General features: G+C 41.1%; 1 protein-coding gene across 1 annotated transcript; it reads right to left on the reverse strand.

The window, feature by feature from the left end:
* Nucleotides 1-34,961: 34,961 nt before the first annotated feature.
* CYP71 (cyclophilin71) lies at nucleotides 34,962-115,431 on the reverse strand. Its single transcript, XM_087685257.1, has 13 exons — nucleotides 115,155-115,431; nucleotides 114,270-114,355; nucleotides 59,286-59,374; nucleotides 58,941-59,180; nucleotides 58,717-58,838; nucleotides 58,553-58,628; nucleotides 39,601-39,708; nucleotides 39,272-39,448; nucleotides 37,924-38,141; nucleotides 37,406-37,538; nucleotides 37,003-37,226; nucleotides 36,215-36,368; nucleotides 34,962-36,104 (listed from the first exon to the last, which is right to left on the reverse strand). Exons 1-13 carry the CDS (start codon nucleotides 115,313-115,315, stop codon nucleotides 36,021-36,023), a joined length of 1,872 nt encoding a protein of 623 aa, XP_087541383.1. The 5' UTR covers nucleotides 115,316-115,431; the 3' UTR covers nucleotides 34,962-36,020.
* Between the last annotated feature and the right edge of the window lie 28,748 nt (nucleotides 115,432-144,179).

Below are 144,179 nucleotides of genomic sequence, written 5' to 3' on the forward strand. Positions count from 1 at the left end.
GAAAAATCCAAGGATGGATCTTTATAATGATAGTACAAGAAGCAACACATGAAAATATGGGCCAAACTATGTATTAACAAAGGTAAATTGTCTTTATAGATATGGGCCTATTTTAGTTCATGGAAGATGAGTTGAGATGAAGAAGAAGAACTAATTTGGAGACGATGAAGCTTATAGAATTATAAGCTTACAAGACTAACTCAAGCATAAGTTGTGTTGATTACACACTACATGAGTCAACCCTAGAATGGATTGATCGATACAAAAGGCAAATCTTCAATCAATAGCCAACCCAAGACAATGATACAAATCCAAATGCTCAATTGATCTATTAGGCCACGGAAGAATGATCTCTCCTCGCTAGCCAATTATCAAAACAGGATGCCGTGAGTGCTCTCTCTATAAACCTGTTGCTTCCTACCCATATCAACACTCCCTCTTGCTAGTGCTCCTCATGATGGACTACTCTCTTTAGACTTCGATTGCAGCCATACCATTGCAAAGTCCCACCTCCTTCTCTAGTGCATTGTCATAGTAGCAAAAGTCTATGAGAGCTTGCATGTTACTCAGCTATACGCCCTTCACTATAAATGGGTAGGTATTTGTTTGATGGCGATGGTTGTCACTCTATTTTTTTCTTCTTGATCAGCTCTTCTCAAGATGCCTCATGTCTTCATTGGGAAGGCCTTTTGGATGGCTATGGCTATGACTCTCCATTCTTCTTGTCGTCTTCCTCCAAAAGCACACCACCCTCTTCTCAAAGTCACTTACTTTCCCTTCCCTATCTTGATGTAGTCCTTTCCTTCTCTCCTTTCCACACAGCAATCTACCTCCCTTCTTTTTCACCTCGTTTGTTCCATGCAAAGGCTAACACAAGAAAAAAAAAATTGCGTAGGCATGCTTTTCTTTCACCTTCCCTCTCTTTTACCACATCAAAGCATAAGGTTACATAAGGTTGCTAAAGCATGTTCCCTTCCTTCTCATTTATCTTGTTAACATATTCTCCTCTCACATCAATTTACACTCCATGTTCACATTAATCAAGATAGCTATGTGCTTTGGTGAGACAATATGCAATGATCAAGTATCACTATGCTTGCATAGGAAATTTATTTTTCCATCCTCCAATTTCATTAGTCCTCCAAGAAGATCCCACTCACTCTTTGCTCTAGCAATAAGACATGATTCTCAATTCATGGTACTTTATTCCACCATACTCATCATCTTATTCCACCATCAAAGAGAGGAAAATCAAGGAACAAAGTACTCACTAAACATATAAAAGTGTCTTTATTCCAACTAATCATGTGACAAACATCCTTCTTTTGAGGTTTTTCAAGAACGTATGCATAGCATCACAACATCCACCCCCTCTAAACCTACTCATCCCCTACATAAACCACATCTACCCATCCACTAGCTTGAGCTCCAATCCCTCTAGCCATATGATCATCCTCTCCTAAATTTTCCCCTACATATGTGTCATTATCTCTTCTCTTGAAGATTTTAATCCTCTTTCTCCTCATTCTTAGCATCCAAAGTATAAACAACTCGAGCTCCTTATCCTTAGCATCCAAAGTATCACCATTCTCCTCTACATCACCCACTGCTTCTTCTTCAATCCCTCGAGCCATATGATCATCCTCTCCTAAATTTTCCATTACATATGTGTCATTATCTCTCCTCTTAAATATTTTAATCCTCTTGCCACCAATAGGTATCCTCAAGCCTGTCCCATTAAGCTCATTCAATTCATAAGTAGCATTGGCATAGACATGTTTCACCATGTAAAGACCAAACTATCTTTTCACCATCTTCTGAGTAGTGCTAGGCTGATTCTCTAGGCTACTATCATAAACCAATATTGAATTTTGCTCTTCCACTATGCTAGGCCATAACCTATGACTATTGCCTAGGCTATGTCTGTACCACAATTGGCTCCATTGTTGACTATATAACAGCCACTACTAATGCATGCCATAGGTAAGGAAACTCATCTAATATAAAATTTGGTCTCCAAGAAGCTTCTCAAACCTCTCCATTTGATCAAATACTCAATGATAAAATGAGAGCAAAGCTTCTTCTTATGCTAGCATATGATCTCCTCATGGATGTATTGAATAAGATCTTCTTTATCTATAGGAGGTCACTCATCAACTATTTCCACTTGAGTACATTAAAAGGGTTTGAGCTAATTGACATGAAACACTTTATGAATCTTAGTGGAAGAGAGTATTTCCAATCTATATGCCAAGTGTCGAACATGCTTTAGGATCCTGTACTATGAGAAATTTTATTATTGGATCCATCCTTCAAAGTAAAGTAACAAGACTTAGATACTTTCAACAAAACTAACTCTCCTTTATGGAACTCTAAAGGTCGCCTCTTCTCATCAACATACATCTTCATTTGTTCTTTGGTCTTTCTAAGATTCATCTCACATTACTGAAGAAGGGTCTACATTATTTTCAATTCTTCTTTCCCATGAGGGTTGATCTTCTCATTGAAAACCTCAAAAGAAGGATGTCATCTTGTTGCTTGACAATAGGCTACCTAAAGCATATGATAACTTCAGTCTAATTTGAGAGCTTATATCTCTTCACGATGGTGGTCCCTCTATAGCCTTTTTCTATACACAAGAATCCAAATGGTAGTCATGACATAGCTAAATCTCTAAAAAATAATCAAACATCTCTACTACAAAATGCTTGCTATGATAGTCATTCTCTCTCCTTTCATACCATTCCCCTATAGATGTAGATGAGCTTCTTCTCTCAAGCATTCACCTCTTTTATTCTCATCAACATCATTCCTCTTGCATGGTAATCTAAATGAGCTTCTATTTTAGGCTAAATGGACGGTCTTCAATAAGCACAAAGTAGGACATGTGAATACGTATAGTGACACAATATCTAGGTCCATAGACAAATGTATGTACATATAGACATGAATTAAAAATCTGCTTCCATTTCATACTCTTCAAATGAAGGCAAAGTTCTCTCACTTTGACCATTTATTAACACTAATTTGATGCAATGAAGGACACCCAAATCATTTCACTAGCACCCAATTAAGAGATAAGTTATTGCATGATCCTTGTGCATCTATTTGAAATTATACATAGATAATTGGCAGTATGCTTTTAAGGAGATGAATGCACAATGTCTATGCATTGGAGACAATATTTTATGCAAAGAATATTCTACATATTAGCATATATACACCATTGAAAATAATGTGCCTAGCCTACTTTGAGGTACACCATGCACTTTGCATATGTGAGTTTTCCTTCATTATAATTAATCCTTTATTACTCACCTCACATCTCCCAATTAATAAAAGGAGAGACTCTACTCTACTCACCTCTATCAAAAGTATTTGTGTTTGAAAAGGACCCATACCTTATAGTTAAAACACTTTTACAACACTCTAATTCAGCCAACCTCCTCTCACACTCAATCCCAACGTTACTGGAAAATTAATACAGCATCCTAATGTACTAGTATAATGGTGTGCCAACTTCATTGAAGGTGCTTTCTTAAAGTGCACTTGCATCTATGCACATAGCCCAATGGGCCTCATACCATAGAGTATGTTTAGATTATGCAATAATTTACTAAGAGAACCTCTTTGTGCAATGGATTTGAAACAATGTGGTACATATTGTTGCCCCCTATGTATAATAGATCAAGGCTAGAAAAAAGAACCATATCTCATTGTACTATCTTGCCTTTTTTGTCCTTTGAATAACCTCTCTCAAACTTGCAAATCTTGAAAAAATAAGAACATTTGGAAGCTCATGATCTTTTATCTTTCTCTTGCAACTCTAGGATCTAAGTGCCATGATGTAGCCTACTTCCATGAGGTCTACTGATGTTGAATTCATTCTTCTTCCCAAAAGCTTTAGATCCCATGTCTAGGCACAAAGCCAACAAAATGTCAAGAATTAGGTCCCAATTTTGAGCATACTAATCGAGAAAACAAATCTTTATAAATACAAGAATTATCTCCAAGGCTTGGACTTCTTAGGAAGTATGAGGGAACCATAGGGACATTTTACTGTACTTACATTACACTTGAAGATGAAATTATAATAGCTATGGAGGACTTAACACTAATCATAACTAGAGGTGTGGGGAATCCATGAATATGTTTGCAAAATATTGCATTGTACTAAATAGTGTTTGTGCATAGTTGGATAGGTCTATTAATATTGCCATGAGCTTCATATCCTAGTGTGCCCACTATAAATATAGTCTTGTTTAGGACATTTATTACACTCTACCCTAAAGACAAAGATAGTCTTGTTTAGGAATTTTTTTGGATTCCTCTTATCCATTTTCTCAAGGATGATATGGGTTTGATTTCCTATGAACTTGCATGTGAGTCCCTAGGAATGTAGAGAGCATGTACTATATAGACTATAACTTCATTGATCAAGGGACTTCCTTAGTCACTTGCAATTTTGACAAAGGATAGCCAAAACCACATAATAATTTATTCACATAAAAACTTGGTTATAATTTTTCCATCATTCTTGCTAGTAGCTCTATAAACACATATAATAGCCTTGCTTAAGCTTCTTTAGAGCATGATATTGGTCATGCTCATTAATATGTAACAACAGATGAGGAGATGATTGCATTAGAAGCTAATAAGACTTGGGATCTAGTACCATTGCCTGAGGTAGCCTAAGGGCAAGAAAGCTATTGGATGTAAGTGGGTCTACAAAATTAAGAATAATGCAGATGGATTTCTTAGCACATTGTCAAAGCATTTGGGCGAAAGTCTACCACAGGGGGTAAGAGACAGTAGGGTGAAGGGAGATTCAAGGAGAGGAGTAGATGGAAGAGAAGGGTTTTAAAGAAATAGAAGATGTACAAGAAAACTCATAGAGGTCAAGCCTGTCAATTTATTTTTGCATCTAAAAAGATAAATCTCTTGTAGACCAAAAACGTACATAAAACAATAGCTTCCTCTTTGCTGCTCACACCACCAATCTAATGCTTCCATTGGCTCCGAAATGGGGGTAAAAGACTAGGACACCTAGTCAGAATTCTCCCAGATCACTCCTTCTCTTAGTTTGAAGTGTTGTTTACTACCTGAAAATTGTGATTATCTTTAATGGAGCCATTTCATCTTCTATAGCATTATCCCAATGTTCACTATCCATTGCATCCTCAAGCTAGTGGACTCTATATGATGGCTATTCATGCCCTACACTAAATATATCAAATTATTAGCTAACCTCTTACATAAATGGCAAGGGTTGTTCAACAAATATGTCATTGAACGATCCGATGCATCCATGATAGAATAGGAAGATCGTCAATCATCACTACTTGGCTCATAACCCATACTAACCATCGGTGGCCAAAATAGGAGATGTCAAGAAGAAGCAGTCCCAAGAGTAGCCCTGAACTAACATCAGGAGAGGCAATTACAAAACCATGTCACGACCATAGTTAAGAAAGACATCTTCAACAAAGGGATAATTAGCCAGGGAGTCTAGAAAGTAATTCCACTATCGACGAATCAACTGCCAAGTCATTGCCTCAAAGAACTCAAGGGTGTCCAAGATTGCACAATCGTACATCCTTAGAATGGGATCCCTCACACTATAGGTCCCATTCAATTGGTTGATCACTAACTCTAAGTCGCCTTTCACCAATAACCGATGAATACTAATACATCTAGCTAGAGCTCCCATAGGTTGAAAACCCTAGTGTACAGGAGTGAAGTATTTTAGGTAGCCATTGAAGCTCAGTTTGAGCTCTTAGATTAGTCCAAACCTCTTCAATCTTAGCCCCCAAGAGCCCTTTCATCCACGTTTAGTCCCATTCACCCTCAGAGTGAAGACATGGAGCTCGAAATGCAAAGGATTTTTATGGGTTGCTATAAAAGCTCCAGTTGAAGCTTTCAATTCTTGAAGAGCAAGCTCAGGATCCATCATTAGAGTCCCCCCACCATTAGAGGACGCACCAAGCTCTGGAATATTGTATCCATTGTTGAGATACTTGCAATCACACCTACTCTAGTCCCTTTGTATAGGACAGCTAGGCTAGGAAGATGCAATCCATTCTAAGAAGAGAGACAAAATCCCATATGCACAGTGGATGAAGTGCTACCAAAGAACTCTATATAATTATGTACTTGAACTATCACTTTCATATGATGATAATGCAATAGTACTTTTCTCTTATGTCAAGTGTCTGTGTCATTGTTGTCCATACACAAGATTGTGTTTAAGAGTTCAAGTCTCAATCTTGAAACCTAATTCACTTGTGTAACAGTTGTCTACATTGTCATGTCAACATGAGTTGTGTCTTTATCTTCCATCCTCCATAGCTACCGCCTTTGTCATGCTCTAGATCCCGCATCATTAACATGGCATCAGAGCTCATCCGAGCATGGCTTAGCTCTCCTCTACTCTCTCTCAGCTCATCTTAACCTCAGGTCAGCTCATGGTTCCATTTCTCACCTCCATCTCTACTTGACCTTCCTTGGCAGCCATAGCCAACCTGCACCCTACCTACCTCAAGCTCTTGGATCTCTCTCCAGAAGTCTATCTCAACCTGCTCTCTTCTGCACGTTTGTTCCTCGACTCCCAAGGATTCTTTGTATCACTTAAGAGCTTGACATTGGCCACTCCATAACTCACCATTGACAATTTTCTCAATCTCTGCCCTATGTCTGCCATAGCCAAACTGGACCTGCAGTACTTGGAGCCTCCATATATTTCTCTACAGTCCTTATCTCTTCACGCTTTCTTCTAAGAATATCTTTTGCATTCCTAGTCGCAACTGCCCAGCACGAAAAGCACCAACATTGTGAGTCATACGGCTCGCCATTGCTGATCTCCCCAAACTAGCGCAATTTTTTGCAGATGTCTAAAGAACAACCTGTTGTAGCTCGGCATAGGGGCGGCCATTGAAGGGCCTTTTATGGGGCTTTAGTAGATCATATAGTGGGCCAACTCTAGCTAAGAGAGATCTTAAAAATTTTACTTCTACGAGCTGCTACAGTGGAAAGAACACTCGGTCCATGAACCCTAAACTCAGACAGCCATAGCTTTGAGCTTCAAGCTCAAAAATCCATCAATTTCTCTCTCCTCATGACTCAAACAAAGCCCTTGAGACTCTGATTTGATCAACCTTCCCATCAAATCATCAAGGAGGGGAGATCTTGAACATTTGGAAGAATTGAAGACCAAGCCACCATAGCCACTTTAATTCAAGCTTCTTTCTTCACTTCAAGCTCTTGCTTCTTCTCAATCAACTGAAGCATTTGTTACTCAGATCTATTGTCCCGGCATCAAATCAAGGAGGGGAAGGACCTGGAAAGATCAACAAAGGATCGAAGACCCGAACAAGAAGATTTAAGCTCAACATCAAGTCAGACATAGTGTGTTTTTTCACATTATCATTACTTGTGTCTCTTGACACATTGTAATCTCTGCTCTTTCACTTGTAGAATCTGAGAATCTTGGAACTAATTTGTTGTTGCTCCAGCTCTCTAGCATGGGAAAAGACTCACCGACAGCTCAGTTCAAGGGAGTTGGGTTTCACACCTGGCAAACCCACATCAAGCTCATCTTGATGAAGAAGGGTCTCTGGGCCATCACAAATGGCAAAGAGAAGAAACCTCGGGATGCAGACCTTGCAGCTACTTGGCAAAAGAATGATGACAAAGCCCAGACCATTATCAAACTAGAGCTAGACGACAGCTATATCCACCATGTGGATAACTGTGAGACCTCACAGGATACATGGAAGAGACTTGACACCTTGTTCGGTGCACAATCTAAATCATCAAAGTATGGTCTCCTGATTGAGTTTTTCAGGCTTGAAATGAAGTCCATCACATCACTTGCCACACATCTAAATTACATGGAAGGACTTCTAACCCAACTTGCAGGAATCAACATTAAAATGGAAGAAGATGTTTGCATCGGTATTCTACTTAAGCGTTTGCCTCCAGAATATAATAATGTATCAACAACTTTAATCAACATGCCAAATCCTGAACTTGTTGATATCCAGGCATCACTGTTAGAAGAGGAAAAGAAGCTAAAAACTAAGGAAGAACCAAGTACCTCTAGAGATGAGCATGCATTATATGTTCGCAACAGGTACAAAGGCAAGAAGGATCAGCTCTTCTGTGACTTTTGCAAAAGGACCGGACACACGGAGAAGTTCTGCCATGCAAGAAAGAGGTCCCAAAAGGCATATCTAGTTGCAGTCCAAGAAGAAGAAGAAAATGGAGCAAAGGAAAAAGAAGAAGAAGACCACCAGGTGAATGACAAACCTCATCAGTCCTTCTATTCAGATAGACTTTTTTAGTTTTGTGTTTCTTAGTCCTAATGTCTCAAACATAAACTTGTAAAACTCCTTAGTTATCTTGGTACTACAGCCTCTGTACACTTTGTAAGGCCCCTGCTACAGCCTCTGGATATCCATCATGTTTGTGGTACCCACACTTAGCTTTTTCTGCGATAGCCTTTGGTGATTTGCCATGTTTATGGTGTGCCCACACTTTGCAAGTATAGCTTTTACTAAAGCCTCTACACACTTTGTACTTTTGGTTGTGATTGAGGAGGGGTGCAGATACTTGCAATCACACCTACTCTAGTCCCTTTGTATAGGACAGCTAGGCTAGGAAGATGCAATCCATTCTAGGAAGAGAGACAAAATCCCATATGCACAGTGGATGTTAAGTGCTACCAAAGAACTCTATATAATGATGTACTTGAACTATCACTTTCATATGATGATAATGCAATAGCACTTTTCTCTTATGTCAAGTGTCTGTGTCATTGTTGTCCAACACAAGATTGTGTTTAAGAGTTCAAGTCTCAATCTTGAAACCTAATTCACTTGTGTAACAATTGTCTACATTGTCATGTCAACATGAGTTGTGTATTTATCTTCCATCCTCCATAGATACCGCCTTTGTCATGCTCTAGATCCCGCATCATTAACATGGTATCAGAGCTCATTTGAGCATGGCTTAGCTCTCCTCTACTCTCTTTCAGCTCATCTTAACCTCAGGTCAGCTCATGGCTCCATTTCTCACCTTCATCTCTACTTGACCTTCCTTGGCAGCCATAGCCAACCTGCACCTTGCCTGCCTCAAGATCTTGGATCTCTGTCCAGAAGTCATATCTCAACCTGCTCTCTTCTGCACGTTTGTTCCTTGACTCCCAAGGCCACTCCATAACTCAGCATTGACAATTTTCTCAATCTCTGCCCTATGTCTGCCATAGCCAAACTGGACCTGCAGTACTTGGAGCCTCCATATATTTCTCTACAGTCCTTATCTCTTCACGCTTTCTTCTGATATCTTCTGCATTCCTAGGTGCAACTGCCTAGCATGAAAAGCACCAACATTGTGTGTCGTATGGCTCGCCATTGCTGATCTCCCCAAACTGGCGCAGTTTTTCGCAGATGTCTGAAGAATGACCTGTTGTAGCTCGGCATAGGGGCGTCCATTGAGGGGGCTTTTATGGGGCTTTAGTAGATCATATAGTGGGCCAACTCTAGCTAAGAGGGCTCTTAAAAATTTTACTTCTATGAGCTGCTATAGTGGAAAGAACACTCGGTCCATGAACCCTAAACTCAGACAGCCATAGCTTTGAGCTTCAAGCTCAAAAATCCATCAATTTCTCTCTCCTCATGACTCAAACAAAGCCCTTGCCACTCTGATTTGATCAACCTTCCCATCAAATCATTAAGGAGGGGAGATCTTGAACATTTGGAAGAATTGAAGACCAAGCCACCATAGCCACTTTAATTCAAGCTTCTTCCATCACTTCAAGCTCTTGCTTCTTCTCAATCAACTGAAGCATTTGTTACTCAAATCTATTGTCCCAGCATCAAATCAAGGAGGGGAAGGACCTGGAAAGATCAACAAAGGATCGAAGACCCAAACAAGAAGATTTAAGCTCAACATCAAGTCAGACATAGTGTGTTTTTTCACATTATCATTACTTGTGTCTCTTGACACATTGTAATCTCTGCTCTTTCACTTGTAGAATCTGAGAATCTTGGAACTAATTTGTTGTTGCTCCAGCTCTCTAGCATGGGAAAAGACTCACCGACAGCTGGGTTCAAGGGAGTTGGGTTTCACACCTGGCAAACCCACATCAAGCTCATCTTGATGAAGAAGGGTCTCTGGGCCATCACAAATGGCAAAGAGAAGAAACCTCGGGATGCAGACCTTGCAGCTACTTGGCAAAAGAATGATGACAAAGCCCAGACCATTATCAAACTAGAGCTAGACGACAGCTATATCCACCATGTGGATAACTGTGAGACCTCACAGGATACATGGAAGAGACTTGACACCTTGTTCAGTGCACAATCTAAATCATCAAAGTATGGTCTCCTGATTGAGTTTTTCAGGCTTGAAATGAAGTCCATCACATCACTTGCCACACATCTAAATTACATGGAAGGACTTCTAACCCAACTTGCAGGAATCAACATTAAAATGGAAGAAGATGTTTGCATCGGTATTCTACTTAAGCGTTTGCCTCCAGAATATAATAATGTATCAACAACTTTAATCAACATGCCAAATCCTGAACTTGTTGATATCCAGGCATCACTGTTAGAAGAGGAAAAGAAGCTAAAAACTAAGGAAGAACCAAGTACCTCTAGAGATGAGCATGCATTATATGTTCGCAACAGGTACAAAGGCAAGAAGGATCAGCTCTTCTGTGACTTTTGCAAAAGGACCGGACACACTGAGAAGTTCTGCCATGCAAGAAAGAGGTCCCAAAAGGCATATCTAGTTGCAGTCCAAGAAGAAGAAGAAAATGGAGCAAAGGAAGAAGAAGAATAAGACCACCAGGAGAAGGACAAACCTCATCAGTCCTTCTATTCAGATAGACTTTTTTAGTTTTGTGTTTCCTAGTCCTAATGTCTCAAACATAAACTTGTAAAACTCCTCAGTTATCCTGGTACTACAGCCTCTGTACACTTTGTAAGGCCCTTGCTACAGTCTCTGGATGTCCATCATGTTCATGGTGTACCCACACTTTGCAAGTGTTGCTTTTACTAAAGCCTCTACACACTTCGTACTTTTGGTTGTGATTGAGGAGGGGTGTTGAGATACTTGCAATCACACCTACTCTAGTCCCTTTGTATAGGACAGCTAGGCTAGGAAGATGCAGTCCATTCTAGGAAGAGAGACAAAATCCCATATGCACAGTAAATGTTAAGTGCTACCAAAGAACACTATATAATGATGTACTTGAACTATCACTTTCATATGATGATAATGCAATAGTACTTGTCTCTTATGTCAAGTGTCTGTGTGTCATTGTTGTCCATACACAAGATTGTGTTTAGGAGTTCAAGTCTCAATCTTGAAACCTAATTCACTTGAGTAACAGTTGTCTACATTGTCATGTCAACATGAGTTGTGTCTTTATCATCCATCCTCCATAGCTATTGCCTTTGTCATGCTCTAGATCCCGCATCATTAACATCCATTGGATTACTTGGACTACTCGAGCTCTAACTTAATGAAGAACTCAGATCATTATGGAATCATGATCCATCCATCTACTTCAAATCAGTGAAGGTGTATGTTAATCCAATCTTAATCTCTCTTTTTAATCCACTTGCTAAGCTTAGTCCTTCTATTGGAGAGATTAAGGATGCAAATCGCCCATATTGAAGAGTTATTTATTAAATGCATACCACCCACATGGAATTAGTAGCCTAATTGCTTCCCATTTGCTTTCCAATGCATCATGTTAACTCTTGTTCATTGATTATCACTGATTCTAACACTTACTCGATCATGTGTGTGTTCATTTAATCCCAAGTGGATAATAAGCCATTGTAAAAGGATAAGTGATAGCCAATGAGTCATTGGATTGCCAAGGTAAGCCCCACCTAAGATCTTGCTCAATCCTTGCATCTCATGAAAAGGCCCAATGTCTATTTTCCCATGCATCTCATGCTAGTTTCATAATTAAAAATTTCTACCATGTATACTTGGGCTAAGGAAAAAAGCTGATGCTAGGCGAGGTGGTAAGCCAAAAGAAAGCTGACCCTCCTTTACCACTTAAGACCCTCAAGGGATGCACAACCTAGCCTTGGGGAAACTTTCCTCACCTCTCAGCGATCTAGAGCCCAATACTTGTATGTGGGTATAGACACACACCATGTCAACTTATTCCCAATGAGATACCCCCTGATTTGACACACTCTCAGTGATCAAGACACCCATGTATGGCACTTGATATTTATGCAAAACAATGCAAGATGTATGACACTGAGGCTTCATTATGCAGTATTGCAAAGAAAATGGATACTAAAATTTACTTAGGATCATGCTTAGTATGCTCAAGATATTACATATTATGATTCTTAGGCTCATCATCCCTCCCATGAGTCACTCATACAGTGCATATTAGAATTGGGACAAATAGTGTTTTAGTCACATGCACTCAAGAATAGTCACAGAAAGCTTGACGTAGTAAATTATGTATTGCATCTAGAAGTGAACCCTATATCTCATCTTGAAGAGGGCTTTTTCCCCTTGGATTTAAGTAAAAAGTCTCCCAATCAGAGCTACATTCTAAAATATGTCCATTTTTGTATATTGAGGTCACTGTGGACGGAGGGTACAGACCACTCCAAGATAGGCACATAGATCCGATTGTGAAATTCTCTAACAATTTTCTATCACAAAGATTTATATCGCATCTATAAGAGGGCTTTGTCCCCTTCAATTTGAATCAAAAATCTCCTTGATATTATTTTTCTACTGGAAGTTGTGCCCATTTCACTGACAGTGGGTCTTATGGATCACACTCAGAAGGCATGACAAAAAGGCAAAAGCAAGGCCCATGAGGAGGTCCAAAGGGAGATTAGGAACTCCAAAGCCTCAATCAATGAAGAACCTAGCTGGGCACAAGATTTTAATGGTGAGATGCAAGAGGAAGTGTCCTATATGGAGCCTTATAGCATGCTAAATCACACCCTTTGTCAACATGAGATCCACCACATGGAAAGGCACAATAATATGATTGCCGATCATTATTAGATGCTCTCAAAAATATATCTTGCAATTGAACAAATGGCCCTTTCCAACTCTCAAACTCAATGGACATTGGAATCGTGAATCACAATGGCCTCCACCATTAGACCCACTTCATGGCCCACAAGGTATTCTTGGAGCTAAGGATATCCCTCCTTCCACATTCGAAATTAGTAAGTCTTTTCATAGTCATGATGAGTCTCTCTTGAACTCTCCCATCATCCATCTAGCTAATCCCCCAGTAAAACCCCCACCCCATACTAGTCAAACCTCACCCACTCTCCCTAGGAGCCCCAATGGGCCTTATCCAGCTCATCCCCATATGGACAGCATAGTATTGATGGCCAGCATGGCAACAATGGGCAACATGGGTTCAATGCACAACATGGCATGTATGGATAGCATGGTATGGATGGCCAACATTGTACGCATGGACAACAAGGCTATTATGGGCAATAAGGGGTCCAATGGACTCCATGAAAATATCATTCTTACCAAGTACAATGGGTAATCACCATCCCCATCAGACTTGGAAGAATGGACATCCAAGTTATCAATGGCTGATTTATCAACAAAACTGTGTGTATTGCCATTATCCACTAGGATAAATACATGATTTTCATTAATGCTTCCTTGAATGCATAATGTTTTGGGGCTCCTAGAGCCAATCCATGCATCCATGGAGATGGAGGAAAGGAAAGTAGTAGCCAAGAGGGTGTAGTAGGGATGATCAAACCAAGATCATGAGGTGGATAGCCACATATGTTAAAGGGAAACCCATCCTTTGGATCAAAGAATTGCTCCTAGTCCAAGTCCTCTGTATACTCCTTATTTTCAAATGTGCAAAGTTATTTGCCGCATCTAAGGCATGTAATGCATCCTCATCATTGTGCCAAACTTCTATTATATACATGCTATAAAATTTTACCTTCGTTGTCTTGTAGGGGCATTTTGAGGCTCTTCTGCCATGTACTTATCACCACACTTCAAACATAGGTCTTTTTCTTTCTGATTCTTCACAACATTTGGGGAGATGAATTTTTTACCACTTGGACCACTCAGGATGATGCAATTTGGGGTCATTTTTTTTAGTATATTTACCCTCGCCATTAGAGCTAAGTGTTGCCCCAAAAGTGTCCTGCTTTCTTTCAACATGAAAGGGGAGGTAAGTAGGCATTTTAGAGCTACTACTAGGCATGGGGTTGCCTCTAGAAACACCCCCATAGTGGCCTAACCTCAATGGGGTGCGAGACTGCCCAAAACCTTGGTAAAAATTTTCATTTTTATGATACTTCCTTGCATATCTTTCAACCAATTCAATTACATCGAGTAAATTAGAAGGGCTTTGGGCCATTACATCAGCTGAAAAGCTAAGCTCTAACCCATAAATGTACTTATGTACTTTTGCATTATCACTAACACTTTCAACATACATGATCAAGTTCATGAACTAATTTGTATACTTTGGAAGTGTGAGATTACATTAGTCAAGCTAATACCACTATCTTTCCAACCGCTCTTTTTCCACTAGGGATAAAAGACTTGAATCATATGCATCTTAAACTCTTCCCAATTGACAAACTAATGATTCTCACAACTAATATAGTACCACCAAGTGTGGGAAAATCCCTCTAAATGGAGAGAGGCAAAGATAATTTTCTGATTATCAATGCATGGATAAATATTGAAATATGACTCCAATTTAGAGGTTCATTCTTCCAAGTATGATGAAGATGGAAATTGCCCATTGTACTTGGTAAGAATAATCTTGTCACGAAGCTCATTGGGGCCTTGCTGCCTATGATAGCCTTGTTGTCCATGTATACCATGCTACCCATATATACGATGATGTTCGTATATGCCATGTTGTGCATTGAACCCATGTGATCCATGATAACCATGTTGCCCATCACTGCCATGCTAGCATATCCATTATGGGGCTGAGCCGAATAACTACCATTTAGTCTCCTATGAAGAGTGGGGGAGCATCCAATAAGGCTTTATCTCGAGCACTTCCTCTTTCATGTCACCATTATAATCTTGTGCCAAGGTGGGTTTCTCATTCATTGAGGCCATAGAGTCTCTTATCTCCCTTTGGACCTCCTCATGGGCCTTACCTTTGCCTTCCTACCCTACCATTTGAGTCTCTAATCTCCCTTTGGACCTCCTCATGGGCCTTACCTTTGCCTTGTTGCCATGCCATATGAGTGTACTCCATAGGATCCACCATCAATAAAATGGACATAACTTCTAGTAGAGAACTCAAATTGAGGAGTTTTTTAATTCAAGTTGAAGGGGGGAAAGGACTCTTTGAGATGTATTACGATGCTTTGTGAGAGAAAATGATCAAAGAATTCTACAATTGAATTTTTATGCCTATCCTATCCACATTGATCTTAGTGCACAAAATTGGCCATATCTTTTAGACCATAACTTTGATTGGGGAGATTGTTTTATTCAAGTTAAAGGGGACAATGTCCTCTTTGAGGTGTGCTATAGGGTTTACTCGTAGATACAGTAGGGAATTTACTACAACAGGGTTTCTATGATTGTCCCTGAATTCTTCCAACTAAAACATTGTTGTCCCAATCCAAACTCACACTATATGAGTGGCTCAAGGGCTAAGGAGCCTAAGCATCATAGTAACCAACATACATAGAATATTGAGCATGATCCCAAGTACATTTAGGCATCATTTTTCTATGCCATCACAACATATGGAAGCCTTAGCCCTTGAGCCATACATCTCACATTGACTCCATACATGTCAAGTGTTACACATGGGTGTCTTGATCAATGATGAAAGTGCCTCATATTAGAGGGCATCTCACCAAAAATGGGGTGATCATAGAGGTATTTGCACTTGCATACAAGTATCAAGCTCCAAGTCACCGAGAGACAGGCAAACTTGGGCTAGGTTGTGCACCCCTTCAACGTCTTAAGTGGTAAGGGATGGTCATCTCTCTTTTGTCTTACCACCTTACCTAGCATTGGTCTTTTTTCTCAACCAAAGTATACATGGAAAATATTTTAATTATTCACCCAGTATAATATGCATGTGAAAAACTAAAACTTGGGCCTTTTCATGAAATGCAAGAATTGGATAAGAGCTTGGGTGGAGAGCTTACCTTGATAGTCCAGTGACTCACTAACTATCAATTATCCTTTTACAATGGCTTATTACTCTCTTGGGATTGATTCAACACACACATGACAAGATAAGTGTTAGCATCAACAATAACCAATTGGGTAGAAACGTCATCGTACATTAGATTGCAATCAAGAAGTAAGCAAACTACTAATTCAATGTAGACAGCATGGATTTCAATGAAGGCTCTACTTACAAGGAAATATGTACCCTTAAATATCTCCAACAAGAGGATTGAGCTCAAAACATGGATTAAAATAAGTGATTAATATTTAATTGATATACATATTCAATGCTTGAAGTAGATAAATGAAGGATGATCCAAAAATGGTTCAAGTTCTCCATTAATTCAACCCAATTAAGCAAAATGCCTTCAATGGGTACAATCTTTAAAATTTGATGCTTGCTTTGATGGTGGGGGCTCCCCTGCTTGATCCAAGCTTGCTCTTTAAGATTTGAAAGCTTCAAGGTGGAGCTTTAATGGCTACCCATGAGAAATCTGTGTATGCTAAGCTCCATGTCTTCAATCCAAGTAAATGTGGCCAAGAATGGCTAAAGAAGCTCCTAAGAGCTGAGATTTTAGTGGTTATGAGCTAATTTGAGTGCTTGAGTTGAAATGGTTGTCCCAAGTAGTGTACAACAAGGTTGCCTATCTCAAGAGGGGAAACCAACAAGAGGATGAAGGAGGGGTTCAAAACTGGCCATGGGGGGAAGTTCCTTGTCCTCAAGGGATTAGATTTTATGATTGCTCAGCTACTAGGGGAAATATTGGACTAGGAAGAAGGCAACAAGGGCATCAACACAAAATGACACACATTTTGCAGGTTATTCTCTACTCTACATGGCTGTAATGGGGGCACAAATGGTACTTGTTATGCTCGAAATCAAGCATGGAACAATGTGGGGCAGTTTAAAAGTGAGATTAAGGGGTGCTTGCAACAGCAGGGAAGATTTGGTGGCCATGGAGAGCTTAAGGGAAGAAGAGAGAAAAGCCTGGAACAAAAGTAGCTAGGGTTTCACTCCTTCTCTAACTCTTGAGCCTCCAACTTTGTCCTAGAACCCCTAAAAGTTGCATAGGAAAGAGTGATGACCTACTAAATTCACCATTTTACCTCCAAATGTGTCAAAAACTCTAAGCATGGCACGTGTTTGCCTTCAAGAAAGCTACCAGTAATGCTAGTACTCCTTGCTGTACATGTACCTGCTGCCTGAGTAACTAGGGTTTTTAGACTTGAAAAGGAAATTAAATTGAGGAAAAAATAAAGGGATAAAGGACCAAATCTTGGTGTTCTAATACCACTTCTAATGAATGAGGTCAAGATCAGAGAGGAGAATGAGTAGAAGAGAGAGAAACAGAGGAAGAAGAAGAGAGAAAGATTAGGAGAGGAGAGAGAAACACAGGAAAGGAGGAAGAAAAAGAAAGGAAGCCATGAAATAAAAAGGAGAAGGTGAAGAGTCACTTCTTGATTATATGTGGATACCCTAAATTGGGTCTCTTACGCCTTTTATACCCCGATCAGTGTGACTGGATATCTAGCCACTAGTTCCCATGCATGTTGCTCATTAGAGATGCACACAAAGGCGATATATTCATGATCCTCGAGATCTTATCTCAAGTCAACAAGTGCTCAATGATCCACCATAGCAAAAACATTGATACATTGGGAAGGGGTGCCAAACCACACCCTCTTTAGCTTGGGCTTCTAGGTTTCATTCTTACATGGAAAAATGAGCCTATCCAATCCACCATAGCTTTCAAAAAAAATATTACTTTGGGGATCTTGAGATCCTTTTTATTTTTGCATTCCATGATAGGTTTTCTTGATAAGCCTATCTAGAACTATATAGCCTTACCATAAACTTTGAATTGCCCTGTAAGCCAAATCTACTATCAACCTACTATAGGTCTCCAATCAATCTCCTTCTCCATAAATTTGAACTTAGCCACCTCCTCAAGGCTTAGTAGAGACTACATTATTGGGTCCTAGTGATCCATTTAGAGTTTTAGACTCTTGTTATGCATCCTTTTGAAGAGAATTGGCATTGGCACCCATCCATCTCTGTAGGCCACTATAATGAGCCGAGTCAAATGACCTAGTGAGTTATCCCCTTCACTAGAACAAATACCTTGCCACTTGCACTCAACAAGAATTTTCTTCCAAGAGTTGAATAGTCATCGAGCTAATTTAAGCCTAGCAAATTTGACGTTACGTAAATTGTCCTGAATCATATCACACCCCATTAGATTATGCCAAACCCCTCCAAGAATTTAGGCCTTAGCACACAAAGATCTCATGATGGCCACCTAGGGTTGTTGGTCATCCATTTGCTTGAGCCATGACAAGGCAAGCCTTAGTGTTTTTTGCTGCAAATCTTCTAGGTTAAGCCTGCCATGCACCCTAGGAAGTCTGAGATGCTTAACCAAGCTCTTTTACCATTGAATGACCACAAGAGGACTCTCAAGAGTCAATTTATCTCTTCGTATGCACTTTTGGAGAAGAGAAAGATAATAGCCACAAAGATGGTAGTTGGAATGAGAATGGCCTTAATCATAACCATTTTCCCAACTAGCTATAGGGGAAGGGAGCTATAGTTATCCAACTTTTGCTTAATCTTAACAACTATAGTTATCCAACTTTTACCTAATCTTAACACACAACCAATCAAAAGATTGTAAGACAATCAATTCAAAGCCAACAAGGAATCAAACATAGTGAAAAATCTTATGAGTTGACCAACTTGAGAATGGCATCAACCATGGTAGATGTGAGGAATTTTATTAATAGTTGCTTCATTTTTAGAGCACTAATTATAGATATAGATAGTTGAGAAAAATCATTGTATACATGCATGAGAGCATCATATGACTACAGCTCACTCAAATGAGATTGGAATCATCATTCGAGAACATTTGGGCAACAAAGGTTGACCATTGGGAAGAGAGAGGCTTTTAATTCAAGTGTCCATCAAGTTCTCTTTGCAAGCCAAAGTTGGAAGTCAAAACTCCATTAATGTAAATGCAAGAAGTAGCATTGGTGAAGAGGGTTGCCACTGTTGACCAAAAGTTGTGACCAAACCCCAACCATCTAATAACCCCCATTATGAAGCATCCATTGACACTCATATGCCTTGTTAAAATCCATGTTGATAAGAGTGAATTGGCCACCCAATGATGTCAAATAGTTAGGTTGAGCTTTAAGACTACATCATGTATCTTCTAGCTGTTTATGGAACCATACTACCTTGTATAAAAGTAACTTGGGAATGGGAAATTTGATCATGAATGCCAAAGCTTTGGCCATGATTTTATGGGCTACAAAGGCTACCAATGCCTGGGAAGTTTTACGAACATGCTTTTAGGGATTAGCTTAATGATTCTCTCATTCACCTCAACAAGGATCACACCATGCCTAAAGCACACCTTGCAAAATCATAGAAGGTCCTCACCAAACATGTTCTAGAAGATATGAAATAACTCAGTTGATGGCATATTGTCGAAACCCAATCGCTTTTTCTTTTCATTTGAAGAACAACATACTCAATTTAACTGATGGAGAAAGGCCTATCCAATAATGGTTCCCATTCCAATGGAAGACTAGAATCAATTAGATCAATGAACTCTTGTAGTCTATAGTCATAAGCAAGGTCTACAAGATCTTCTTTCTCCATAATTAGTGAGAAGTGGATCAAAATTCCTCAACAATCTCATCATCTTCTGCTTTTAGATAGTCATGTGCTCCACAAAATGATAGCCTCTCATTGTCGCTAACCTTTAGAGAGTCAAAGCAGAACTTGGTATAGTCATCCCCAAGCAATTCCCAAACCTTGATGACGTGAGACGTATATTGCTTAAGCTTGAAGGTAATCTTGGACTTCTTAGAGGAGTTGTCAAAGACTAGCATCAATAGGAAAGTTACCAAAATAATTAAGAACAAGGGTTCGAAATTCACTAAACACTATCAAAAAACCTTCTGAGATGTGTAACCCATGCCTTCCCATATTGCTTGGACATCTCTGTCACACTACATGCATGGCATGCAACCACTTGTCAATAGGGTCATTTTTGCATGCTGCCTCTTTCCACATCTCCTTGATTTTTTGAACGTAGTGAAGCTCCTTCAGGAAAGAGCTATTTAGAAAAAAGTGGGGAAGAGCTTTCATAGATGGAAGATCAATCAAGAAAAGAAGAGAAATGTATCCCGAATCTTCCATATTCCTTGTCAAACTACATGCATGGCATGCAGTGACTTATCAATAAGGTCCTTTTTGCAAGTAGTCACCTCTTTCCCCATTTTTTCAACTTACTAAATGTATTGAATCTCCTTTAGCAAAGAGCTATTTAGGCAAAAGTGGGGGAGTGCCTTTCACATATGGAACATCAATCATAAACTTGAAAGAAAGACAAGTAGGATGTGATTAGATAACATGATGTTACCCAAAACATTAAGGCAAATGACTAGAGCAATCCGTAGGCATCCTAGGTTACATAAAATCCATCTAGCCATGCACCCCTCCATGTCCAATCATCATGGTAGCCGTATTAAGTGTATCCACACATGCAAGAGCTCCCTAGAGCCAATTCTACATCCACCATGCCATGCTATATTATGAGTTCATTCGAAGTATCGCATTCATCATAAATTAGCCACCTTGCCCCTATGACCTATCAACAGCTTCTAGGGTCATATTTCAATTGCTAAAGAGGATAGAGTTACCAAGGCAAAGCTTGTTTTACAAGGGTCTCCACTTCTCAGTTTAGAGAGTTGAAGTGTTTGGAGCATACACATAAATAATAGTCAAAACCTCCTTTGCCACCTAAATGCATACTATGGTCATGTCACCTTCTTCATTGTGCCACAACAAAGAAATTTTTTCAACCTTGAAAATCCACTCCTCCCTTAACACTAGTTCACGTGGAAGGGGGGGAGAGAACATTACACCCTCTTTCCCTTAGAGGAATCGAGATTTCTTCATCTCAAAGGAGATTAGGATTTGATTCTAGTAGAAGTGGAGATCATAGTGCTTGTGGGTTAGGACTCATTAATGCTTCTACTAGCTACTTGACTACAAGCATCACTGAAATCCAAGATTATAAGAACAAGGTAGAGTAGTCATTATACAAGAGTGCAAGCATAGGGTTTATTACATCTGAGGAAGATTTTATCTAAGATTTCACTAGGTCCTAATCCTTTATTACAAAAGGAAATGGGAATGTTGTTTACATAGGGTATCCTTGTCCATCCAAGTGACACCATCCTCAAGATAGTCTTTCCATTAGGTAACATACTCCCTAATGATCCTATTTCTATGGATATGCTCCTTTTCTGAGGAGCCCACCTTATAGAATATGTAAGATACCATGTAAGTTCAAAAAAAAGGGTATTATACTTAGTAAAATTTATATGTTTATATTTACAAAAGGGGTTTTTAAATTACAATTTAAAAAAATCTGTAATTTTAGTATGTAGAGAAACGATATTTTTAAATATCCTTTGAACACACATTATATAGATGATTTCTTATATGTGGACCCCCCAGGGCTCCTTTACATCCATTATTCTATCTAGTTGAACCTCAAGGACTCCTTGGCTTGGCATTACAACTTGTTGATCATTAAGAACATGATCATGATTGGGTATATAACCTTTTAAATGGCAAGCATGAAATACATTGTGAACTTTCAGGTATTCAAGAAGTTATAGCTTATAAGTGTTGAGTCCTACATACTTGAGAATTTTATATGGTCCACAATATATTGGGCTTAGCTTCTTGAATTTTCCCAAGGATAAAGAACACTTCTTAGGCCAAACACAAATAAAAACCATATCTCCTTCTTTGAAGATTTGTTATTGTCTTTCTAGATTAGCATATGATTTATGTCAATCCTTGGTAGCTTGGATATCTTGTGTAATAACCTTAACTTTCTCATCCATTTCTTCCAACATCTTTTTGGAAGATTCTACTTCTAGTCTAGGATCAGAAATTTTTAGTGGGGTTAGATACTTCTTGTCCATACAAAGCTTAGAGTGGGGTTATATGAATGCTTTGATGATAGGATGTATCGTGAGTAAACTTCACCAAAGGTAGGTATTATATCTACCACTTAGGTTCTCTACAACAGTAAGCTCTAAGTATGTCTTCAATGACTTGGTTGACTCGTTTTGTTTGTCCCCATAGGCAATCTTATAACCATTTGGTCTACAAGGTTGGACCCCTTTCAATGTCTAAAAGGGGAATCCTATCAATGCCCAATTAAAATCATAAACTTCTTCTCATTTGGGAGCCTTACAACATTTCACACTTGGAGCATAGGCATGTAACTAATAGGTGAACATTTGAGTGATCTCCAACATACACTATGACACAATCATAATCTCCAATACAATTAGCAAGTCCAAGAACAATTCACAGGGCAAGAGAACTTACACTTCAACAAATGGCTTTTGATCCAAAACATGTAGAGGATCATGTCTTGTATTATACATCATTAGGTCGGTTTAACAACATTGACCATTTACATTTAGTTAGTGCCATTGTGAGAGAAAATTAGTAAATAGATTGGAAAAGAAAAAAACAATAAAATTACCTTGCTTCAAAAACAAGTAAATGTAGCTTCTCAATGTTGAACATGTGATTTTCTTCTAAAGAATGTTTCCTTATACAACTCATTTTAGTAGGATGAGGGAGGACTTGTTGTCCCCACTCTTGCACAATGTGGTGTGGCACGACTCTTAATGTCTCCTGTGAGCTATTAGAGCCTTGTGCTCGATTGGATGATCAGAGGCTTTGTTGTAAGACAAGATGGAGGATCTTTGTTTGCAGCCAATCGAAATACTTAGCTCCACTAAACCAACCTTAGAACCTCCCCCCTCCCCCCATGATGCACCTGCACTCGTTACTCACTCAACATGGCACAAAAAGGTAACACGATATGTGAGAGTAACGTATACTCTTGTATTATTCAATCAAAGAAACAATACAACATATGCACATCCTAGGACTATACCCTCGTGATGCCGCATATAAGAGGGTTCACCACTGGGTATAGGGAATCACACGAAGAGTGGAAACCAATCAGGGCTCAAAGTCACTACTACTCCCTATATAGGTGTTTCTGGTAATAATGCCATGGTATACCTACAAAGCCCTTACAATCACCCCCGCTTACTGGATTACTGTCCTCAGCAATCTAAAGGTAGCGTTTATTTGACTCATCCGGGGTCTTAACACAACTTGTCCTAACAAGCTGGCCAATGTCTACCGGTCTAGGATGACTTGGTGAGACGATTGTGGGGTCTTAACACAATCTATACTATTAGACTAGTCAGTGTCTGCAACACTAGGACTTGGGGGCCTCAACACAGCTTTTTCTAGCAAGGTGGTCAGTGTCTATCCATCTAGACTTGGTAGGGCTCTTTGAGTTTATTGTTTTCATGCGAGTCCACCCTCGACTCAAGTACATTTGAGGGGTAGAGGTGTTACGAGACCTATGATTGAGAACTGTTTGTTTAGGGAGTAGTGGGGTTCTCCTTGAGCCAAATGATGCGAAGGCATCTTTGCCGCACTCGATGTCTCCGCTTTCGAAATCCAAGTGGCTTCCTTGAGGGAACGCTCGCACCACTTAGCGAAATACTCAAGGTATCCTTTTTGTTCCCAGCATTAGAGGATTGCTTCTACTTCAAAGGGACCGTTGGAACAGAGCATTAGTGCATGCCGTCCCCATTGGTTGTCAAGATAGAACCTACGCAGAAGACGAGCATGAAAAGCATTATGAACACATACACTTTCTAGTAGGTCTAGTTTGTAGGTGACTTCATTCAGCACTTGGGTGATACAGTAGGTTCCATAGTAGCGGTGATTGAACTTGGGGCTCATATTCTTTGGGAGTGACATATTCTTAGAGCTGACTAGGACCATGTCACCTTTAGTGAACAGTACGGCCTTTCTCTTTTTGTTGGCTTGCTCTATCATGGTGATTTCGCTTTGTTCTAGGCTCTACTTGGCCGCCACATTCCAATCTCTCCATTTCTTCGAGAATTCCTCTACATCTTGATCTTCAGCTTTGGCCACTCCAGATGCTAAGGCAATTGGGGTGATGACTTCTTTTCCTCTGGCCAATTCAAAGGGCATATAAACGTGGTGGAGTGGATGGAGTTGTTGTAGTGAAATTCCAACACATCAAGGTATAAGGCCCAATCTTTTTGGTCCACCCAAGTGTAACTCTTGAGATAATCTTCAATGCCTTGGTTGACTCGTTTTGTTTGTCCATCTATTTCAGGGTGGAAGGATAATGAGAATCTCAACTGTGTTTCCAAAGTCTTGAAGATTCCTTCCACATGTCACTCATGAATCTTCCATCTCTATCTGACACTATGGCTAAGGGTAGGCCATGTAGTTTGAACACATGTGTGAAGAAGAGGCGGGCTACCTCCTTGGCATTCAATGGTGGTTTGGCAGGGATGAAGTGGGCTTGCTTAGAGAAATAGTCCACCACTACAAAAAAGATAGTGTATCCATGGGATTTGGGGAGCTCTACAATGAAATCCATATTGGTTACATCCCATGGGCAGCTTGGTACGCGCATAGGTTGGAGTAATCCCGTTGTCTTTGAGTGTGGTGCTGCCTTTACAAGTTGGTAAGTAGGACATGTCTTGATATAGTCAATGACTTCTTCTTTCATGTTGGGCCAAAAGAACTGCTTCCTCAGGGCCTCCGGGGTTTTGCTCTGTCCTTTGTGCCCTCCTAGTTTTCCATCATGTATTTCATGTAGAATGAGTTTCTTCAGCTCCACATTGTTGGGAATATACAATCTCTTTCCTACAAATAGGATTCCGTGCTCGAGGGTGTACATTCTATGCGGGGTCTTGTCAGCTTCCACATCTTGTATAATTTTGTGTATGTCTTGGTCCTATTCCAAGGCTTCCTTCACTAGCTCCATGAAGTTGCTACTGACCACACTAACAGCTTTTAAGTCAGCTTTACGGCTCAAGGCATCTGCTATCTTGTTGGTGGCGTCTGGCTTGTGTTTTATCTCCAAGTCAAATTCAGCTAGGAAGTCTAGCTAGCGATCTTGTTTTGCCGATAGCTTGGGTCGGGATTGGAAGTATTTGAGGGAGACGTTGTCGGTGAAGACTACTATGTGCTTGTTTTGAACATAATACTTCCATTTTCTGAGGCAGTGGATGACTGCGAGCATTTCCTTCTCAAGTGTGCTCCACCTAGTTTCAACATCTATGAACTTCTTGGATTCATAAGCTATGGGATGGCCTTCTTGCACCAATATGCCCCAAATGCCATAATCGAATGCATTTGTGGAGATCTCAAAGGATTTGGTGAAGTTCGGTACTTTCAAGACAAGGGTTTGGCTCATGCATTTCTTCATCTATTCAAAAGCTTCTTATTGCGTGCTACCCCATGTAAAAGTATTATCTTCTTTGGTGAGGTGGAAGACTTGATGAAACTTCTACAAAATACTGTGAAGCAGAGGAACTCCTGCACTTCCCTTACAGTCTTTAGTACATGCCATTTTTGGACAACTTCCACTTTCTTAGGGTCCACTTTGATACCAACTGCTCCTATAATGAAGCTTAGAAATTCTAACTCCTTTACTGCAAACTCACATTTTTCTAGTTGGCATATAGCTTATATTGTCGCAACTTCTCAAAGACTAAGCGCAAGTGCTGCTTGTGTTCTTCTAGGATCTTGATATAGACCAGTAGATCATCAATGTAGATAATGACAAAGACATCTATTTAGGGTCTAAAGACTCCATCCATGAGGCCACAAAATGTGCTTGGCCCATTGCTTATGCCGAATCCTAAGACTAATCATTTGAAGCTACCATATTGGGTGCGAAAAGCTATTTTAGGGATATCTTCTTCTGCTATGTGGATCTGACCTAAGGTCTATGTGGCTAAAGTACTTGGCTCCGTGTAGCCTATCTAAGAGATCCTCCACTAGGGACATGGGATATTTATTTTTTATGGTGATTTTTTTAAGGGCCCTATAATCTACACACAGTCTAAGTCCCCCGTCATTCTTCTTAATAAATAACACTAGGACACCAAAGGGGGATTTTCTGGGGCGCATGAACCCTTATTCTTCTAATTCATGCAGCTACTTCTTCAATTCCATGAGTTCGGTGTGATTCATGCGATAGGGTGCTCTTGCCGGTGGGGCGGATCCTAGAATAAGTTCGATTTTATGTTCCATATCCCTTCTAGGTGGTAGACCCTTGGGTAGCTCTGCTGGCATTATATCTTTGAACTCTTCAAGTATCTCCGCCACTTCTGTGTTGTTAGTCTGATGTTTGGGCTCCTTGGCGCCCTCTTGCTCAATGGGTCAAATCATGCATAGGTAAACCATGTCTCCTTGCTTGACTAATTTCTCCACTTGCTTGGAATTGCATGTCATGATTCATGGTCTAATAGGGTTCCCTTGACCCGGTGTTGCTTGGGTTGGCACTCTTGCTTGATTCGGGCTTGACTTAACTGTTTGGCATGAGACTCCTGGCTTGTTCTTATTCATTTGCACTTTGATTGGTGTCCTGCCTGGCAACTGCATTCTTTCACAAGGTACCCTAACGCCTTCTCCTTGCATATCTAGCATCATCTCATTAACTCCCTTTCCAAACATTGCAATGACATATTTGTCATAGAATTCCAAACCTAGAATAACTTCAAAATCATCCATGGTGATTATTAAGAAGTTGAGTTTTGCTTTGCATTTTCCAGCTTCTACTTGTACTGCAAAGACCTGTTTCACTTCTTTGGCCTCTCCTTGTGCGAATGTTACCGTTAATCCTTCTAGGGTCTTAGAAAATTTCAATCCATGTTTGGCTGCACATTTTGGGGTGATAAAGTTGTGAGTGGCTCTTATGTCTACCATGATAGCTTGATTCCCTTCGCTCACTCTGCCTTTGATGTATAGGTGATGGACTACTGCTACCCAAGCTGCCCTGCATTGGGGTCGTGCACTAACTGTTCCCACTCTTGGGTGATCCATACTTTCATCACTTCCACTTGGGATTTCTTGGATATGCAGGGGTTGTGGCTCCTCTCTTCCATACGCGCTAGTGGTGTTCACCCTCGATCCGCTTGATGAGGCTATATCTTCCATGGGGCATCTATTTTGATAGTGTAGTCCCCCACATCTGAAACACCTGATCCCTATGGTTGGGCATAGGGGCATCTATTTTGATAGTGTGGTCCCCCACATCTGAAACATCTGATCCCTGTGGTTGGGCATAGGGGTCTCCACCATGATGTATTTGATCCTGTGGGGCCACATAATGCACTAGGAGTCGGCTCGTAGTGGTTTTTTCCCATCTTCCCTACTACTCCTCTTGGCACTAATGCGAACTGCGACATGGCTGGTGTTATGCTAGAAGTTTGGCTCCACCTGTCTGTGAATGAGCCTCTATGGGGCATTGGGTCTAGGGATCCAGGAACTGTTGTTGAGATTGGTGTTGAATTTGTTCTAGTTCCCCTGTGTTGTTCTCATGCCTTCCAAGTCCACTAGCCTTTCGGTCATTCTCATGGCCTTTGCTAAGCTGGTTGGCTCCTGCCTCTCTACATCTCTTCTAGCCCACTCTTGCATCCCAAATAAAAATCCATGTAATTTGGTGTTAATGTCCATGTTTGGTAGTTGCAACATGATCTGCATGTATTTGCTGACGTTCTCCTTCATCTTCCCTTGTGTTTGCTTAAGGTTTCTCCATTCATCTCTAACTTTGAATTTCTCAATCTTTGAAATGAAGTAATCTTTGAGTTTCTCCTAGAGTTATTCCCATGAAAAGATGGTGTGACCCTGCTCTTGTTCTAGCATGTATCAACTAACAATGTCCTCCTCCAAGTAGATGGTTATCGCTTACGCCTTCCTATCTTCGGTGATTTGGGTATACTTCAAGTATCTGCCCACCTTTGCAATATACTTCTTCGAGACCAACCCATCTCTCTCTCCTTTGTAATTGGTGGGTTGGGACATCTTTAATTTGCCATGTCGTCTTCTGAGCTGTCACTATCTTCATCTTCTCTATGGTTGTACTTCTTATCCTTCTTCTTACTTCTTATTTCTACTACATTCTCCTTGTCTTTTCTTATATCTTGCGCCCTCCTAGAAGTCTCCTCTCTACCAAATCTATCCATCTCCTCTTGCATTTTCTATCTTTTCTCTTCTTCTTCTTCTTGTAACGCCCATTCTCTATAGCCATGCTCCACTTCTAGCTTTTTTCTCATGTCCTCTTCCTCTTCCTTCATCTGCATGTTGCTCCAAATTGACTCTAGCATGCCTGGCATGCCCTCCAATTGCCTCTCCAATCCAGCTACCTTATCCTCTTGGGCTAATTTCAATTCTTGCCCTTTACTCTTCTTCCTCTCTTCCATTATTGGGATGGATACATTCTTTATGTCGTCCTCCATGTCATTGATGGGGTTGTTGGCACGGGGAAGCCACGTTTAGCCTTCGGGTGGTGGTTGTGCCGCAGGGAAGCCGCGTCACATCTTCAGATGGCGGATGATGTCGAGGCGTCATGCCCCCGAGGTTGATGCGATGAGGGTGATGCAACGTGGGTCAACGTGATGCGGGGCATCGCGATATGGGGCGACACGACATGGGTCGCTGCGACTCGTTCTCTTCAAGGCACTGGATCTTCTCTCCTTCTTCCGTAAGCACTCCTTCACTCCGAGCAAGAGTTGCTCTGATACCAAGTGTGATGCACCTACACTTATTACTCACTCAACACAACACAGAAAGGTAACACGATATGTGAGAGCAAAGTATATTCTTGTATTATTCAATCAAAGAAATGATACAACATAAGCACATCCCAAAACTACACCCTCGTGACGCCGCACATAAAAAGGTTCACCATTGAGTATAAAAAATCACATGCAAAATGAAAATCAAGCAAGACTCAAAGTCACTACTACTCCCTATATAAATGTTTCGAGTGACACGTCATGATATAGCTACAAAGCCCTTACACACCCCCCCTCCCTCCCCTTCCCACCTGTTGAAAAGGTGAAGGTGCTTGCAAGAGCCGGAGGTTTCTTCGGTATCCTCGCTCACCCCAGCCCTCGCACCCCGATCGACCACCACATACTCGGAGGGTGAGTGGGGTGAGCTTTGCCCCAATGGTGCCAAGCGCGACCTAGCCGTGACACTCTTTGCAGCAGCAGCTCCTGCGACCGAACAGAACATTTGCTCCAGTCTATCCCCCCTTTACCAGCCGCTGCGACACGGCAACCGTGGGAGGCATTTTCAATGCTACATTGTCAGCTAAAAAAGGTCGGGAGCGTTGTAACCCACGTTTTGTATAGGCTTGAAGAAGATAGCCTTGTGGGTGGGTGAAAGGCATGCATAATTTTTTCTTTTCAGTTGAGAGGTGTGGATTCGATTTTCAGAAAGGAGGCACGCAACCCTGAGCACTCGCCTGCTTGAGCTCTCTCTCTTTCTTTCTTGTGTGGGTAAGCACCTCTCTCTCTTCCTTTCTCTACCTCAGGACTCGTGTGCTTAGCAGTCGAAGCTGAAGACAAAGAGGAGGTGTTTCCAGGGGGGGGGGGATTGGCTACGCATAGCCTCAACACTTACTAAATTTATAGATTATGCTTCTAATCACAATTCGTAACATCCGAAGATGCACCACCTCGGTGATTTGTTGCAAGTTTGGAAATCTTCTCAATTGATGCCGAGTGTACACCCCATCTCCAAAATCCGTATAGAGTTTTGCTATTGTGAGAGCAACATATCTGAAACTAATTTGTGTTCTTTTTAGATATATACAATGTTCTAAGTGTCTGAAATATTCGAAGTCAAAATGTCAAATTTCAATTATTTAGAGTTTGAATTCAAAATGGCCTTCAAAAGCCAATATGAAAGTTTATGTTGAGCATAAACATTTTAAGAGTGTTGAATGAGTTTTGGATTGGATTGTAGGCCATCTAATTTTGGGAGGAATTCGACATCTTTGCTTCTCAACAAGCTTCAATACTTTATCAATAAAGAGATCCTTGGCCTTTGCCCTTCAGAAGTTGGAGTATTGACTATTAGAGGCCAACTGTCAATGCATCTACAAATTTGCTATATTAAGAAACATGAATCAAAGCACAAACCCCAAGCATTAGCACATGCAAGACACTCCAAATTTGTAAACATGCACCCCACATTACAACTTAAAATATGAAAAAGAGCCAATACTCATATCTAATAGAAAATACAACCTCCTCTTGGCGGCTCAAAGTTGGGTACAAAACCACAATCTATAGATCACGATTGATAGGATATCATATATAAGGAAATTTCCTCAATATAGTTCACTCACATATGAATTTGATATTGGTGACTCTAGGGGGAAAACCCCTAGTCTTCAAGGGCATCACCTTGCACACCGTTGACAAAAAGTAACTCTCTCCTTCAGGCATAATAGCTCCTTCATACTCATAATCTTAATCGAAATAGATCACACTTTCAATTGAAGGCTCATGGCCCAAAAGCATCAGCATCACATCTCTATGTAATTTTCCAAGGTAGTGGGTAAGTAGAAGCTCTTGAACAATCCTGTAGGGACCTCAACTTCAAAGTCTCTTCAATCAACAATGACACCTCCTAATCCATGAGTCATCTCTACAACTCCATGAACACACTCACAAAGTTGTTAGGCCTTCGACATCAATACACTTGTAGCCTTCCCATATAGTTCCACCATCTTCTTCTTGTCCTCATTCCACACATCCTCCCTTTACAAATAGAGTCACCTAGCCTTCTTGTTCTCATCCCACACATCCCCCCTTCATAAACACAGTCATCTCAACTTCTCCATATCCTCAACTCCTCTATAGCAACACTTTCAATTCCAACTCTCCTTGGTGTATTACAAGTACTCACAAGCTCCATGCTCTTTCCTAGATCCCCCTTTACACTTGTTGTGGGTCATGCTAGAAAGCACCTTGTTGTCCTCAAAAGTTTTTTAGAAAGCTTTCTTTAAAGCCTTTTGCTTTAAATCTCCAAGTTTGTTATGGCCTTTATAATGTTGTTTCGGTTGCTACAAAGCATTGTCATTTTACTCCAACTCCATGCAAGCACACTAATCATAGCCTTGATCTAGCCATTGTCAAAAAACATGTGCTTTCTAGCTTATGTTCAGGTAGGTAGTCGGCTTCATGTTACATATACATCCATGTAGTCATCTATGTCATGAAGTCCACATCAACATCGACCATCAATTCATCATCTTGAATTAAACTCCACCAGAGGCCCCCATGTCATCATGGATCATTAGTCCCCCCCTCACGTGGATATAAAAGTTTCCCAATATAAAGTATGATGGCCATCACTTCAAAACCTCATCCACCATTGAGTGTTAATAGATTGGGTGCACAAGTGTATGTGTCCTTCAAGATCCATGCATTACATGCATGTTCCAAGACATACATTAAGAGCCCATGACATCACAACATGTACACATTCACAAACATCCAGTCTAAATTGAATCCATAGCCTTGATCAACATCCATCCATGCTATAGAATCATAGTCCATGATGATACACCTATCTTTCAACTTAAATAATCAATCCTTAAACCTTGAATCACCCAACCAAACTCTTCACTAGCAAGTCTTATCTGGCTAGTGGATAGGGAAAACCTTGCCACACTATCCAAGAAAATGAAAGCTTCTAGGAACTAAGTCCTTTTTTTCATCCTATCTACCTTTTTTTTAAAACATTTCATTCCTTTCATTGTCATGGCTAGCCCATGTCTCATTGCCCCATCCTTGGACTCTTTAGAAAAAGCCTCATCTATATCATCACAAACTTGAACAGGATATCCTAAAGGCTTAAAATACATATACATGAAACCTTAGGGTCATTGTAAGTTCATAGTAATTCAAGGTATTCACCTTGGGAAGCAAATTCAAACAATGTTTAGCTTTGAATTGAGCAATTCACATTTTTCCATACTTGAGTTTAAGGTTTTGAATTGAGCAATTTAAAATCGAACTTCCATGGGGAATATGTTTAGCTATGGTTTCCTATCAAATAAGTTCAAATCGATTTTGCATAAACAATAAGTCATACAAGCCCTTAACTTGTGCATGAGCCATAAGCACATAATCCAAAAAATCAATTAGAGATTCGAAATTTTCAAGAACATCAAATAGAGACTCAAAATTTTCAATTAGAATCATTTCAACCATGTTGAAATGGTAAGGTTAGAAGAGGATATGATTGAGTCATTTTCTAAACAGATTTCATAACAATGGACCCACTTGATAAGACTAAATGAAATAAACAAATTTTAATGCTCATTATAATGGAAATTCTTATGATACACATAAGAATTGCAATAAACAAGATAGCTCAAAAAACCATCCTTTGGTTTTTAGAGAGGATTTTAAGTAAGGTAAAAACTTCCCACCAAAAACAATATGCTCCTCTATATTTAGGGGAAGACACATTCACTAAACTACAATCTCTCTTTAAAGAGAGACTTAAGGTTGTAATCTATCTAGAATACCCTTATAAAAAGTATTGTCAATCATGGGCCTTGTAGACTTATCAATGTAGAGTACTAATCTATTATGTGTTTTCGAATCAATATTTCATAAATTTAGTCATATAGCAACCTCTTAATGGTAGAGCCATAATCTTCCGAAGAATTGTCAAATGTTTCAAAGGTTCCTCCATGCATCATACATCCTTCAACAAAACTAGAAAAACCTAGTACAACAATGGATAGGCCAAAAACTACCATGAGTTTACCTACTTCCTCTAAATAGTTTGCTCAATGGCAATCACTATTAAGGAATTGCACATCATGTGTATTCAAGCTCCTACAAACAAAGCTCTTGTGTACATCTTTTCATTTTAGTATCCCCTTTGATAAAAATACACCCATTTATGTTTCCTTCCCCTCTTCAAAGTTTATCATCCCCTAGACAAAAGATTATATGCATCCCTTAAGAATCTATATTAATGTAAAATGAAAATGATCTCACTAGCACTTTTCCTAGATAAGCTTTGCTCAATGGGTTTAAGGTCATCTTCTTTCTTGCCCTTGCAAGGATCAAAATGATCTCACCAATATTCTTCCTAGACAAAAGTTTCACTCAATAGGTTTAAGGCCATCTCCTTTCTTGCCCTCTTCACAATTAGATCTAAAATTTTGGATAAGGAACTTTCTTGCAACATGAACAACGAGCTCTCTAAGGTATGAGAAGACCAAATACGCTTTATTGGGCTAATGAGCTTCACTCTCAATCCACTTAGAAAAAAGTAACATTAAGACATTTTCATAATTCAATAAGAATATGCACTATGAATGCTCTATCATTTTCATATTTCAATGTGAATACACATTGTGAATGCTCTATCAAACCATCTAGCATATGCCCTAGCATATGGCCAACCAAATCAACATTAGCATCACACACCATAACGCAATGTGAAACAACAAAATGCCGGTGTTCTTGCATATGCCCAACCAAATGGAGCATCATTTATTACATAGCATTAAGGAAATGAATACACTACAAGGTATCTTTGGTTCATGTTTACCATAAGTTGTGTGAGTAATTTTGTGCCCATGCAAATCCATATGGGATTCATAAAGATTGACCACAAGTATTTGCAAACTAAGGGGGCCATTCGAATTTGAAGTCTTGCTTAGAGAGAGCAACCTTTGAGAGAAAGGGTAGAGGATTGTCTTTGCAACCATGATATCTCTTCTATGTCCAAGCAAAATCAATGTCATTTTGAAATATATCAAGATAAGTACTATAAGTATTCCATGAGAATTGGTTTGTAATAAAGGTGTTACATGTCATGCTTCTCTTGATTTTAATGCACAATATGTAAGGAGGAAGAGGACTTGGGTAGCCATCTCAACCCAATTATGATTATGAATTCAAACAAAAAGTTAATTATATATAACCAAATAAATAAATTTACGAGTAGTGGGTGGTGGCCTGGCATGAGTATCGTGAGTGTTAAGCTAACAAGAATGAACTTAAGTACCTCATTTTAAACTTGTGTGCATTCAACAAGAAATCACTAAGCCTTTGGAATAAAAGATTAGGTCTTAATTGTTCGTGCAATGAGATGAACCCAAATATACATTTTAAAAAACAAATGATATCATTGAGTACAAAGGGAGGATTTTTCTAAGTGCAAGCCAATCAAGAATATTGTCACAAAAAGAATTCAAACTATAGAACTTGGATCTCACATGTCAAAGGGGTTGCCTAGATATCATCCCAATCACACGCTCATGTTATATGATTGAAATTGTAGACTTCACACACAAGTTTTTTGCACAAATTAAACATCCAGGTGAAAAAATGAAGGCAAAGAAGGTCCTTTCAAACTAATTTGGGTAGACCTTATATAAGGGCTCATATAGGTTAGATAGTGCTCAAGTTGGTTTTTGATGGTCACCTTGTATGCCGGTGCTTAAAGATGAGCACAATGTATTTGGTGATAGAACTGTGGTGATCGATGTCAAGGTCTCTAGAGGCCGAAGAGCCATGACACAGCGCTGCTGCCTGTGAGAGGAAGAGAAGAAACCAACGATCGAGCTAGAGCTAGAGCCTTTGCGCTGAACCAACGGGCAATACAACACTTCCCACAACCACGGTGGTTATGGAGGGGTCATCGCTTTCCTGGCACAGCACACCCTTAACGTCCATCCTGAGTGAGAGATACGGACGAGACTTTTACGCCTCTTTGCATTTAACATTAAGAGCACTTCCAAATTCCACCCAACTTTTAAATAACAAGAAAAGCGCGCGCACATTTTTGCACCCCACTTCCGCAGAAAAGATTTACAGCTTTTCTCCAGACAACTTTTGATTCTATAGCAAATATGCTACTTATACCTTGCCCAAGCCTTGACAATACATTTGCTTTAAAGACCCCGAGCAACCACTTTTCTATTATTTCCAACAACGATAAGTCTTCTGCTCCCTTTCCATGTACCACATGGTACACGTGGGCATTTTGATTTCTTGCATTTTCATCAATATTTTCATCTTCTGATAAGATATGTGAGTTTGCAAACAATGTTATGTCACATTGTCCGTGACTACTGCAACATACTTCACCCCTTCACATATGTTTAAAGCAACAAGCCTGGTTTTTCTGAAGTATCGAGGCTTTTGTCATTTAGTCTTTTGCGTTCTGTTCTGTATACAATCTGGTTATTAAACCTTCATTAGACAGTACTATTTGATCGTCTCATAACAAGCTACATAGAAGAATGGATACTTCAGCTTTACTTGGTATGCATATCATATCGATACACCTCATAATTGGTTTACAGCACTGAAGTAATACCACATTGAGTTCGCGACAGAGCAAGTGGCTCCCACTTCTAGATTATCTAGTTAGGCATTGCTTCTCCCGGCCCTCTCTGCGTCCCCCCCCTTTTTCCTTCTTTATATTTTAATAGCAAAAAAGGATAAAATAAAGAGAAAATTTACTACAATGCATCTACCCCTGGAACAGAATTCTTTAGCCTGTTGTCAAGTCGCTTCCTTTCCCACCTGTCATACTTGGCCACTTAGCTGTCTCATATTTTCAAAATGACCTCTTTTCAGATCTTTTCTGTATTGTAGATAAACTATGATACAATTCATGCTGGCAGCAGCTTGATTTGCTGCCACAAATCAGTGCAAGAGCCCCACACTTTGATTAATTGGACAGCCTCTCCTTGAAATGATATCTTTCTGTTTTCGCCATGCAATGGGGATATCATCAAAGGCACGCTCTTGCTTCTGATACTTAGCAGTGTTGACAAAAGGAGTTAGCATGTTCTTGATAGCTATGTTTTAGGAACAGTAACGTTTAGAATTTTGATGTCTTGGTAAGGTTTATCATTCTTGTCTGTTTTGGCTTTCTCGATACCCTGTCAGAAGATCACCCAAGCCAAGTGTCATCTTCCTGATATGTGCACAATCCAAAGAATTGAGAATGACGGAAAGACAAACTGGTATGAGCGGGCAACCAGCCACCCACCTGCACAACATCCATACCCTTCACAACACGCCCAAATACTGTGTGCTTGTTATCCAGCCATGGAGTGGAAACTGTCGTTATAAAGAACTGAGAACCATTGGTGTTGGGGCCAGCGTTAGCCATTGAAACAGTGAAGGGACGATCATGTCTTAAGCTGTACATATTAACCAAGCCAAATTAGCATTCCCATGAGCTAAGCATTCCTCCCTCATATGTAGATCTGTGTGGACTATTCCCATCAGCCAAACATAGAATCCTTCCTAAATACACATTAAAATTACTGTTTTCTAATTATTCATAGTGGCAAGTTCTCGAAGTAAAAATCCTAGATGTTAGCTTTGAAGGCAGTGGAGAAGAATAAGGTTTTGGCCCATCTTTCATCTGCTGCTCTTTTATCCACACAACGAAGGCTGAATGCTTATTTAATTGAACTGAGATCTGCCCTGCAAGTTGCAATTTAGCTGACCGCACAAAATTTCAATTATTTTGTGAATCCTGATTCACAAGTGGCTTGACAAGCCAGCCTTGCCTTCTCAAACTTGATTGGAATACTTGGACGTAGTTTCTTCAAACATCTTACTGTCTTTCTATCTTACTCTCACAGAAGCATACAATGCATCTTATTTTCTGCACACAATCAAATGTTTTCCCTGCATTTTCTTTTATACAATGCGCTCATGAAAGCCCATTCAAGCATTATGTGCAGACAATCATACTTGTGTATCTGCTTTTTTGTCCATGCAAGCAAATTAAAGTATTTTAACAACAACGTTTGAAAAGTTTCGAACCTCTTGTGAAACTCATCTTCAAATTCTCCTCCCCAAATGGATTGGCCACCTGTCCCGTCGCCAAGGGGATCACCTGTCTGTATCATGAAACCCTTGATAACACGGTGGAAGATAAGATTATCATAGTAACCATTTCGACAGTGTATGGTAAAGTTCTCCACAGTCTTTGGGCACTCCTCTGGATAGAGTTTTATATGCATATCACCAAAGGATGTATGCAGTATCTGTCAAATATTGCACATTAAAGCAGAGACCATGCAAGTACAGAACAAACCCACAACACCAAATCAAATAATGGATCATGAGGTGAATAAAGAATCTGATCTTCTGGTTGATTTTCTAAGCAACAGAAACTCAACAAAAAAATATCATACACCTGGCTAATTTACTATCACAAACTTACCACAGTATCTGGTAAAGAAGTGCTGATCGACTTGCCAACATCAGATACAGCTAGAAGTTCTTCTGGAGGTGGCTTCTCGTTAAAAACATCTCGTCCCTTGGATGCATCCTCTGCTTCTTCAGGTTCTCTACGACTATTCTCACAGAACCCCCGCAAGAAAACCCACCCCACCCCAAAGGGGGGAAAAAGGAGAATTTACTGCAGGTCAGTTTCATACACACAAAATCTCTCTCCAATTTCAGTAGAGTAAAGCAGAAAAGCACTGCAAGTGCCATCCGCCCTCTCTGACAACTGGCATCCTTACATCTTTGCAGCCATCATGCATCCCTGTTCCTAATTCTTTTAGAGTGCAAGTGGTTTAAGACTTCGATGGAATTAAGACATCATCTTAGTCAAGCAACATTCACCTAGAGTTGTCAGTAATTTTGGGCCTCTCCTCTCTCTCAAAAATGTGCATGCCCAAAAGATCTGCTTGCATAATCCACTATGACAAGGTAGATCATTAAAGTATTTCTCACCTGAAAAGGTAGAATCGGTGTTTCTTGAATGCACAACATACAAGAGTCGGATCGGTCAAGGCTTCACGTTGATCCACTGCATTTGCTGCAGCTCCAGGTAGCTTCTTTACTCTTTTACCACCACTTCCACCTTGACAGAGAGCTATCCTCAAGAATCTCTCTGTATTCTCAACTTTACCAAGAATTCTTGCTACTTTATTTGTGTGCAGATTCACAATCTGAAATTGATACAATATAAGAGTCAGACAAAGCTGGTACGATTAACAATAATATTACATCTGAACAAAACGTCAGAAAATTAACAAACTGGGTTTGAAGAGGAGATTTCTCTAACTGTCTCCCTCTAAAGCATGTTGCATCAAAGTACCACAGAGCCTCATATAATGCCTACACAAAAGCAACCCCCAGCCCCCTTTTTTCCCTCACATGCACACGTGTTGCACAGACTTTAAGTCAGGATTACTATAGTTAAGACTCCATGTAGGTTAGTCTAATACAGTGCCAACACAAAAGCACCCCCCGGTCCCCTTTTTATCCCCCAAGCACACATCAGAAAATTAACAAACTGGGTTTGAAAATGAGATTTCTCTCAGTCTCTCTCTAAAGCTTGTCACATCAAAGTACCACAGAGCCTCATACAGTGCCTACACAAAAGCACCCCCCAGCCCCCTTTTTTCCCTCCTTGCACACACGTTGCACAGACTTTAAGTCAGGATTACTATTGTTGAGACTCCATGTAGATTAGCCTAATACAGTGCCTACACAAAAGCACCCCCCAGTCCCCCTTTTTCCCCTCCAAGCACACGTGTTGCACAAACTTTAAGTCATGATTACTGTTATCGAGACTCATGTAGGCTTGCCAATCAGGAACAAATTTGTGTTTTTGTAGAACAGACTCTTCATCTCTTAGAAGAGGATTGCAAACTAAGAATTAGATACCTTCAAGATGCTAAACAGAAGTCACAAGCACAATCAAATCAGAAATTTCCCACTTGATGGATTGGTAGAGTTCCATACCATATACTATGCACAAATTTCTAACCAGGAAAGCTTGTCAACCATATCTTTGTTACAATGATTCTAGCAACAATTTCGTTATCTTTGTTACGAGTATTTCTGGCAACATGATTTTTCTCCAGTAATAAGGAATCAATCCCAGATACAACCTTTTAGTCTTAAAATATAATATTTAAACTTTATAGCTAGCAAGACTCATTGCAGACTATATGATTAACTAAGGGAAAGGCAGAAGGCATTTGTGTCATCTACATGAGACATAAGGATACAAACTTAACGTTTAAGAAAAATGGGCAGTTTATTGAACCAATTCAGAGACGAAGTTCCCAACCTTAATTCCAAGAAGAGTACTGTAGATCAAAAAATTGCCACTCTCATCAAAAACTGCATTTGGGAGTGGAACCTTCTCTGTTTTCTCGATTTCTTTCTCTACTGCCATTCTACGGCCAAAATCTATTGCTTCCAGCCTATAAAGTGGAGCATCACTCCTTTGCAGATCTTGAGCAGCCTGCACAAACAATATACTTTTGTTTACTGAAATTTGAAACACACAAGCAAACCAAGGAACAAAGAATTCCCAGAGAATATTTAGTTTGTATGGAAACCACACAACAAAGAACTGAATGTTGGTACAGTGATTAACTTCACAAATACATGTACCTCCAACGATTCATCATATGTTCGTCTAAGCTTCCCAGTCAAAAACCAAAACACACGTATGCGCCGATCAGCAGACGTAGTCACAAATTGTTTCCCATCTGCACTAACCTGCCGACATACGAGGCCACAAAAAAGTGAAAATTTGGCATATAGGCTGGCAGCTTATTTTTGCACCGTGGGTTCCAAGAAGACAAAGGGTTTCCCTCGAGCACGTAACCACTTTGAAAACTAGTAGGTTTTCCTGACAAAGAGCGTTAAAAAACCAAAAACACTTCCAGGCCTTGCCAAAATAAAAAGGCCAGCTGAAACACACACACCTAATTTTTAACTTGATATTTGTTATCTATAAGGACCCAAACCAAGCAAAGTTAAAACAGACTTCTAATCCTAAATGGAAGGTATGCCAAGGGAAACTTGCATTTCAGTAGTAGACCATGATGCATAGTAGAACCAATGTTCAAATCTTCATGAATCTCAGTTGAAATGCCAACTCTAAACAGAGTTGGTAATCCATGTTAAAAGAGCATAAATTCGGAATGGAGGTGGTATGACACCCAAGTTCAAGGGTACGTAAGCTCAAGCAGTGCTTAATTAAGTCACAACTTATGCCCAGGCCCCAGGCTCAAAGCAAGAACCGAAGGCTTGAGCATTAGGTTACCTAAGAGCCCAAGTTTGATACAACTAAAATATATCAAATTTAAACCGAGTCCCATTTATTGGGCTAGGCCCACTATCTTGCCATTCTGAAACCCCAAATTCAAAATCCATTGAATTAGACAGTTCATGGGATGAGCTGGTTCACAATTGAATATGCAACTGGTCCTCCTGTCATTAAATAAACCCTTTTGTTGATATGTCTAGAATTGGTTCAGCAAAAGATAGCGACCCGGACGAGAAAGTGTCTTGTACCAACATCATAAGAGTATGCACAATCTGTTAGTCTTGCAAGCGAATGCACTAGAGCTGAGTTGTCCTTAGCTGGAGATTAGAGTGCAATCATCAAGCTACATGAACATGCAACTTGCCTCTTCCAAATTGCCACATGGCTCTAGCCCATGGTGCACAATACTTCCTCTCTCCAATGCCTTCCCTCCAGAAGTGTCCTCCTAGTTGAGAAATCATCAGAGCTATCATGACCCATAAGCACCCACCATGACAAAAAGCCAAAATGTACGATTGAACTATAGAATTCTTGCACTTGCACTTGTTCAAAGCAATTGTAAAACCTAAGAGCTCCATCCATGTGATATCATCAACTATGTGTCAAAAAAAGGCCTCTCAACCACCAAAAAAAGTCCCACCCAAAGGACCCAAGGCATCGGACAAAGGGCGCACGTTAGCTGCCTAGTGGCCTACCAAGACTACAAAGGCAATGGCTATCTTACCAAGGGAGTCCTAGTAGTCACCCCAAAGAGGACAAGCCATCGGACAAAGGGCACTCGTAGGCTACCCAATGGCCTACCAAGCCCTACAAAGACGAACGGAACCACATTCAACGTTTTTTTTTTTTTTTAAGTGAATTTTAGGTGTGGTGACCGATTAAGTAATAGTGACCCAAAAGACAAGAGTAGGGATGGTACACCCAACACATCACAAAACAGTACAAGCTTACTTACCCAACCACTCGAGGATGTCGATGACAAGGGAAAGGTGATGAAGTATTATGTGAAAAAGAATGGTGGTGTAATCCGCCAGTGGAAACAGCTTAGGATCCGTCCAATGGTACTCTACACAATGGGATGCATAGTATGCTACGTGCTGAAGAATGCTCATGTAGCAAGTGCCACTTGAACATTGTCCTTTGTGAGAAATTTGTTTGCTTGCCCAAGCGCCCTAGTACAAACATGATGAAATCATGCAATGCATAGGGAAAGGTACAACAAGGGAGGAAGACCGATATCGAAGACAAGTGCTGAAACTTGTGGAATACCAAGAAGGGTAGAAACTCTCTCTCAACCCAGATGTCGATGCCGAAAAAGGAAGAGGGGCTTGAGGATGACGTCTTCATGTGGTGCCAATAAACATGTGGATAAAAATAATGAAGCATCCCTACTGGAAGAGCAAGGATAAAAGTCACCGTCGTGATACATCAAGAGAGATGTTGCACAATCCACCGTTTGAGAGGAAGCCTCCATTTTGATAGAAGAGCAAAACTTCAAGTAGATGAAACCATGAAAGGAATGATGTGCATCTCGTATCTCCATCTCAGAAAGAATCGGTGCAAGCATACATGTTGGCCCTACACTAAAATACAAAACCCTATAAAAGAAATCAAAATCTGCAAGCACAAATATGAGTAGTGAGATACTCCAAAAACAAAACTGAAAATAAAATAAAAGAAAGCAAAGCTAAGTGCAATGCATAGTTGCACTCGTACGTGGTACGAATTGGTTCGTACTATACGGTTCGTACTATACCGTACCGTACAAATTTGTACCAAAAAATAAACACTTTTTTTTTAAAATGGTTGTTGTTGTTAGTGGTGGTTTGGGTTGTTGACTATTGTTGTGGTGGTGGTGGTGGTGATTTTGTAGCCTTGATCATTCAACCAAGAAAGGGGGTGGAAGCTTGATTAGACTCCTCATACATGTTTTGTTATGATTTATTCTAGAGCCAAAGGCCATACATAAGGTATTCAAGCAGTTCCAAACGTTTCTAATTGATGTCCCATCATTTTTCACAATATGTTAGTGTCATCAATAAATAAATTCAGCACCATTTGAGAATCATCAAGTAGCTTAATCCTATTGATTTTACCTTTGTTCACAGCTCATTTTGATCCACCCAACCCAAAGCATTAGTACACATTGCTAATAAAACTTGGCCAGAGGATAGCTTGGCCTAATGTACCTTCTGAGAATACACGAATTAGTGAATGTACCATCGGTAGCTACTAAGCCTTAGCAATGCCAAACAAAACAATAACAAAATTCATAAATCTTTTACCAAAACCTTTGGTGGTTTGTTTGGTAACTGTTGGTCTCACAGGTCATTTTGGCCTCTTGTAGATGTTAATAAAGCATCTCATGTCATTTCATCTCTCTCTCTCTCTCTCTCTCTCTCTCTCTCTCTCTCTCTCTCTCTCTCTCTCTCTCTCAAGCATACATGCCTCTTATTTGTATGATCATTCATGTATGATGTATCCACTCCTATATATGTACTTGTGAGTTGTAGCACTTGTTGCGCATGCGGCATATGCCATAGAGGTTTTGACGTGTTACCCTCAAGTATTCATCTTATATACTCTAATAGCACTGCTATTTAGACTTTAAACATTTGTTCTATCATCTATAGTTCAAAATAATGAAGTTAATTTTTTTTGTACTAATATCGTACCGTACCTTATAAAATCTTAAGGTACCATTTAGTACCGTATTTTATCGTACCGTACTTTTCGTACTTGACAACTATGGTGCAATGTGATGAGTATATAAGTATGCAACAAAAGTCTAAAAAGAGAAAGGCTAAGTGTAAGGCTACCATCGCATACGGCAAGATGGGAAAGTGGTCCTAGAAGGTGCAGTGGATGTCCTAGGAATGGATACGTAAAGTGCAATAGGTAAGTCACTAGCAAACCAATCAACCAATCCTTAAGTAGTAAAGGAGATAGACTGTTGAGGCTGTCTACATGCCACATATCCAGTAGCCACTGGGGCAAATGAAGTCGATGGTCCAACAGCGAGAAAGTAGCCCCATTGGACTGGCCAACCAAAGTGGAGGCAATCACAATAGTTTGTTGTCATTTTCTAGCAAGAAAACCTTGGATCTTGGTATAACACTCCTCATCCACATGGCCCGATCTCTGAAAGAGTGTGCAAAACCCATTTTTCTTAGAAATTTGTTGCCAAAGGGATCGTGTTTCTTTGCATCTGTCGAAGGAAGTGGTATCTTTTGGCTTGCCTTTGTATCTTGCAAGTTCTTACCACTGTTGGTTTTCCTTCCTAAAGAAGTAGCAACCAAGTCTCGCTCCTCTGAATGGATGTGTGTGGAGGACTTCTTGTGGACTTGATCATGCAGCCTCGCGTAATGAAAGAACTAACACTTGAACTCATAGAAGGTTAGTAATCTAGGTAGTGAGATAATGTGCTGGATAAAATGAAAGTATTTGTCAAGCAACTTGTTCAAGAAGAATATGATCTAATCGTCGTCTAACTTCAGAGAGCCAGTAGTGGCAAACTCGACGAGTAACCGCCAATACTCAGACAACTTGACTATCAAATCATCCCCTTCCTCAATGGAAAACTCTTGAAGCTCAAAATCAAGATTGATGCATCAAGTGCAATCTCATGACACATAGCGGTCAATGAGATGACTCCAACGCTAAGATACAAGGGAAAAATACTATAATTGAGAGTGGAATTCAAGAAGCAACCCTGCATTAACTCAACTTTGGCTATGGCATTGCAAGCTTTTTGTTGATAGATGTGATCAAGGTGAGTTAATCCAGGGTCTGCTCAATACCAACGATGAGGTCGCAAAGTCCATGAGATTCAAGCACTTGTTGCATGAAGTTTGACCAAGTGGTAAAATTGGACCCGTTAAAACATGTCTTATCCATAAACGCATTCTTTGCCATTACAACACGAGAAATAGTGCTAGAAGATGGAGGTGTGTAATGGGAGCAGGGTGGATAGGGGAGCGGAGTACACTTGGAAAGGAATCCCAGAGTGCCCACCATGCATATGAGAAGTGTGCATAGCGGATCCAAATGTGAGCAAGGGCAAACTAGATAGGGGCATGGTAACCGCCTAAGGAGCCCATGGTGGAGGGACAGGGACATGAGGAGCAAATAATGAAAATCCATGCATAGAAGTAACCCAAGGGATATGTGACAACAACCCATAAGCAACGGATGGATATCCTTGCATCTAAAAGATTGTGTGGAGGGTTTGTGAGTATTGGAGGATAGTGAGGGGGATGTCTATCACAACAATCCCAAAGTGGAAGAATGTGGTAAAGTGGGGATATGTTTAAGGTACGATGTTAAAGGGTAGCATTCTCCCTAACAATGCACCAAGAGGTGGAGTGAATGGAGGGTAGATAGATGGTGGGTTGGAGAAAGAGAGAGTGTTAGGAGCAAAGATGGAAGATCCAACCTCTAGTATGATTTGAGAAAAAGTGAAATGTAATCGAAGAATTTGGAATGAAGATGTGAGTAGATCAAAATGTGGGAAAGATAGTCGAGGGATGGAAGGGAGTTGAGAAGTGGAGTTTACTTACTCAAATGAAACACATCTAAGTAGAGATATACATAATGAAGGGTATCTACTTTGAGAGCTTCCTCTATTAAAGTTAACATGCAAAAAATAATCCGGATCCTGCATACCAAAAAGAGAAACAAAAGAGGATTTTGGCTTATACAACTCAAAAGGGTTATAGGAACCTGACACAAGGCATGGCTATGATAAAGGAGATGGATCGCTAGACGCACCGAATATCATAGTCCCTCCAAGATCAAGGAGATGGCCAATCTCACCAATCACTCCAAACGGAATAGTTGCACTTGTCGAAGGAGTGTAAACCAAACTATACGTAATGCGCAAGTACTCCTCAAACTCTTGATCTATAAGATAACCAAAATGAGAAGAAGAAAATCATAAAGGTGAAGGTGTGTCCACCTCCTCCTCCTCAAGACCATAATGTCTTCTCAAAGCCTCCAATGATGGAGAAGTTTGATAGGGCATCATAGGATCCCAAGAAGAAGATGCCCGAGACATTACGAGCTAGAATCAAGTCACGTGTGAGTCTTGCACAAAGACTAATCTCAACAATCACCGCAGGATACTCTTTAAAAGAGCACCGGCTCTGAGATGCTACGGTTTGCACTGTGGAAACACGGGATGTACGACTAAGACTAAAACACAAAGACTCAAATAGAGACACAAGCAAAATCCAAATCCTAAACGCAAAACTCAAAACTCAAACACAGAGACAAACATAGAGAGAAGAAACTCTAAAGTGAATGAATGCTATAGATTAATATAAGAGTGAAAAGAACGCCCAAGGACAAAGCAATGCAGTGTGGGACAATGACGTCCACCGAAGACGAATATGACTACCAATCGAAATGTCGAAGTGCAAGAAACACCAAACGCACATCCCTCGAGTGTTAGGGAACTAAGGCGACAACAAGAGAGGTGTTTGCTAATAGAGATGGCCTACTAGACAACAAAAACGCAGATATTGCAACAATCACTTGGTGGAAGAGATGCCAACAGCCTGTCGCCTAGCACCAAATACTAAAAATGCAAGCTTATCAAGTGCTATGATGACGGAACAAATGGAGACCTCAAACAGCAAGGCAATGACTAGAAACAAGCCATCTATTACTGGATAGTGATGGGTTGTAATCGGTGATGGCTAGGGACAATAGATGGTGGGTAGCTGATGGCTGAAATCTGCACGGTAGAATGAGAAACTTGCACAAAATGACCAGACTGAATGGCGAGCAACCTATCTATTTATAGATGTGGAAGGGTACCCCAAAAAATTAGGGTTTTGGGGATCACTAAACTCTCTCAAATCGCGCACCAAATTTGTGTTTTTCATTAATCAGCTGTAAAGCATGTTTTAGCTCAACAAAAAGACATAGAAAGATGACGGAGTCCGAGTGTACACCTATCAAGAAAAGAAGGAAGATGATGATCTAAATAACTACCAAGTGGAGAATGGCTCTAAATAGCCACAAAAGCCCTAAATTGGCCAACTAAAATCTCGAAATGCCATAAATGTTGGCCAATCAGCATTTAATGCTGGTCGTGGCATAATAAATGCTAGATGGTGACCAAACAATCCAACTAGTAAGGACAATGTCCGGCAATTGTGGACAGCCTAAGAAATGCAAAAACTACCCATGGAAAACACATTGGAACCCAACAAACAAAAGAAATGCACCCAAACAGTGTGAACACACGGATAGAGGAAACATGAAGATTTGCAGCAGAAGTGTGCAGGTTAGTGAGAGTGACAAAGAGAGTACGATATGATTTGGGTATATCAAGAATGTGTTGCTACACAAAGAACAAAATGTATTTTTACTTAGGGCACGTAAGGGTACAATCACATGTACAACATAATAATACACATGTACGGTGTACGATACACGGAGGTGAATAAAGAACCTTTACATCCCAGCAACCTCCTACTTAAAGGTCCGAAGTGAACCTTTAACCAACTCCCACTAGTCGTATGCAATGCTCATGCTGAGCCTTGCTTAGACTTTTAGTGAGAACATCTGCAAGGTTGTCCTGTGTTTTGATCTTGGTCAATGTGATTAGACCATCTTCTAGAATATGTTTGCCCTACAGACTAAGTGCACCATGCCCATAGCAAATACACTTTCTTTGTGTACCTTTTAGATATCGAAGAATACACTTGACAACCTCCCAATGTGGTTTGCCAAGATTTGACATAAACCTGTTGACAACTCCCACTGCATGAGCAATGTCTGGACGAGTAGTGACCATAGCATACATAAGAGAGTCACAAGCTTATGCATAAGGGACTCCCTTCATAGCATTGGCTTCTATGTCATCTTTTGGGCTATTGCCTTTACTAAGCTTAAGATATGAAGGTAAGGGCACCCCAAGAGGCTTAGCTTCAGCCATGTTAAATCTAGCCAGTACCTTTTCAATGTACTTCTCTTGAGATAAGAATGGCAATTTCTGTGTTCTATCCCTGTGAATCCTCATGCTCAATATTTGCTTTGCATTCCCCAAATCTTTCATGGAGAAAGCTGATTTCAATTGATTTTTGAGAGTATCCAAGCTAGTCTTTCTTTTCCCAACTAGCAACATATCATCCACATACAAAATAAGTATGATGGGATTGTCGTCTGTATCCATTTTCATGTACAAACAATGATCTGCGTGGCTACATGTAAACCCATGAGAGAGCATTAAAATGTCAAACTTTGTACCACTGTCGTGGTGCTTGCTTCAACCAAACTTTCTTCCTTTGGGCAACGACACAAGATCCCAAGTATCATTAGCATACAGAGATTTAATCTCTTCTTGCATAGCTAGCTCCCAGTTATTGCTGAATTTGCATGATTTGGCCTCTTCATATGTAAGAGGCTTACCCTCATCTGTAAGCATCACATAGTGCAAAGAGGGGTCATACCTATGTGGCTGCCTTCTTAAGCGTGTAGACCTGCGTACCCAATGATCTACATTCTCAGGAATCGAGTCTACGTCTGGAGGCATGTTATTTTCAGCACTTATTGGCTGCTGTAAGCCATTTTCAGCATGTTGTTCATGCTATACAGCACCTTCATTTTCATTTCCAGCACCTGCATTTTCATAATCAGCAAGTCTATCTTGCTGTCCATGATCTCCTTGAGCTTCTATTTGCTGTCCATCATCATCTGGCTCAAAAATAACCGGCTGATCATCAATTTCAGCCTGTGGTACAACATCATGAGGCTCATCATTTGAAGTAATAGGTGGCTGCAAATTTTTAAATTTGACATTTTTCATGTCTTCATCAGAGGCTAAAATACTTTTTAGCAACTTTGCCTCATTAAACACAACACTATGGCTGCAAACAATTTTCTTGGATTGTGATAACCACACTCTATAGCCAAATTCACCCTCATCACCATAGCCCATGAAAATGCCTTTGATGGATTTCGGGTCAAGTTTACTCCTCAACTCATCTCTAACTTGCACAAAAGCATCACAACCGAATATCCGTAAATGGTCATACGAGGCCGATTTGCCAGACCAAGCCCCCTCAGGGATGCCATTATTTAAGGACCTATTTGGAGAGCGGTTGCAAATGTAAACCGTGGTTTTAAGTGCCTCTCCCCAAAATTCATGAGGGAGATTAGCAGTGGACAGTATGCACCACACTCTCTCACATAAAGTCCTATTGTATCTTTCAATCACACCATTTGAAGAAGGGCTGTAAGGAGTTGTAAGCTCCCTCTTGATTCCATGCAAGTCACAAAAAGACTTAAACTCATTAGATGTGAACTCACCCCCATTATCAGTTCTCAAGCATTTCAGTCTTCTACTTGTCTGAGTGGTCACAAACGCATGAAAAGTTTTAAAAACAGCAAACACTTCACTTTTCTTTTTTAACAAATAAACCCAAATCTTCCTGGAACAATCATCAATGAAAGAGACAAAATATGCAGCACCACCCAATGATTTCACGGGCATACTACATACATTAGAATGCACTAAGTCCAAGACATTGGACTTACGTGAGACACCAAAGTAAAAGAAATTTTTCATTTGCTTTCCAAACTAACAGTCATTACAAAAATCAAGTTTAGAGCATTTTCCATCAACCTTCTTCAAAGAGGTAAGGACATCTTTCAACACAAGCTCTTGCCCATTATCCAAGGACAAGTGTACAGTGCCTATCCCATCAAAGTTGCAAGCATAGTTATTTCCAAGATATACTTTTCCATAACTGCTTGCATTAAACATAGCAAAACACTCCAAACAAGGAGTTCCATGGAAAGAGGCACCAGAGTCTACAATCCAAGTCTGAGTGACACCATCATCAACTGACAAAAGTGCATCAATCACATCAGTCTTGGTAATCTACATATACTGCATGTGACATACAAGGGCATCATAATCCAGTGCACATAGTACATCAGCCTTTGCATCCGAGCTCCTCTATGACTACACTGAAGGCCACATTGGCCTTTTCCTTGAATTTGGCTACCTCAAATACATCTGTCTTATCCTCTTCCTTCTTTTTGTCTCCTGCATTCTTCTTTCTCTCTTATTCCTTCATGTAGTACCTGCAATTAGGTTTCTTGTAGCCCTTCTGACCACACTAATAGCAAGTAACATCACTCTTTTCCTTTACTTTGCTCTTGCTTCTTCTTCTCTATCCAGTATTTGCATTTTTCTTTTCAGCCATGCCTCTAACATTGTACATCTAATTTCTTCATTTAAGATTGAACCCCTCACACCATCATATGAGAGATTGGAATTATTACTGAGAGAAACCACCAAGGTCTCCCAGGAATCAGGTAGTGTCATGATCAGAAAGATCACCCTCAACTTATCATCAAAATCCAAATTAGTATCCTTGAGCTGATTTAATATACCAGTAAATGCACTCAAGTGCTCAGTTGTAGGCTTAGACTCATCGAGCCGCATATTCACCAACTTGCGCATTAAATGCACCTAATTAACAAGTGTGGTGATCTCATAGGTAGTTTTCAACTTCTCCCATATTGCATGACCAATATCTAAGCCCTTAATGACTATCAAAATGTCATCAGTGACACCCATCTTTATATAAACCACAATCTTTTTGTTGACTCTAGGCCAATCTGCATCAAAGATTTGTGCGGGTTTATCTTCTTGCAAAGCATCCTCACAATCCTTTAAGAACAATATGCCCTGCATACGGTCTTTCCAAAGGTCAAAACCCTGACCATCAAAGCGTTTGATTTCCACCAAACTCTTAATGTCAAAACTGGTAGAAGTTGCAGCCATTTTTTATCACAAACACAAGTGTAAATGCACTGAACTGCAAGATCACAAGCTAAACCAGCAAATACACTGCTGTTTTTGCCCAACCAGCAATAAACCTCTGCTGTTTTTACATAACCAGTCACCACACGCGTAAATACTACAGAAATTTACCAAAATCTGCACAAATCACAAATTTCCAGGTCCAACAATGCGTACATGTCAACCAATCTAACTCAACTGAGGAAAATTTCATCAATACATGAAAAGCCCCAATTTTTCCAGGTCCAATGTCAAGAAATTTTACTCAGATGAGAAAATTCCAACAAATTTGGCAAAATCCCCAATTTAACTGAGATCAGCATGCACAATGTCTGCGATTTCTGACACAAATGTCACTATCCAGCATAAACAACATCAAATCTAGGAAAAGCCCCAAATTTCCTCAAATAGATTTGCACAGATTTATAATCTGTGCTTATGCATGTGAACGCCCAAAAGGGGAGAAGTAAAAATGAGGTGAAATTTCTGATTTGAAAAAATTTTGGCGCCTGCCCGCTGGCGTCTCATTGGTCCACGCTAGACCTCGTCGACTGCCGTCGCCTAATCGCAAGCAAGTCCCGTCAACCATCAACCATCAGCCAACAGCCCTATCATTGGTCCCATCAGGTCACACCTATCGAGTCCGTTTTGTCTACTCTGCTACTACTGCTTCTTGCGACTATGGCCTAGTCAACAGCTTCTCGCGTGTCGAGCTTGCAACTGGCGACTAGTGCCTATGGTCTATGTGAACCATTGTGGCTCTGATACCAATTGTGAGCGTGCGGATAGAGGAAGCGTGAAGATTTGCAGCAAGAGAAGTGTGCAAGTTAGTGAGAATGACACAGAGAGTACGATATGATTTGGGTGTACCAACAATGTGTTGATACACAAAGAATAAAATGTATTTATACTAAGGGTACGTAAGGGTGCATTCACATGTACAACATAATAATACACATGTACGATACATGGAGGTGAATAAAGGACCTTTACATCGCGACAAACAGTCACTCTAGAATGAGTAGCCTCCCCCATGAAAACACATGACAGACCTTTCAGAGCTCCAAAAGTCCTCGTCTGACTCAAACTAAGGCTCACAACTAGGAGATGACTAGGCATAACAAACATGATTGTTAACACCCCCTCTCAGATCCTGGATGTGGTGGAAGGCCAAGGAAGAAATGGATCCTAGGGTGGCAAGAGTACTAATGTCAATGAAGTCTGTCGATGAAGATTGCCAATGAACAAGCTCCTCACGATCTTGGGAAACCCCCTCTAAAACATTAGGGGCCAAAAAATCCACGTTTGCATCATCGAGATTATCCCCCTCTAAAAGGGATGGGGGTACAAGAAACCACCAACGAGGAGGGTGGGGGATGGAAAGGAACCTGTGGAATACATGGTGCACAAGCAAGAACATGTGTAGCAATAGACAACTACCTCGGAGGACCCTACATAAAGGAAGGGGAATGGAGTTAATAAAGCCCACTTTCCTAATAGCCTGTTGCGATAGCAACCCTTGTAGAAAAATCCTCAATACAAATGTCCTGCTCGATGAAAATAACTTGGGTACCAAGCCTAATAAGGCTATAAGCTGAGAGTAGTGGAAAGCCCAAGGCCGGAACATAAAGGGCTTGTGAAAGGGATCTTGTAGTGCGGTCGGAAAATAAAGGCAAAGTGCCAACACAACTAATAGGCACCGAAACAATGTCACCAACAGTGACTAAACCCTTAGAAGGGCGTAGAGCCTGCAACAAATCACCTTGTGGAGTCATGTGAGTAGAAGCTCCACTATCAACCAACCAAGGTCTCTCAGAAGATGAGGCAACCACTAAAGAAGACTCCTCTAAAACAATAATATGAAGAAACACTAACTAATGGATAACCATTGGAGTAGAGATAGAAAGCTAGAATGATTTAGCTCCATCCTTCACTCCCACACAAAGGTGAGGGTACTTCCGACATTTCTCCTCAGGATGTGTCCCCTTCCCACCACAATATGGACATTTAGGCTTCTCAGAGTCGAAGTCAAAGCCTAAAGAACACTCCTATCATTTAGCCTTCGACTTCTAGTGGGATGATCCATCGATGTTCCAACAGTGGGATCTTCTAGTGGAAGAGGAATCGGGTGGGTAACAAATCACCAAAGATTGAAGATATCAAAGATACACTCCATCTTACAAGACCAAAATGAGTAGTTTGAACCATCAAGCCCATCTTCTTTGGGCAAAGAAGAGAGTACGGGCACCTGTAGAGAGGGTGATATGGAAGGTATATGAAGGCCAACCAAACGAGCCTTCTAGGAAACATGGAGAGAACAAGAAGGAGAGGGATCCCAACAAATAGGCTAGGTAATCTCCATTCATCACGTCAACTAGCTCAAAAATCTCTCTCTCTCTCAAAGGAAGTAATAGACACCTCATCCTTTGAGTCAACAAAAAACTGGTGATAAGACATCTTCAATATCCTACAAGAGAAACACCCACTAAAACTACACTAGGACGAGACAAGCCCTCAAACAATGGAAAGCAACTACAAGATCGTGAAGGATTCAATGTAGATGGTCCGCCTAGAGGAAAAGTAACTATCCCCTACACACAAAAAAGGCTGTGTTTGGTGAAAACAAGGATGTAGAAACTTGTCGCCTGCGAATGGGGTCAATCGCCTGTGCCACCAAAGTTTGTGTTTGCTGATACAAACAATAGCTGGCAGCGAAACACAGGAAAAGAGGGGAGAAAATAGGCGCTTGCAAGGGAAACAACAACAAAAGCAAATTTGGGAGGTGTCTAGAGCAGTCTGGGATGGTCCCTTACACTCTGGAGTGGTCACCTCAGCAATAGACAACGTGTTGCAGCTCCACATAGCTCTGTGTCCTCTCTTTTGGCTCTGATTCCATCTGAGAGTGCGCAACGGAAGAAGGTGTCAGAAGTGGTGTGGCAATGGAAGCATAAACAACATGCTGAAATAAATTGCTAAACACAAGACAAGAAAAAATAAACACAAATAAAAATGAGAACTCAGATGTATGCCCGAGAAACGGAATCCATATCGAACACGAGACAGCAGCATACAACAGTTAGTCACTAGCTCCGTGGGCACCCTAGCACCGGCTCCTCTCTCCACAGAAGAATCCACAAATGATGGCTGAAGTACACCTGAGGAGGAGGAGCCCTAACAATATATAGCCATAAAATGGGGGGAGCAATAAATGCAATCAGCCAGCATTTAATGCTGGTCGGCAAGCATTAAATGCTGGTCGGCAAGCATTAAATGCTCTCTAGCCCTAAAAAGGGCATCAGAAAATGCCAGTAAAAATACTACAAAAATATTGTAGCCTCTGCAGCACAAACCTGAGCTGACTAATCTACTAACACCCTCTCTCACATCAGGGGTGATCTGATACAATACAATAGTACAATGATGGAGTATCATAGACTATACAACATAGAACCACCAGAAGAACCATGGATATCCAAGCAGTGAGTGGCCAGCCCACCACCAACATGCCTCGGAGAGTATCTGACATCGATGTCGAGCATAACAACACCACCTGAAAATAGAGAAGAATCATAGCAACTCTCTGTGTTATGTCACCTATGTGGCTCAGGACATACAAGACCAATGTGCAAAACATGTCTCTGAACATGTGACCACGGAATCCCAACCTTCGGCCAAAACTGCCAAAGTGTCCCCTCATGTGGACTCCAAACGAAAGCCACCTGGTCTCTTGTCAAGTAACCAACCCATCATGAACCTGGATGTCAATCCTAGCTCCAGGATTTGTACTTGCCAGACTTCGGTCGATGCGTCAAGGATGTCCTTCTCTGGATCCTGTGCATCTGTATGGACATATAGATAAGGCATGCCTGCCCCATCTCACCACCCTCTCACACTCCCTCTTTGGCACTGGAGAGTCATGAGGGATGTTCACATCACCACCACTAGAAACCAGCTGAGGAAGGGGCCACTAAGCCCTTCCCACGATCCGAAGAAGAGGATCCCTTCCGCGCCTTGGACTTCGCCTTGGCTGGAGGATAGGGATCGGAATCTGAGGCAGAGGTGACTTGTCTAAGGAGTCCACATCCCGCTTCGTCTTCTACTTCTTTTTCTTCTGAGAAGCCACTAACTCTTTGCAATCCTTCCTTAAATGATCTTTCTTGCCACATTGGTAACGCTGAGCCTTCGACTTCTTCAGCTTTGAACCCCTCTCTGAAGCTGCAAGAGCCTCACCCGAACCTCCATAATGTGATGGAAGCCTTCCCTGTAGTCGCAAAGTAGCCTCATGCTCAAGTAGCATGGAGAACATGTGAAGAAAACTGGCAGGAGTCGTAAAAGTCTGCGCCCGTAAAGCATTCGTCACGCCATCAAATTCCCGAGGAAGCTTGTAGAGTACCGTACCAACAAGATGTGCCTCTAATAGGCCAGACTACATAGTGTGAAGCTAGTCTTGGAGTTGGGTAACACGAAGTAGGAAGGATTGAATCATATCTGTGGATTCAAACTTCAATTGCTGGAGCTGGCCATAGAGAGTAACAGCCCTCATGGTGAAAGGAGCCTCGTACATCAACTGTAACTTCGACCATACGTCTGAAGCTGTCATACAGGAGGTGACTGCCAATAAGACTCCTTTGGAAATACACCGAAGTAACGCCGAATAAGCACGGGTATCATCCGAATCCCATGTAAGCATAGCCTCCTCATGGTTGTCTTCATCAAAATCAAATGGAACAGGAGAAGGTTGTCGAGGATGTGCCATAGCTCCGCCAACCACATACCATAACCGCTTCTGAATAAACCAAGCCTTCATCACTGCACTCCATGTGTAATAATCAGGTCCATGGAGCTTGTCATCAGTGGATGTGCATGGAGGAGCCATCTGGAGAGGATTCAGAAAAGAAGTAGAGAAAAGAAGGGATTGGGAGAGGGAACATAGCCAAACCAGGAGCACAGACTACAAAAAGCAAGAGTTCACATGCAGTATAACCCAAAATCTGATCAGACTAAGACAAAAGCTGCTGTAAAAAGTCAAAAACTGGCAAAAACAGCAAAAACGGCCTAGTGATGTAAGCGCCCAGCCACGAGGACATGCAAAAACACAAAAGCCAAGCTGAAATGGATGTGCAGGCTGTACAGATGCTGACGCCAGCAAAAAACGCGGGCAAAACTAGTCACCTAATTGGAGCAGCAACTGCCTGATCAGCAAGAGGGAAAACAGTCTTGAAATCAGCAATAAAGGACAGCAGAAACACAAATCCTGAAATCTAGTACCATGTCAGAAGTGGTGCAGCAATGGAAGCATAAACAACATGCTGAAATAAACTGCTGAAACACAGGACAAGAAAAAATAAACATAAATACAGATGAGAACTCAGATGTGTGCCCAGGAAACGGAATCCATATCGAACACGAGACAGCAACATACAACAGTGAGTCACTAGCTGTTTGGGCACCCTGGCACCGGCTCCTCTCTCCCCAGAAGAATCCACAAATGATGGCTGAAGTACACCAGAGGAGGAGGAGCCCCAACAATATATAGACATAAAATAGGGGGAGCAATAAATGCAGTCGGTCAACATTTAATACTGGTTGGCAAGCATTAAATGCTCCCTAGCCCTAAAAAGGGCACCAGAAAATGCCAGTTAAAATACTACCAAAATGCTTTAGCCTCTGCAGCACAAACTCGCACCTGAGCTGACTAATCTGCTAACAAAAGGAACTCGAACATAAAAGAAGAGAGAGAGACAATCTGCAAGAGAAGAAGAAGAAAAGAAACCTGCACTGAACAAGGAACAAATGTTGAATATAGGAGGAGGACTGATCAGTCCCTACATGCAACCCACAGCGTCAACGAGGGCACGAGATCAAGCTGATGATGACCGTAGCACCAAAGACATAGGAAGATGATGGAGTCGAAGTGTACCTGCAAAGGAAGGAAGATGATGATTTGAATCTGCCAAGTGAGGAATGGCTATAAACTAGTCAACTGAAATCTAGAAATGCCATAAATGTTGGCCAACCAGCATTTAATGCTAAGGACAATGTCCAACAAGTGCGGACAGCATAGAAACAGGGAACACCCGTTCGGGCCTTAGGAACGGATTAACGCGTTTCGACATGTGTCTACCAACAAAACGCCCATGGAACGTTCCTACCCATTCCCAACCCCATTCTAGCAACCGTTCCCTAGAACCCATCTGCTCCCGCCTCTGTCGCCTGCTCCATCTCCCTCGCCCGCTTGCTCCCGCCTGCCTCGCCTAGGCCCTACCTGCTCCCGCCTCTCCTGCCCACCTGGGCTGCAACCCCCCGCCTCTCCTACCCGTCGAAGTGAGTGAGTGGGTGAGACACACACACACGAGATAGATATTAGATACACATACACACATATCACACATATATACAAACATGTGTGCATGTGTGGGTGTGTGTGACATATGATTACTAATCATGTTGCTATTATTTGTATTGTTGGTCCCCCCTTGAAAAGCGTGATCCATTATGTCACTAAATTGGCACGTCGAACATGACCTTTTCAATGCCTACCATACTACTACCCATAATCTAGTTGTCCATTATTGTACCTAGCATATCATGCCACCCTTCTCACTTCCACCATGCTACTAGATAAACCAATTTGCAATCTTCCAACTCTCTCTCTCTCTCTCTCTCTCTCTCTCTCTCTCTCTATATATATATATATGTGTGTGTGTGTGTGTGTGACGTTCCCTCCGTTCCCGTTCCCAAACTTTAGGCATTCACCCCGTTCCGGGGGGTCCTGTTCCCGTTCCCGTTCCCCGTTCCTGGTAACTATGATGGACAGCTTGGGAAATGTAAAAAATGCCCATGGAAAACACACTGGAACCCAACAAACAAAAGAACTACACCTAGAAAGCCCTTCTACAATGAGTGACTCCCCCATCAAAACACATGACAGACCTGTCAGCGCTCCAAAAGTCCTCATCTGACTCAAACTGAGGCTCACAGTCAAGAGATGACAAGGCATGACAAACAAGATTGCTAACACAAATTACATATCTATATCTTGACAAACATTATATTCCCTATGAGGGATCTGATTGCCACCCAAGAAATCTATCTCAAGGGCAATTCTCCTGAACAAGATCCATGCTGCAACGCCCTCGTTCTATGTCATTGGCAAGCCATTGTTCCCTTGCCACCTATGAGTGCTTTGTGCACAAGATTGCCTACATCAGATAGCCATTGCCTGCCCAAAAACTGCCATCACAAGCCTTAAAACACAATCACCAACCTGAAAACAGCATCTAAAATCCCAATCAATGCAAACAATTACAAGCAGTTTATCACTACCTAATCAAGCAGCAAACTAACTAGCCATGCACTCATGGAAAACAGCATCACAAGCATTTAGGACAGCACAAAGATCTCCTGAGAAGGCATGACAAGCAAAGGATGGCAATGAATCTTCTCTTGGCAGCCACGATTTGTCAGAAATAGCCAAAGTGCAGTTAGATAGCAGTGCAATTGTGCCTTTCTCATGTTTAGTACTCTTCCTTTGTTTTACCTACTTTCCAGATTGATATTTACATTTAACAAATTGTCATTTAATTGTTCAATTATTAGATTTTAGTGTCCTGGCCTGAAACTTTCATTTACACCCAAATTTAATAGATGAAACGGAACTCACGCTAAGGTTCATTTAAGGTGAATTGATTAAGTGTGTTCACAAACTTACACGTGAACTATTTCATTTTTGAAATCATAGAACCTTAATCACTTATGGGCCTGCCCATGTCTACCAAAAACCCTGCAATGTGGACCTGAGCACATTCAAAAAAATCTCAGACCTTCCAGGGGCTCTGTTGACATCATATCAGACCAGCCAGTCCAGCCAGCAGGTCTGTTGACATCAGATCAGACCAGCCACTTCAGGAGCAGGAGATGCATGAGAAAAGGCAGCCATTTGCATCAACCGGTTTTTGCTTCTAGAGCCTTTGAGCCTCCTGATGCCATGTGGTCACTCACAAAGGCTTCCTTAATGCTAAACTGAAACCACTAGTGCATCTCCCTAGTAACATGGGGATGGCCAATTTCTAGCTTCCTGTCCCATTCCCATCCCACCCCCATCCCCATTCCAAGCCATACTGGTTTGAGAACTATGACAGTTGACAGCCAACAGTAGGAGCTATTCTGTATGGCCTTCACGAACTTCTGGCTCAGTAAGAAGCAAGAACTATGAGGTGCTTCTATTACACATTATTTAATGTTACCCTTTTTAGGTCATCCCTTCCTTCCGACACAACATCGTTACTTCCTTTACACTTAACCACCTTCTGGTTGAAAGAAAATTCTTGATAAATTCAATCTCTGTATTGTTAAAGTGCTGAAAGCTCAAATGACTTCTTTAAAAATCCTTACCATATTCAGATCATACTGTTGATCTATTGCTACTTAATCTTTGCACTTGTAAAATTATAGAATTAATATGCTACCTCTAAAGCCGAAATGGTTGTTTTCACTTTGGCCAACTCATACAAATCAGTGTCCGTCTTGAACTTGAAACCCAAACTGCATTCAGAACAAATTTAGGGTTCAGCAACCAACCCAACAAATCAGAAGGTCTCAACCAGCAAGAGTTTATGAATCAAGATTATACCCTTTTGTAGGGAACTCCATATCTGAAGGTGACCAGTATTCAAGTACACCCTGAGCATCTGAAGAGACTACCAAATCACATACTGGATTATACTTCATGACGTTTACTGGTCCTAAATGAATCTGCAGCACACAATTTGTTGCTCAGGTTACACTGATTCATCAGTCAAACATTTTTGCTGGATGGAGTTCAGAAAACAAAACAATGTGAAAATACGAACATACCTTCTTGCACAAAATGGAGTCACTACTGCCAGAGCGAGCATCATACAAGTAGATCATAGCAGAGTTCTGATCACTGATAGCAAGTTTAGCTTTTGCATCACCCTGTTTATACACCCATTCTACAGCACCTGGGATGAAGGGTAAACGAAGCATTGCCATCATATCATAGTTGATAACATCAAAAACTTTTGCGGCTTTATCTGCAGATATTGTGCAGCATAACAAGCCATCTGTACTGACCTGCAGAACAACAAGATATGTCATTACCATACCACTCAAGAAGCTCATCACAAAAGAGCTTCTGATAAATTAGAATTGCACAAGCAGAAAGGGAAAGTAGCTTACAGCCAAGCCTTCGATTGCATTCAAATGAGCACGGAAATGTTTAACAAACTCGATGCCAACTCTATTCTTCTTCCAAAATTTAAGATGGCCTGCACAACAACAAGAACAAACCTCAACCTTAACCTTGTTTTCTCCCTCCCTCACTTTCACATGTCAACCCCAACGCGCAGTTTTAGGTGTCAATGTGGGTGCTAGGCAAAGGCAAGAGGAGATGATGATGGTGGTGGAGGCTAGCTGAGAAGATGAATTGATGGATGAATGGAGTGAGGGGGCAGGCTGCCTATAAGTAGGAGTATGTACTATGAGGCCACAATTGGTATACAAACTGGCCAGGCCCAAAATGTGGGTGCCCAAGTCAGCCTACCCAACTGACCAAAATGGTCACTATGGCAAAAATAAATGGACCGGTATCACCTCCATTGGAATCGTCTAGAACACACACTCTCATTCCCCTTCCTCAACGAGACAAATATATTAATCTCCCTCCACAAATGGTTCTACGCATGAAGTGTGCACAATCGATCCACATGTGGACATGGACTAATTGGGCATGGGCATAATGACCATATGAGTAGCCCATGGAGGAGAGAGAGAGACATGTCGAGTAGAGGATGGAGATCCCTGCATGGGAATGACCCATGGAGTGTCTGATGGCACACCATAACCTGAGCAAAGAAATCCCTACATCTCGAAGGTCAATGAAGATGGAGGTGAGTGACCAAGGTTGAAACCAACCTTCCTTCCTTGGAGACGATGGTAATTCCCCGATCAAGCACTTAATTACAGCAATCAACAAATAAACATAAATTGAAGTGCACACTTAATCTTGAAAATTCTTGGACAATGAGCACCCTATTGACCCCAAAATTGGCGCCCCTTTCGGTATTTCTTTATCTTCAATTGCCAATGGATTTATTACAAGCCGAGATTCCACAATCTCCTTGGTTGATCCAAAAGCCCCTTGTTGGCCTAACAATCAGCAAACAAATTGAGCAATTTGTCCCTTAATTTTCACCCACGATTTCCTCTAATTGCACCCTAACTGACTAAATGCTGTCCCAAATTTCACAATGGATGACTGGGCATCCGAAATCCTTGTCAATACCACAAACTGCCGATGCTGATTTTAGTGTACAATGCCTTCTATTGATGGCATGGATTCCAAGGTGGCTGCTAAACCTTGATCCTTGCAGAAATTTAGAGTTTACAACAAAATTCCCTCTACTGTCCACCAAATCTAGCTGAGATCTGCTCCAAATGGCTACGATAAGCTAAGATCTCGTGAGAAAGGACTAGAGAAGGTGAGAGAAAGCCAAGATGAGAGAGAGATCTGATTTTCTTAGTGAGAAAACCCTAAAATCTTCCCATTGCCTACTTCAGCCTATATTTAATGCAATCGCCTACTGCCAAGCACCTTGAAAATTTTGTCACCAGCCCCTGTAGGAAATTTTCCTATTATCACCTACCACCTAGAGCCCTCTAATGGCTGTCAGTCACCGCTGTAAATTGTTGTTTCTCTGCTCAAAAAATTATCAACAACCTTCTCTCTCTCTCTCGCACTAGCTCTAAAAATTGCCTCGATGGCTAAGACCCAATGTCCAAAAACGTTTTCTCAATTTACATGGGTACTTTTGGCAAGAGATAGCCTTCTAAACCCATTTTTCTGTATTATTCATTCATTAATTTAGTTTTCACAATTAAATAAATCTAATTCTGAAAATTAATTTAAGCCCTTTTGACACTACCCAAAATTAAATGTGCCCATTCATAATTAAATTGGCTGGGCCATTTGCAACCTGGAGTGGTCCCCAACCTCTATTGACCCTTTTGACTAGCATTAATTAATTAATTAATGCTAGTCAGTGTCACCACTGACACTTATTGGCCAAACAAAACTATCCTAGGGTCAGAAATAACACTAGCTAACCACCAAAACCCAATTGACATAACTTATCACAACTTTTGCATTTGATACCCACTATATCCTTAGGGTCCTTGGCTTGTTACCATGAAATAACTGTCATCTGTTGTATCACATGTGCTAAACAACGTTGCACATTTGATTAATAACTTAATCAAATGTTATCAGCAAGATTAACGCATCTCAAAATTTCAAATCTTCGTAACAAACCTTTGCCGTGAAATCCATGCAATCGTCCCTGCAATTGCAGTACATTGCATCAAACAAAAAGCATATTGCACTCCATCCATGAAACCAACCTTCCTTCTTGGAGAGGATGGTAATTCCCTGATTAAGCACTTTATCAACAAATAAATATAAATTGAAAAGCACGCTTTACCTTGAAATTTTTGAACAATGGCCACCCGCTTGGCCCCAAAACTAGTGTCCCTTTCGATATTTCTTTATCTTCAATTGCCAATGAATTTATTACAAGCAAAGATTCCACAATCTCCTTGGCTGATCCAAAAGCCCCTTGCTGGTCCAACAATCAACAAACAAGTTGGGCAATTCGACCCTTGATTTTCACTTAGGATTTGCTCAATTGAACCCCAATTGACCAAATGTTGCTCCAAATTTACAATCGATGGCCAGGCATCTCGAATCCCTAACAATACTACAAATTGCAAATACTGATTTCAATGTACAATACCTTCTATTGATGGCACAAGTCCCAAGGTGGCTATTAAACCCTAACTTTTGCAAAAATTTTAAATTTATAGCAAAATTCCTTCTACTGTCCACCAAATCTAGCTAAGATAAGCTAAGATCTCCTAAGAAAGGACTGGAGAAGGTGAGAGAAAGCTAAGATGACAGAGAAATCTGATTTTCTTTACAAAAAAACCCTAAAATCTGTTATTGCCTGCTTTAGCCTGCATTTAGTACAGTCACCTACTACCAAGCACCCCCAAAATGCTATTGCTAGCATTCAATAACTATCGCCAACCCCTATAGGATGTTTCCTTGCTGTCCCCTACCTCTTGGAGCCCTCTAGTGGCTGTCGCCTATAGCCAATTGTTGTTTTTCTGCTCAGAAAATGATCCGCAAACTTCTCTCTCTCCCACCAACTGAAAATTGCCTAAATAGTTGAGACTCACCCCCAAAAACGTTTTCTCAATTTGCATGGGCATTTGTGCCAAGTGGCAGCCCTCTAAACCCATTTTTCAAAATTATTCAGCCATTTAATTAATTTTCAAAATTAAGTAATCTGAAAATTAATTTCAATCCTTCTAATCCTGCCCAAAATAAAATGTGTCCATCCATAATTAAATTGGCTAGGCCGTTTACAACCTAGAGTGTTCCCCAACCTCTGTAGACCCTTAAACTGGTATTAATTAATTAGTTAATGCTAGTTCCTAGTATCACTACTGACACTTATTAGCCAAATAACTATCCAAAGGTCAAAACTGACCACCAAAACCCAATTGCATAACTTATCACAACGTTTTCCTTTGACATTCACTACATCCTCACGGTCCTTGGCCTATTACCATGAAATAATTGTCATATGCATCACGTGTGAAACAATCTTGCACATTTGATTAATAACTTAATCATCAGTCACAACATTAGCCATGGTTGTCTAACCATGCCATATGCCCCTAATCTTGCTGAAAATTTCTAGCCAACATATACATGACATAAATTTAAAAAATAGTCCAATTTGTTGCTAGAAACCCATTAAATGGATCCATAACTCGTGTTTCTCAACTATTCTGACTTCGTAACCATAGTAAGGCATATTCTCAACATAAACCATAGCTAAAACTATCAATGGCATTCACTAGCATACTAATGTCCATGGAACCAACTGCAAACCATTGAAAAATGGTCATAAACTGATCACTTGCCGATCTGAAAATTGTTTGCCGATTGCTGCAAATGTGACCCCAGACTGATCACAAACTAATTGCAAAAATTGATATAAAACTGATCCCAAAAGTGACTATAACAATTCTCAAATTGATCAAAAACTGAGCTGAAACTAATCAAAATTTGATCTCAAAACTGAGGCAAAACCTCATGCCCAACTGATCATGAACTGATCCCAAACTAATGCAAAAGTATAGTCTCCGAGCTGCAGTAACAACCATACTCATTTGCATACATCTAACACTGGCTAGTACACCAAAACAATGACCTCATGGCAGACATACTGTTAGCACAGTACCTTGGATGCATATTGAATAGATCCAAGATCCACTATATACGAGAGCTATTCAAAACTAGTGGAGTGGAAGTGCTACCTTCCCCTTGAGCATCAAGCAATACTTCGAACCCCTGCTCTATAGAATGTGACTAAGCCCAAACTACAGTGGACTCTAACAGGAAGGCATCTAGGTAAAGTTGCAACAACTGAGAATGGTCTGTCAAAATCCTCTTCTATCCATTTTGCATCCATTGGTGAATTATTCAGAAACTTCACCAAATATCTCCTGGAAACTTTAACCCTAACATTTCTTTTCTTATTTGCCAAGATCTACTCGGATACCAAGATCTCATACAACTCCTCAACCTCGAGCTAAATTTCAGCAAATATATCCTTTGGCACATCTCCACAAAAAGGCCTCAATATACTGATATGAAAGGCATTGTGTATCCACCAATGTGGAGATAATTTCAGCTTATGTGCCACATAGTTGATCTTTTCCAATGCCTGAAAGAGCCCATAGTATCTCATACTCAACTTTAGATACAACCTCTCTCTTCCTTTCATCTTTTTCAGCCTTATCATTTCAAAATGCAACAATACGTAATCACCGTCTACAAACTGCAAAGCATGTTTATGGCAATTAGCTAGCTTTTTTCCTGTGATCTCAAAAGTGCATACTTTATAATTGCATAGGTTGCATCCAAGTTTTTCACATAACACGATCAACCTCAAAGATTTAGTCTACAAGATAGGTGGTACTTTCTTGCCACGCTTAACCACCTCACATCGAGCTTTGCCAATGAAACTGTACACTGTGTTGTTGTAAGCAAACTCAACCAATGGCAAATATTGCTTCCATTGTGTCTTGTGGTCTGAAACATTGCACCTCAAAAGATTCAACACTATGGAATTTGCTTCCTCAAAATAACCATCTGTCTATGGATGGAAGGATGATGAAAATTTCATTGAAATATCCATATTTCTCAAACAACTCTTCCAAAATAAACTCGTAATCCAAGGGTCTCAATCACTCACGAATCGATTCTGCCATACCATGATACTTAAAGATGTGCTACAAAAACAATCGCATCATATGATTAACCTTTATTTTCTTCCTCACCGAAATGAAATGGGTATATTTGCTAAACCTGCAAATGATAATCCATATCCCATCGTTCCCTGTAGGGGTCCTAAGTAGCTCAAAAATAAAATCCATTGCAATGCTCTACCAATGCCTATCTAGAATAGGCAAGGGCTGCAACAAACTTGATACCTTTTGTCTATCATGCTTTACCTTCTGGCATATGATAAATGTCTCAATAAACTACTCTATATCATGCCTCATAGCTGGCCAATAAAAGAAATCCTCCACTCCTTTGATTGTGATATCAATACCTCTGTGTCTTACATATAGAGGAGCATGACTTTCAATGATAACTCTAGACCTCAACTGCTTTGTGACACACAGTCATCTATGCATCATCGAAAATCCCCCTCTAAGCACAAAGTGTCCATGCCTTTGGCCAATGCAAAGATAATCATTAAAATTACCAAAGTCCAAATCAACAACATATTGCTCTTTCATGGCATTAAGCTAAGTATGATAAACCATGCTAACAACTAAAATTTGTGGCTTACGTAACAATGCATTAGCCACAACATTCTTTTTACCATCAATGAAACATAGAGAGAAAATTTGCCCATCTCATATGCTTCTCTGATAACTTTGTCTACATCAAAAAGTACCGCAAAGTCTGATGGTCTATCTACACTGTAAAATCAGTCCCCAACAAATAATATTTTCACATAGACAATACTTGAGTTATAGCCAGGAGCTCTTTCTCATAAACCTGCAAATTCTTCTCTGCACTGTAGAGAATCCAATTCTCATAAGCCACAACTCGGCCATCTTGCATAAGAAGAGTCCCAATGTTGTTACCACATGCATCATATTGGACTACAGATAACTTCCTTAGATCAGGCAACACAAACACGCGATCTGAAGTCATCTTTTCCTTCAACTTTTCAAACGCTGAAATTTCCATTGTTGTCCATCTAAATGACACATTCTTCTTTTGCAAAGCATGCAATGGAGATGCAATTTCAGCAAATCTGCATGCATGCTTCTGGTAGTAAGAACATAAACCCAAGAAGCTGCGGATCTCATATACATTTCTCAAAGGTGGTCATGATCATGTTGCCTCAACCTTTGCACAATCCATGCGAATACCATTAACCGATAAAAGATACCCCAAAAAATGAATCTCATGCAAAAATAATTCACTTTTCTCTCAGAGTGAAGCAATGTGGAAGCGTATGACCAAGACAAAGAGTGAACAAAGAGAGGAGAGAGAGAGAGAGAGAGAGAGAAAGAAAGAGACAATGAAACACACAAAATCTGCAATGAAGAATACCGTATAAGGATGCAAAAATATACATGGGTGCAAAGAGAATATCTAGATATGTCTCTACCTCGAAGGTCTATCTCCGTCAGCCCTAAGGATAGTCTCCACGGTCTACAACCTAAAATCCATGAAAACAACTGTTGGAGACTACTAAAGTCAGGGCCAATAAATAGGCCAAGAAAAATGCCAAAAATAATACAGGTCATTAAATGCAGCTGACTGGACAATAGCTGTGTGACTGCGGCAAACTGGCCAACTGTGGCACCTATGCTCCCTGACGCCTGCTGTACGGACTGAAATCCACGTGGGCTACCTGGAGAACTTGTTGCAAAACTGCTCAGATCTAAAACTATGTGTGTCCAAGGAATCCTAAACTCTAACATCCCCTCTCAGATTCTATACAGGATAGAAGGCTAAGGGATTTGGAGTGCTATCGAAGTAAAGCCTAAGGAAGCGCCTTGGTAAACAGATCTATAAGATTGTCCTTTGTCTTGCAATAGACCAGGGAAATGATCGCATCCAAGATCTTCTCCCGAATGAAATGGTACTGGATCTCAATATGCTTCATTCGAGCATAAAACACAGGATTCTTGAACAAAGCAACGCAACTCTCATTGTCACACTAAAGAACAGTAGGACATGTCTGCGGGCAACCAAGCTCCTCCAAGAGCCAGCAAAGCCATACTATCTCACATGTAGTAGAAGACACCGCCCGATACTCCACCTCAGTCGAAGAGAGGGCAACCGTGGGTTGCCTCTTGTTGCTCCATGAAATAGCACCAACACCCAAGGCAAAATAATAACCTGTTATAGACCTCCAATGATCCACATCACCAGCCCAAATTGAATCACTCCAACCTATAAGTACCAAATCCATAGCACTTGTACCAGAGGGATAATAGATCCCAAGATCAAGAGTCCCCCGTAGCAACCACAAAATCCTCTAAGTAACCTACCAATGCACCATCTTGGGTTCACTCATGGACCCGGCTAGCACATCTACAACATAACATAAGTCAACATGGGTATTAAGAAGCGAGATCAAGGAGCCAACCAACTGCCTATATCAAGTAGATCTGCCAAAGGAGAATCGGAATGAGCGGTAGCCTTAGAAGTTGTAAGAGACTTGCATCCCTCCATCTCACACGTAGTCAAGAGCTCCTATACATACCGCTAGTGGGAAATAAAGATCCCCCTCGAAGTCTGATAGATCTCATAACCTAGAAAGAAGTGAAGAAGTCCCACATCCATCATCTTAAACTTCTCATGAAGTATTGCCTTCGTCTACTCGACCATCTGAGTATGGTCACCTGTCACAATCAAGTTGTCCACATAAAGGACAAACAAGACACAACCTCCACCTAAGGTGTGTACATACAATTGACGGTCAGCTTTGGAACACTAATATCCTAATCTCTCCTAGAGGAACGAGTCAATCTTCTCATTCCAAGCACAGGGAGCCTGCTCAAGGCCATAGAGAGCCTTTCACAACCTGTACACCTTACCATCAGAAGAACCGAAGCCTGGAGGCTGCTCAACATAGATCTTCTCCTTCAACTCCCCATTCAAGAAGGCAAACTTCACATTCACCTAATAGACCAGCCATCTCCTATGGCTAGCCAAGGCAAGAACGACGCAAATAGTGGCCATCCAAGCAATAGGGGCAAAAGTATCATGGAAATCAATACCTAGGCGCTGTGCAAAACCTTTAGCAACAAGGCGGGCCTCATGCTTGTCCAATGTGCCATCACTATAATACTTGGTCTTGAAGACCCATTTGACTCCAATGATCTCCTTATGAGGAGGCTTTGACATGAGATACCAAGTGCCATTCCTCTCAATCGACTCTAGCTCCTGCTCCATCGCTTTCCACCAATGATCATGCTGTAAAGCCTACTTGACAGAGTGGGCTCCTGATCCTGCAAGACACAAGTCATCAAACAATAATTAGTATAAACAAGCTCAATGTGCTGTGCTTGGTTCTTCCAAGAACGCCACAGACCATCCTACAGTTGTCACTCCTTAGGGACCCCCCTAAATCCTTGCATCACGAAAAGTGTCATGAGCCCAACGAGAAGGAGGTCAAATCTCGCCTCGTCACTCTCCATCTACTGAAGTTTCTGAAAGATCCGCCGGCGGCGAGCGGGACAATCAATGAAGACAGTGGCTAAGAACTACACTCCTCATCCGAAAAAGGGTTCTCAAGAGGCACATGCTCCAAAGGAACAGTCGTTGACACCCAGCTATCACTGGGATCTCCAAGAATAGGGTGTTCCTCACCCCCCTCTGAGGCTCAAACTTCCACAAACCGAACATCACGGCTCGTGTAGGCATCCCACTTAACAGGATCATACAATCGGTAGCCTTGAGACTGCGAACTATATCCCACAAACGCCTATCATTTGGAAGACGCTTCAAATTTGTCACGTTGTGTCTTCGAGATGTGAAGATAGGCATCACACCCAAAAACCTTGAAATAAGAAACATCTAGCTTAGACCCAAAGTACGCCTCATATGGAGTCAGACCAACAACAAAGGAAATAGGGAAATAATTAAGGATGTGAACTGCGGTAGCAACAGCCTCAGTCCATAGACACTGAGGTGTTTGACGATGCTCCATCATGATACAGACCATCTCAATCACACTATGATTCTTTCACTTCAAGATACCATTCTCCTAAGGGGTGTTTGTATTGGCAAACTCCTGGTGAAAACCATGATCACGAGTAAACTCATTAGAAACAAATTCTCCATCCTTATCCAATCGTAAGGTCTTCAGTTTTTGACCCAATTAGTTCTCCTAAAAGAGCAACTAATCCTAAAAGTTGGAGAAAGCCTCCAACTTCAACTTCAAGAAATAAGCCCATGTCATCCTACTGTAATCATCCACAATTAGCATGAAATACAAGCTCCCTTGAAGGACTCCGTCCTCATCGGTCCACAAAGATCGAACAGCATCACAAGTCTGCTTCCCACAGATACATGATACACAAGGCTGTGGGCTCACCACAATATCCAGCAAACCTCGAACAAGTTGTTCCGTTGATGCCTTCCAAAGTTAATCATAATTAAGGTGGCCAAACCAAGCGTGCCAAAGCTCAGACTGAGTTTATGAGGTAAGAAAAAGAGAAGTCGAGGTAGAAGAAGACCACAACTTGTAGACTCCATTCTCCTCATAACCTAAAGAAAGAACTATTAAGAAGATTGCTAGGGTTTGCACTGAGGACACACAGAGTGTACAACCACGACAGAAACACAAAGACACAAATAGAGACACAGAAGGCAAAACTCAAACCCTAAACGCAAAACTCAAAACTCAAACACAAACAGAAGAAGGGAGAGAGAGAACACAACTCTGAAGTGAATAAATGCTGTAAATTACTGTAAGAATGTACAATGTGCTCAAGGGCAGAGCAATGTCGGAGTGTGACGTCCACCGAATTCGAATCCCAAGTCTGTGACCACCAGTCGGAGTGTAGGAGTGTTGAATAGTGAATGGCAGAAGGCTGGTCACCAAAACGCAGCAGTCTGAAGGCTGGAAATTGGTAAACACAGCAGTGTACCACCAATCGGGGGCCCGAAACTGTGTACAGTTTGCTGTAAACAGCAAGCTGAAACAGTGTCTAAGAGTATCAGGGCCTACAATGCTGAAAACGCAGGTTGGCTGACCCTGGAGATGATGGACAGCAGGCTGAACAGCAGTCTGGGATAGTTTGGAGCAGTCGCCAGCAACTGAGAGCTGTCGACTACAGCAATGGACAGGCTGAAGATGATGTGGCTGCAGTCGATGATGGCTGGACAACAGATGGAGGCGGGCTGTAGGCTGGAAAATTGGGCGCCAACAGCAGCAGAGGGTGTGTGGACTGGTATAACCTGCAAAACAAGGATGATAGCTGAATGGGGGCAGCCTGTCTATTTATAGATGTGGAAGGGCACCCCAAAAATTAGGGTTTCCACTAAACTTTCTCGAACCGCTCCCCGTTTTAGGGTTTCCACTGAACTCTCTTGAACCGCTCCCTATTTTAGGGTTTTACTCTATAAGAGCATTTTTAGTGTGTTTTGGGGTTGTTTAAGAGGCTAATCAACAAGTAATGCATATTTTATGCTCAATACCCCCTCTCAGGCCCAAAACTGAGCCAAAAGGTTAGGCCAACCATTGTGATGTTGATATACCCCAAGGCGTCCCACCCCAAAGTAGCCAAGGCATCGGACAAACGATGCACGTCGGTTGCCCAATGGCCTACCAAGACTACAGAGGCGATGGTTATCTTATCAAGGGAATCCAAGTAGTCACCCCAGAGAGAACAGGGCATCGGACAAAGGGTGCACATCGGCTGCCCAGTGGCCTACCAAGTCCTACAAAGGTGGATGGAACCACATTGAACTTTGTGTGTGTGTTTTTTTTTAAATAAGTGTGCTAAATTTTATGGGATGCGGCCGATGGAGGAACAGTGACCCAAGAGATGGGAGTAGAGAGGGTACACCCACCACATCACAAAACAGTACAAGCTAACCCATCCACTCAAGGTGTCAATGACGAGGAAAAATAGATGATGAGGTATCCATGTAATGAAGAAGGATGGTGGTGTGGTAACAAGAGCCGCCGGTGGAAACAGCTTAGGATCCGCTCAAGTGGTGCTCTGCACAATGAGATGCAAAGTATGCTACATGCTGAAGAATGCTCATGCAGTAGGTGCCACTTGGACAATGTTCCTCATGGGGAAATTGTTCACTTGCCCAAGCGCCCTAGTACAAAGATGATGAAATCATGCAATGCAAAGGGTAAGGTACAACAAGGGAGAGAAGCCGATGTCAAAGACAAAGTGCTGAAGCCTATAGAATACCAAGAAGGGTAAGAACCCCCTCTCAACCTGGATATAGATGCTGAAGAAGGAAGAGGAGCCTGATGTCGGTCTTCGTATGGTGCCGAGAACCATAAGGAATGAAAAGAAGGAGGAAGCATCCCAGCTGGAGGAGCTAGGTAAAAGTCACCGCCATGATAGCATCAAGGGAGATGCTGCACGATCTACCGCAGGAGGGGAAGCCTCCACGTTGATAGAAGAGCAAAACTCCAAGGATGATGAAACCATGAAGAAACGGCACGCAACCCAAGTCTCCAGCCTAGGTAGGACTTAAATATAGAGACAAAAATCCTATGGGCCCAACTCTAAGAGTGTGAAAAATGAATGCTAGACTGACCTAGTATATCCGAAAGGACCTAGAGACATGCTAGTCTAAGAAGGTGGCCACCATCGCATACGTCCAGTAGCAAGGCTCTACCAAGGAAACGCCTGATAAGGTGGGGAGTAAGATGAGATAGATGCATGAAGTGCAACGAGATCGGAACCTGCAGACCAATCAACCAATCCTTCAGGAGTAGAGAAGGATGGCCGCTGAGGCTGTCTGGGTGCCACATGTCCAGCAGTCGCTGTGAGGGCTAGAGGAGCAGATGGGGCAGCAGCAGAAGGCGTAGCCCCACTGGACTGTAAAGTCGCAACGGTCTGCTAAGGCTTTTTAGGTGCAAGACTTTGGGCCTTGGAGCGACATTCCTCGTCCACATGGCATGCTCTCTAGCAGTGTGTGCAAAACCGGTTTTTGTTAGGGAGTTGCTGCCAGATAGGTCTTGATTCTTTGGTTCCATCAGAGGAAGAGGAGTCACCCTTTGATTGGCTTGCCTTCGCATCTAGCGAGTTCTTACCACTGGTGGTTTTCCTCTGCTCTAAATAAGGCTATGATGAGGATTTCTTGTAGACTTGATCATGCAACCTTGCGTAACGCAAAAACTGGCACTCAAACTTGTAGAAGGTTGGCAATCGAGGTTGGGAGATGATGTATTGAATGAAATTGAAGTATTCTACAGGCAACTTATTCAAGAAGAAGGTAACCTGATCGTCATTTGGCTTTGGAGAGCCAGTAGTGGCGAACTCGGCAAGTAACCGCCTATAGTCAGCCAACTTGACTTTCAAATCATCCCCTTCCTTAAGAGAGAACTCTTGAAGCTCAAAGTCGAGATTGATACGCCGAGTACGATCACGAGCCACATAGCGGTCGAAAAGGTGACTCCAACGCTCTGATACAAGCGGGAAGTACTGCAACTCAGAGTGAAACTCAGGAAGCAATCCCTGCATCAGCTCAACATTGGCTGAAGCATTACGGACTCTCCATTGACGGATGTAGTCAAGGTGAGCTAGTGGAGGGTTCGGCATAGACTCTAGACCAATGACGAGGTCCCAAAGACCCTGAGACTCAAACACTTCTTGCATGAAATTCGACCAAGTAGTGAGATTTGACCCGTTAAAACGTGTCTTATCCGTGATGGCATTATTGGCCGTTGCAACAGGAGTGGTAGTGCTCGGAGATGGATAGTGTGAAAAAGTATAGTGGGGGTAGGATGGGGGAGTGGAGTACACTTGGGAATGGGCCCTAGAGTGCCCACCAGGTATGCGGATAGTGTGCAAGGTAGATCCATAGGTAGGGATGGGCTGACTAGGCATGGGCATGGTAGCCATATGAGGAACCCAATGAGGTGGGATGGGAACACGAGGAGCAGAAGATGGGAAGCCCTGCATAGGTGTAACCCAAGGAGAGTGTAAAGATGCACCATAAGCTGAGGATGAAAATCCCTGCGTATGAGTGGTCATGGGAGATGTGAAGCTGGGGATAGTGAGGGGGATGCCCATCACACTCGACCCAAGAGTGATGGATGTGCTCATTTGCTGAAAGATGTGAGGCACTGTGTTAAAGGGTGGCATTCCCCCTAACGAAGTACCATGGTGCAAAGAGGTAGAGAATGGGGTGGAGAAGAAAAAGGTGCTAGGAGCGGAGATGGTAGATCCAACCCCTAGGGTGTGTGATGCAGACGTGGAGTGTAATCCAAGATTTTGGAAAGATGATGAGAGATGATCAAGGTGTGATATAGAAGAGGATGGGATGGAAGGGAAGTGAGAAGTGTGTGTAATATGCTCAAATGAAACAGAAGTTGTAGATGTATCTGAATTTCGCCTGCTTCGTGAGCCCCCTCTATTGAAGTTCACATACGCAAAGCCATTCGGATCCTGTACCTCAAAAGAAGAAACAGGCGAGGGTTTTGATTCATTACTTTAGAAATAGCAGCTGCGGATACAACAGGGACAGATTACCCTTTCAACTTTACATCAAGTGTGAGTGTCTTTCCCTTATGTTGAATAGTGATCTCTTTTGCATATGAATCAATCACTGCATACATACGGTGGCACTATGGCATAACAAGCAACACATCACAACCCTCAAGTGGAGCAATGTAAAACTCTTCGCCGTCCACATATCCCTGTATGTGCAACCAAAGCTTTCCAATGAGTGGTGTGACGGGTTCTACATGACCCTTACATGCCATCCCAACTTCCCCCATGGCTCCCATCTCATCCTCTTTGATGCCTAGACGGACTACCATGTCAGTAGAGATAAAGTTGGCTCGTGCACCATTATCAAAGAAGATCAATGCATGCTGATCCCTAATTTTGCCCCATGCTCTGCACAACTCAATAGCATCAGCATTGGGCTGATCACTAACAACATCGGGCACCAATCCCACTGATGTTTTGGGCCGTTTACCCTTAGGATCTCCCTGATTTTCTAATTTTGCAGCTTGCTGCCTATTGGGACAGTTCTTTGCAATATGACCCTCCTATTCAGAAATAAAGCATTTATTTGCAGCCATCAATTCCCTACGTTGTGCCAATGTTTTCGAGCCCTTTCTTTGCTGTTTTGGCCTCTTTTCAGGCTGGTTTTCAGATATGCCCCTTTTCTCAGCCTTAAACAACTTTTTATTCGACTCCTCCCCGCTCTCTTGGAAGCGCGAATCCTTTCCACGCAGCAAAGCATCGGCTGTAGCAGCAGTCTCTATAAGCTGAGACATGCTAGACACGGTGGATTTTATGCAAAAATCCTTGATTCCTTTGGGCAACCCACATACATATTTTTCCACTTGCTCATGAAGGGGTATGGCATGATAAGAAGTGACGGGCAGCAATGCATCCCAAAACTTCTAATTGTATTGCTCTAAATTCTTGCATTCCTTTGCATCAAGCTTGTTCCAAGCTGTCATGATGTCCACCTCAAAGGTACTAGTCAACCAATTAGATACAAACATTTGCTTGAATTGTATCCATGTTGACGGTGCTCTACCTTGCATCAAGAGCGTGGACCACCACTGCAATGCATTCCCCTTCAAGAAAGTGGTTGCCTTTCGAATCTTAGAGGATTCAGTGAAGTTTCCCCCTGAATAGGCTGCATCAAACTGCTGAATGAAGGTCAAAACTTTCAGCCTATCTTGTGCACCACTGAAGGACTCAAACTTCACTGCTTTTCCACCCTCATCATAATCTTTTGCTTCCCCTTTGGGAGTCAAGTTCTCATACACAGGCTGCTGCAAAAAGGGTACATTTGTTGTATTACATCATGACCAAGCCCAAATGAAGCATTTGGATGACCAGCAGTCATTCCTTGGGCCCCATAAGCTTTCGGGGGTGCAGATGCATTGCCAAACATTCCACTTTGTGCCCCAAGCATCAAGCCAATGCTACCATACGTAAGGTTTTGCACATTTCCAGCCATACACGAATACAATGGGCCTTGCACACCATGCATTGGCTGCTGCATACCATAGGGATTTGTGCCATGCATTCCCGTATGCGGCCCTTGGCCAACCATTGCATGAAAAATCATACTACCGCCAGAGTATCCTGGCTGCCCCATCATAGCATGCATGCTCGGCTGTCCAAAATCCATTGGATTGGCACTTCCATAATGGCCTTGCATTTGCATTCCTTGCCCCATAGGTACCAACTGTTTAGCTTCATTGGCCTCTTTAGGAGCTTCGAGTGAAGGATTTGGCACTACCTTCGGTGCACCTTGCTGTCCCAAAGGTGTAGAAGTTGACTTCTTCTTCTTGCCCTTGTTGTCCTTCTTCGGAGCATTCAAAAATCGGGTAAACTGAGGATCCTTTGCCAATTCAGCAAAGAGATTTGCTACTGTCATCATCCGATTCTTGAACTGGTCATCAAATTCCTCTTCACTTTGCTGGTCATCTACCTCATGACGGCTTGAAGGCCCTGCATCTTGCCCAACAACAACATTTTCAGCTTGTTGTCCATCATAAGAGCCTTGTATTTCCTTCATTCCCATGAGAGTGTCCATACTGAGAGGCATCATCACTGCTTGATTCCATCTCACTGTATGAAGTCATGTTGCTGTAATTTCTTAGCTGACCACAAAAATTAGCACTAGCACAAAGCTTTGGCTTGCAATCAGGTGCCTCGGGACCACCAAATCAAGAGATTTGATATATCCCGGCAATGGAACCATGAAACCAGCCTTCCTTCTTGGAATGGGTGGTGATAACCTGATTTAAGAGTTAATTACAGCAATAAATAAATGCACATAAAATGAAATACACACTTAACCATAACATTCTTGGACAGTAGACACCCTGTTGGCCCCAAAATTAGCACCCCTTGCGGTATTTCTTTAGCTTTCATTCAATTGGAAGGAGTACAACTTGAGATTCTTCAATCTCCTCCTGCTAACCAATTGCTCTTGCTGTCATAAATGTCCAGCAAGCCTTTTGGGTCATTTACCCCTTGTTTCACCCAGGACTTCTTCTCCAATTTGACCCTTGGCTGGCCAAATGCTGCCCCAAATCAATTCGAGATGGGCTGGCTCCTGAAATCCCTTAATAATCTTCAATTATCAACTGCTGATTTCAATCCTTTGAGCCTTCAAACTCTAGCACGGATCCCAGGGTGGCTGCTAAACCCTAATTTCTGCTGTGAATCAGGGTTTACTGCAGAAATTACAAATCAACCCACCAAAAATGGCTGAGAATTGCTGAGAATGGCTGAGCATAGGCTGAAGGAGATGAGAGAATGCTGTAGAGAGAGAAATTTTTGAGATTTGTCGCAAAGAACTTATCAAAATCAGTTGCTGCCCTGCTGTACCATCCCCAAACGGATGCACCAACAACAATAGGAGCATCAGAGACTGTGATCTTCAGGAGAAAGTGCATCAGCAGCAATCGTCAGCTTCCCAAGGTCAAGAATATGCAATCTCCATCACCAAAATGGTCTCCAATGGCTGGGAATTGGCCGCAAAATCTGGCAGCAACAATCCAACACCTCTTTCGAACAGCTCCAAAATGAAAAAATGAGATTTCCCTCTCCCTTCAGCCCTATTTAGCCTTTCCCCCACTTACATAGGAAAGTTTTGCCAAGTGGCAGCTTTCTTAATCCATTTTCAGTAATTTCCAGCCATTTGATTAATTTTTAGAATTAATTAATTATGAAAATTAATTCAACCCTTAATCCATGCCCAAAAAATTGACCTTGCCCATCCAAAAATTAATTGGCTAGGCCATTTGCAACCCAAAGTGATCCCATGCATTAATTGACCCTTGGACAAGCATTAATCCATTAATTAATGCCTAGTCCCTACTGTCACCACTAACACTTAATGGCCAATTAATGGTCCTAGGGGGCAAACTGACACCAAAATTCACCTAGAATCTAACAAGTGTAACTTGTTACAACTTTTGCCTTTGACACCGATCTTTTTCACAGGATCCTTCGGTCTTCAACTATGAGAAAGTAGCTTGCACCTCACATGTGCATCTTTTAATTGCACATTTGATTAATCCTTTAATCAAATGTCAATTAAACATAAGCAAAGCATCAAATTTTTAAGTCCTCGAAACTGGAAAACTAGGTGCCAACAACAGCAGAGGGTGTGTGGACTGGTATAACCTGCAAAACAAGGATGATAGCTGAATGGGGACAGCCTGTCTATTTATAGATGTGGAAGGGCACCCCAAAAATTAGGGTTTCCACTGAGCTTTCTCGAACCACTCCCCGTTTTAGGGTTAACCCTAAACCCTAAAGCGCTCCCCATTTCAGGGTTTTACTCTAAAAGAGCATTTTTAGTGTGTTTTGGGACTGTTTAAGAGGCTAATCAACAAGTAATGCATATTTTAGCTCAACAAGAACATGTCTTGATCCTCGATCAAGAATCCGAAAAGAATCCACATCAAATTTGACCAAGAGACTGAGGGCACAAATCTTGTGCACCGAAAGTAGATGGTACTCCAAGGCCGACACATAAAGTACCTCGAAGATATGGGCACCACCACATCCATCTAGAATAAGATGTTGTTGCCCTGTCCTTGTATAGAAAGAGACGAAATGTCACCAATGAGAATCTGGCCATGCGAAGGTTGCAAATGAGTAATACCTACTGAAGGAGTCGTGCACAGGGAGACACAACTATCAACAATCTACTCCCGAGAGTATAGGGCCATCAACGCAGTATCAAAAGTTGTTAAGGGCCAATCCTCAACCACCTACAAGTGCAGGAAAGCAACTGATGAGGAAGCAGCCACCGCTCTAGAATCCTTTGAAGATTTCTCCTTCTCCTTCTCCTTTTTCTCCTTGTTGGGGCAATCCTTCTTCCAATGACCTGTTTTGCCACAGATATGACAAGTAGACTCCTTTTCTTTGTCCCTCTTGGATTTGTCCTCCTCCTCCTTCTTTTCGTCCTTCCCCTTCTTCTAAGAGGATTAACCAACCAAGGCCTCAAATTTAGAAGCATTGGTCCCTTTCAATTGCTCCTCTTAGTCCAAGACCATAGGAGCCAACTTTTCCCACGAAAGAGTCTCAGACTGCCTTGAAACAATAAGGTGGAGTAAAAACCACTGAAATCGGGTAGTAACTATGAAAGAAGAGTTATAGCCATGTCTTTAGAAGTGATCACCTTCCCTGCGTTTTGAACTTGCATCTAAAGCTACCTCAGCTTGTTGATATGCTCCCGCGTGGAAGATGACTTGTTGACACTCATGGTCCACATCTACACTTCCAAAGAAACTCACTTCATGGCAGTCATCCGATTGTACATCTAATCAAGCTCCAGCCATATCTCCCAAGCCACTGTCAAATGCTCAATATGAGAGATAACAACTATAGTACATGAGAGAAATAAAAACAAGTAAATGAGAGCATTGAGTTTATCCCAATGTGCCTGAGCCTTTGCCAAATCCACCTTATCACACTGGAAGAGAGTCTAGACTCGTCTTATATGAAGAAGGACGATTAATACCCTACGTAACAAGCTCTGCCAAATCATAAGACTCCAAAATGGCAAGCATCATGACCCACCAGATACGGTAGTTCTTGCCATCGAGCTTTTGATCTAACAGAATAGCTGGTAAGACAAGCACCTTCCAGTCCATGATCGCTTGAAACTCTGTCTTGGCCTCTGAAGATATATTCACCTACAATGCCTACACAAAACACAAAAAACAACCCCCTCTGACTATGAAAATACAGCTTGCTGGGACTCGTCTCTGCTCATCCCACTCCTTCATCACTGGCTGAAGGCGATGAAAATGTAAAATCCACACTTCAAGGCCCAAAACACAACCTTCTTCCTTCTCTAACAGCAAAAGCCAGTAGCAGCTTCAATAAATCTTCTCCTTTCTTGCACGCCCACGCTCACCTCAGCCTTGTTCTGATGCGTAGCCACCCTGCTCGCACTTGAATGTTGGGTCTAAAGGCCCTTTACGCTCTCTCGTGTATCTCTCGTGTATATGTTACTTCACACGTGAACTCACCCTAACGGGTATAAGTGTATCGTACCCTCAGTATAAATACATTCTTTTATTCTTTGTGTGTACCACACTGGTACACACCTATCAATCGACACACACTCTCTCTCTCTCACTGTTCAACACCTCAATTGATGTGGATGCTCTCTCTACTTCTGCTCATGCTCATCAAACTGGTATCAGAGCTCGACAGTCCAAGCTGGTAGACGTGACAGGCAACACTCGCAGTTGATAGACGCAGGCAACACTCATAGTCGACAAGTGTAGGCAATAGCCAACACTTACAGTCGACAAGTGCAGGTAATAGCCGCATACTAGAGTCTCAAGGAGAAGTCGCACAACTCACAGGAAGCAATCGTAGGTAACAGGCAACAGCTTTGGGATAGATGCAGATAACAGGTGAGCGGGCAATCGACAAGGAACAGGCCCGATCAACAGACACCGGACAGGGACCAGGCCACGCGACAAACAGGTCATACGAGTGGCACACAGGGCTGGACGAACTGACAAGCAAGTTCACGGTCCTCTTTTTTTTTAATAAGTCCAAAATTTTCAATTTTTTTTACTTCCTTCTCTTCCAAGTGTTCACACATGCAAGCACAGAACACAAATCTGTGTAGATTTAATCCTGGAAATTTCGAGCTTTTCCTAGATTTGGTGCCGCACACATATTTCAGTGACTTCTTGACCATAAATTGCAGACATTGAGTGCATAGGTCTCGAAAATTTTGGGGATTCTCAAATGCAAGTGAAATTTTTGCTTGGTTGAGCCAATTTCTTTAAAAGTTATGCACTCTTGGACCCCAAAATTTGGGGCTTTTTCAGAATTTGTGAAATTTCTGCAACATTGCCTACACTTGATGCTTGGGAAGATGTATTGATGCAATTGGGGTAGATTCACTGCAAAAATTTTGGGGCTTTTCACATTGGTGATGTATAGTTGATTTGAGACTGAATAGTAAAATTTGCAGCAGATTCACTACTCAATGGGAGTTTTTTGAGCTTTGGATGTTTCAAATGCTGAAAAAGGCTAGCTTCTCGTGGTATATGTATTGCTGAATACTCACTATGCAATGAAACAGTGGTAAATACAACATTTGGGTCATTGCATTTGGGCATTATGGTGATGTATAATTGAAGTGGGAGCTGTCATTAATGCAAATGTATTAGATTTGATTCGTGTATATGCTATAATCAGTACTTGAGACTGAAATTGCAGCTAAACATTTGCTTCTTGGACACCTTGGAAATACAAGAGTCTTTACTTGCTGATACAATTCAGCAACCTTGCTATTGGCCGAGAGCATTCAGCCCTTTATTGCAGTTGTTTATTGCTGAAGATTACTGGCAATGCATCTACATCTGATACAAAGAATCTCTTTGAGATTCGTAAATTTGATGGCAATGGTTTTGATCTTTGGAAAGATCGTATGCAAGGTATACTCTTTCTAAAGGATTGTGATGATGCTTTAGCAGAACATAATTCTGTTGCTTTATTAGATGAGGATTGGGCTAAAATGAATAAAAAGGCCATTACTTACATTAAAATGGCCCTCATAGATGATAACTTGGTTGATATAAAGGGGCTTGATACTGCCTATGTAGTTTGGAAGAAACTCAAGGCTACTTATGAGAATACAACTCCTGTCAATCAAGTACATCTCATGTGAAAGTTGGTCAGTTTGAAGCTTAATGAGTCTAAGCATGCCTCCGAGCATTTGAATGCTTTCACTGGTATTTTGAGTCAATTATAGGATGCAGACTTGCCAGCTTTTGATCCTAAATTGAGGGCTATCTTCTTACTCATGACCTTGCCCAATTCATGGGAAGCATTGGTTGTGTCATTGAGCAATAACCCCAACTTGACATTTGATGGTGTGCATGGTTCTATCCTCAATGAAGAGATTAGACGCAAGGCAAGTGGGAAAAATAGTGGATCAGCCTACAATGTAAGAGGAAGAACTTAAAAAAGATCTAATGTTGCAAATAAGAACAAAAATCCTAGCAAAAGCAAGGAAAAACAGCAGGATATAACTCGTTATCGATGTGGTCGCAAAGGGCACAAAAAATCCAATTGCAAGTACTTTAAAAAGAAACAAGAAGGTAAGAAATAGGCTAATGCAAAAAGCAAAAAGAATGACAAGGATGGTAGCTCTACCCCTAAAGAGACAGAAAAAGTAAATGCGGTATCTAGTGTTGTTATTGAGGAAATAGAAGAGGATAAAGATGCTGATGAGCTGGTTGCATTTTCAAAACACATGCTATGACATTGGAGGACATGTGTATCACTAAAACGGATGTGATAAATGCTTTGTTGTCAGCTCATGATGGTTTGTCACAATTTGTGGATTGTTGACAGCGGTGCTTCTTTTCATGTAACTCCATTTTGGAGTGTTTTTCTTCCTATCTAGAAGGTAACCTTGGAAAAGTCTATCTTGGCAACAATCATGCATGTGATATTAAAGGAATGGACACCATTCACTTGGCCCTTGAAAATGGTCAAGAATTTATCCTTCATGATATTAGGTATATACCTAGCATCAAGAAAAGTATACTTTCTATTGATGCTAGGTATATACCTAACATCATGAAGGATCAATCGTGGATTGTTGTTAGCTCATGATGGTTTGTCACAATCGTGGATTGTTGACAGCAGTGCTTCTTTTCATGTAACTCCATTTTGGAGTGTTTTCTTCCTATCCAGAAGGTAACCTTGGAAAAGTCTATCTTGGTAACAATCATGCATGTGATATTAAAGCAATGGACACCATTCACTTGGCCCTTGAAAATGGTCAAGAATTGATCCTTCATGATGTTAGATACATACCTAGCATCAAGAAAAGTATACTTTCTATTGAGCAGCTAGACAGCAAAGGCTACTTTACTACTTTTCGTGGTGGAACGTGGAAAATGCAAAAAGGGTCTATGCTAGTCACTAGAGGTGGTAAAAAGAGGACTCTATATTATCTCTATTGCAAGGCACTTCTTGGAAAGTTTGTTACAATTGCTGTAGTACAATCACACATGGAGTTATGGCATAAGCATCTTGGACACATGAGCCAAAAGGATTTGCAAGCACTTTCTTCACTTGGAAGAGTTGATGTGCAAAATTCAAAGCTTGACTTTTGTGATGATTGTGTTGTGGGTAAGCATGTGAAGAGTCCATACTCTCCTCGAGCCTCTAGAAAGGCATGTATCTTGGATTTAGTCCACTCTGATGTATGCACCATGCCAATAAAAACTCATAGCAGTTTTCGTTATTTTGTGTCTTTTATAGATTACCATTCTAGAAAGCTATGGGTTTACTTGCTTAAGCAGAATAGTGAGGCATTGGACGCCTTTAAAAAGTTTTATGCATTGGTTAGTACTCAATAGGGTTTAAAATTAAAATGCATAAGAACAGAGAACGAGGAAGAGTATATATCTAAAGAATTCAATAAGTTTTGTGGTGTCAATGGGATTAAGCAGGAGCTACAGCTCCTTATAATCCATCATCTAATGGTGTGGCTGAGTGAATGAATCGCACGTTATGTGAGAAGATTCGGTGCATGTTATCCACAGCTAATCTCTCGCAATTGTTTTGGGGAGAGGCACTTAAAACTGTGGTGCATATATGCAATCGATCTCCACACTATGCACTTGAAAGTAGCATCCCTATAGAGGTTTGGTCTGGCAAACTTGCTTCATTTGACCAATCAAGGGTCTTTGGCTGCGAATGCTATGTACATGTACCTGTTGATAGCACAACCAAACTTAACATGAAATCTCATAGAGACATCTTCATGGGTTATGGAGATGAAGGTGAAATGGGCTATAGAGTTTGGGTTCCAAGCATGAAAAAGGTGCTACGCAACTGGGATGTGGTATTTAATGAATCAAAGTTGCTAAAAAATGTCACATCTAATGACTCAAAACAAAAAAAATGTTAAATTTTAGTATGATCAATCACTTGAGCAACCATCAGCCACTAAAAATTCAGCTCCTTTTGATGCTGATTATGACAATCAACGTATCATTATTAAGCCACATGAAAATGGGCAGCAAGGGGATGCTAAACACCTAAATCAGCATGCTAAGAATGAATTATAGCAGCCTGAATTTGTATTACAACAACCTGAACATGCAATTCAATAGCCAAACAATGAGGTCATTGGCATTACCTCGGATGTGGATCCATTACCTAATAATATAGATCATTGTGTAAGAAAGTCTACACATGTCAGAAGACCTATACAAAGATTTTATCCCTCTTTGGACTGCATTTTGCTTACAGATAAATGTGAACCTCTTACGTATAAAGAGGCCTTATCATGTGAATTAAAGAAAAAGTGGAAGCTAGCTATGCAGGAAGAAATGAAGTCATTGTATCAAAATGATAATTGGGATTTGGTTACATTGCCCAAGAATAGGAAAGCCATTCCTAGCAAATGGGTCTATAAAATCAAATGTATAGATGGCAAACCCAAATACAAAGCCAAACTTGTGGCTAAGGGCTATTCACAAAAGGAGGGCATTGATTTTCAAGAAGTGTTTTCTCCTGTTGTCAAAAAGACGACTCTTCAAGTGTTATTTGCCATTGTAGTATCTATGGATCTTGAACTTGATCAAATGGATGTTAGAACTGCATTCCTACATGGTAATCTGAAAGAAGAGTTGTACATGAAACAGCCTGAAGGTTTTGTTATACAAGGAAAGGAGCATTTGGTATGTAAGCTTAAAAGAAGCTTGTATGGTTTGAAACAAGCTCCTAGACAATGGTATACAAAGTTTGATGCCTTTATGCTCTCACATGGATTTAAAAGTAGTGCAAATCACTACTTATATATTGACAAGGCTGATGATGGAAGCCTTATTATACTTGTGCTTTATGTGGATGATATGCTTATTGCTGGTAAGCATAAAAGCCAAATCAATGCATTGAAAAGACAATTGAATTCAACCTTTTCCATGAAGGATTTGGGTGCAGCTGAACATATTTTAGACATGCGTGTGACACAAGATAGAGAGCAGAAGCTCTTATTTCTCTCACAAGAAAAGTACATCAACAAAGTACTTGATCATTTTTCTATGGCTGATGCTAAGCCTCTTGGTGTACCTTTTCCACCTTATCTTAAGCTTAGCAAGGCAAATTGCCCAAAACATGATAGGGTAACCAACTCTATGAAGGGTGTTCCTTATGCTTCAGCTTGTGGCTCACTCATGTATACTATGGTTGCCACTAGACCTAACATTGCTTATGCAGTGGGAGTTGTGAGTAGGTTTATGTCAAATCCTAGCAAAGCACATTGGAAAGCAGTGAAATGTATATTGCGGTACCTTAAGGGCACACAAAGAAAATGTATTTGCTATGGCAAGGGTACGTTAGATTTGCAGGGGTATTGTGATGCAGACATGGCAGGTAACTTGGATACTCGCAAGTCTACTAGCAAGTACATCTTTACCTTGACTAGTGGGGCAGTTTCTTGGTGCTCTAGATTGCAAAAGATAGTAGCACTCTCTACCACTAAGGCTGAATATATTTCAGCCACTGAAGCTTCAAAAGAAGCAATTTGGCTTGGTCATTTGGTCAAGGATTTTGGGCTGCCCACCAAAACACTTGTACTTGGATGTGATAGCTAGAACACTATATGCATGGCTAAGAATGCCATGTTTCATGCACGTACCAAACATATTGATGTTTGGTATCATTTTATCACACAGGTTTTGGATGATGGTCTAGTCACACTGACTAAGATCAAATCACAGGATAACCCTGTAGACGTTCTCACTAAAAGTCTTGCAAAGGCTCAACATGAGCATTGCATTAGACTTGTAGGAGTTCGTTCACTTAGGACCTTTAAGTGAAAGGTTGTTGGGTGTAAAGGCCCTTTACGCTCTCCCGTGTATCAAATCACAGGATAACCCTGTAGACGTTCTCACTAAAAGTCTTGCAAAGGCTCAACATGAGCATTGCATTAGACTTGTAGGAGTTCGTTCACTTAGGACCTTTAAGTGAAAGGTTGTTGGGTGTAAAGGCCCTTTACGCTCTCCCGTGTATCTCCTGTCATGTAAATATTACTTCACATATGTAAACTCACCCTACCGAGTGTAAGTGTAACGTACCTAAGTACACCACAGGTACACACCTATCAATTGACTCTCACTCTCTCTCTCTCTGTTCAACACCTCGATTGATGTGCGTGCTCTCTACTTCTGCTCGTGCTCATTATTGAACACTCAAAACACAATCTTGTGTCACGCTAAAATCTCCTCTTCAGATGGATCCACCCTAGGTCAATCCTTCAATGTTGTGATACCATGCCAAAGTGAAGCAATGCGGAAGCGAATGACCAAACCAACAAGTGAATCGAGAGAGAAGAGAGAGAGAGAAAGAGAATAAAACGCAGAAAATTTACCGTGAAGAATGTTGTATAAGGATGCAAAAATATACACAGATGCGGAGAGAATATCTGTGTATGTCTCCACCTCGAAGATCTCAGTCTCCGTTAACCCTAAGGGCAATCTCCACAGTTTGCAACCTGAAATCTATGAAAACAACTGTTGGAGACTACTAAAGTCAAGGCCAATAAATAGGCCACAAAAAAGGCCAAAAATAATGCAAATCGGCTGCATAAACAGCAGCTGTCCGACTGTACTGTCCGATTGCAGCAAACTGACCGATTGTGCCATGTGGCACCTGCACTCTGTGATGCCTACTGTTTGGACTGAATCCACATGGACTGCCTAGAGAAACTGTTGCAAAACTGCTCAAATCTGAAACTGTGTGTCCAAGGAAAGCTAAACGCTAACATTTTCTTGTCACTCATAACCAGCTTATGCTTATGCAATTCATTAAACACAATGTCCCAGTGTTTTCTATGCTCTGCCTCATTCTTTGAATAGACACTCATGTCATTAGGGGAAGTGCCCATAAATCCTCTATGTAGCCTAAAGGTGCGATCCTTCATCCAATTGAAAGTGGCAAGAGCATTCGTAAGTCCAAAAGGCATAACAAGAAACTCATACAACCCAAAAGATGTCCTAAAAGGTGTCTTAGGCACATTCTCTAGTCTAATGCCTATCTAATGATACCCACTTTTCAAATCTATATAGCTGAATATGGCTGCTCCTTGCAATCTATCCATAACATCATAGATCCAAGGAATCAAAAACAGTTCTTTATCATGATTTTGTTCAAAGCACATATGCCATGAACCATCCTTTTTTTGCACCAAAAGCACTGGAGAATAAAAAGGAGATAAGCTAGGCTAAATCAGCTCTTTTTCTAACAGCTCATTCACCGGATTCATAATCTCCTCCTATTGGGCTGCATTGACCATGTAGAGTGGCTTATTAGGTGGGCTACTTCAAAGGATAAGATCTATGCCATGATCTTCATGCCTTTAAGGTAATAACTACCTTGGAAGTGATTGAGAGAAGCAATCACCGTACATTTTCAAAAATGATATATGATCCTTCTAACTTAAACATATTCCCAATATTCTCACTATCATCCTTATTCCTAGTAAATACCAAGTACACTGAAAGATAATTTTTCATTACTTTAGAAATAGCAAATGCAAATACAAGAAGGATAGATTCCCCTTTCAACTTTACATCAAGTGTGAGAGTCTTTCCCTTATGTTGAGTAGTGATCTCTTTTGCACGTGAATCAATCACTGCGTGCATACAATGTCACCATGGCATAACAACCAACACATCACAATCCTCAAGTGGAGCAATGAAAACTCTTCGCTATTCACATATCCTTGAATATGCAATCGAAGCTTTCCAATGAGAGGTGTGATAGGCTCTGCATGGCATTTGCATGCCATCCCAACTTTCCCCATAGGTCCCATCTCATCCTCACGAACTGCCATGTCTACAAAGATGAAGTTGGCTCGTGCATCATTATCAAAAAATATCCATACGTGCTGATACCTAATTTTGCCCTGTGCTCTGCACAACTCAATAGCATCATCACTGGGCTAATCATTAACAACATCGAGCACCAATCCCACTAATATTTTGGGCTTCTTACCCTTAGAATCTCCCTCATTCTCTAAGTTTCCAGCTTGGTACCTATTGGGATAGTCCCTTGCAATGTGACCCCCATATTCACAAATAAAACATTAGGTTTCCAGCCTACTGCACTTCCACTTTCAACATCATCTCAACTCCAACTGTGCCCTTAGGATCTATCTCCACTAGAGGTCACTCTCCCACTACCCCCAAACCTTACTCCCACAAGAGTCATCAACTATTGGACAGCTCTATCTTTGAACATCATGTACACTCTTTCCTTCATTTGCAGCATTTATCCATTCATTTCAAAGTGCTCTTTCTTCTTTATTTATATTTTTGCATTTTGTGTTTTGCGATTTCTGTTTTTACGTTTTTGCATTTGTATTTGAGTTGTCCATATTTTAGTCGTCGCCGTACACTCAATGTTTGTTTTTGCAAACCCTAGCGTATCTACATATAGTATCAAAGTCGGTGCTCTTCTAAAGAGTTACATGAGGCTATCGTGATTTGCGTAGTTTATTTTTTTATTACACTATATGTCATGTGTTGATTCACGATGACTCAAACTACTCCATCTTTAAATGCTCTAATGTTTTCTCAAGCTACTATTGCAATGGAGGCTCTAATGAGGTATTATGATCTTGATTTGGAAAACAATACTCCATCTACTAGCCTTTCTTCTAGTGATTATTCAATAGAGGCCCAAATCATAGCGGGAGAAAAGGATGGAAAGTGTGAAGGTGAACGTGAAGCACCAAACTCATACTCAAACGAAGCAAAGAACAAAGGATCATTTTGTGGAACATTTTTTATCAAAGTGTTCTTAAAGTCCATATTGGTATCAAACTAGATCTTTTAGATGACTTACTTGTGGTTCATGCATAACTAATGGAGTAGTATAGATGTAATCATACTCGCAAAAAATGGATCGTACAAACCTATTGTTGGCCTCGATTGGGAAGACTTTGAAGTTTCGGATGTTTCTTGAGTGGATAGTCTTTCCTCAACTGAGAGGTGATGAGTCTCGTTAGTAAAGTATCTCAATTGAGTCTTGTGAAGGAATATGAGACGAAGATTACAATTAGATTAATTTACATTCAACCTCGACTCCTATTTTAGAGCCACCATCCGGTCTTAGCTCACGTTGTCTTTGATGCACATTTAGCTTTTAGTCTATACCATAGTACGGGGAAGTTTCGGAAACGGGACAAACGGAAACAAGAAAAACCAGAGTTTCGAAGTTTCGGCCAAATTTTGGAAACAGAGAAACGGTGTTTCTAATTGTACACTAAAAAAATACAATATTATATGAGTATGTAAATATATCAATGCCTACAACATGTACCCAAATTTCATACAAAACTTTGAGTCTTTATGTCATATGATTGAAATCATGATTCATTACACATTTCACGAGTCACAAGTCATGACTCACGAGTGAAGATTGAGGAGTCAAGAATGAGGACTCAATGGTTGAAACTTAAGACTCATGACTCATCCGAACTCTAAGAATCTGTGCACCATCTCCTCATCCGACTCCGAGGACCCTGATCGAGAAGTTGATCAAGCAACCTCAACCTCATCCTCTGACTCTAGCTTTGACTCTGTCTGTGATGCACGACCACGTGTAGCCCTCACTCTAACCCTGCTCTGTGCACGAGTCTCATGCACCAGTGCCGATAGCTCCTCATAGAGCATGAAGTAAATATCCCACTCCTCCTGTGGTATCTACGGAATGTCATGCACCTTCTCTATATCAATCTCATCAACATTCACCTATAAAGGTGAACGAGACAAAGATATATCATATGAAAAGAGATTCAATATATTCAATGTTCATACATATCACAAATTACAATCCAACTTTCAAGCAAATTAGCAATGTCAAGTGTCAAGGACTCAAGGTTCAAAAGTTAATTATACATAATACTAATCATTACCAATTTACATATGAAGGCTCACGAGACAGAGCGGTCTTCTCAAGAAACTAGAGATTGCAACGGCAAAATACTAAACGCTCCAGCTGGGCAGTTATGAGCTTGTTTCTCTTTTTGGTGTAAAAGAGGACCCAAGTGCTCCAATTTCTCTCAGCAGGCCCTGAACTACAATCTTGCGAGAGGGCCCGAATAGCAATGCGTTTTTATTTAAATTTAAGAGATTGAGGTTAAGTAATTGGCAATATGCATGCCGCAAAATCAACATTTGAGTGAATAATAGATTATAGAACTTGTTACCTAGGTTGCATAATACATTACATAATCAAGATTTTACCTAGGTTACATAATGCATTAGATAATCAAGATTCAAAATACAAAAGTCACTAGTCATATATCAAAGTAGGAGCATAATTTTCGTATTTCTCCCACCAAGAGATAGGCTACCTAGGTTGCATAATGCATTAGATAATCAAGATTCAAAATATAAAAGTCACTAGTCACACATCAAAGTAGGAGCACAATTGTCATATTTCTTCCACCAAGAGACAAGCTAAAGCTGTGTCTCTCGAAGCTTAGCTGTGGGTCGGCCAAAATGAAAAGAATGATTGCGGAATGCAAATAAATCATCCTCTACTTTTCTCATCATATCTATATCATCCCCTATGAGGTGCCTCATGTACTCCATGAAGCCCTCCTCTAACTCCTCCCTAGTGTACTGCTCCTCGCTACGCCAAAGGGGATGCAAGATATGTGCTACAGCATGGATTGGTTTATGAAGCCAATCCATCGTGCATTCCACATTGCACGAATCTCATCAACCCTATAGATAAAATAAGTTAAAAACTTAGAAGTTAGAATAATTATCAATCATCAAGAAGTCGTTAATACCAAATAATTACATGTGTAAAAGTTAAACAAAAACTTACTTGTCTTGGGAAAAAAAGCTGTTGTGAAGCAAGGCCTTGCTAATTTTATCTATATACTCATATAGAAGCCCCAAAGTACTCCCCTCCAAATCAGTGATACGCAATACAATGTAAATAGAAGTGATACTTTTCACCAATGCCTCTGCCTTAACCCACCAACTCTTATTTAAAATATTACACCTAAAAGCAAGAGCCTTTAAAGATTCTCTCTTACTCCATGTGAGTCATTCCTCGCATGCAATGGTCCGTATCAAATTTGAACGGACCTATATCAACCTCTCCAATACAATAAACATATAAGCAAAGCTAGTGGTGGAGGGCTTAAATAGCTTAAGTGTGCTATTGGCTTGAAACATGCTTGTGACGGATGGCCTCTTCTTCACAAATCTTGCCTTGCTTGTTACCGTCTTGAAAATGTCATCCACCCAAGTGTCAGAGTGCAACGATGCGGAAGCGTAGGACAAAGACTGAGAGAGAGTGAACACAGAGAGAAGAGAAAGAGAGAGAAAAGGAGACAGTGTAAACACAAAAAATCTGCAGTGTAGTATGCTGTATAAGAGTGCAGAAATACATAAGGGAGTAGAGGAAATATCTACATATGTCTTCGACTTGATGACCTCGATCTCCGTCAACCCGAGCATAGTCTGTCTCAGTCAGCAGATCTCAAGATCTGAATCTGAAATCACTGAATAATGTGTAAACAATGTGCTGGAGGACTGCTATATAAGGCAGAAATAAAAGGCATAAAATAATCAGGTCGCCGACTGCAATAAAAGAATGCCTAAAAACAGTTTGATTGCACTACATACTGCCACGTGGCGCCTGCGCAATCTACAGTCTGTCCAAGAGATGACTCAAAGGCTAACACCCCCTCTCAGATCCTGGACGAGGCATCAGACTGAGGTCTGGAATGCTGCCGAAGAAGAGCCTTGGGAAGCGCCTTCGTAAACAAATCTGCAAGATTATCCTCCGTCTTGTAATACTCCACATCAATGGTCACATCCAAAAGCTTCTCTCGAATGAAATGATGTTGGATCGCAATGCGCTTCGTCGGGGCATGGAATACGGGATTCCATACCAAGGCAATGCAACTCTCATTGTCGCACCGCAAAAGAGTAGAACAATTTGGGGACAACCAAGCTCCTCCAACAATCTTCGAAGCCACACAACCTCACATGTGGTGAAAGACACAGCCCGATACTCTGCCTCAGTAGAAGAAAGGGCTACCATGGGCTGTTTCTTGCTACTCCAAGGGATAACACCTGTATCCAAGATAAAATAGTAGCCTGTAGTAGACCGTCAGTGGTCCACATCGCCAGCCCAATCCGAGTCACTCCAACCTACAAGAACTAGATCTGAAGCATCTGTACTTGCGGGATAAGAAATCCCTAAGTTAGAGGCCCCCTCAAATACCGAATAATCCTCAGGGCAGCCTGCCAATGCACCTGTTTGGGTTCCGTCATGAACCCTGCCAAAAGACCCACAGCAAAACAAAGATCAACACGAGTGTTGAGAAGCCAAATCAAGGATCCAATCAACCAACGGTAGCGTAAAGCATCCATCATGGGAGAATCTGAGTGTGAAGTGGCCTTCCAATTCGGATCCATAGGAGTAGTAATGGGCCGACAAATCTCCATCTCAAAAGTCACCAAGAGCTCCTGAATGTACCTTTGCTGAGAGATGAAAATCCCTCTCTAAGACTGATAAATCTCGTGACCCAAGAAAAAATGAAGAAACCCCAAATCCGTCATCTCAAATGCTTGATGTAAAGCTGTCTTGGTCTTGCGGACCTCCTATGTATGATCCCCTATCAAAATCAAATCATCAACGTACAACACAAACAACACACGACCAACCGCAGAAGTGTCCACATAAAGCTGCGGATCGGCCTTGGAGCGCCAATATTCCAACTTCAACTAAAGAAAGAGGTCAATCTTCCTGTTCCATGCATGCAGAGCCTACTTGAGGCCATACAAGGCCTTCTTCAACCTGTAAACTTTCCCATCCGAGGATCCAAAGCCAAGATGCTGCTCAACATAGATCTCCTCCTGCAAGTCACCATTCAGAAAGGCTGACTTCACATCCAACTGATAAACAGGCCATCTCCTATGGCCAGCCAAGCCAAGAACAGCTCGAATAGTCACAATACGAGCAGTAGGGGCAAAAGAATCATGGAAATCAATGCCTGGGCGCGACCATAACCTTTAGCAACAAGGCGAACCTTGTGCTTGTCCAAAGAACCATCGCTAAGGTACTTGGTCTTGAAGATCCACTTGACACCAATCACTTTCTTGAGAGAGGGACAAGGCACAAGAGACCAAGTGTCATTCCTCTCAATAGCCTCCAACTCGGCTTCCATGGCCTTTCGCCAATGATCAAACTGCAAAGCCTCCTTCACTGAAGTGGGCTCTCGATCTTGCATAACACGTGTCAGTAAACAATAGTTGGAGCATGCAAGCTCCGAAGAATGTGTCTGGTTCCTCCCAAACCTCCGCGGTCCATCCTGCGGTTCCCACTCCTCAGGGACCCCCTTGATCCCTGAATCTCGGAGGGTGTTACGGACCCTACGAGGACGAGTTGTCACTCTCCATCTGCTGAAGACTCAAGACATCCACCGGCGGAAGCTCCTCAGGGTGGCCGGTGGAAGAGAAGACTTTGAATCTGAATAAGAATCTCCATCAAGAGGCTCTGGCTCCAAAGAAACTGTCTTGAGAGCCCAACTCTCCCCTGGATCTCCAAGGACGGGGTGCTCCTTACCCCCCTCTGTGGCTGGTACTTCCACAAACCGCACATCTCGGCTCGTGTAGACATCCCCTTAACGGGATCAAACAAGCGATAACCTTGGGATTGGGAGATATAGCCAACAAAAACCTATTGTCGAGAAGCCGCCTTGAACTTATCACGCTACGTCTTCGGAATGTGCACATAAGCATCACACCCAAAGATCCTGAAATAAGAGACATCAGGCTTAGTCCCGAAGTAAGCCTCAAAAGGTGTCATCCTATCAATGGCCGAAGTCGGAGATCGATTAAGGATGTGAACTGCGGTAGCCATTGCCTCGGCCCACAGAAACTGAGGTGTATGTCGATGCTCCATCATGGTGTCTGCCATCTCGATCACACTTCAATTATTCCGCTCCAAAATGCCATTCTCTTGGGGAGTGTTGGTGTTAGCAAACTCCTGGTGAATGCCCCTATCTCCACAAAAACGAGCAAACTCATTAGACATAATTCACCTCCCTTGTCTGAACGCAAGGTCTTCAGTCGCAAGCCAGAGCAGTTCTCCTCAAAGAGAAGCAAATCCTTGAAATGAGAGAAATCCTCCAACTTCAAAGTCAAGAAATAGACCCAAATCATCATGCTGTAGTCATCTACGATCAACATGAAGTACAAGCTCCCCTTCAGGGACTCTGTAATATTTCCGCACGAAATATTAAAGAATTTTTACCACTACACGCCCCGCGCAAAAGCCGTGCTAAGACATCTCCCGCAACGAAATAATGATAGCGGCTAAGTCCTTACCCTGCGTGCTTCAATAAACAGCTCACCGCATCGAGCGTAGGAGGCCAAGACTAAAAACCCGCAAGACTGCACAAGAACACCCTTCACGGGAAGGGCAAATGGATAATTGTTAAAATTAAGGCAAATTTTTTTATTATTTATCCCCTCCCCTCAGCCGATGCATGGCAGGGGAGAGGAGTGGGAGAGGGAGAGAAGCTTGAGTAGACGTAGGGAAGCATGAGAAAGGGGAGCATGCAATAGCCACGTGTATGGCTATCTCCCCTCCCCCCTCCAACTATATGAACCCCCCCTTGAAGCTTGGGGGAGAGAGAGAAGCGTGGAAGCTACCGCCCTGCCTCTGAGGAGCCGCCATACCGCCGCCGCTCCCACCACGCTACGCCACGCTAACCCCGTCCTCACCAACATCATCATCGTCATCTTCTTCGTCCTCATCTTCCCTCCTTCCCAATCACTTTCTCCCCCCATCCCCACGTCATTTCTGTCCTGATCAACAGGCATAGAAGCTTCCAAATAGAAGCTTCTAAAGTTAGGCTTCCATAAGCTTGGTTTCACCGTGTGTTCTCGAGTACTTTAAAAGCCAAGTCTCCAAGGCCCTAGTCCTGCGCGGGAGAGGGAGATAACGGATAGACGTTGGTTCGACACACAGAGTAACCCAAGGGAGAGTTGCTGAACAAAGTATCTACGTCGTCTATAGCTCCCAAGAAAATGGCAAGAGGTGCACATGCGGAAGCTTCTACTCCGAGTTCGCGTGTGGATAACACCCCGAACCTCAATGCCCACGTTCTTAGAGATTGATTTCGCATGGAAAGAATCCATTTAAGCATGTCTTTAATACACGTAGTCGAGTTTAATACATTTAGAAATTTTAAACGCAATTATCCATTCGTTCACGAAGTTAGTGCATGTCATGCCTTTGAGAAATGCTTGGACTTCCAAGTTGCAATCCCAAACGCATATTGCATAGATTAAAGGTGGATTAACCTAGATGCATCCTTGATTGCCCACGAAAAATAAAAGCGCATAAGGCATTTAGGTAATTATTTCCCAGTTGTGATTCGCATGAGAGAATCATTAACGTCCAATTTGATGTTGCCCAAGTGGTTACATTGCATAAAAGGGATTTGTGTATCTTGCAAATTGCATGCGGTGAAAATTGCACCCTAGGATTGGATTAAGTGTCGAAGGACAAATTAAATCATTAATGGTCTCGTGGCATTCATGGTCTTTACTTAACGAAGCTTGTATTTAGAAAAGGATGCTATTCATATTATAGCTTGAATTCAATGCATTAAGCGAAGGATTATGAGCATAGTTCTTGTTGAAATTCAACATAGGTTTTTTATACCAGTTAGCCGTGAATTGTCTATCATTATAGATTGGGCAAGGAAAAGAAATGGTCATTGCAAACCTTATAGCTGCATAGAAGGAAAAGTCTTATGATTCGCATACTTGCATGGAATGTTGTATCTTGAATTTGTTTATTTGCACCTCTTAGGAAAAGTATTTGCATCTCTTCTAAGCAAAAATCACTCTTGTCGCAAGACAATTAGATCGTTTTAGATAGATCACTTGTAATGGCATAACCCTCAAGGGATTTGTAAAAGCATAACTAGTTGGTACAACGAACACCTCAAAGTACTAGGTAGGGTTTAGCTATGTTAAAAATTTTGCCTAGTATCACACTTGGGATGCCAAGCCAAGACTTTCGATCCGAAGATCCTACCACATTCACGGAATGTTAGGGTTAGTTAGACGCCCGTACAATAACGATCTAGGGTTTTTACCCTAGGGTAAATTGGCCTAATACTAGACTTCCAATTGAGTTTAGAAACCCTAGGGCCAATCGTTATCGACCTAGTAAGGTTAGGGTTAGGTTGGATCAAGAAGACATCCCAAACCCTACATCTTGACCAAACGTATTTCTTGACCAAGGAACGCCGTTGATGGGAGAAATGATCCCACAAGTTAGATGCAACACTTGCTTCGTGCAACAAGTTGCAACGTCACATTTCTTTGTGTTTAAACCACAAGATAGGTTTGCCACTCCTTGGAACAAGGTTGGCAAGTTCTAATGCAAGTCTAATTTGCAAGAGGATTAGTAGACATCCTGCTACATCACCCTTCTTTGGACCGATTTGCCAAGTTAGAGAAGTTATGTATTGCCTAGCAGGACATTGACCAATCAAGTTAGGGTGACGAGGTTGCCCAGGATTTTTTGTCTTAGTTTAAGGAACCTAAGACGTTTGTTAGTCTGGGTTAACAGGATATAAACCCTAACCCAAGGATGGAAGGGTAAACAAACAACAAAACCATTGGGGATCTTGCCAAGTCGCAATTGATCCCGAATCGAATGCTAGATGCATTCGGAGAAGAGGATTCACACCTTAGCAGTTGGCCAAATAAACGACCACTGGATTGATTGTGTTTGTATAGTTAGGAGCACTATTTGTACTTCTTTGCTCAAGGAACTAAAGATGGAAAGATAATTAATGTTTTAGGTTGAAGGCCTGGAGGAAGAGACAGCATCAATTACCTTCGACTGTCTGCTTGACCCTAACCAAGGGGGTTGTTAGCCGCGCCGGGTACGTGGACCGAACCCGCCGCGAGAGGTCTCTCCGTGGGCGCTACTTAGAACAGGAGGGTGCTTGGGTGCTAGGGGTGGCTCTGGCCGTAAATCCCTTGCCTCCGGTGTTAGAAATGCGGGATCTAGAGCATGGCAAAGGCGGAAGCTATGAAGGATGGAAGATGAAGATACTACTCATGTTGACATTTACAAAGAAGACAACTGTTACACAAGTGAATTAGGTTTCAAGATTGAGACTTGAACTCATAAACACAATCTTGTGTAGGACTGACAATGACACAGAGACTTGACAGAAAGAGACAAGTACTATTGCATTATCTTCATATGAAAGTGATAGTCAAGTACATCATTATATAGGATTGCTTGGTAGCACATTTCATCACTGTGCCTATGGGATCTGTCTCTCTTCCTAGAATGAACTGCATCTTCCTAGCCTAGTTGTTCCATACAAAGGGGCATACATAGGGTGTGATTGGCAGATTCTCAACACCCCTCCTCAATCACAACCTGAAAGTACAAAGTGTGTAGAGGCTTTAGTGAGAGCTGCACCTGCAAAGTGTGGGCATACCACAAACATGGCAAAACATGCAGAAAAGGCTAAGTGTGGGTACCATAAACATGGTGGACATCCAGAGGCTGTAACAAGGGCCTCACAAAGTATACAGAGGCTGTAGTACAAGGCTACATGAGGAGTTTACAAAGCTTATGAAAGGAACGTTAAGGCAGGTACAATGCTTTTAAAACAGAAAATGAGAGACAAGGACTGATAGGCCCTTGTGGTCTTTTTCAGCATATGATTTCTCTTTGTCAGCATGGAAAATCTTCTTATCTTTCATCTTTGGTTCTTCAACTTTGAATGATGTGGTCTTTTGGGCTTCATGGCTGATCTTCTTATTATCCTTCTTCCTTTGCTCTTTGATCTTATGGTCTTCTTGGTCTGATTCCCCATGGACTTTGCTTGCAGCTTTAATCTTCATGTCCATGTCTTTGTCCCCCTCAAGCAAAGACATCTCATTCTTCATGATGGCCAAGGTCACTGGAGTGTCTTCAAAAACTTTAGATGGAATCATTGATTGCACTGTAGTATGAACAACTCCATGTCTAAGTAGATCACAAAAATCTTCTATGTAGTATAGATAAGTCATGTTACTTTTCATAAAGTGTATCCACATATAAATCTTCTTGGTTATCATAGATATGACCAAGAATCTGCTTTAAATCTGTGAGTAAGTGGCAACCAAATTGATCTTCAATGTGTCAAAAAACACAAGTGAAGATAGTGTTAAATCAACACTCTTAAGTATCAAGGGATACTAGAGTTGAAGATGGTGATTCTTAATGCCAATCCTTTGCTTGATGAACCAATTGTTTGAGTCCCCTCCTTGATGTGTGACACTGACTTTGGTTAACTTGAGAAACTTGGAACTTGAAGTGAAGTTGAAGCTTTGGAGCTCAAGTCTATGAGAGGTCTTCAAATCTTCAATGGGTCTTTAAGTGCTTCAGAGATCTCCCCTCCTTGATTTGATGGACAAATGTTGTTGGAGACTAATCAAATCAATGAATCGAAGCGGCAGAGGCTTGGGTTGAGTGTCAGGAGAGAGAAAATGAAGAATTTTTGAGTTTGAAGGATTTTGGCTATGGTGGATTTTAGGGTTTCTGAGACAGGGGCCTGGTTTTTCTAACTTTGCAGGAGCTATGGTGGACCATTTTCAAAATTTTTTACATGTCTAGGAAGCTGATTTCATGGGCTATCAAAGCCCCATGATAATCGTCAAGATCACTGGCAATATGGCGTGCGCAAAGACGAATTCCGTGAACAGGCGCAATTTTTACAGATTTCCGCGATTTCCGCAATGATGGTCTCGATGATAAGCAATGTTGGACTGTGATGCATCAGGGAGCTTCGCCACGAGTAGAGGAATGTTTCTCTAGAAGGAATCGTGGGCTAAGATGGCCTGTAGAGTAAGATATAGAAGCTCCAAGTGCTGTATGTCCTGTCTGGCTATGGCAGACACAGAGCAGAGATTGACAGTTTAAGCAATGCTGAGCTATGGAGTGGCCAATGTCAAGCTCTTAAGTGATAGAAAAAAGCCTTGGGAGTCAAGGAACAAATGTCTAGAAGAGAGCAAGTTCAGATATGACCTATGGAGAGAGATCGAGGAGCTTCAAGTTGACAGGGTGCTGCTGGCTATGGCTGCCATGGAAGCTTCAGTGAGGATAGAGGTAAGAAATGGAACAATGAGCTGGACTTGAGCTGACCTGAGGTTAAGAGGGACTAAGAGAGCAGATAAGGAAGTTATGCCATGCCCGACTGGGCTCTGATACCATGTTAGAAATGCGGGATCTAGAGCATGGCAAAGGCGGAAGCTATGGAGGATGGAAGATGAAGATACTACTCATGTTGACATTGACAAAGAAGACAACTGTTACACAAGTGAATTAGGTTTCAAGATTGAGACTTGAACTCATAAACACAATCTTGCGTAGGACTGACAATGACACAAAGACTTGACAGAAAGAGACAAGTACTATTGCATTATCTTCATATGAAAGTGATAGTCAAGTACATCATTATATAGGATTGCTTGGTAGCACATTTCATCACTGTGCCTATGGGATCTGTCTCTCTTTCTAGAATGAACTGCATCTTCCTAGCCTAGTTGTTCCATACAAAGGGGCATACATAGGATGTAATTGGCACATTCTCAACATCCGGGTCCTGTACAAGAGACCGACGTGACTCGAGATTGGATCTCGAGGCCTGCATACTAGTCTACGGGTGGAAACTTGGATTAGCAATGCCTGAGGATTATGGATTAGCCTTTGGGCGGATTATGGATTGCCTTCGGGCGGATTACGGAATAGCCTATGGGCTGGATTATATGATGTATTCCAAAGACTGATAAATAAGATCAAATGTTGAAAAGGAACTTGTTTGACATTGTTTTTCTATGTCAAGTGCTTAAGTTACGTGCAGGAACCGGTGATTAATTGGCTAATCAAGGAAGTTGTTTTTGCGTGTCAAACTAAATGTGATAGGTAATTAGATAACTAAAGCAACCCTGAGGAAAGTGCGGTGGATGTGACCATGGGTCCGTCCTATGGAAGGGTGGTCCCAGTTGGCCGAGAACTTTTCTCAAAGAAGCTAACAGCAAGGTAACGATGACTTAAAATCTAGGATACTAGAGTCTCGATTCATGCTGTTTTAGGGGAATGGAATGGGACTATGCCTTACGAGCAGAGAGGTCGAGCTTTGCATCCTTCTCATTTCCCATTCTCCTTGAACCAAGTGCAGCATGGATCCGCTTCGACCCTGACGTTTCTGTGTAAAGTAGTTCGTCTGGGGTTCGACGCTAGCTACCGATCTAGGAATTTGACCATTAGGAAAACCCTGATTCAGGTCGGTCCTAAGTGGGAACGGCCGGAATGCTTCCGCTTCGTGGCAGACTCAGGAGGACCTAGATCGCAAACCCCGTGACATTCCATGGGAGTGCCGAGCGGCGCTTTCTAGACTCTCTTCTCGATGGCTGCTAAGATGTGTCTTACAAGTGAACAAGTGGGCACATTACAATTGGTATCAGAGCGAACCAACAAGATTTAAATATTTACAAGAAAACTTAATAAGGAGAAGTAAAGCAAATATTGCTGTTAAAAATATTTCCTTACTTACTTACCAATGCTGACTTGCAGAGTCGTAAAGCATGGAACAGATTCTTGGTATTCCAAGTTATGTTTATGATTGCGATGCGTGCTTCGGATTATCGACGGAGGATCGATATGATAAATATCCTAGACCGCATCTACAATCCTTCACCCCTGTAAATGGAACGGAGATGGACGGGTGATTCAAGAATTTATTATATAGCTGCCCACTGATTTGTGTACCTTCTAACCAACTTAAAGAGAATTAAGTGATTGGAGGACTTAAAGATTGTGAAGCTATTCATTTTTGTTGAGGCTCACGCAAACGCAACCTTACATGTCGGCGGTCGAAAGGTCAAGCAAAACACGTATGTGTACGAGGAAGTGACTCGAATAATCCCTGCCGACAGAATCAAAGTATTGGGACGTTATAAAAAGAACGGGTATCAAAGGAAAGGATACCCTAACATTCCAATGACCTATCGATTCCTGAAAATCCATTACCCCAATCCATACTATTACTCAGTTCCCGTAGCTAAATGTAACACAATCTTATTCTCCCCGAATTAATGTATCAACTTGTTCCATCTTCCCAAAAATAATTGTACTCGGAAGGGCTATGCCCATATGAATGAAATAAACTTTTTATCAATGATTGTCTTAACTACGAGTATTGATAAAGAAGTTAAGTGATTAAGTCACTTGGATGAAAGCTGAATTGGGCATGTAATGCAATGTGAGAAACGTTTAGCAAGTTTTTAGCGTAAGAAATTTTAAATGCCCAGGCACAACCCCAAGTGCAGATTCCTAGTCCGACCCCTACACCAAGTACGGCCGTGATTCAGAAGAAGAAGTTTCTTCTCAAGCAAATGAAGCCACTAGAATTTAACAGCAAGGGAAGGACCGTCCAAACTGATGCCGAGATCTGGATTGAATCCATGGAAGATTACTTCGAAGCGACAGGTACTGCACCTGCCAACCAAGCAATGCTCGCCAAGCTAAAGCTTACCAGCGAAGCAAGACTTTGGTGGAAGCAATGGTGCAGAGACCAAGGGATCTCGGAAGGGTCTGTTACTTGGGAAAAGCTTAAAAGACCTGTGCGAGGAAGATATCTACCACCTGCCTATCGTACGTAGAAGATGAATGAGTTCTATTAATTGAAACAGCTTGGTCTATCTCTTGATGCTTACTATTCAAAGTTCGTCTCTCTTTTGAAGTATGCACCACAAATGGATATGACACAACAGGTGTCGAAGTTGTGCTGGATTAAACCCACCCATAAACACCCGCCTCGAATCAATGCGCCCAACAGACCTTCAGGACGCGCTCATTCAAGCCGCACCGATAATACAGGAGGTGCAGACCAAGCCAAGAAGTAACAGGACTTGGTCTTACAAGATCAGAACAAAGGAGTGTATAGGTCCCAGGCTAAGAGAACGCAAGGCCAAAATCAAGGGAAAAGGAAGAAAGCTAAGACCAACAATGTCAATAATTTCGTTCCTACCCAAGGTAATGGCCGCAATCTCCGTTGCTTCCGTTGCTTCCATTGCAATGAGCCTGGTCATTTTAAAAGGTAGTATCCCAAGCTTAACGGAGAACAACGTCAAGGACCATCCTAAGGAACCATCCATGGCCAAGGAGCCGCCACCCGGGCCAGAGGAAGAACCGCCAGTGTTGTCGACAAGGAGTTCGGTGATGAAGAAGACCCAACCATGGAAGCTGACTTTGAGAGGGCAACAGTCCATACCGCTCTTCACAAGAAAGGCCCGAATCGCCAATTCTCAGTGATTCAGACTCCATCGGATTATCAAGGTAAAAGCTTTAAAACCCTGATTGATTGTGACAGTACACATTCCTTTATCTCACCAGTCTGCGCAAGAAGATTAGGAATAGCTACAAAAGATGCTCCTACCTTGCTTGTGGAATTAGCAAATGGTCGTAAGGTCACTTGTACCAGGCAAACTGCTAAGGTGGAATTCCTACTGGGAGGAAAGTCAACTTCGGTCACATTCAGGGTTATGAACCTAGGTATTCACGAGTGTTTGCTTGGAATGGATTGGCTTAAACCTAACGATGCCCACATTCACTGTGGAAAGGGCCAAGTTTCCTTTCGAAATTCTGAAGGGGAATTGGTTACAACTCAAGGAGAGGCTGGTAGGCCAAAAATTCAACTAGCCAAAGCATCTCGGATAATAAAATGAGTTAGAAAGGGACTACCTGTCTATTTAATTAAGCTTAATAAGCTAGATCAGAATCAAGAGTCTAGTGAAGAACCTTCATGGCTAAAGGAGTACGCAGACGTATTTCCTGAAGAGCTGACAAAACTTTCGCCTCAAAGGAAAGTTGATCATGAAATCAAGCTAGTGCTAGGAGCTGCACCAATTGTAAAGAGACCATACAGAATGTCCATTCCAGAAGCGATTGAGCTGAAGGAGCAACTCAAGCAACTGTTAGACCAAGGCTACATCCGTCCTAGCAGTTCGCCATGGGGAGCTCCAGTACTGTTCTAGAAAAAGAAAGATGGAACGCTTCAGCTATGTATTGATTACAGAGGGTTGAATCAATCAACCATTAAGAATAAATACCCTATTCCAAGAATAGATGAACTTCTTGACCGTCTTCAAGGAGCAAAGATATTCTCCAAGATTGATCTCAGGTCTGGCATTTATCAGATAAGGATCAAAGAAGAAGGTATCCCAAAGACGACATTCAGCACAAGATACGGACACTTTGAGTTCCTAGTCATGTCATTCGGACTGACAAATGCTCCTGCCACCTTCAACGGGCTAATGCAATATATCTTTAGGCCATATCTTGATGATTTCGTACTCGTCTTCTTCGACGATACCTTAGTCTACTCCAAACAGGAAGAAGGTCATGAACTCCAGCTTCGCATTGTTCTTAAAACAATGAGAGCACACAAGCTTTATGCCAAGAAGAAGAAGTGTGCATTTTTCAAGCGACAGATTGAATATCTAGGATTCATTTTATCAGCGGAAGGGATCTCAGTAGATCCCTTCCCCGGCCAAGGTCAAAGACGTTCTGGAGTGGCCAACACTACAACTGTCAAAGAAATACATAGTTTTCTTGGATTGACAGGATGGTACAGGGTCTTTATCAAAAACTATGCCTTGATTGCAGCGCCACTGATGGATCTACTGAAGAAGCAAACATCAACTGTATGGTCAACTACTGAACAATCTAGCTTTGATAAACTAAAGCAAAGCTTGGTGTCCGCACCTATCCTGAAACTCCCGGACCTTGGTAAGGAGTTTGAAGTGATAACTGATGCTAGCACACTTGCCTTAGGATGTGTGCTTATCCAAGAAGGTGATCCTGTAGCATACTCTTCAAGGAAACTGAAGAGCCATGAAAGGAATTATGCTACCCACAATCTGGAGTTGTTAGCTGTCATCCATGCTCTCAAGCTTTGGAGACACTACTAGCTAGGTAACAAGTTTATCCTAGTGACGGATCATAAAAGTCTTAAGTGGATCTTTACCCAGAATGAGCTCAACATGAGGCAACGTCGATAGATTGAAGTGCTGGAGGAGTATGATTTTGAAATCAAATACCGGCCTGGAAAGGAGAATGTAGTTGCCGATGCACTCAGTCGCAAGGCATTTCTAAATTCTCTGATTTTACAAGATCCATCAATTGCAAGATCTCTAACCACAAAGATATCCATGCCAAACAACCCAATTCTTAAGCTAGCTAAAGAAGAGGTATGCCATGATCCAACCTATCAGAAGATGCTAAGGGAGATGCCCATCAAGGATCAAGACCCTAAGCTACAAACAAAGTATCAAGAGTTCTCTCTCAATAGTGGACTTGTCTACTATAGAACAAGATTATGTATACCAGCAAGCCAGTCACTCAAGCAGAAGATACTTTGGGAAGCTAATGACTCCCCTTTTTCAGGACATCCTGGCTATGCCAAGACCCTCAATGCAGTCAGAAAGAGCTATTATTGGAAGAGGCTTAAAAGTGACGTTCTCAAATATGTCACTGAATGTTTGTCTTGTCAACGCATTAAGGCCGAACATGTCAAAATGCCTGGGAAATTACAATCACTTGACATTCCCCAAATGAAATGGAAATTCATCAGTATGGACTTTGTTGTTAGCCTCAAGTTCAGGGAGGATACAACTCCATTATGGTTGTGGTGGATATGCTAACTAAGGTTGCACATCTTATTCATGTTAAGACAAACTATAAAGCCTCAGACATTGCAAGGTTATTTATCAAGGAAATATTCAAACTGCATGGGTTACCCAGAAGAATCATTAGTGATCGTGACTCTCTCTTCACATCACACTTGTGGAGGGCTATCTTCGAAGCCATTGGGACTTAACTTTGTTTCAATACAGCTTACCATCCCCAAACCGATGGTCAAACGGAGCGAGTCAACCAAGTTATTGAGAATATCCTAAGGGCACATTGCTGCCGCGAGCCCAATAAGTGGATTCAATATTTGCCACTGGTGGGGTTTGCTTACAATGCTTCTTACCAATAAAGTATTCAGATGACCCCTTTTCAAGCATTGTACGGGCACGATTGTCGAAGTTCTTTAAACTTCTCGGATCCAACCTTGAGGGTTGAAGCTTCAAAGCAGATACTGAAAGGTATGGATGACTAAATCAAGTCAATAAGACAAGACATCCAAGCCGCCAAGGATAGACAAAAGGCTTACGCGGATTTGAAACGTCAAGACAGATCCTTCGCTAAAGGAGATATGGTCTTCATTCGCGTACGCCCAAAGAAGAGTTCCCTATCCTTAGGAGAATGCAAAAAGCTAAGTCCAAGGTATTGTGGACCCTACAAGATCCTCAAGTGCCTAGGGCCCAATGCTTACAAACTTCAACTCCCCAAGAACCTAAAAGTTCATAATGTATTTCATATCAGCCTACTGAAAAAGTATGTGCCCAACCCTAGTCACGTGCTTGATGATCAACAAGTTGTAATGCCTAGCCAAGAAATCCTTTGACAGAATCTTAGATGTTAGGGAGAGACAATTGAGTCCAGAAGCTTGAGAGAATACCTCGTCCAGTGAAAAGATTATCCTGAAGAGGATGCCACTTGGATGGATGAAAGTACTCTCAACCAACAATACCCCCAGTTCTTCTCGAGATGAGGACATCTCGATTCCTCTAAGGGGGAGAGAATGTAATATTTCCGCACGAAATATTAAAGATTTTTTACCACTACACGCCCCGCGCAAAAGCCGTGCTAAGACATCTCTTGCAACGGAATAATGATAGTGGCTAAGTCCTTACCCCGCGTGCTTCAATAAACAGCTCACCGCATCGAGCGTAGGAGGTCGAGGCTAAAAACCCACAAGACCGCACAAGAACACCCTTCACGGGAAGGACAAATGGATAATGGTTAAAATTAAGGCAAATTTTTTTATTATTTACCCCCTCCCCTCAGCCGATGCATGGCAGGGGAGAGGAGTGGGAGAGGGAGAGAAGCTTGAGTAGGCATGGGGAAGCATAAGGAAGGGGAGCATGCAATAGCCACGTGTATGGCTATCTCCCCCCCCCCCCCCTGAAGCTTGGGGGAGAGAGAGAAGCGTGGAAGCTGCCGCCCTGCCTCTGAGGAGCCGCCATAACCGCCGCCACTGCCCGTTATTGCCACCACGCTGCGCCACGCTAACCCCATCCTCACCAAAATCATCGTCGCCATCTTCTTCGTCCTCATCTTCCCCCCTTCCCAATTATTTTCTCCCCCCCCCCCCCCCCCCACGTCATTTCTGTCCTGATCAACAGGCATAGAAGCTTCCAAATAGAAGCTTCTAAAGTTAGACTTCCATAAGCATGGTTTCCCCGTGTGTTCTCGAGTGCTTTAAAAGCCCAAGGCACTAGTCCTGCACGGGAGAGGGAGATAACGGACAGACGTCGGTTCGATACACAGAGTAACCCAAGGGAGAGTTGCTGAACAAAGTATCTACGTCGTCTATAGCTCCCAAGAAAATGGCAAGAGATGCACATGCGAAAGCTTCTACTCCGAGTTCGCGTGTGGATAACACCCCGAACCTCAATGCCCACGTTCTTAGAGATTGATTTCGCATGGAAAGAATGCATTTAAGCATGTCTTTAATACACGTAGTCAAGTTTAATACATTTAGAAATTTTAAACGCAATTATCCATTCATTCACGAAGTTAGTGCATATCATGGCTTTGAAAAATGCTTGCACTTCCAAGTTGCAATCCCAAACGCATATTGCATAGATTAAAGGTGGATTAACCTAGATACATCCTTGATTGCCCACGAAAAATAAAAGCGCATAAGGCATTTAGGTAATTATTTCCCAGTTGTGATTCGCATGAGAGAATCATTAACGTCCAATTTAATGTTGCCCAAGTAGTTACATTGCATAAAAGGGATTTGTGTATCTTGCAAATTGCATGCGGTGAAAATTGCACCCTAGGATTGGATTAAGTGTCGAAGGACGAATTAAATCATTAATGGTCTCGTGGCATTCATGGTCTTTATTTAACGAAGCTTGTAAAAGGATGCATTTTATATTATAGCTTGAATTCAATGCATTAAGCGAAGAATTATGAGCATAGTTCTTGTTGAAATTCAACATAGGTTTTTTATACCAGTTAGATGTGAATTGTCTATCATTATAGATTAGGCAAGAAAAAGAAATGGTCATTGCAAACCTTATAGCTGCATAGAAGGAAAAGTCTATGATTCGCATACTTGCATGGAATGTTGTATCTTGAATTTATTTACTTGCACCTCTTAGGAAAAGTATTTGCATCTCTTCTAAGCAAAGATCACTCTTGTCGCAAGACAATTAGATCGTTTTAGATAGATTACTTGTAATGCCACCCTCAAGGGATTCGTAAAAGCATAACTAGTTGGTACGACGAACACCTCAAAGTGCTAGGTAGGGTTTAGTTACGTTAAAAATTCTGCATAGTATCGCACTTGGGATGCCAAGCCAAGACTTTCGATCCCAAGATCCTACCACATTCACGGAATGTTAGGGTTAGTTAGACGCCCATACAATAACGATCTAGGGTTTTTACCCTAGGGTAAATTGGCCTAATACTCGACTTCTGATTGAGTTTAGAAACCCTAGGGCCAATCGTTGTCGGCCTAGTAAGGTTAGGATTGGGTTGGATCAAGAAGACATCCCAAACCCTACATCTTGACCAAACGTATTTCTTGACCAAGAAACGCCGTTGATGGGAGAAATGATCCCACAAGTTAGACGCAACACTTGCTTCGTGCAACAAGTTGCAACCTCACATGGCTTTGTGTTTAAACCAAAAGATAGGTTTGCCACTCCTTGGAACAAGGTTGGCAGGTTCTAGTGCAAGTCTAATTTGCAAGTGGATTAGTAGACATCCTGCTACATCACCCTTCTTTGAACCGATTTGCCAAGTTAGAGAAGTTATGTATTGCCTAGCAAGAAATTGACCAATCAAGTTGGGGTGACGAGGTTGCCCAGGATTTTCTGTCTTAGTTTAAGGAACCTAAGGTGTTTGTTAATTTGGGTTAACAGGGTATAAACCCTAATCCAAGGATGGAAGGGTAAACAAACAACAAAACCCTTGGGGATCTTGCCAAGTCACAATTGATCTCGGATCGAATGCTGGATGCATTCGGAGAAGAGGATTCACACCTTAGCAGTTGGCCAAATAAACGACCACTAGATTAATTGTGTTCGTATAGTTAGGAGCACTGTTTGTACTTCTTTGCTCAAGGAACTAAAGATGGAAAGATAATTAATGCTTCAGGTTGAAGGCCTGGAGGGAGAGGCAGCATCAGTTACCTTCGACTGTCTGTTTGACCCTAACCAAGGGGGTTGTTAGCCGCGCCGGGTGCGTGGACCGAACCCGCCGCGAGAGGTCTCTCTGTGGGCGCTACTTGGAGCAAGAAGACGCTTGGGTGCCAGGGGTGGCTCTGGCCGTAAATCCCTTGCCTCCGGGTCCTGCACAAGAGACCGACGTGACTCGAGATTGGATCTCGAGGCCCGCATACTAGTCTACGGGCGGAAACTTGGATTAGCAATCCCTGAGGATTATGGATTAGCCTTCAGGCGGATTATGGATTGCCTTCGGGCGGATTATGGAATAGCCTATGGGCTGGATTATATAATGTATTTCAAAGACTGATAAATAAGATCAAATGTTGAAAAGGAACTTGTTTGACATTGTTTTTCTATGTCAAGTGCTTAAGTTACGTGAAGGAACCGGTGATTATTGGCTAATTAAGGAAGCTGTTTTTGCGTGTCAAACTAAATGTGATAGGTAATTAGATAACTAAAGCAACCCTGAGGAAAGTGCGATGGATGTGACCATGGGTCCGTCCTACGGAAGGGTAGTCCCGGTTGGCTGGGAACTTTTCTCAAAGAAGTTGACAGCAAGGTAACAATGACTTAGAATCTAGGATACTAGAGTCCCAATTCATGCTGTTTTAGGGGAACGGAATGGGACTATGCCCTACAGGCACAAAGGTCGAGCTTTGTATCCCTCTCGTTTCCCATTCTCCTCGAACCAAGTGCAGTATGGATCCGCTTCAACCCTGACATTTCTGCGTAAAGTAGTTCGCCCGAGGTTACGCTAGCTACCAATCCAAGAATTTGACCATTAGGAAAACCCTGATTCAAGTCGATCCTAAGTAGAAATAGCCGGAATGCTTCCGCTTCGTGGCAGACTCGGGAGGACCTAGATTGCAAACCCCGTGACATTCCGTGGGAGTGCCGAGCAACGCTTTCTAGACTCTCGTTCCAATGGGCTGCTAAGACGTGTCCTGCAAGTGAACAAGTGGACATGTTACAGATTCGGTCCTCATCGGGCCACAGATCCGTAGATACAAGCTCCATGGGTGAAGTAGACCTCCTAGAAGCTTTGTTGGGAATCGCATCCCGATGCAGTTTCCCATGAATGCAAGAGACACATGGTTGATGGCTCACCACTATGTCTGGCAAGCCTCGGACAAACGACCCTCGCGACGCCTTCCGAAGGTACCCGTAGTTCGCGACGCCTTCCGCAGGCCAAACCGAGCATGCCATAGCTCGGACTGTGTCTGAGAAGTAAGAAGAAGAGAAGTAAGAGCTGAAGAAGACTTCAATTTATGGACTCCATTCTCCTCATACCCTGCAGAGAGAACCTTCCTCGAGCCACGATCAAGGACTCGAACAGTATCACTGTCAAACTCCACCAAGAGGCCAAGAGCACAAATCTGATAAACCGAAAGTAAATGATGCCCTAATACTGGCACATGCAACACCTTAGAGATGTGGGTACCACCACGTCCATCTGGCATAAGCTGCATCTCACCCCGCGCAGCAATAGACACAGAAGAGTTGTCTCCAATGAAAATCTGCCCACACGAAGGACGCAAATGGGCAACACCAACGGGAGGAGTCATGTGTCGTGAGACACCACTGTCCACAATCCACTCTCGAGCCTGGGGAGCTGTCATCGCAACATCAAAAGTTGCCGATGTAGAGTCCTCAATGACTGCTAAGTATAGAAAAGCAACTGATGAGGATGCAACCACCGCTCCAGAGTCCTTTGTGTCCTTCTTCTTGGTATCCTTCTTATCTTTGTCAAAACATTTCTTCTTCCCGTGACCGGTCTTTCCACACATATGGCAAGTCAATTCCTTCTTCTTGTTCTTTTTGGATTTGTTGTCCTCCTTTTTTTCCTTTTGGTCGTTCCCCTTCTTCTGAGAGGCTTGACCAACCAATGCCTCCGATTTGGAAGCATTTTGTCCCTTCAATTGTTCAACCTGGTCCAAGACCATAGGAACCAACTCTTCCCACCGAAGAGTCGACTCCCGCCCCAAAGCAATAAGAGCGGAATAAAAAGTACCAAATCGTGGCGACAACTGAGATAGTAAAGTGATCGCCATATCTTCGGAGGAAATAAGCTTCCCCAGATTTTGAACCTGCATCTGAAGCTGCCGAAGCCTGTTGATATATTCCCGAAGCGAAAAATACTTGTTCACGAACAAAGTCCGCATCTGCACCTCCAAAGAAACCCTCTTCATCAGGGTCATCCAGTTATACATCGAATCAAGCTCCAATCATATCTCACGAGCCACTCTCAAGTGCTCGATGTGAGCTATCACGGCTATGGTGCAAGACAAAAACAGAAAAGATCGAATCCTGGCATTCAGTTTGTCGCAATGAGACTAGGCCTTGGACAGCTCCGCACGAGCATTGGAAGGGAGTTTAGACTCATCCCTCACCAAGGGCCTTTTAATCTCCTCCATCACCAGTTCCGCCAAATCATAAAACTCTAAAATGGCCAACATCATCACCCGCCAGATGCGGTAATTGTCACCATCAAGCTTTTGACCCGTTGGAAGAGCCAGTAGGACAAGCACCTTCCTGTCCATGATCGCCTGAAACTCCAAATCAGTCTTTGTAGACATATTAACCTGCAATATTTGCACAAACGCAAAAAGCAGCCTCCGCTGACTGTGAAAACGCAGCCTTCTAGGGCTGATTTCTCCGCTGCCAAAACCTTTTTCACCTGCCGGAGGCGATGAAAATGTAAAATCTACAACGGAAGGTCTCAAACACAGCCTTCCTTCCCTTCAAACAACAATAACCTGCAACAAATTCACCGATTAGACTCCTTTCCCGCATGCCCGCGCTTGCTTCAGCCTTGATTCGATGCGCAGCCCTCTCGCTCGCCCTCAAATCCTAGAAACGCAGCCTTGTGTTGCACTGAAATCTCCTCGTCAAATAGGTTCAGCCCTCAATCAATCCATCTTCACCGCTCTGATACGATGTTAGAGTGCAGCGATGCGGAAGCGTAGGACAAAGACAGAGAGAGTGAACACAGAGAGAAGAGAGAGAGAGAGAGAGAAGAAGACAGTGTAAACGCAGAAAATCTGCGATGTAGTATGCTATATAAGAGTGCAGAAATACACAAGGGGACACAGGAAATATCTGCGTATGTCTCCGACTTGATGACCTCGATCTCCATCAGCCCGAGCACAGTCTGTCTCAACCAACTGATCTCAAGATCAGAATCCGAAATCACTGAATAATGTGTAAACAATGTGCTAGAGGACTGCTATATAAAGCAAAAATAAAAGGCATAAAATAAACAGATCGGTTGCATTAAATGCAGCCGACTGCAATAAAATAATACCTAAAAATAGTCCGACTGCAATGCAGGCTGCCACATGGCACCTACGCAGTCTGCAGCCTGTCCAAGGAATGACTCAAAGGCTAACACCAAGATATTTGCCCAACATCTTCAATAAGTAAGTCAAAGCAATGGGATGCACATGGAGTCCATACTATGCTAGGAAACTCCTCCTCAAGCATACGTCCCATAGACACACAATTGCTTCCATTATCTGTCACCATTTACACCACATTTTGGACTCTTATGTCCATGATGACCTGTCCAATATGCTCCCAAATGAAAGCTCCTGTGATGGTAAAACCTGAGACAAATGTATCGATGGCCTTAATGATCATGGTGCCTTTACATGAAGACACCAAAACATTGTAAGCATTCCTTTGGCGCATGTCTAACCATCCAACGCATAATATTGTGCATCCATATTTCACCCATGTCTCCTTCAAGGGCTCCAATTGAGCCTCTATGAATGCTTTCTCCTTTTGAAGCTCCCATGTGCGTAATGCATCTGCGGATAGGCCTTCCCACTCACACCCTATGCGGCTTATTGCCCTAATTGTCTTCTTCCATTGATGTGTAGTGGCCACATTGAAAGGGATAGCACACCGAATAAATAAGCATATGAGTTCCCTAGTTGCCTCCACAATTGCATGCCTCTGAAGTCTTGCATGGACACTTGCATCATGCAAGGAGCCCTTTTGCCCACCACCACTAGAAGATGGCAACGGAATCCTTTTTGCACTTAGACCCGATACGGATATGGATGCACTTCTTTTTTATGGGCCACTGGCACCTCCAATTTGGCTAGCGCCACTAGGCCTACTAGCCTCTCTTTGCCCCACTTGTACTTCATTAGCCCGATGAGGTGTTGGATGAGAGGATTCATCCTCTTCTAGCTCAATACCCATACGCTTTCGGTGCCAAAGATGAAGACTTACTGTTACTTTTGCCGACATATTTGCGCAAGGCCTGATGTCTTTGTTGGGAATGCATGCCAAGTAGTCTTTCACATGCATTACACTCCCTGATTTCTCCAATCCACAATAGTTGCACCGCCACTTCTTTGATCTGCCAGAGCCCTCATATCCCTTGATTGGAGTGACGTGCCTCCAATATGGATCCGACGCCATGATATGATTAGCCTTTAGGACCTAGATAATGGATTAAAGGAGGAGAAGAACAAGAAGGAGAAGAAGAAAAATGAAAGAAGAAGAAAAATGAAGAAGAAAAAAAAAATAGAAGAAAAAAGAAAAAAGAAGGAGAAGGAGAAGAGGAAGAGGCGGGAGCTGGAGGTCCGAGGAGGAGAAGGCGAGAGCTATTGAAGTGTGCCACGCGCGCGAGTCGAGAAGGAAAATGACTGGAATCGCGATCCGGCACTATGTAACCAGCTTCGAAATGGGTCACGGGATCACAAAACAGTCGACTACCATTTCCGTTCCGGTCCGTTTCAGCACTGCCGAAACGGCGTTTCGGAATACTATGGTCTATACCTATACACTTGGAGTTGTCCTACTTTGCACCCTAGTGCTTTGTTCCCAAGCATGCGACCTACTCACTATGCACCTTCCTCATTTTTGCAAGTGTAGCATTCTCTCTCTTTTGGTCTTATTGTTTGAAACAACCCCTTATTGCACATTGTACCACCCTCCCTGGTTGCTCAAACACATGAGCCCTTTTCTTGTATGATGAGTCACCTCCTTCTTTGAAGGACCCAAGGAGTGGACACGAATCACCTAGCCACTTGGAACCAATCCCACCCTCCCCAATTGAGCCTAAGGATGGATGATGTTCCAATATCAATGCTCAATCTCCTTCTTTAAAGAAAAAAGGAAGCAGTAAAGTCCAAACCTCCCAAAGACCCTCTTGGCATTACTTACCTAAAGAGAATATATTTTATACATTTTGCCAAAATCCCAACCATGTAGATGACAATTGTTACTCAAAGGCCATGGATATTAGACCCACACCCAAAATTGCATCATTTATAGCTAAAGGTATTTTAGTCACACCAAAGTTGAATCCATTACGAATTCCCAAATCAATCTCAACTCTTGTCTGCAAGGATAGTACCACTCCAAGGAGGTTGAGGGAGAGTTTTTCCCAAGGAGGTAGCGCAATTTCTTCACCCCCTGATATCCGTGTTCATCAGTGATTGGTCATTAGTGTAGTGGATCCTGGATCTCCCCCCTCAATTGGTGCCTTATGGCATCTCTAACCAGTTCAATCATTACCTCCCATTAGGCTAGTTTCTTAGGCATCCTAGGTCATTCTAAGAAACCTTATGCTAGCTGCAGTTTCTTTAGACTACCATAGGCTAAGATATACTTAAGCATTTTTTAAGTCTTCCACTACACACTTATTCACTTACCTTTTCATCTCTTTTTGCTACATTCATATGCACTAAGATTTCTTTCTTAGATTTCATAAAGCATCTAGATATGAAACACCTAATATGCAAGTTTATTTTTCAATCCTTTCATATAGGGTTTTGTATTTCAGTTCAAGGCTAACATTGCAAGTATTTACTAGTCCTAACTAGGCTAAAGGTTTGCAAGTTTTACCAATCCTAACTAGGCTTAAGGTTTGATTTTTCGGTCCTTAAAGCTTGAACACCACATTATATACAACCACAACCCTTGGTTTGCCAAGAAATATGATAGTCTATTAGTGTGGTCAACTCAAGGAATAGAGAAACCAATTACCAAGCTCATACCAATTATTTTGGCCATACAAGACGTAGCGAAGAAGCAAAGAAAGCTAATAGTTTAGAACAATTACACCAATGGATCTAAAGAATTCTCGTCCATAGAGCTAACAAGAAAGAATCACTAAGAATTTTTGAAATTAACAAAGTGGTGCAACGTTTGGAGACACAAATAAGAAAGGAATCTTGGCAAAATTCTAATGTAGCAAAAACATACTATGTGGCAACAAAGCAAACAAAGACAACAAACAGCTTGGATACCCATAACTAATAGTTCCTCATAAGCCCATACATAATAACATACTTGACAATTTTTGTAGAAATCTTGATATAATGGAACACTTATCAATTTTTGTAAAGATCCCTATATAATGAAATACATCTCATTTTTTGAAAATTTTTATGTTAAGTATACTGACAATGTAATAGTCAAGTTGAGCCCTCTACTCATGGTCTCTTTGAAGATGGCCCGACTTCATCCTTTGGTTGTTTTAATGATTGTTACACTAGTTCCTTCAATGATGATTGCTCAATTACAAAAATTGTCTCAAATTGCCCCTTGACAACTTATCCTCACATCCCTTCATGCTGCCAGCCCTACCATCGCCCACCTACCACTCCCACAGTGAGTCATCACAGATGATCATGCATCTGCAAATTCAGTATTCCAATCATCTGCTGTCCTCCCATCAGTCGAACACTCTTTATGTTGGCCTTCATCATGGAATGTGCCAAATAGCACATGTGCCAGTGAGCAGTATGGATTCACTGTTTCAGCCAATTAACTTGTGGGCGTTCATAATTACCACTATAATATAAGAGTGCAATCTCCACCTTTGGGTTCTCTTATCTTGTGGAGTTGTGCATTTAGCGGACTAGTGCCTTATAGGCACTAAGATTTGCCTCCTCACCAGCCCATCGGTCTGTTGAGAACTAGTTGTGAGCACCTATCTCCTCAGCAAAACTCAAAACTGGGCACTCTGACAGGCCTGCTGTATATTCCATCCAGGTTTACCTAGGAAAGACCTGGTCATATGACCATATACAGCCCCTGCATCTCTAAATGTCTGCCCTCTTGCTGCCCAGTTGGCTGCATGTCTTGTCTTCTTATTTGCACCAGTCCACACTTTAGCACACCCATGTGCATTTCTGCCCATATTTGTGCTGTGTCTAGCTGCTCTATGTTCAGGTGGCAAACACCCATAAACCACCAAGGATATTGTGGAGCACAAAAAGGTGATAGGAAAGGTCAAGTGGCCTAACATTTCTGAACTAGTTAATTAGTAGTTTTGAATTAATCTAATACATTTTGAAGATGTGTGTTAAACATTTAAGAACTTGAAGACTACTGGAAACTATTAGTGAATGCGAACAAAGTGAGGAGACCCACCCACCATCACAGCTACCGGTGATGATGAAATCTGCATTAGAAACCGCAACATGGGTGACAACGTCTCGATGCATATAACTCTTCTCGTACCTGAGAAGGAAGGATCCTTTAAAAGAAGGTATCCAATGTAAACAGATATGTATTTGCAAGAACATGCTTGACACTAACACAAGGACAAAATCTTTAGCCTTCAGCAAACAAGAGACTGCAGCTTGAAGAATAGCCTTGACAATATGATGCTGTGTTTTCAAGTATAGGAGTGCAGACAGATGTGTATCGACTCAACAGTTCATAATGTTGTAATTTCAGCAAACAAAACCCCCACCCATGTATGGAGATAGTGAAATGCAGGACTGCAATGGAAATTGAGAAGACATCAAGATGAACATATTGCTACTACAAAGTAGAGTTCAAGAGCAAACACAAGAAGTTTTAGACAAATTCCCACTATAAATTCCACATTGTGAATTAACTGCATACCTAGCTAGGTGTAGTTGGGGCAGCAGGGGGTTGCTGGCCCAAATGGGAGCTGAAGGCCCCCTGCCCCCAACTATAGCTAGGTAGGTAAAAAATACCTCCTGAGCAGAAGCCCATGATGTTGAACGCTATAGGGGAAAACAAGAGAAGAGAGCCCTTTTCGGAATCGAGAAAATGTCCAAAAACTTCTTGTGAAATAGGTTAAAAGGGATCCAATTCCAAGCATAATAATTCCTATGTTGAGGACCCGTATTTGTTGCTGTCTCGGTTTCCCAACTAGACTAAGATTCTTTGGAATCCATGCGAATAGCACCTACTGTACCGAGCTAAATCTGATGTTATGCGACGTGATACAGAGACCTCATAACGCCTGTTTAAGCCGAAGCAGGCTGTCATGTGAGACCTTACTTACATGGCTGCTGATGGGAGAGAGTCGAGAAAAGCTTGTTCGAAGACAAGGGGACGCTTGGGTCGAGCAGGGCGAGGTGGTCCCGGCCCAATCATGGGCCCCAACTCCTCCTCCGCCTCCTCGCTCTCTGGAGCTGCGACGTTCTCCTCTGAGGCTACCTCCATAGCTCGCTTTCAAAGACGCTCGCTTCGAATTGGCAAGCGCTCTTCCCTTCTCTTCGCTCTCTCCAGTGTTCAAGGACAACCGGGTTTAGTGTCGAGTGCTTAGTGAATTGTTGTTTTTGAAAAGACAAGCTGAAATCTTTGACCATAGAGTGTTTTCATTGTCACGTGCAGGACTAGGACTAGGACTATGACTATTTATAAAATAACCAAGAAACCTCAAAATCTAAGCAACAAAAACCTACATACTGCCAAGCTTAAGGTTTTTGTATCAATTTCACCCAGATAGAAAAACCTTGACGGCTTTGTCTTTCCTAGCAAAGGTTCTACAAAATGCCAGAACATCTACTCTAATAGTTTGGGAGGGTCTACCAAAGGCATAGTTTGGGAGGGTCTACCAAAGGCCTTTCATTTCCTGCTTGCCAAATAGCATTGATCAAAACGGCTTTGGCAATGTTCCAAAGCTTGATAGACTCTTCATTCATTGTTCCTTTGTCCTCAAAGAATGCAATCTTACAGTTGACATTGTCATCAAACTCGGCCTTGCTTATCGAGTTTCTTAGCTTTCTCCTAAGTCCGCATACTTCAATTCATCTCCAAAAGAGCTACTGAATAGACTTGGACTCCCACTTGTAGAAAAGACAAAGGGGGATTGTTTCAAAGACCTTGCTTAGCTTCTCCTTAGTCGAGAGTTTCTTAAAGACACTAGACATCGATCAAAGGAGCACTTTTTGAAAGTGGCTGTGTATTGGAGAAGATGGACGAGCAAGTTAAAACATAGGAAAAGAGGGTCAAGAGGGTTTGGAGAACCACCCCTTCTAGAGATGTAGCTATCCTTAATCCTTTTATACCATTGCTTACTTTGCCTTTGGCTTGACTGCCAATTATTTGGCTTTTGGTAAATTAGTAGTGCTTGCTAGGGCACTGTTGATATTATGTTGACATCGTAAATTGTGAAGGAAAATTTACATTGAGAGAGATAAAAAACAACCCTTGCTATCAGGAATCAAAGTAGTGTATGGAGCGAAAAATGACAATGCTCCAACAATTTTCTTAGTTGTTTTTTAAATGCAAATATTTTGAGTCTCGATATAATTTTTTAATGAGACATCATTCATCTCTTCACCTGTCAATAGGTTGGTTTATTGAGAGAGAGACAGAGACAGAGACAGAGACAGAGGAATGCTCATGATTTTTTGGTTTTTTCTCTTTTTTCCCTAAAAAGAGCTTGAGGAGTTTCCCCCTAAAAATGCCACCTTTTGGCACATTGTACATATTTCATCATCTTTGAATAATATACTTAATTGCGTTTTTTTTTTAAGGATAGCTACATTTTTAAGTGATATATGCAAAAGAATCATCTGTGCAGTACCATTGCGGAGATGCAAGATTACTTACCAATATTTATAATATGTCTAATTATGAGTTATAAATAGTATTTGAAGCAAAGGATATATTGGAAAGGTTGTTTTGTTACATAAAGCATCTAAGTTGTATTTTGGCTATTTTCTCACAATTTAGCTATGTTAAAGTCGCATAGCACAATAGTTTTTTTTTTTTGGGCAAAACCATTGAAAGTGTTTCTTCAATACATTTAGAAGATTGGATAAGTTATTGTTTTGTTTGAACAATCATAATGCTAAATTTATTGTTATAAAATTGTAGGTTTATTGATTCTATTATGTTTTTCGAGGAGATATCAATGTGAATAATGTTTTTTAATGAGATTGTAAGTCCACCACCATTTGTTTTGGCTGAGAAGCAACAATATATTAGTCCAATGTGAATAATTTTTTGAATGATATTGTAACTCCACCATTTGTTTTGGAGATATATCTTTCAATGTTAGTAGTGGTTATAAGGATTTCTCCAAAACCCACTCCCCCTATTCCCTTCCCTCTCTATGCAAGCACAGGAGAGGCATGTTAACTCAACCCCACTATCCCCACATCTCCAATGAGGGTTTCAAGCCTCATGTTCCAATACCATGTCAAAGTGTCCAGAAAAAACGATCCAAGTATAGGGCACAAGAAAGAAAGCCACATGTACCACTGACAACTCTACCAACTTGTCTAGCCATGCCAAGCAATGGTTCTCCTTTGTCTAGTAGCTTACATCTAAGTGCATCAGGGAAAGCATACCAACTGTAGTAGTGGCCCTAATGCATACATCCGCCTCTTCTACATCACCCTTATGGTGTACCCCTTTAGCTCCCCAAACATTTCAAAATGATCATCATTGCCTTATGTTGCACCACTGCCATGTTCACTAAAAACAGGGCTAAAAGGTGAGAGAAAGGCTAGCATAAGAGAGTGAAAAGAAGAGAGAGAATGAGTGATGAGGAAAAGAGAAATGCTAGAAAGATAGAAAAGAAGAGAGAGAAGCCTTGAAAGCTATGAGCAAGGAGGTGAGATGAAAGACAACAATTATATTATTGTCAAAAGTAACAAAAATTACATGCCTCGCACCTTTTATACCTATATCAGTGTGACAAGATATTATCAATGATCTCTCACTAAAATATATGTCTTCCCAGCTTCTTACAATCCATCCCTTCCCAAAAGTTTTTGCCCACAAAAGTAAACTTACAATGGCTGAGAAAGATGGATGAAACAAAGTACTACTCTAATTTTAGCTATATAAATGATAAGAAATGAATAAAATTTTGAGTTTTCTTGACTGAAATGAATATACTCAGGAAAGCCTCTACCATATACATAATTTGGATGTCTTTAAAAAGAAATCGGGGCCTTTAAATCTTCAAGAAATAAGCTTTGTAATGAACAGACAACTTGCTATAAGAACATGCTCTACTAAACAAACTATGCCATAACTTCTGATAGAAGTATCTAAATGAAATGTGCCCCATGTCAAAACTAGCTACTGAAGAGTACTTTGAGCCGATATAGGTGGCATATTTTTGAAAATTAGGTATAATAAGAACTATTCTAAAATAGACTACTATTTAGGCCATGTTTGTATCATAACTACCTCCACTACTAACTATGCCTCAACCACACTAATGCATCTCGAAAGTAAGAAAACTCATCTAATATAGAATCTGATCTCTAAGAAGCTTCCTCAAGTGGCAAACCTCTCCATTTGATCAAATACTTACTAATAGAATGAGAATGAAGCTTCTTCTCATAGTCTTATGATCTTCTCTAGGATGTATTGAATAAGACCTTCTTCATTCATAGGAGGTAGCTCATCAATTATTTCCACCTAAGTAGCATAAAAGGGTTTGAGTGAGCTGACATGAAATACATTATGAATCTTAGTAAAAGAGGGTAGTTCTAGTCTATATGCCAAGTCTCCAATGCACTTCAAAATCCTATAGGGTCCATAAAACCTACGAGCAAGTTTATTATTAGATCTATCCTTCAAAGTAAAGTAACAAGACTTGACCAACAAAATTAACTCTCCTTGTTAGAACTCCAAAGGTCTGATTCTTTCGTTAGCATACATCTTTATTTGATCTTGGGCCTTTTTGAGATTCATTTTCCACTGGTAAAAAAGGGTATGCATTCTTTCTGATTCTTCTTTTCCATGAGGTTGATCTTCTCACTGAAAATGATTGTGAATAAGGGAACCTTGTAACCGTACATAGCAAACTTAGCCAAATGCAACCATGAATCCCACGCATGTTGCACATCATGATAGAAATGGCGAAGGTAAGTCTCCAACCACTTATTTGCCCTTTTTGTCCGGCCATCAGTTTGTGGATGATAGGCTGTAGAAGAAGCCAACTTAGTATCCATAGAGCTGCCAAAAGTTACTCATGAACTAGGTATCCCTATCGTGCACAATCACCTGTAGTAATCCATGTAATCTAAAGAGATGCTCCATGAACTAACTAGCCACATGTAAAGGAGTAAATTGTATCTTTGTAGGAATAAAATAGCTTGCCTTCATAAATCTATTCATTATTACATAGCTGCTATTCCATCCCTTTTTAGTAGTAGGTAAGCCAATAATGAAATCCATGGTAATATGTGTCATTTGCCTTCAAGGATAGGCAATGGCTACAACAAACCACCTAGCTTACGAGTGCTATCATTATTCTACTAAGAATGCACACACTTCATAACACAACCCTTTACATCTATCCACAATCCTTTCCAGTGAAAGCTTTTGCTGATCTTATCATAGATCTTAAACACTTCAAAATGTCCAGCTAAAGGCAAAGAATGCAACTCCTCTATAATTTTTAACTTGAAAGAAGAAGTAGAGGGAATATCAAATCTTTTCATTAAGACAAATTAGGTCATTTTTTAGTTGATAATGTGAGTTTTTCTCTATAAGAGCTTGTTGTAAAATTTGAAATACATGGTTGAGCTCATCATCCAAAAAACATGCCTCCTATAACTTCTCAATCCAATCACTGTGTAGCTCAGTCATAGTTGAAACCTTACATGCCCACATTTTGGAAAGAGAATCAACTATCACATTGTCTTTATCCCTTGTATAAGTGATATCAAAATCACAATTTTACAAGGTAACTACCTACCTATGTTGCTTAGGAGTAACATTTGACTAAGTAAAAAAATACTTTTCGACCCTGTGATCACTGTGAACTCTAAATCGGTTGCCATACAAATAACGGTGGTGACACTTCTTTATCACATGAAGAATAGCCAATATCTCTTAGGCATAGATATTCATAGCCATCTCCTTATCCATAAGCTTGTGAATTTCAAAGGCAATAAGTCCATACTCTTAAAGTAATACAATTCATATGCCATGGCCAGTGGCATCACACTATATGGTAAAATCTTTAGAGAAATCTGAACATACCAAAATAAGAGTGTAAGTAAGAAGTTCCTTTAATTGGTTAAAGTTGGAATAGGCAAGTAGATCCCAAAAGAAAGCTTCCTTCTTCAACTGGTTCATCAAAGGAGCTGCTATACAACCACATAATGCTTAATGAACTTACGATAGAATGACGATAGACCAATAAATCCTCTAAGTGAAGTAGTGGTGGTAAGTGTTAGCCAATCTCTAACACACTACACCTTCTCAAAATGAACATGTATCCCTTTCTCACAAATAATATGGCCTAAGTACTCCACCTTTGTCTGCATAAATGAACACTTTTTCTCCTTAGCAAAGAGTCAATACATCAAAAACCTTATTCATATGTAACAAATGATCTTGTAGTGTCTTGATATAAATTAGTATGTCATCGAAGAAAAAGAGGATAAATTGCAAGAGGAAAGGTTGCAAGATCTTATTCATTAGACTCAGGAAAGTAGCTAGAGTATTAGTAAGTGCAAATGGTATCACCAAGAAATGATATAACTCATAATCAATCCAAAAGGTTGTTTTAGCTTCATTATCCCTATGCATACTTATTTAATGATATCTTAATCTCAAGTCAAATTTCATTAAAAACCTAGCCCCCTTGAGCTCATCAAGCAAATCATCTACCCTGGGATACTTGTTCTTCATTGTGTTCTTATTTAGATCCCTATAAGCAATACTCATCCTGAAGAATCCATATTTTTTCTTCATTAACAAGACCATAGAAGTATATGATGAAGAACTAGGCTCAATGAATCTCATCTCTAGAAGCTCCTTGATTTGCTTGGCCACTTCTTTATGCTCACATTTAGATAATGTATAGGGTGGCTTATTGATTGGCTTTGAAAGCGACTCCAAATCTATAGGGTGATCCATTGCTCTCTTGGGAGGTAATTAAGTAGAAACTTCAAACAAATCCATGCTCCTTAAGTAGAGCTTTCAAAGATACATACTCAATTCAATTCTTAGACCTCTTTGTTTATGTGTAAAATAAAAATCTAAGAGCACTTTTATATTCCTTCTTGAGTTGCTTTATGTTGATATGCTAAAAAATAGATTTACTAGGGATTCCTTGTAGATAGATAAGCTGCCCACCATCAATAGCAAACTTCATATACAACAATCTATGGGTCCCATTTCCAAAGTAATTGCTTTCATCTTTGCTTCATAATTTTCAACCAATTCTATGGAAACTCGTGGACACATTTGAATGCTGATCTCTTCTTTACCATTAGCTACCTGAACTCTTACGGATTGCTGTAAATTAGTGGGAAAACAATGCAACTTATCCACAACTGACTTATTCACAAAGCTATGGGTACTACCACTATCTATCAAGAGAAATGCATCCTTCTCATGAATGATACCCTTCGTACAAAGTGTATTAGGCCTCTTTGAACCTCTTCAAACATCCATTGAGATGGAACAAATAGTGACAACATGTGTCTCATCATGGATTCCTCCTTGCAGGAATACTACAATCAAGGTCAAAAGGAAAAGTGTCAGTAGGATCATAGAATTATTATTACCCAACATCCTTCTCAAATCCTCATTTTTAGTGGCAACCATGAGTGCATTGCCTCATCATTGTAATCTTTTGAAGCTTCAAAAGCTAGCATATTATGAACATTGGCTTTTGCACTCTTATACACATACTTTGTTACATGGTTAGCTATGGTAGGTGTTGGAATTCCAAAGTGTGATGATGCTCTTCCATAAGATGGCTAAAAACTAGTTTGGAATCTTCCTGGTGGCAAAGGACCCCTAGAAACTTGAGGATTCAACCTATGAAGCTGTGGATTAGCACTATTTATGCTACCCAAATAATCAACATTCCTTTGTGAAGCTTCTCCTACTACATATTGACTGTTTGGAATGCCTCTCCAATAATACTCTGACTTTGAGCATTAAGATTAGGTGGCTGAAGTGGAATTATGACTACTTGATTGCACTTTTTCTCTAGTATCATTGTTGGTACCCATTGGCGTTCGCATCCATTGAGAGAATGAAGCCATAGTTTGTGCATTAGACTCTACCAATTTATCAATTGAATCCTTCATTTGAGTTGTGGAATCCACCAATTTTTTGATAGAAACCATTTGATAGCTAGACAAGACCATTTGCTCAACTTGTGATAAAAGCTCTACATGCCTATAAGCATATCTAGTCTCATATTTACACATGGTATAATTAAGAGTGCTAAGTTCTACTTGCAATTGAGGATCTTTAGGACTCTCTTGGGGTGTGTTTTCTAGCAAGATATCTCTCATTTTTTGGGCATATTTATATTGGGTCTTATTCGTCCCTTTGTGACCTGCCATGATAGTGCAATCCTACAAGACCCCCTATTAGTAAATCAACTATAACTTGAGCTAAGAAACTCAAATTGCCAAAATTTTTGGTTCAAATTAAAGCCAACAAAGCCCTCTTTGAGATGACCACTAGCACGTTATAACAAAGTTAAAATAGAAAATTTTGTAATCCAATCTCTGTGATTGGATTGTCTAGTCCTACACCTCGTCTCAACTTGTATGTGCCATGTTTCTACCTACCATGATAGTGCAGTCCTACAAGACCCTCTCTTAGTAAATCAGCTATAACTTGAGCTAAGAAACTCTGATTGCCATAACTTTTTGTTCAAATTAAAGCCAACAAGGCCCTCTTTTAGACGAGTACTGGCATGTTATAACAAAGTTAAAATAGAAAATTTTGTAATCCAATCTTTGTGATTGAATTGTCCAGTTTTGCACCCTGTCTCAACCTATAAGTGCCATGTTTCTACATGTGGAACCAAACTCGGTACACCTAAAAGGCTACCAAACCCCATGGGGTACTAGATAGGATCTATGGGAAACATGTAGTATCTATATGTTGAGGGTTGAAATGACTTGATTTTTTGGTTGATTTTTGTTATTTTTAGGATTAAATGGTTGATTTTTTATTGATTTTGTATGGAAGTGTTTGAGAGTTTTTTGGATAAGGTTGATTTGGTTTGAGAAGCTCATGATAGTTTTCCAATGGAGATATGACATGCTGATATCCTGATAGAGTTTGATTGATTTTGTTGAGCTATTGTTTTGTTTTTTTTTTCTTTTTGTATGAGAGGATGGAATTACGATTGATGGAGTTTAAGAGTGTTTTGAAGCTTATTAAAAGATTCTTGGTGGTTTTCAATGGTTGTAGTTGAGCTAAAGGCTTTCTAATGAGCTTCTGTATGGTTCTGTAGACCCTCTGTTGATCATATGTAAAGCCTCTATTTTTATTTTATTTTTGTTTTGTATGCCTTTGTATGTGTTATGTTGGATGAATGTGTAGCTTGGGGAAGTTTTCTAACCTTGAAAAAAGATGAACACAAGTTCAAAATAGCTCAAAGAAGTGGAAGAAGTAGCTGCTGAATAATCAAGTAAAGACTAATGTGACAGTGACACTGTTGAGTTGCGAAAGGACATTGTAGTGGCTTTGGTGACCTTTCATGTCAAACATACCTCTTAGGAGGGGTATCCAGGACCAAAGAGGAGTTATGGACGATTATTTTTTATTATTCCATTGTACTATTGAGAGAGAGCATGTGTGTGTGAGAGAGAGTGAGAGATAGCCAAATCTTTGCAAAACAATGTATCTATGAGTGAGAAAGTGTAAGAGAGACTATGAAGACTATGGAACTATTGAAGATGAATACTATGTGATGATTTTCATTCAAAGTGGAGTATTCCTTTGTGTTCTCTTATTCTTTTGATAAAAAATGTGTTGAAATTTTGTTGTGATAAATCCATGGGAGAATCGTTAAATGAAGTTGTGTGAATTTTTGAGAAGATTGGTCTTGTTTTCCTTGTTGTGGTTACATAAAATATAAAAAACATGCTTGTTGATGATACAAGATAGATTTTTTTATAGTAGATTCCCTATTTTCTTGGTGTTGCTCTTGGGGCTCCATGTTTTTTGTGCACAGCATTGTGGAAAATTGCCATCAAGAAGCATCAGAAGAGGCTGAAAATGAAGAAAATGGCATTGCTGAGAGGAGAAGAATCCAATGGATGCTTGCAAAGTTCATTCTACCACTAAAGAATTGGAAATTCTCATTGCAAAGCCACTTTCTACAAGAAATTTATTTCACAATGGTGGAAACATATTATCATCTTGATGCATGTTCTATGTGGTAGATTGTTTCCTCTCCCGGTTGAAGTAATAGAGACATGCATCTTGGTGTCAAATTGTCTAGGAGTAAACTGAGAAGCAAAAACAGAGAGAATGACCATCCATGGGAGATTTGGCCTTCATTGAAGAATTTTTAGACATCATCAAGTGGGACATTGTGAATAAGCTTCAAGAGCCATGGACTCCCTTCTAGATACCTTTATTCAAGTGATGGTTAGTCCATCTCTTCAGTATGGATTCCATTCTAGAGACATATGCTTCCACCTGTTCATCAGAGGACTAATTTAATGAACTTAAATCCTCTCACATCTGCTCTTCAAAACCTTCATACCTAAATTTAGTAAGGAATGCCAACTTCAGGTCGTCCCATGTGCCAAATGTTCATGTTTTTTGTCTCTCATACCACTCAAACACTGCGCCTTTGAAAGTGGTGGGGAATATTGCTAACCAATGCTCAGCATGCGCTACCATAAACTTTGCTACACGAAGATCATGGTCTTCATTGTACTCTCCCTTAAAGATGGGCAAAGGGACTACATTTGGTGGCTTGTCATCAATATTTCCAGGACAAATCTGACTAGGAAGGGGACCTTGAGCTACCATGGGGACTTATATAAAGAGTGCCACTAGGGCATCAAAGGAGGCTTTTGCTACTAGCTTGTTCTCCGCTTTGATTTTTGCATTCTCTTTTCTCACGTACCTCTAGACTCATTCTAGTGCTTGCCTCTCAATCCCATCATTCATCAAGGAGTTAGCTCCACCTAGTTTGTTTGTACTCAACAAAGTAGAATCAAAGGGGATTTAGTCTCTAGAGGACTCTCTTGCCAACATTCTACTTCCTTCTTTTCAACGTCTTTGAATTCAACTTTCATTCCACTACCAAGGGAAAGATATTCAATTCTAAAGTTATGAAAACTCATTCTTTTGAGCATCGTTGTGGTGCCATCATCATAATGATGCTAGCTTCTGATGGTTTTAACTGTGTATATTGTGAAGAACACTCTATCTACTAGCTTCTGGTGGGTTGCTAATTGGACAAATAGAAGGTTGTTAGTGCACCAAGCATCCCCACATATCTTGTTGTTGAGCATCTATGAACAAATTCCAACTCTTTTCCTCAGCCTACAACCAGAAGTTCGTAAGTTTGTGGAGCTAAGAAGACTAGTTAACTTGCAAGCTGCAGTGGAAGGTGCAAGATTGTCTGATGAAGTTGAAGCAAGGCTCTCGATAGCCTTAGGAAGTGGAGTCCTACCTCCTCCCATGCCAGGAATGGTATATCCACCAAATGCATTCCTAGGGACAAATTTCTATCCCTACCCTTAGATGCAAACAATGCCACGGTACAATGCACCAAATCCATAGTGGTTGCCGTAGAGATGATAGTACCTTAAATGATGGTTCACCTCAACCACAACAATAGTGGCCTCAAGCAATTCCCCCAATGGCAACTCAACAATAGTGGAACCCTACCAAGTGGAACCAACAACCCCTAGTCTCAATAGGAGCTCTGAATCAGAATTACAATAGAGGATTCTTTGGATCAATCCAACTAATCTATGCATTGATTATAGAGGCTTTCCAAAACCCTATTGCAAGTACTCCAAGAGGATAAATTTTGAAGGACTACCTATCCAATTCAATTGTAAGCATCAAGAAGGATTTGATGGATGTGATTACAGAACAATTGCACACGTTGAAGGTGAATACCACCAACATATCCATTCTCATAGGAGGTGGAAGAGATTTGAGGCAATTAAAGACATGGTGTGAAAAGTGCCATCAAGTGGGACATTTAGCCATTGAATGTACTTGAAAACCAACCATCCCTAGAGCCTTCTATTCATACTGTTTTAAGGAAGAACCATACAGAGGATATCTGCTCTCTAAAGGAGATGCATGAAAGAAGGAAGAAATATGAAGAAGTAAAATTCAACTTGTTGGAATCAAATATGACCGCTCAAGATATTACACCAAAACCTAGAAAGTTCAATCCTAATTTTGGCCCAAGGAGGTTTTCCTCTCAAAGTTACAGAGGACGATAGTCTGGCGATGGCCAGAGATCAAAGGTGGACTGTTACAGATGTGGAGAAAAGAGACACATTTCACCAAACTATCCAAACCCTAGAAGGTCTATGGACTACAAACCCTTATGTAGTCAATGCAAAGGAGAAGGCCACACTACAAAAAAACTATCCTAGTCCCGGCTCCTATCTCTGATACCCAACAGAAGACCCAAAAACCTACCTCCAACTTGGTGGAATTGGAAGTTGCCGCAATAACACATGCCAAGAAAAGAGAACCCACATTTCCAAAAGAGAACATTCCCTTTGCCAAAACGGTGAAGTTTAACCTTCCCAAGGAGAAAAAGAACAATACAAAGCATAATGATGTAGTTCAAAGCACTGTAGTGCCACAGGGAGTCATAAAGATAATTACAAAGACAGGACTAGAGGTCCAAGATATGGAAGATGCAGAAGTACCTCTAATTATAGAAGAAGTATAAATGTTGCCACTTTCAGAAGAAAGAGGAAAGATAAAGTGGGGGTTTCTCCATTTTCTAGCCAATTGGAGAAGCTTTTGGATCTTATTAAAGAATATGACTTGGTCAAATACCTAGATACCTTCAAATTCAACTTGACATTCCAACAATTGCTGATGTTTTTGCCTAAGTGTCGAAAGAAATTCAAAAGTATACTAACAAGAAGACGTAGCCTAAGGATTGCTCCCTCAATAGCAACCAAGTCCAATAAGACCCGAGAGCTTGTGAAAGAAGTGGATGTAGCTAACACCTTCTTAGATCTTGGTATCCTAGAGATTGGTGTGTGGAAAAAAGGATGCTTTATAGTAAACACATTGATTGATGGAGGTTCATCAGTGAACATAATGATGGATGTGACAATGAAGGGTTTAAGCCTGCAAGGAATGCAGCCTACACAATGGCTTACCAGACTAGTAGACCAAAGTAGAATCAAGCCTTTGGACATTCTACCATATGTGAAGACAACCCTTGCAGGAAGAGACTATTGGTTGACCTATTTAGTGGTAAAACCAAATTCCTACGGGACCTCATACTCTCTGCTCCTGGGAAGACCATGGCTTTTTGAAGCAAGGGCATCGATGGATGGTTCAAAGGAGCCCTAACTCCAGGCAGAGGATCCAAAAAAGTGGTGCTAAAGTTGTATAGATTGCAAAAAGGTAATGGATCCACTTCCATTGAAGTCATAACAGACTTAGATAGCACATCAGGAGACGTAGAAGCTGTCAAACAAATCATTCCCAAGAAAACAAAGGCACAGTCCCTGACAGTGGACATTGTAAGCCAACTCCTAAAAGAAGTGAAGCCTTTGTCAATGGGCGAATACCTCCTATTTGAACCCGAAATGACTTCTGAAGTCACCTCTAACAGTGAGATAGAGGCATGGATATATTGTTCTCCTTGTTACATTGCCACAATAGAGATAGAGGTAGAAGTATGGTTAGTACCTAGAACCAAAACAGAGACAGAGATAGAAACAAAAGCAGAGACATATGCAGAAGCAAAGGTAGATGATGCCACAGAGAATTCGTTCTTCTCTTACAAAGTCCCTACAGAGGCAAAAGTAGAGTTTGAAGAGGATGAAGATGATAGTGTAGAAGAATACTATGAAAGTGAGCTCAAAGAATCTATCCTACTCACAAAAGGTACACATGAGGAAGAAGTTCCAGAGGCTACAGAAGTAGAAGACCCCATGCTATTAGACAAAATGACTATACTACCCTTTGGACTAGCTAATGAGTCACATCATATGAGAAATATCCATAAGAAATGGATTAAGTAGAATAAGCATTCCTTCAACAGTGGCTCTTGCCACCCTAGTCCACCCTTTTCAAGAGAAAATGATGATGATGCACTGTGCCAATAACTACTAGTCTTACAGCCCAAATAAATCTCTAAAGATTTTTGTTGTTAACCTCCCATGAAACCCAAAACAGCCATGATACCCTTTCAACATTTCAAGGAGTTACCCCAGCCCTCATTGAAAGAGGATTTCGGTTTTAGTAGTGGAGCTTGAGAAGAGGAGACCACTCCCTTGAAGGAGTTCGATTTGTACTCAGAAGGAGTCCGTGGAACCTTCATCAGCAAAGTGGAAGGTGAAAAGCAATTAACATTCGTCGATGCTAATGGTACGAAATGTCATCTAAAGGTGGGTATCAAACTTCAAGAAAGAGGAGCTATCGATCCTCCATGACCTATTGAAGGAGAACTTAGACGTGTTTGCATGGTCGTACAAAGATCTGAAGGGGATAAATCCCACGATGTGTCAACATCACACTAACCTAGAACCCAATGCCAAGCTTGTGAGGCAAAGACAGAGGCTATGAGTCCAAATTCCTCTACCATAGTGAAAGCTGAATTGTTGAAGCACCTTGAAGCCGAGTTTATCTATCCACTTGCCAATAGTGAATGGGTTTCACCCATTGTGGTAGTACCCAAGAAGAATAGAAAGCTACGAACATGTATGGACTTCCGAAAGCTAAATTCCAAGACTAAGAAGGATCACTTCCCTATCCCTTTCACAAACCAATTGTTGGACATAGTGGCAAGCGATGAGCTTTATTCTCTCTTGGATGGATTCAGTGGATAAAATCAAGTCCAGATCGTAGAAGAAGATCAATTCAAAGCAACTTTCACAACAAAATGGGAAACCTATGCTTACAAAGTGATCCGTTTGGGATCTATAATGCCCTTGTTGCCTTTTAACGAGTGATGATGGCCACATTCCAAAACCATATGCATGATTTTATTGAAGTATAGCTAGATGACTTTTGTATCTATAGCCTAATGCATGAGTATTGGGGACACCTAGACTAGTTCTTTGATAGATGTTGAGAGTGTGGGATCTCTCTCAACCCCAACAAATGTGTCTTCTGAGTCTCATTAGGAGTTTTTTTGGGCCACATTGTCTCTAAACAAGGGATAGCAATAGACCCTTCAAAGGCTGAAAAGATTGTAGCTTTAACAATGCCAAGTAATCTCAAATAGTTGAGGGGATTCCTCGACCATGTGGGCTATTATAGATTATTTATTGCATACTTTGTAACAAAGGTAGCTCCTTGCATAAGCTCTTTACGGAAAGATGCATAGTTTACATGGACTATTGATTATGATGAAGCATTCGACACCTTGAAACAATGTCTGATTAGGCCTAGGTGTAGTATTATGCCAAAAAGGCACCTTGAAGTTAGATCAACCCATTTATTATGCCAGCTGAAAAGTAATTGATTGAGAAAGGAACTATAAAGTGACAGAGCTTGAATGCCTGGCAATGGTGTTTGCCCTAGAGAAATTTTGGCACTAGCTATTGCCGACGAACTTCAAATTTTATGTGTTTTATGAACACAGTAGATGTGAAGGAAAGAATGATGAGATGGCTTCTTTTTTTGAGGAGTTTGACTTTGAAATGGTTACTAAGTTGGGTCACTTCCATATCCTGGATGATCATCTGTCACGAATCCCTCCGAGCGGCGAAGAGGAGCTAGATGACCCTAACCTTCCTTGATGCTTCTCTTTTTCTAGTTGAAATTGTTATCCCATGGTACGCAGACATAGCCAACCTCTTGGCTACTCAACAATATCCTCCTGGTATCTCCAGTCGTCGTGAGAAGAAGAAGCGCATGTTGGAATTAGCCCCTTATACCCTATTGGGTGACGCTCTATACAAGAAAGGCAAGGATAAAGTACTACGAAGATGTATTGTAGGAGACGAGATTGGAATAGTGCTAAAAGCATGCCACAACGAGCCTTATGGAGAACACTTTGTAAGAGAAGTGATAGCCAAAAAGGCCTTACTTGTAGGATATTGGTGGTTGATCCTCCACAAGGATGCATATGACTACTATAAACATTGTGATGCTTGTGAATGGATGGGAAAGCCTATTAAAATTGGTGTTATGTCACTACAACCCATCCTTTTCCTAAAGCCGTTGGAGAAGTGAAGAATCAACTTCGTTGGCTCCATTGATGCACCAACCAAAAGGAAATAGAACATATGCATTTTGGTCTATACGGACTATGTGACAAAGTGATGTAAAGCCAAAGCTCTGAAGCGGGATGATATCAACAGCATGGCCCTGTTCCTATTCAAGAATATCATCACGTTTTTTGGCAGCCCCCTAGAGTTAGTCAGTGGTAGAGGCACTTACTTTCTCAGCAAGATTATGGAAGAATTGATAGAGTTGTATAAGATCCGCCATTGCAAGTCCACCCCTTACTATCCTAGAGCCAATGGCTAAGTTGAAGTTACTAATCGCATCCTCTGCTCAATCCTAACAATGATGATTACTGCCCATCACCGTGATTGGGATGATTGACTTATAGAGGCCCTCTCTAAGCATATAGACCCTCCTATAAGGCTGCTATAAGATAGACACCCAGTTGGTGTATGGCACAGAGGTTGTTTTCTGTGTTGAATTGGAATTGCCCTCTTTGCACGTGGCTATCAAAGAGCACTTGGGAGATGACGAGTCCTTGTAGCTGATGCCAGGAGGCATATTCCATGGTGGATTCCCTGAGACCACGATGTATTCCGTGAGGTTTTTTAATTCCAAGATGGATTCTATGAGGTTTTGTAGTGTCTTCCGTAAAACTATATTTATTGGCTGGGGCTTGTACACAAGGTGGATTCCTTGTGCGAGAAGTTGACGGAGAGGCCTGTCCTTTTCAGGTGTCATGTTAATTTAATGTGCACATGGGTGACTCCAGAGAAGGTGATTTCACAAAATACATATTTAAATTAATGGATATTTATGAGTTTAGAGTGCACTCATATTAAATTAAGATTAGGACAGAGTTCCAACCTATTTATTTATTTTGTAGCTGAAGACTGCTAGGTATTCACTTTTGTCAGTTTAATTTTATTATTTTCTAACAATTGTGAATGCTTCAATTGATGTGTAGAGCAAGCGACAGTGGCGCTGGGAAGTACTGGGCGATAGTGTGAATTCAAATTACCTAGAAGAAATTATCATTTTTGATGGGTGCGCGTCTTATCATTAAAGGTGTGGCACTAATATTTATTTAGGTGTGCTTATTTATTAAAGTGCTAGATAAATATTTATTATTTTGTATGCGCATGGAGGCATGGTTTAAATATTTTATTATTGGACATTGTATTTGGGCGTAGTTCGACTTTTGGGCTGTCCAACTACTTTATTCTTTATTTGGACAAAAGCAAACACAAAAGCTAAAGCATGCTTATTGTAAAATTGGGCTATTTTTTAGCTTAAAAATAAATAAATTTATAAATACATGCCTTGTGAAGTGCTCACACATGGCATTGGGGGAGATTGTACCCAATTTGTCTTTTTGCCTCATGTTGTGCAAGTCTATCTTATTGCTTTTTGAGCTTAAGTAGGGTTCTTTGTTCTTGGGGACAATCCGACACTCACTACATATGCATCGAGCATCCGATTTGTGCACCAGTGGTATCAGAGCGAAGCTAAGATCAAGGGCTTCTAATGGCTTACCATCTCGCACGAAGGCGAAGCTCCTGGAAGGAACGTGCTCCACAGTTAGTCTCGTGACGAACCGTCAGTACCAACGTGTTCCTGGTGGTGAAGAACCCCCTGCTGTGCTATTAGAATGCAAAGGACCACTCTCTGTTGACGAAGCACCACCTGGGAAGTTTCTTTATCAAAATGTTTTTTTTTTCCTCAGAAAGCAGAAACTTTCATTAGTCAATTGAAGATTGTAAAGCTTAATAAGCTTTATAAAAAGCTTAATTCCTCAAAATCCAGCGTCTGCAGTGGCAGTATGTTTTTGACGGTGTTAAATCCATCAACAACGTCCTTTCATCCTGATACGTTTCATTAAAATTCTTAAGTTTTTTAATAAAACTTAAGGATGTTAAGCTTTCTAAAGCTTCAAAAACAATCTTTAAATTTCCCTATAGCAAGTGTTCACACTTCTCCAAATCAAACCCGAATCGGTTTTACAACCCCCTGCAAGCCCCTGTTCGTACATGCACTCTGACAGAGACAGTTTCCAGCAAGTAAACTGACATGCACAGTCTATTTCCTGTTTGAAAGAAGACCTTCATCGATTTTCGTATCCGCAAAGAAGAAAGATCACAAAAAGTCAATTAAAAAAAAAAGAAAGAGAAACAAGCCTTGTGAACCCAACTTTGAGCTATGTTCATCCTCCTAACAAGATTTCGAGTGTGTGAGGTTGTTTGAAAGTTTGCAGGATGACCGATCAAAATATGGAAGATTTTATGGCCGAAGGTGATTTACCAGAACCAACGGTGGAGCAAAAACTGGACCTAATTATGATGCAGCTTCAAGAGGAATGAAGGGCATGTCAAACATTGCAAGTTCAACTGGCCACTCTTCAACGATCTGTTATCGAACAAGATGGACCACAACCCGAAGATGTTATATGGCGTACGATTGATGAGACACTTGAAGCATAATCTATCAGGAAATAAGCCAAGATAAGTAAAAGAAATTTCAAATTCCATACTTTTAATGGGCTACGTGACGGAAATATTATTCTCACTTTTATCAGTCAGTTTAATGATTATTTTCATGAAGAGCAGTATGCCAAAAAAGATAAACTCAAGTGTGTCACTAACCATTTAGTGAACAGAGCATCACTATGGTGAAATGTTGTCTGCAAAAGTATTGATTGTCCTACTACTTGGGAGGCTTTTCAAAAGAAAATTTTGAAGAGATTTTTTCCACCTCAATTCCACGAAAAAGCAATCAAACAATGGGATCGTCTGTAACAAAGAGATTATGAGCCTATTTCACAATATATTGAGCGTTTTTGGAATGCCTTATCGCAACTTTGAATGCTCGAAGATGTACCTGAGGTGATCCACAAGTGCAAGTTTATGTTCGGTTTACTTGGTCACTTTTATGTCGAGGTGAACATATTCAAACCAATGACCCTCGAGGATGCGATTTCTTTGGCCCATGATGTTGATGATAAAATTCGAGGATGAGAGAAGTGACCACAACAATTTTCAACTAACGGTAACTTCGGTACACAGCAATTTAATTCTAAATTTTGAAGATTCAATCAAAATTGCTTTGTTCTATCTTCTTTCCGTAAATCTTGGACACAACCCCCTGCTTTACCATCAAATACAAATCCAAATCCTAAGCCATCTTTCCAGCCAAATCCCAATATACCTAAACTCCCAGCTATTATCAATAATGTTTCCAAAGCCAAACCCATAGTTTACTACAAGTGCCACCAACCTGGACATCTATCGGTGAATTGTCAATCCAAAAAGCCAACTGTTCACATCAACTACTTGGGAGTGATTAAAGATGAAGACCACGAAGAAATGCTTGATTTCACAGAAGCTGATGACGATATCGATACTACTTCAGATACTTTACCAGGTATGCCAAATCCTCATTCTGTATTAACGATGAAATGTCTTGTGCATGGTAAATAAAAGATTGTTTTACATGATGATGGGAGCACACATGATTTTATTTCTGCAAAATTGGTCAAATAATTAAATTTACATACTATTTCAACTCATTATCACATCAAGGTTACATTCTTATATACTAAATACAATGGAATACAAGAAGTTCATGACTTAGAAATTAAAATTGGCGATTATGTTGAGCGCAGAAATTTCTTAGTTGTGCCTTTGGAATCTAGTGACATTATTTTAGGAATGCCTTGGCGTCATAAATATAATCCTAATATAGATTATTCTACGCATTCAATGATGATTCATTCTAATGGAAAACAAATCATATTACATGGTACGCACACTTTATATAATTTTCCATTACTTAGTCACACACAAGCTAAATGTGCATTAAGAAAATGTAGAAAATCATACTTAATATGGGTGAATGAAATTGAAGCTAAGAAAAATCAGATGCATCATAGGCAAGCACAATTCCTTTCACAATTTAAAGATTGTTTTGCTGCTGACTTACCACCTGGCTTACCATCTACATGTCCTGAAGATCATAAAATAGACTTAATTCTAGGTTCTCAACCACCATGTAAAGCACCTTACCGATATAATCAAATTGAATAGAAAGAAATTCAAACCCAAGTTGAAGAATTGTTAACTCGAGGACTCATTAGGCCCAGTAGTTCCCCTTTTGGGGCACCTGTCCTATTAGTCAAGAAGAAAAATAACACCTATAGGATGTGCATTGATTATCCTGCCCTAAACAAGATCGCTGTCAATAATAGATATCCAATTCCTAGGGTAGATGACCTCATGGATAAACTACAAGGGGCCACAATATTTAGCAAGATAGATCTTAAATTTGGATATCATCAAGTACGACTGGATATACCTGATATTTTCAAAACTGCATTTAGGACTCAATTTGGTCATTATGAATTCCTTGTTATGCCTTTTGGTTTAACTAATGCACCAGCCACATTCAGTCGTATGATGAGTCGCATATTTTTGAAGCATCAGTGTTGTGTTATTGTTTTCTTTGATGACATATTGGTTTTTAGTAAGAATGAAAATGAGCATTATGAACATTTATCTTTGGTTTTCAAATTATTGAAAGAGAATAAATTATATGCTAATCGTGAAAAGAGTGAATTTTTCCAAACCCACATTGAATACTTAGGATATATTGTTTCATCTGACGGTATTAAAGTTGATCCTAAAAAGATAGAAGCAATTTTGAATTGGCCGATACCTAAAAATGTACATGAACTACGTTCTTTCTTAGTTCTTGCCAGCTTTTACAAAAATTTGTAAGAAATTTTTCATTGCTTGCATTGCCTTTGACAAAATTATTAAAGAAAGGTATTGTGTATCATTGGTCTGATAATTAGCAAAAGTCTTTTGATTTATTGAAACATGCCTTAACACATGCCCTTGTATTGCAACAATCTGACTTTAATAGACTGTTCTTTCTAGTAGTTACTGATGCTAGTGGATCTGGAATAGGAGATGTCCTTATGCAAGATTCACATCCCACAGCCTACTCTAGCTGCAAACTTAAACCATCTGAACTCAAGTATTCTACCTATGATAAGGAATTGCTAAGCTGTAGTACAAGCTTTACGCCAATGGAAACACTATTTAATGGGATCTGAATTGATGATCAAAATTGACCAACAAAGTATCAAACATCTCCTTAGTCAGCCATAAATTTCTAATCGTCATATTAAATGGGCTGCTTTTATTCAAAGCTTTCATCCACTTATCCAATATCAATTCGAAAAAGAGAACGTTGTTGCCGATTCCTTAAGTAGAAGACCAAGTATCCGTAATATCTTAGTTATATCTTTTGATTCCCTTATCCCTATGAAAGATACCTATGATCAAGACCCCAAATTTCATGCTGATTGGAATAAATTAGTTGTAAATAACTGGATTCCAATAGATTCATTGTCTTATACTAATGGATTTATGTTTTATGAGAAAAGGTTGTGTGTAACTGTTCCATTTTGATCATTTGTGTTGCACAAAATTCATCGTCCCCCATATCAAGGCCATAGAGGTATTATTTCTAATTTACGTAGATTGGTTGAAGATTTTTACTGGCCACAGATGGAATCTGATATTTCTAGCTTTGTATCTGAGTGTTTAATTTGTTAAAGAGTTAAGCGATACCATGGTAAGCAATATGGTTTATTAATGCCTTTACCAATTTCTGAACGACCATGGGAACATATTTTAATGGATTTTATTATTGGTTTTTGCCTAACACCCAAGCTAATCATGATATGATTTGGACTATTGTAGACCGATTTAGCAAACAAGCATATTTCATTCCATGAAAGAAAATATTAATCGCATCTCAAGCTGCTCAATTGTTTTTGAAAATTGTTTTCATTAACCATGGTTTGCCAAAAGTTATTATTTCTGATAGTGATTCTAGATTCTTAACAATTTTTGGACTACTTTGTTTGCTAATTTAGGTACAAGGATTGATTTCTCATCTGCATTTCATCTTGAAACAAACGGGCAAACAGAAGCTACTAATAGTACAATTTTAGATCTTTTGTGTGCATTCACAATTTCAAAACCACAAACATGGAATACACACTTGCATTTACTTCAGTTTGCATACAATAACACACCACATACAGCTATACAGAAAGCACATTTTGAAATCATTTATGGAAATAGATTGCTTACACGTGTTACATCATTGTCAAACAAAGTTAAAGCTGTTGATGATATTGCCAATATACATGCTACTATTTTTGTTAAAGTCAAAGACATGATTGCGAAAGCCCAACAATCATACACTAAACAAGCTAACAAGAAAAGAAAAGCTATGAGTTTCACAGTTGATGATTATGTTTGGTTACGCATTGAAAAGAGAATATTACAAAGTGTTGAGAAACAAACTGTTGTTAAGCTAGCCTCTAGATTTTATGGACCTTTCAAAATCATTCACAAAATCAATGACAATGCATTTAAATTACAATTATCCCAACACTGGAAAATCCACAATGCTTTTCATATCAGTTTGTTATGATCTTTTAAAGGGCAATTACCTATTCACCCTGTCTATGAAAACCCTCCTTTGTTAGAAGAAGAAACGAAAATCCTTGAACCTAAAACTATTCTAGATATTGACTTTATGACCACTAGAATTGGCCGTAGATATTCTAGATATTTGGTTAAGTTTAAAAATTATCGTGTTGAAGAGGCCTAATGGATGCACGCTCACGACCTAAGTGCTTACCCCTCACTGATCTCTCCACATTGAGCTAATACCAATTGAGGACAATTGCTATCCCATCCCAGGGATATCATGCCAGGAGGTATATTCCACGGTGGATTTCGTGAGTTTTTTAAATTCCACGGTGGATTCCATGAGGTTTTGCAGTGGATTCCATAAAATTATATTTATTTGCCGGGGCTTGTACACAAGGTGGATTCCTTGTGCGAGAAGTTGACGGGGATGCCTGTCCTTTTCAGGCATCATGTTAGTTTAATGTGCATGTGGGTGACTCCACAGCAGGTGATTCCACAAAATACATATTTAAATTAATGGATGTTTATGAGTTTAGAGTGCACTCATGTTAAATTAAGGTTAGGACAGATTCCTAGTCTATTTATTTATTTTGTAGCTAAAGACTGCTAGGTATTCAGTTTTCTCGATTTAATTTAATTATTTTCTAACAATTATGAATGCTCCAATTGATGTGTAGAGCAGGCGGCGGTGGCGTTGGGAAGCATTGGGCAATAACGTGAATTCAAATTACTTAGAAGAAATTATCATTTTGATTGGGCGCATGTCTTATCATTAAAGGAGTGGCACTACTATTTATTTAGGTGCACTTATTTATTGAAGCGCTAGATAAATATTTATTATTTTGTATGCATATGGACACACAGTTTAAATATTTCATTATCGGACATTGTATTTGGACATAGCCCGACTTTTGGGCCGCTCAATCGCTTTATTCTTTATTTGGACAAAAGCAAACACAAAAGCTAAAACATGCTTATTATAAAATTGGGCTATTTTTGAGCTTGGAGATGAATAAATTTATAAATGAATGGGAAGTGGAACCCAGGAGGAAGAAGCTTGGCAGTGAGAGCTATGACGGATGGAGAGTAAGAGCCAAGAGAGAGAGAGATTCAAAAGTGGGAACTCCAACAACCACAATGTGTGGTCGGGCCTTCCTTTATTCAAACTATCACTAAAAGAATAAAGAATAAGTGACTGTGACGGCCACCCGTCACCTGCAGTGTGTAGTGGCGGATATTGTCAACGTAGTAATATACGGGCGGCTAGGCGGAGGCGCCTTTACCTCCAACAACCTCCCACTTAAAGGCGAATCTACCCCAGTGAGAGAGAAAAAAGAAAAGACAGTACAACATGTACAAAATGTACAACATGATGAGGAAAAAGACGTCATCTCATCCAATGCCCATCAATCTACTGAGAAAGACAAAGTGCTCGGTAGTGAGGCTTTTCGTGAGCAAGTTTGCAAGATTGTGCTCAGTTGGAATCTTGACAAGGTCAACAGACCTGTTCTCAACGACCTCGCGAATGAAGTGATACCTCACCTCAATATGTTTCGTCTTCGCATGAAAGACTGGGTTCTTGGCCAACTGAATGGCACTCGTAGAATCCAAATGCAGTGTAGGCATAACATCTCTCATACCAAGGTCTGCAATCAAACGGCCTAACCAGATAGCCTCCTTGCAAGCCTCTATGGCTGCAATATACTCAGTCTTTGTAGTAGAAAGAGCCATACAATTCTGTGCCCTGGACATCCAAGAGATAGCCCCTTCAGCATAAGTGAACACATAGCCAGAAGTGGACTTCCTACTATCTACATGTCCTGCATAATCAGAGTTAGTGTACCCCACGACTACTATATCTTGGCTGCCATAACAAAGACACATATCTACTGTGCCTTTCAGGTACCTCATGATACCCTTCACGGCATCCCAATGTTTCTTACCAGGTGTAGCCATATAATGTGCCACAACCCCAACTACAAAATCAATATCTGGATGGGTGGCTATCATGGCATACATCAGACTGTCCACGGCTTATGCATAGGGAATCTTGGCCATCTCGGCCCTCTGCTCATCTATCTGCAGACAATTGGCCTGTGAAACCTTCACATGAGAAGGTAGTGGACAACCAATAGGCTTGGCATCCTGCATGTGGAAGCGCTCAAGGACTTTATGAATGTACTCTCTTTGTGACAGATAGAGTAGTCCTTGAGATCGATCACGCGTAATGCGCATACCAAGTATATGAGAGGCCTGCCCCAGATCTTTCATCTCAAAGCTCTTCTTGAGTTGAGCCTTAAGAGCATCTAGCTCATCATGAGCTATCCCTGCTAAGAGCATGTCATCCACATTGAGTACCAAAATCAGTAAAGAACCATCACGGGCTTTCTTCGTGTACAAGCATGGATCCATAGCACTGCGGTTGTAGCCATATGACTGCATGAATGCATCAAACTTATGGTACCATTCCCTAGGTGCTTGCTTCAAGCCATACAGTCTCTTCTTTAGCTTGCACACTAGGTGTTCCTTGCCAGGGTCTGCAAAGCCCTTAGACTGCTCCATGTAAATCTCATCATGCAAGTCCCCATGTAGAAAAGCCATCTTGATATCCATTTGATACAAGTCTAGGTCAAGCTGTGCAACCAAGGCCAAGACAACATAGAGTGGTCATCTTGACCACAGGAGAAAAGACTTCATCAAAGTCAACACCATGTTCTTGCTTAAAACCCTTAGCAACCAATCGAGCCTTGCATGCTGACTTGGGGTGTCTAGGGGTACTTTTCAGCTTGTACACCCACTTGCACGGCAAAGCTTTCTTACCCTGAGACAAGGAAACCAAATCCCAAGTCTGATTCTTATGCAATGCGTCAAGCTCAGACTGCATAGCCCTCTCCCAAGAGTGACAATCACCCTTGCGCATAGCCTCATCATAAGTGAGAGGCTCTCTTGCATCTGTAACCAGTATATAATCCATAGAGGCGCAAAACGGTCAGGAGGTTGTCTATCTCTAGTAGAACGCCTCTACCTAGGCTCTGTTGCCTGTCCGACATTTTGTCTAACATTAGCATGTCTAACATCTGGGCCATGAGCGTCAGGTGATGCTGCACGTTGTCTAGCTGGCCGTGGAACGGGCTAAATGGGAGGAGGTGGCTCCTCTTGAAAGATAACTCCACGTACCTCAATCATTTTCTCAGGCTGCATATGTATTTTGTCCTCATGAAATATGACATCATAGCTGCGGATCACTTTCCGCGCCTGCGGATCTCATAGATGGTAACCCATCTCTCCTATATCTCCATAGCCAATGAAAATATATTTGCCACTTTTAGGATCTAGCTTATTGCATTTGTCCTTGGGCACATGGCAAAATGCCTCACTTCCAAAGACACGCAAATGATCATAAGAGGGGGGCTTGCCTGCCCATACCTCCTCTGCAACCTGAAAGTCAATGCCACTGCCAGGCGACCTGTTAATGAGATGCAATGCAGTAGTAACTGCCTCGGCCCAAAAGTTCTATGGTAAGCTAGCTTGGCTAAGCATGCTATGGACCCTTTCCTGAATGGTCCTATTCATGCGTTCAGCCATACCATTCTGGGGTGGGGTGTAAGGGGCGGTCAACTGACGCTTAATACCCCCCTCATCACAAAACTACTCAAAAGCACGTGATACATACTCATCCCCATTATCTAACCTTAGGCATTTGAGCCTTTTTCGAGACTGGTTCTCTGTCAATGCAAGCCAACGCTGAAATGTGTCTAAGATATTGTATTTTCTCTTTATGGGATAAGCCCAAACCTTACGTGAGTAATCATCTATGAAAGGAACAAAGTACTTTGCCCCACCAAGTGACTGACAGGGCATGGGTCCACATACATCTGAGTGCACAAGAGCCAAGGGCTCACCCATGCGTTTCTTACCAGACTTTTTATGTGTATTTCTAGTTTGCCTGCCATACAAACAATGATTACAAGAATCAAAATGCGAATAGTCAAAAGGCGAAAGATACTGCAAAGCACGGAGCATTTTCATTCCTTTAAGAGACATCTGCCCCAAACTAGCATGCCAAAGGGATACATGGGGAATAGAACCCATAGACAAAACATGATCCAATGTAGCTCCTGATACAAGTAAGGGATAGAGGCTGCCAGACTTGGCACCTCTTGCAAGTACAAGCCTGCCATGAGCAATCTTCCATGCAGAGTCTCCAAAAGACACAAAATACCCTACAACATCAAACTGTCCAATTGACATAAGGCTACGAGTCAACGCAAGTACATGGCATACATCATGCAAAACAAAAGAGCTGTCAAAAGAAAACTGTAGCCTAATAGCTCCAATGCACACAATGTCAAGATACCTGTCATCACCAAGATGTATAGAACCAAACATGGTACGATAGGTATGAAACCAATCTCGACACAGGGTGTCACATGAAAGGATGCACCCGAGTCCAAGAGCTAGCACTGCACATACATAGAATGTATATCAAAAGCCTGTAAGGCATCTCATGAAGAAGCTGCAAGTATGTAATCATCATCAGAATCAGTGGCATGCATGACATTAACCTCTTCTATCTTCACATTAGACTTTGCAGGTACAATACTGCGCTCAGAAGACGTTTCTTGCACTTTTTCTTTTCCCTTTTCCTTGCGCCTATCATCGCGCATTTTATGGTATTGCAGCCTAATATGTTCTGCTTTCCCACAATAATGACAGGTAAGATCAGAGTTCCTCCGTCCATGGGACTTACTGCGACCACGTGACTTGGACACGGACTTCTGAGAGTCCATGCCCTTATGATCATTATCATGCCTGCCATTTCTGCCACCTCTAACGGTCAATGCATGTGAAGAGCGGGATGCATCATTGTTTCTCCTGTCGATTTTCTCAGTCAATAAAGCACTCTCAACATCTTTGAATTGCAGCCCATCAAGCTTGTTCGTGCATATGGTAGTATGAAATACATCCCATGATTCAGGAAAGGTGCCAAGTAGAAACAACGGGTGCAAGTTGTCTTTGAACTCAATACCCAATGACAACAGACTCTTCATGATAGCATGAAACTAACTGAAATGAGATGAAAGGGAGGTCCCCTCCTTCATGCAAAGGTCCATTAACTGCTTTAGCCAATACATTTGTGACGCAAGACTCTGCTGCGCATAGAGCTCCTGAATCTTCTCCCATAAATCCCATGCACTCTGATTTTCATCTTCTACAACATTATGATAGACCTCTTCTGAGAGTGAAAAAATAATGGTAGACTTGCATAGCTCATCAACTTCTATCCAAACATCATCATCCATATCCTCAGGTTTGACACCCTTAAAATGCAAGGGTTTAATCTGTAACTTCTGCACCAAAACCTGCCATATTTGGGACTTCCAATACCCATAGTTGGTACCATCCAACTTGGCAATGTTAAAGAGAGCTGTATCTTTCAGATGACCAGCCATACTGTCCCAAAGCAAAGAAAAAAACCAAAATTACAGGTTGCTGTAATTAGCAGAAAATGCACTAAAACCATTGCTAAAACTGGCTGAAAGGGTGGATTTCACCAAGAGAAGCACCTGTCCACTAAATATGACCAAGATAACATCAAATAGTAAGCATTACCCTCATAGAAGTGCTCAAAATCTGCAAATTTCAGCTTGCTGTAATAAATGACAACATTATGTAAAACTGTTCCAAAATAAAGCAATCACTTATATATATATCACTGCAACTGCCAGGTAGCAAGATACATCCAACAGTGAGTTTCCATGGGCAAGAAGGTACTAAGAACTGTCAAACCAATAACTTGTCAGGCAAGAGACATCTCATAGGTCTAGAAGTCATGCATGTAATGGGTCTCGGTGTAAAAGAAGAGACCAAGCACAAGCATAACTGATAGAGCAAGAAGCTCAATACATAAGCATCCAAGATGCATACAAAACTGACAAACCTGTGACAGAGATAGGTGCCTGCCCCAATAGGCGTATCAAATTAGCCCACTATAGACAAATTGCAGACATAAAACTCTCAAGAGAGCGAATGCATGTAACTGTCCCACAAGCTCAAGCTCATTTGTAAATAAGACTTTGTGTACATCTGAATATACCAAGAGGCTCCCACTGGAAGTGAAGCCAGATGCAAATAGAACAAGCAACGCTCTAATACATCGAATACATAGCATCAGACATGCTAAATCCCAGTAGGGTACATCCGGAGCATAAATCCCAAGCTTTTTCAGACCCGTAAAGCATAAGCCTGAAAGCATTCAAAGAGCATGTAATTGACAACCAAATGTAATGCCAGTAGATCCAAAATGCTCAAATATATCTAAAGATTAAGCTCCAAGTAACTGTCAAGCATGGGCAAACCAAGTGGCATCCATATCTGACCAAGACATAAATGCAAGAAGCCTAAATGTCAAGGAGTGACAATAGGCATAGACCGGTCCAAAGAATGCCAAAACTGAAGCCAAATGCTAGTGAAGAACAACCAAGTCGGAGCTTAATACAAGCTCAAAAGCATTCCGAAACCAAGAAGAAGCATTTGACAACCTCTAGATACATCGGTATGATCATTCAAATCTCCAGGAAGCACCCCGTATCCATGAACCAATGCATACACCAAGTAAATGAGCTTCAGCCCACTATATCAACCTATTCTTCGAGAAAAGGTGAAAAAACTCTCGGGAGTAGAGAAAAAGGAAAAAAATAAGAGAAAAAAAAGCAAGAAAAAATGAAATAATAAAAACTCTTATGGGAGAAGAGGAAGCAATCCCCTATCATAACATGCCTCATTCCAAGAAAAGGTGGCATACACCCTTGGGCAGGAAGCTGGTTGTGGAAAAGGTGGTAACACCCCACAGTCTAGGATAGCTAAATCACTAGCAGAACTCTTTTAGAAGCAATTCCAAATCGACCTCCCTTGGTGTGCTAATTCTACAATTTGATTAGTGCTTTTTACTCCTACAATAGACGACAATTTCAATATGTAATCCAAGTACTAGATTTGTTGGCTACCTCCTTGGGTACACCTTTTCATTAACCGATATAAGTTGACATCATTAACCAGATGAAGCTGATCTTTATTGATAACTTTTGAGTGATGTGAGCTTTCATCCTAATCGGATGGAGATGTGAGTATGGGTTGCCCTCTGTATTTATTAAGAGAGTGTGAGACAGAGAGTGGAGTGAGTGACCAGTCCTTGCCCTTTATATTCAAATGAGATATGAGATATGTGAATAGAGCGTTGCACGCACGGAATGGGTTTCTCAATGCACAAAGCACAAATTGTTTCTTTGCACAACACAATAAGGCTCCTTGGCCTTCCTTCTCACACTGTATGCCAAAACAAAACGGGATGCACTATTGCACTATTAATTGCACACAAGATATACGACATTCGCATAAGTGATAGTGAGGCTTACATCAAGGGGTGTGAG

The sequence above is a fragment of the Lygodium microphyllum genome, chromosome 9 (assembly GCF_053477565.2).
Source record: "Lygodium microphyllum isolate KBCC chromosome 9, Lygodium_microphyllum_v1.1.10, whole genome shotgun sequence".
NCBI lineage: Eukaryota > Viridiplantae > Streptophyta > Polypodiopsida > Schizaeales > Lygodiaceae > Lygodium > Lygodium microphyllum.

Excerpts from the sequence above, each read along its gene's own strand:
- CYP71 (XM_087685257.1), bottom strand. The coding sequence starts at position 115,315 with ATGGAGGTAGCCTCAGAGGAGAACGTCGCAGCTCCAGAGAGCGAGGAG. Across the intron at positions 58,839-58,940 it reads ACTCCATTTTGTGCAAGAAG|ATTCATTTAGGACCAGTAAA; the intron begins GTATGTTCGTAT and ends TGTGTGCTGCAG. Across the intron at positions 37,227-37,405 it reads CTTCTTTACCAGATACTGTG|ATACTGCATACATCCTTTGG; the intron begins GTAAGTTTGTGA and ends AATATTTGACAG.